General features: G+C 35.2%; 2 protein-coding genes and 1 long non-coding RNA gene across 14 annotated transcripts; 1 reads left to right on the plus strand and 2 right to left on the minus strand.

Annotated features, from left to right (window-relative positions):
• The first annotated feature begins 368 nt into the window (after positions 1 to 368).
• LOC128236304 (insulin-like growth factor-binding protein complex acid labile subunit) lies at positions 369 to 19,308 on the plus strand. 9 transcript variants are annotated; one of them, XM_052951200.1, is made up of 4 exons: positions 369 to 545; positions 4,102 to 4,208; positions 7,550 to 7,630; positions 17,122 to 19,307. In XM_052951200.1, the coding sequence occupies exon 4, from the start codon at positions 17,137 to 17,139 to the stop codon at positions 18,904 to 18,906; it is 1,770 nt and encodes a 589-aa protein (XP_052807160.1). In that variant the 5' UTR covers positions 369 to 545; positions 4,102 to 4,208; positions 7,550 to 7,630; positions 17,122 to 17,136; the 3' UTR covers positions 18,907 to 19,307. The 9 variants fall into 9 exon arrangements, with proteins under 9 accessions (XP_052807160.1, XP_052807161.1, XP_052807166.1 ...); XM_052951201.1 differs by lacking the exon at positions 369 to 545 and adding an exon at positions 2,980 to 3,106; XM_052951206.1 differs by lacking the exons at positions 369 to 545; positions 4,102 to 4,208 and adding an exon at positions 7,122 to 7,141.
• Positions 19,309 to 25,899: 6,591 nt separating this feature from the next.
• LOC128234170 (serine/threonine-protein kinase SIK2-like) lies at positions 25,900 to 70,674 on the minus strand. Its single transcript, XM_052948209.1, has 9 exons — positions 70,132 to 70,674; positions 62,809 to 62,925; positions 57,678 to 57,741; positions 50,948 to 51,063; positions 43,578 to 43,623; positions 38,666 to 38,790; positions 34,772 to 34,895; positions 32,120 to 32,340; positions 25,900 to 31,768 (listed from the first exon to the last, which is right to left on the minus strand). Exons 1-9 carry the CDS (start codon positions 70,252 to 70,254, stop codon positions 29,828 to 29,830), a joined length of 2,877 nt encoding a protein of 958 aa, XP_052804169.1. The 5' UTR covers positions 70,255 to 70,674; the 3' UTR covers positions 25,900 to 29,827.
• Positions 70,675 to 84,384: 13,710 nt separating this feature from the next.
• LOC128235321 (uncharacterized) lies at positions 84,385 to 88,953 on the minus strand. Of its 4 annotated transcripts, none has more exons than XR_008261184.1 (4): positions 88,763 to 88,953; positions 86,667 to 86,844; positions 85,278 to 85,417; positions 84,385 to 84,794 (listed from the first exon to the last, which is right to left on the minus strand). It is a non-coding gene; the product is annotated as an uncharacterized LOC128235321 (long non-coding RNA). The 4 variants fall into 4 exon arrangements; XR_008261185.1 differs by having other exon boundaries at positions 85,278 to 85,491; XR_008261187.1 differs by having other exon boundaries at positions 88,693 to 88,763.
• Between the last annotated feature and the right edge of the window lie 17,553 nt (positions 88,954 to 106,506).

Genomic DNA, 106,506 nt, shown 5'->3' on the forward strand with positions numbered 1-106,506 from the left:
TTGTAATCTAAGGTAATAACATGAAAATTGCAGTGCCTTCCGGTAATAATATACAAAGTGTAGCTCAAAATTGAAAAAAAAAATTGCTTGAAGGCTCAAATGTTCTTTTATTACCAAAAATGCATCTTTGAAATTTTTATATCAAAGTAATTCAAAGGGTTTTTATTCCATAAATGACAATTTTGATGATTTTTATACTCCTTTTATGAGTTTTTATAACTTCCCTCTATTACAGAATTTGACACCTGAGGGTCTTTTCGCCTATTTATTGCCATGTTTATGGTGTAATTGACTTCACATGCTTTGTATTTATTGATGTAGTAGATGCAATATGACTGATAAACCATAGCTATAATTGTTCATATAAAATATAGCTTCTGAATATGCATGTTATGCAACACTGCTTTTGTTGTGGGATATTTTGGGATTTACCTGCGTACATGGCGTATTTACCTTATTTTCAATTCATATAATAAAGCTTAACTAGATTAAGTCTGGGAATTGGTAGAGACAGATAGGACCAATCGGAATAAGGCTAATACAGGGTAAGTTGCAGTAGACATTTTGCTGGCAGTTTAGTTGTTTTATACTAATTTACTTAATTAATTGACACCAATTCACCCAAATATAAATATATACCCCTGGTCCGGGTGGTATACCTTGGATAGCCGGGGAAATGGGCCATGTTTTTACCTTCCAGGTGGCCCCGCAGTGCCGGGTGAATGCGGTGGTTTTGTCTTCGTTAAATTACAGCGAGGGAATGGGCGTAACCTAGGGTCCCTGGGGTGCGGGGGCATTTGGCAGGAATTTTACCGTCAGTTCGTCTCCGCAGGGCGGGGATTTTGCCCGGGGTTGGCTGGCTATTCCCCGGACCTGGGGGGGGGGGGGGGGGGGGGGGGCATGGTTGCAATTGACTGGTGCATAACAAACATATATTTGGAGTGATAAACCTTTAACTACCCACTAAATGATGCATTTATGGAAAATATTAATTACCTAAAAGATTTACAGCGCATGATCAACTATTGCCTCATAAGGTAGATTTAATACTGTGTCTGCAACTTTCTTTTAAATTAAACACAGCATCCTTCATAAGAACCACTATTTTTGGTATTCATTCATTGTTTTCGGTAAATTAAAACAATTGTGTTAATTGTGGTACATTTCATTTGGGAGCAAGAATGCATCTTTAACAACAAGAAATCAAATAATTTTCAATAGCATAACATAACGGGGTTTTTTTCAAAAAATAGTCTAAAGAGAATATTCTGTCACATTTTAGAATGATCATTAATGTCAGAGCTTTAATTTGATGATGTTTTATCTTTGAAACAAGCAATTAATAGTTTACAATTCAAACAGAAGTAATTTCCATGTCTGCATGGCCCTATAAACATGACCCAGTCCAATTAAGATTTTACCTGATAAGTTCCTTAATGTCTTAGATTGTAACCTGTTATCAGCAGGTGAGGAGACAATTGTGATGTCATGTCTGGTACTAGTATGTTGTAAAACTACAAATCTTAATAAAGATGCACGCTTACTCCCAAATAAATTGCACCAAAATGATACAATTGTTTTATTTTACCAAAATGGATGGATCAAAATCAATGGTCCTTATGAAGGATACCATGTTGAAAAAAAGGTGCAGAAAACACGTCATTTACGCTTATGAGACGATAGTTGATCACTGTTAATCTTTTAGCACTCACCAGTCATTTAATATTTGTTTTCTGCCATTATTTACACGGTTACAATCTTGTTATCAGTAATTAATATTTTCCGTAGATGCATTATTTAGTAAGTAGTTAAAGGTTTTCCACTCAACATTTATGTTTGTTATACATGTGTATGAAGTGGTTTTAAAGAGAAATGTCACTTCAACAATAAAATAAGCTTAACTGTTAAAATCAAGGGAGATATAATAGTGACATATTATACCAACTGTTAGCAAACAAATGCACGTGGACTTTGATTATATTTTTGTTTGAACAATGTAGGTAATTAATGACGGTGACCGTAATCTTGATTTAGCATCATAACAATTTTATAAGCCCTTGAAAATGGTTGAAAAGATGAATTCTGAATTAATTTGCGGCAAATTTAATTTTTTTTTTAAATTACACTCAAACTGTTCTAAAATGCAATGATGGTGAGAATAGAGTGGGCGATGCACATTGTTGAACGATTTGCTTTAAAATATTTGGATGAAATATTTGAACAGATTTTTGCTCCAGAATAAATAAAATACAAAGTGCATGCTCTCCATGAATGAATGAATTTGATTTTATATAATGCAAGCCTGTGTATCAACCCTTCATTCCATGGCCATTTTCATTCACAAAGCATTTACGATGGCATAACTGTACTTTTAAAGTAGTTTGTGTATTTGATTAGGCAACTTTACATTAATTGCTAGATTTTCATCCCGGCCCGCCCCTCTTTTTTTTTGCCCCCCCTTAAATTTTATTGACTAAAAAAAAATATAGATCTGGACTCTGTATTTGTATATAGGTCTGGTTCTGTCAAGCTGGTATTGATGTTAACATTCATCTGTAAAAAGGGAGAAAATTTGTTACGATGGTGTTCGTGGCTCGTGTAAATAACCATATGTTTATTGTGCCTTATGCAATAAGGAAGAGCATGGACACATATTTAATGGTAAACAGTTTAAGGAAAATAAAAAAAACAAAATATCATCATCCAATCCCACTTACAAAAAAAATTGGATAAAAAAACTAGCAATCGATTTTTATTGGCCTGATAATTTTCTGTTAAAAGCATGTGAATAAAACTTTTAGTACAGTTCACTAACATTGCATGATTAGCTATTCCATGCATACACTATTTTAGCATCCCCATGGGCCGGACATTTAGGTCTAAACCCATAAAGTCACCCACCATAGGTACTCCAGTATGGGTATAAATGCCGTTTACGGTCATAACAAACTCACAACCAGTGAACACGCAGAAAAACGCCAGGTGCCGACATTTATTGCTCAATTGAAGTTCTACCATATTTGTTTTCTCCATTTTCGCTTGTTTTTCACATTTACATAGGATTTTACCATAAGGATCAAGATTTACGATGTGATAACACAACCAGGTAGATTCTTAATGTATATATTACATGTCGGGCATTCAAGTTACGCTGAAATATTAAACAGGGTTCAACTTTATTCATTTTGTTTTGAACATGCGTAATGTCATTTTATACTACAGATTAGAAATTTATACTGATTTTTAAAGATAACATTTTTCCCCTAATGAATGGAAGCTATACTGTTTATGGCAGGTTTGGCTATAGCGCTATGTTCCTCATTGTTAGTGAGCCATTTATTTTTTGTGATAATTATGGAAAGTGATTTTGATAATTTGAAGGCATGTTAGGTATAAAACCATTTAACCGTAAAATTGGGTAAATAATAATATTGGCCATGTCAGTATATCCTATTAATCAGTTGAAGATATTTTATGAGTATTATCCTTGATTACCAGTGAAATGGAATAACTGAGTGAGTGGCGTGCATGGCCTGTACTGGTCCTCTATTTTTTTGGCTATTACAATATGTGCATGTTCACAAACAAATCAGCACATTTCACTGAATGTCATTCAGCTTAATTGCCATGTAATGTGCAAATGTTCAGTGATTCTAGTTTTTGTTAAATAATGTTCTCTATTTTTTTAAAACAATGGTGAAATTTACCCCTTTAGGTATAAGCTTTTATTATATATGCGCATATTTGTGGCCTGGGTAAAAACAATAATATTATTAATCTTTGGTATTTCTTTTGTTCTTTTTTGGTTGTTCTTTTTTGGTTGTTATTTTTTTCCCTTTTTTATGGGGGAGGGGGGTGGGGTGGGGTGGTCGACAATCTAGCCATTGAGGGTAAATATCATCATATAAACAGTCATATAATGTAAAACCTGTACTTTGTTGGTGACACGTAGCCAGTTCAACAGGTGGTGAAGTGATGCACCAGTATATATGGTATTTTTTTACACAACTTATGACATGACAGTCACTTTACTGGCTAAATGTGAGAATAATAGTCCTTTTTACCAATTTAAAGCCCAATGTGTTTGTATTTTATTTTCAGACACAGTGTATGGACAAGTGTTCATTGGAATAACCAGTTGTCATACTTGTATTTGGATGTTCAAGGATTTGAAGAACTGCATGCTACGGACAGTCTCCATAATTGTGGTATGCACATTAAGTTTTAGCTTGTCCATTTTGTTTTCAAGAAAAAAGTCATCATAGCTGATTGTGGTGGTCATGTGCAAACATGTTTAACCACTAACTTGAAAACTTATGAAGATAATAACATGAAACTTGGCACACATGTTAACAATGACAATTGGTATCTGATAAGCAAGTCCCATAACTCTGTCTGAAGTGTTTCTTGAGTTATGCCCCTTGATCACTTGAGAATAGCTGACAATTATGTCACTCATTTACAATGGTCAATGTTATACATTGTAGCCTGCTAAAAACATTAGTCATGTTTAATTCCTTGTTTAATTCCTTCAAAGCATTAGAATCAGTCTACTAAAAGGACGTTGAGGGAAATGATGTTCTTGCATACTGGATGTGTTTCGGGTCATGTGACCAGTGCTGGAAAACCCGTCTTAATTACACCCCCATGTAAGATTAGTCACGTGCAGCAATGCCCCACTTCTTATTTTTTGATTGTATGGTTGATGAAAAGTTTATTTTGCCATTTCAATAAAGCGCAATCAGATTAATAAGTATGCAAGACTTTTAATTAAAATTGAAAAGAAACAATCATAAAAACGTAATTTTTAAAGAAACTATTTGATGTCAATAGTGATTTTAAATTACTACGCTTTATGACTTCTTTGGTAAACAACATCGCGCGCACTTTTTTGTGAAATGTACAAAAGTGCGTTTTCCACAAATTAATAATTGTAGATATGCAAGAAAAATTTTCCCGTTCCAGATAAAAAAATCCAACGCTCGGGCACGCTGCGTGGCTGGTAACTCAGCAAGCCTTGTGACCGGCTTATGCGGGTGCCCTTGGGTCGGATTTTTCTATCAGTACTGGAAACACATGATAGATACTTATATTCTATATCTAATAAAAAACAGTGCATATTATATATATATATGTAAATAGTTATCACTGTGGGATGCCCAAGGTCCATGATCATAATAGTGGCACATTCATTCATCAAAATTAGAATTTTGGATGAACAAGCCTTATTTCATACACAAGTGCTTAGCAAAGCCCTGCTTTATACAATGCAAAATCTGAGCAATTTTTACCAAAAAGCACACTTTGCCCTTATAAGATTTATTTGTAGATTTGTTTGGAAGTCATGATCAATAAGTTGTGTCCATTGATTCATAAAAAAACACATGAATAAAACAACTTTGAAGGCTTCAAAAAATTAAATATATGCCAGATGGAATACAGTTAATCCTTAAGCTACAATAATGAGCGATCAGGGATACTTTTTATTATTTTGAAAAAAATCGTCAAATATTAAGACTCGTTGACAGCCATTTTAAGGTTGACTACAAGTATTTCCTCAAAACATGCCTAGAACTCAATGCAAGCAAGTAGAGGCTAATCGATATTACATCATTTTACATGATTAAACTAATAAACACAACAATCATGTGCTGTCTCATCTGTGTTTCCCCATTTAAAAGTAACGCATAATGATTTCCCAGTTTAAATCATATCTGTCTATGAGTACAGATGCACTTGCTGGGTTTTGCACTTGCTGGATTTTACGTGGAAGACAACCCCAGTAAATTTTGAATTGGAAAAATGCGCAAAAATTGCAAAACATGCATGCAGTGGCTGAGTGAGTGTCATAAAGCGATGTTATACATCAGCCACGTAAAGTAAGATTCAATGGGTTGTTCACAATTAACAAAGTATTTACTTTTATTTCTTGCAATTGTAAGCTCTGGTGTCCCTTTTAAAAGTTGTACTAACTATCTTTTCATTCCCTGGTACAGGTCAAGTAATTGCAGTGGCTAGGTGTTTTTTTTTCTAATATCTAATGTACTTATATTTGAATCTATCAATCAAGGCTTAGTTTCGACCTTTTGAACAAGTCATGAACAATCCTATTAGCCACAACAAAAAGCTAAGCTGATGGCAACTAATAAGATTAAAGCATTAGAAGTAAGTTAAAATAATTCTTCAGTCTAGAATTAATGCAGATTAGAGTTTTTGTTCAGTGAAGTACAAAATCGAACGTAATTAGAAAATTACAGAAAGTGAGTTGTTGCTGAAAGTTAGAGATTATTTAAGAACCTGTAATTTTGAATGTTAGTTAAAAAGGAGCATTATTCAGTGCCTAGTAGAAGGTATGCTTTTTTATATTACCAGGTAATGAAGTTAATTTGCTTTAAAGATGCACTCTCACAGATGGACTGCTTTTACAACTTTTTTATTTTTTCTCTTAGAATGGGCCAATTTTTGCATACAGGTCTGGAAATCAGTAATATGAGACAACTGAAAAAAGATCCGATTGCAGTTTTTCATATTTACATTAGATAATTGATGTTATATGCCGAAAAACTCATTTTTCTTAAAGCGTTAGTAGCGTTTTTTGCCATTAAACTTCAATTTTCCAACTTAACAGCTAAAAACTTCAATCTGATATTTTGTCACCAGTATTATATCACTGATATAAATACACAAAAATAGGTTAAATTGTCGACAAAAAAAGAAAAAAAGTTGTCAACATGGTTCATCTGTGGGAGTGCAGCTTTAAGTTGTTTATTTATTACGTAAATACGGTAGTGTTGAAATATTATTATCCTAGTAAACAGCTTTCTATCTATATATCTGAATCAAAGAGTAACCTTCATTTAGTGTCCTTCACTCCTTCATCGCATATCAAATTAATTGCTTTTAAATTTGATTGTGAACTGAAAGTCAATGAAAGATTTCATCAGCGTTTAAATGCATTACTGAAATCCCATTGCTAGATTTATCTATTTTTTTCTGTTAACATCGCTAATACCACATGCTGCGAAACTTGAAAATATTTTTTGCAAACAGACTGCAAAGCGATTTAAAATTATTTTATGATGCTCAATAAATGTACAATACTCTGACAGAAGTGTCAAAAAAGGGCATTTACGCCACGATGGTAAATTCAAATGCTTTAAAATGAAATTGATTTTCGATGGGTAAATAAGGTCTGTAATCCGGGTAGTGTTTTCAAAGCTTTAATAGAAGGTATAATTTCAATCAATCATCGAGCATAAAACACATTTGTTTGTGACACTTTGCGGTAAATTGTTTGCAAGTAATTTTCTTATATAAACAGCCATAGTGTCTCAAAATTGGAATTTAGCCTGTAATAAAGTATTCTGTGTCCAAATGGAGTTTTAATGTTCATTTATTTGGTGTATTCATATTTTGGATTTTCATTCGCGAGGCATCGTAACCCGGGTAAATTGCCATTAAACAATCTTATTATGATTATTTTTCTATTGAAATGTAACCTAATATGAAACTGTTAAACTTAATAAACATCATGGTTTCTGAATTCCAGAATTGGTGGTATGCAGTGTGTGGTGTCATATTGAGCTGCCATCCATCAGTCGCAAGTTCAAGCTGTCCTATAAAGCATAGGGTAATTAAACTTAGAAGTTAATATTTAGAAACAATCTGTTGGGATAGTTCTTGTAACCACACTGACTCAAATTTTGGAAATAAAAAGCTATAATTGACAATAAATGTGTTGTAACCATCCTCAAAGTCATTGTTCATAATTCTATCCACAAACTAATCATTAATAATGCAATATAAAAATCTGTATCTGATAGTAGAAGCTATACATTTTATTTCCAAGATTCGCTGTTAGTGCTAATAGCTTTTCCACAGAATTTAGTGTATCATTGAACTTTGTGAAGTCTTTTACTTTTAAGAAATTCTGGTTTGATGCAGGTGCCATGTTCTAGTGTACTATTTTAGATCAATGGGATCACCAGAAAAGATTATCATTCAATCATCTAGAATATTGCAACCTACATTTCAAGCCAATTTATGCAATTGCTGATAGGCAATCATTATAAGTACTTGACATATCATTAAGAATTTCAACTTTCGCTGGTGTTTAAAGGTTCGCCTACTGCCAATCATCCGATACACACTCCCTGCGTCAGATTTAGTGTTGTCAATGTATCAGCCAATGAGGTTGTATACTTAGTCAGTTTAATAGAAGACCTGAAGAAATTTCTTAATGAATAAGAATGGCCTTGTTTGCTAAGCTCACTCCGCCAATTCTTATACATTAAAAATTTACTTCATGTCATCTTCCGGTAACTATTACTTAAAAGAGCAATGGCATCCAAAAATCCATTCAGCAGATCATGCAACTGCCAAATCTCCATTAAGTAACAAAAATAACTGCCATATTTCCTTTTAGTCCTGAAATTATTTTAATAAAGTAAGTAATTTAGAAATTCAAGCATATCACATACTAGTATATAGAGGCAGTTGGCACTGAACACTAAATAAATTAGCATTTATTTCTGGTTTTCTAAATGATAAGTCGGCACAGTAGACTGTGCCCTGCTTTGAGACTTTATTGTTCAGAAAATCAAAATCAAACAATTACAATTTCTTAAAAGGGTTCTTAAACACATACACTAATATTTCAGAATATATTAAAATCTATTATCTTAGGATAAACCGGACATTTTTTTACAAAATTGACTTTAATGATGCATTCCAAAAATAGGATGTCCATGTTGACAACCTTGCATAATTTATTATTTGCATTCCATAAGTTGACAGTTTATATTGATTTCAAAACCAAACTTCCCTTGTTAAACACAAACTCTAATATTTTGGAACCTAAATCTTTTATCTAATGATAAATCTGATTTTTTTTTTACAAAATTGACTTTGATGATGCATTTCAAAAATAGGATGTCAATGTTGACAATCTTGCATAATTTATTATTTGCATTCCATAAGTTGACAGTTTATATTGATTTCAAAACCAAACTTCCCATGTTTACCAATACATTTCTAGATGTTTGTTTTTTATTTAACACCTTCCCGCCAGCAATCTGACGTTTTTGAGCTTCGATGAAAAACTGTGTCAGTCTTCTCAACAAGTCAATGTTTACATTTTGATTACAGTGGACGGGCAAAAGTGAAACAGTTGGAGAACATCGATTTTGTCTTATATGCCTGTCTTAAGCGTTCATCAATACTGCACAACATAGCCAAGTTAAAAATGTTATCTATCGTCAAGTTAATGGTTAGAACCTTATGTATATTTAACGTTATGAAATAAGCAACATAGCGAAATCGAAGAATTTGAAGTTATGTAATACAATTAATTGACCAGTCACTAAAGCAACTACTACAAAGTGTCGAGATGTCCTTTGATGACGTTGTTCAGTTAATACATATGCATTTATATGTTATTTAATTATAAAATAAAATCCTTATAATGGTCAACTGATTGTTTAATTGACAATTAATTTTAATATGCGACCTATTATTTGTTTTACTAGAAAACTTATGAAATTTATCCAAGCAGCATGAATCTTTTTGCCTGCAAACCTGCATAAAAGTGGTTTCTAAATTATTCTGCATGAACTATAAAAGCATACATTTAATTTAAACTGTTGCTAATTATTTATTCCATTTTCCATTAAGAAAAGTCCCGTTTTATGGAACTCGCATACAAGTGCTAAGTTTCTTATTTCATTGTGAACTATCGTACAAATGGTTTCTTAAGCTATTTCGTGTGAGCTAGCACCATACAATACATTTTTTCTTATTCCATGCAAACTAGCAATTGTATTGGAATCATATCCCAGGAATTTTTACAATTTTAGGCATAAAAGGAATATTTAAATTCTGAAATTGAGGGCTTGGTGTTTGCTGAAATAAGAGATAGTTCATTCATACTTCATAAAAGCCATAGAAAGTTCATTAAATACAGTTGCAGATTATCAATTATAAAGCGTTTATTATATAAATTGTATCTTTCCCATTTCTCAACTCACTTGAGGAATCAAATTGTAAACCTCTATCATAGCGGAGATACCCAATACCCAAACAACGCTTGTATAGTTTATACAACCTGGGTTTAAATTTAACTTCACTTGAATTGTCATTTGTCCTATTATATCAGTCGCATATCGGAGCCCATGGCCGCTTTATTGGGCGAATCTGGTTTAATCCGTTCTGTGCAAATGTTTGGTTATTTGCATAATATTAAGACTTTGAAGTGTAAACAGCGTTTAGATCTTGTGAACTTTTGCATTTATTGTTAATTTTACTTTTTTGGATTGTTTTCGTCTCGCATAGTTTGAACATTTAAATTCCATAATGTAGAATGGAAAAGTGTTATTGGAAATAAGATAGTTGCAAATTAGTGCAAACACATTTGATAAAGGTATGTTATGTATCTGTTTATTTTATTTTTTTTGCATATTTTGGAAACTATTTATAGTGAGTGGGACATTTGTATTTGCAAATAAACGTGTGTAGATATGTAATGATCATATTATGTAGCTGAGGTTTAATAAGAGGGAAGAAATAACATCGTTAAGATTACCACTTTTATTTTTTGTTGGTAAAATGTACTTTCTAAAAATTGACGTGTAGTTGTGTTTGTTTTCGCCTAAATGCGGCCTTTATACGGTACAATGCTTCAAAGTAGAAGGTGAATGAATGAATGAATGAAATGAATGAATGAATGAATGAATGAATGAATGAAAGTCTTTATTTACAGAGGGTAACCCAATTAGTGTAAACTAATCTTCCTTGGGGCCCTCTAAAGCAATATTTACATACATACAAATACATAATTATATAGCAATATAACAATCAGCATAACAAATTCAAAGTTAGCATTATTCATAAACATGATCAACATGATAACAATGTTACACAACAACATAATACATACATATGGCGGCAGAGGTTTAACTTACAGACTTACATATGGCCATATTTACAATTTTAGCTTTATGACTGTTGATTCGAATTTATCCACTTAGTATAATTTACTGTAAAACTTTTAATACTTTCGCTCTGTCTTATTTCATTTGGAATGTTATTCCATACTTTTACCCCAGAGTACGACATACTCCCTTTAAAAAGTTCTATATTTGGTTTGGGTATTAAAAAATCCGATTTATTTGAAGAACGTAAATGATTTGGACGCCTGACATTGTAATTGAACATATTTTGAATATATGACGGGACTGCATTTTGCGATACCCTGTACATAAATTTGGCTTTATGAAGTGAAACCCTCTGTTCAATATTAAGAGAATTAATTATATTCAAAGCCTCGCTTAAAGTGGTATATTGTTCACCTAGAATGATACGACATGCTCTTCGTTGTAATCGCACTAAAACCTGGATATTCGATTGTTTTGTACTACCCCAAATGATACTACAATAGTCAAGATGTGGTTGGACATAGGCTTTGTAAAACATTATTCTATAATTAACAGGAATAAATACTTTAATTCTTGATAATAGCCACAAATTACTAGATATTTTCTTCCTAAGAAATTTTATATGCGTATCCCATTTAAGGTTTTCATTTATATATATGCCAAGAATTTTATCACCTGTTGTGATTTCCAGATTTAAGTCTTTATATTTCAAATTTAGAGGTTGATTAACTAATTTTGTCCGCTTCTGGGGTGTCGTTATCAATATTACTTTGGTTTTTGAAGCATTTAATACCATACCATTGTTTAGACACCATGTACTGACGTTATTCAAAGCAGCTTGTAAATTCATTTCAACTTCAAATTTAGATTTATTTGTGTCATATATTGTAGTATCATCTGCATACATATCAACGTTTGAAACATTATCCTGTACATACATAGGCAAGTCATTTATGAATAAAATAAATAAAAGAGGCCCTAGAATAGACCCTTGCGGGAAGGTCAGAAAAGTACGGGAGTCTTTAGTTCCCAGAACGTTAGGTATGTGCCGATTGAAGTTATAAGGTTAAGTAGCTTGTTTATTGATATGTTGGTCTCGGTTAGTGTTTGCGAAATTGAAGGAATAGATAGTAAATGCAAGTTTGGAAAGTAAACAAAAGTTTGGAACTTCAAAGTAAGAATATTTTACACTACTGGTCAAAACATGTGAGTACCTTTGTAACTAAAACTACAAAGTTGGACAGAAAATGTGTCAGAATGGATTGTATGAAGTAATTGTTGGTCTTCTAAATAATTATTAGTTTGCACAGCCTGGCACAAACTTAAGTGATTAGAAAACCAAAAGTAAATGCCAACTTTCTAAGTGTTGAGTGTTAAAGTCTCTACATTAGCAGTGTGCATGTTAGTCTCAAATAATAGATGTGTTATACAGGGTTCTTCTTTTTGCCATATCAAAAATCGGAATAAAATCCGTCAAACTACAATTATTTGGACTATGAGCATGTCTGAGCTCCTAAATAACTCACTTTTTAAACAATTTAATGCCTAAATTGCAATTTGGTGGTTGTAATCTACGTAACGGATAGTTGGTTGTCAGAATTGTTCTAAATGAGTAAATGTGGATCCAGTGTTCTCATTGGCAGAACCAAAAGGTATTTTTTCCGTAACTGCGTTCTAATTTAAGGTTTTCAAGTTTCAGATTAGTTTTGTGTATTTGGTATGAATCCACTTCTATCTGTTTAATAAATAATCTAAGTTTTTCCATTATTTAATTATCACTATTATGTAATATAACAGAATGCATACTTGATATGATCAATTATTGATAATTGAGTCAATCAAACAATTTAAATGTAAGATTCAAACAATGGCTTTAATAGATTTAAACATAAATAAAATAGATTTAAACATAAATAAAATAGATTTAAACATAAATAATTATCCTTAAAGTGTAGGATTTAAATTCATAATGTATTATAAATTTGAAAAAAACAAACAATTTTTAAGTTAACCTCTACTAGAACGAATGTGGTGCTCAAAGAACTCTATAAGAACGTTTACAATTCTTTAAAATCAATGGTTTTACCTTCCCTATTTAGGTGTAATGATGTTCTCAAAAGATATTGCTGAAATTAATTTAGATTAACTCTCAGAAAAGATCATTTCTTTGTGGGGGGGTTTTGTGGACATTCATGATGAAATCTATTTCTGCCAACTGTTGATAGTAAACCTTAGTTGTCTTTTGTTCAATGCTTTGGGAAGAACTAGCAACAGCTTTTGGATTAAGCATGATTTTCAGTGTCAGGCTGTCATGTTTATCATTTTGCTTTGTTGTTTTTTCTCATGATGGAGATTAGAACAACAGCTTGACGTTCTATTTCTACTTCCCTATGTTGTCCATTAAGCTGAGATACAATTTTGCAGTTTCATTATAGTTTATACTGAGTAGTTCCCTTGTGTTACATTATAGATAATACTGAGTACCCCATGTATTACATTATAGATCATATTGAGTAGCTCCCTCGCGTTAAATTATAGTTCATACTGAGTACCCCTCGCATTAAATTTTAGATCATACTGAGTAGCCCTCGCGTTACATTATAGACCATACTGAGTATTCCGTGGGTTACATTATAGATCATACTGAGTACCCCTCGCATTACATTATAGATCATGAGTACCCCTCGCGTTACATTATAGATCATACTGAGTACCCCTCGCATTCCATTATAGATCAAACTGAGTACCCCTCGCATTACATTATAGATCATACTGAGTAACCCTAGCGTTACATTATAAATCATACTGAGTACCCCTTGCATTACATTATAGATAATACTGAGTACCCCTCACGTTACATTATAGATCATACTGAGAACCCCTCACAAGAAGTTTTAGAACAGATCAAGCACATTTATGGTAGTTACAAGCTCTAAAACTTGATTCAAGAACTTGTTCAAGAATGGTTTAGGAACAGATATTGCAAAAAAAGTCTGAGAACAGTAACTCAGTTCTTAAACAAGTTCCAGAATATTTAAAGGCAGTTCTAGAATTGAAAGATGGCCACAGGGGTTGACTTAGGATTTAATGTTTAATAGAGCAGGCATAACCTCCCTGAAACCAAATAATTTAGGCTTTAAATGAGTTATGGGAGGTTCGGCTAATACTGTATTGTCAATCAAGGTTTCCTTCGGCATTGGTGTCCGTGAGTTATGGGAGGTTCGGCTAATACTGTATTGTCAACAAGGTTTCCTTCGACATTGGTGTCCGTGTAGTCTTCAGGCAGATTGATTTTTTGAGGATTTTAGCTTTTAAATGAGATGCCAGTGCTTGTGTTAATAAAACAACCAATGAGAAAGTGGACCTGCTTAGCCCCACAATCCAAATTCCTTAATATCTCTAAAGATTAAAAAAGGGAAGTCTTAATTGAGAATGGAAACAATTCATACACCATTATTTATGAACACTTTTTTTATGGTTGTGTTGTCAATAAAAAAGTTCTGTTAGAACCATAAGTGTAAATTGTATGTTGCACCAATTTTCTTTGCAGGGAATCTAATTCAGTATGTATATTAGTTCTTTTTACTGTTCAATCATAATGAGTTCTGAGTTTCAAAATTAAACTTGGCGGCTGCAACCCCTGTAAGGGCATCTTGTACCCTAGGGTGAATAGGCTTTATAGCTTCAAAGTTCAGTATATCTTGGTCTATTAATTCAATTGTTATGCCACTCAGGTGACAAAGCCAGAATTTTGTGAGGTGAAAATAGAATTCTTCACCTTTTTCGCCCACCAACAAAGCCACATCTGCATTTAACCCTTAGATGTTTTTGTCACAAATTGCTAGTGTAAGGACTCTTCTTGCGGGGGATTAGAAAAAACTATTTGATCAAGTGTGGTTCTGATTAAATTTTATAGTTTATAACTGGTTTTAGTGACCACTTAATACCTTAAACCAGGGAGGGAAATGCTGTTAAAGAAATCCAAATTTATTTTATTGTGCTGTCTGTCATAAATTCGGGCCCAGTTTCCTTGGGTTGTTTAAATAAATAGCGGTAATAAATGTGTGTTAAAGCTTAGGTCTGGTTTTATTTATTTCAATTTATTTCAATTTATTATTTAAGAAAAAAATAGGATTTATGAGGTGGAAGTATTTCTGAAGGATTTATAATGTTCTGTTATTTTTTTCTTTGTAAAAGGGCAATGTTTAATAATATCTTAGAGTGCAAATTTGCAAAATATGTCTTGTCATAAAGCTGTTGATATTTGCCTTTTTTTTAATAGAATGATAATGGCCTGATTGTTCGGATCTTTTTTTTTAAGTTAACAGCATTGTTAACATCATCGTTGTTAACTTTCAAATCTTAACTGCGCTAGAAGATGAGATCTGCAGTGCCTTATAAAGACATGACAGGATTGATTTTCTACCTGGTATCTAAATATATCAGCACATCATCAAATAGTTCGTGTTTTAAAGTTAACAATATGTAACATGAATAGTGAATGTTTTTTCATACTTTTTGTAACATATCTATTTTACGTTATTTTGTTCATTCCACCATTTTTCTTGTTTTAATATTGGTAATTAATTATTTTTTCTAGCTGTTTAAAATTCTTGAAACATGATCGAATACCAGTCATGTCTGTGGGTAATTAATTTCAATGTAATTAAAAAGAATTTAAATAGTGTTCCCATTTCCCATGAAGAGGCAGTAAAAATGTTCACAAATGGCAGCTAGTTTTAAATACCCTCCTAGTTTTTTGTTTGCTATTGTGCTTGGTGAGACCATTTTGATAAACTCAAAAATTATGAAAATTTGTTGAAGTTTTTCAAAAGCTATAATTAAGGTGGAAGGGTTGTATATTCGGGTAGACGCTTAACAATGATTTACGGCTTAATCATATTTCATTAGGTCTTATGACACTTTTATGTGAATACAATCAGTTTCGAAAAACAGAAATGGTTATTTTCCTGTGTAAGGGAGACACTCGAGGTTTGAAAAAGGAAATATAGAATTATTTCAATGATTTATAAGCGTGTCTGGAATATATGTTTTGTTTTCTATGGGGGTAATGAATCTTACTTAAAGTATTGAATTAACTTAATTTGTTCGACAAGATGTCTGAATTGTTTTTTTTTGTCATGTTTTATAAATAGTTTATAAATAAATGCATTTTTAATAATAATTCTATGAAATGCTACTTCCTTCACTCCACAACTACGTCAAAATGTTATTTTTTTATATAATTTGCATATTTCTTACTCAAATGACTTCAATTAATAACAAGATAATATTATGCTAAACCGACTTCTTCCTCAATCAAACCTTGGACCAATAATAAATCCCAGATTAAACCAATGAATCAAAAAGAATCTTAACTTTAAGTAATAGACAGTGTTTATTTTTTACGTTGGCATGCCAGGCAAAGCACGGCGCGGACTTAATTGTTAAGAAGACAAAAAAATAAAAGCTAAATTTCTAATTATTCCGCAAAAAGCCTCATTAATGCATCGACACTTTTATCACTTATTTAAACCAATTAATGACTAAAGGAAAATTTGGTGGTTGTATTGGTCAGAGAATTTCTAAATGATTAAATGTGGATGCTACCAGTGATCAAAGTGGCTGAGGTATTAGCTTGTATGCTTTTATATTCTGTGTTGCTGCAATCATTTTGTACTTTCAGTGTTAGCGATAACACAAATTAAAGAAAATGAATGAAATCAGGAATAAAAATCAAAGTTTAACTATTGTTAAATAATAGTGTGCTTTAACTCTGTAGTTTTAAGTGGAAATAATGTCATGTGCATGTCTGCGCTGTGGGTCACTAACCAGTTCTCATTAATAGTGGCTCTTACAGCAATTTGACATGGAAATTACATCTTTGGGCGTATACTCCACCAACCAGGATAAACTTCTCTCTTTGGCATACAAACTCAACTTTAGTTCTTAAGGGGACATTGTGGGGTCAAGAAGAATGGCAGCCATATAAGCACAAGGCAGACAATTATTAACACCAAAATAATAAGATATACTATGAGCTAATATCATAGCACATTTAAGTTACCTTTTGTTAACGAATGATCTCAAGATGAGAAAACTCAACAACAACTAAAGGGAATTTTATGTGTTTACCATAAAATTAATAAATTGCATTTTTGAAATAAAAAAATATTTGATCTCTTTTCAGTGATGCTGAGGCAAGATGTTTAATATCAAGGGAGACTACCCATGTTGCTTTGTGCTGTTGGGATGGCTGATGGCCTTCGGAGTTGCCTGCCCTGAAGTGTGCTCCTGTGTGGGGGAATCGTACACATACTGTGATAACGCCAATCTCACCGACGATGACATTCCAGGAATATTAAAAAATGTGCCCACAAAGGTTACATATCTGGATTTTAGTGATAATCAGTTGACGAGAGTGCATGACAATATGTTTTTGGGACTTAACGAGTTAACTGTGGTGGATTTAAGTTATAATGAAATTGAGAGTTTAACCACTAGGAACTTCCGAACTTTGCTTAATATTCAGCGGATACATCTTTATCATAATAACATATCTCGGTTGGAGAACCAAACATTTTGGTTCTTACCCAAACTAGAATTTGTGGATTTAAGTTTTAATAAAATCGCTTTCATAGATTATTGTGCATTTAGCAGTACAGCGAACTTGGAGAAAATTTTGCTGAATCATAATGCATTGACGAATGTGTCAGATTCGATGTTAGCGAGTCTTTTGACATTGACACATTTGGATTTGGCAGATAATCTAATTAATGTTATAACGCCGAGCGCTTTTTCTCATTTAATCCATTTGCAGACCCTAAATTTGAATAATAACTCCCTTAATAACATAGAGATGGACACTTTTACAGGAATGTCATTATTGGAGCATTTATACCTAGAGTTTAATAATATCTCCGTGATAAATAAATACAGCTTTCAGTCTAGCAAATTGACACTGAAGAGTATTCATTTAAGCCACAATAGATTAAGAACAATAGAGACGCTAGTATTTCGAGGTGCTCAGTCATTGACGAAAGTACATCTGGATCACAATAACATTTCTACAATAGAAAGTGGATCGTTCGGTGGTCTGAGTTTGGATATTCTTGATCTACAGAACAATTATCTCACTGAAATTACAAACTCAATATTCAGCAGTTGTCGAAAAATTGGCTCATTGAATTTGAGTCACAACCTAATATCTGTGATAAATACACGTTCCTTCGACAGTTTTAAAGAATATGTGTATAACATAGACCTTAGTTACAATTCATTAACTAGTGTTTTAGATGGTGTGTTTGACCATATGCAATATCTTCAGTCTCTGAGTCTGGCAAACAACTCCATCAGCTTCATAGAAGATAGCTCTCTAAGTGATCTCCGTAACTTGAAGAGTCTTGACTTGTCGTGGAATCGTCTTTCATCATGCACTGCGGCGACGTTCAGTGGCTTAGAGACTATCATTAACCTACATCTCCAATATAACCCATTAATCATGTTCAGTCATCCCGATTATTCATCCAGACTCTCAAATATCAACGTTCATCTAAATCTGACTGTTGCGGGGCTGTCTGCAGATTCAGCCGTTATTCGGTGGCCGTACAAAGATGGGTACCAGATTTACTGGTCCCGTTATGTAATTTGCATCAACAGCGAACAATGTCCATTCAGACCTCAGCCGGAATTCTTAGCCGCGTACGAAACTGAAGTGACTTTGAAAGGCCTGCAGAGTGATTCTGTGTATTACGTATGTGTTAACCCAGCTTTTAAGTCGGAAAATATTAGAATTAACCAGTGCTTATTTTTTCGAACTTCAAAAGAGATTCTTGTCACCACTTCACCTATGCAAAACGTTTCTGCTGACGCAACATCGGGGATGTCGCTGATGTTTGATTTAAAACGAATCTTGACGTTGTTATTTATCATACTTGTATCTTCAAGAGGTCTTACAGTGCACTACATTGTATAACCCAAGTTTGAATGTTGACTGTGTTTAATATGCAATAACGGCAGAGTGCAATTATTTGTTTTGATTGAATATGTATTGATAATGGCCAAGATGTAGTTTTGTTTAATTGGTTTAAAAGACATTTATTTTCTTAATGCATTTTTCATGTTTTATATTTTTATATGCAAGACATCTCTGTCAACAGTTGAATAAAAATTATGTATAAAGTGGTTGATTCTTTGAAATATTAGTGTTACTTAATGACTGCAATGTTTAAAGAGAACTTAAACCAAGGTGCAGAAATAAGGTTGTACCAGTCCCGAACTTCTAAAAACTCACATTTATGATTGATCCCTGCCTGTCAAGTTTCACGGTTTTGCTGTGAGTCTCACGATTTCGCAATAAAATCATGCACGGTCTCACCTGTCTATATTATTTCTCATGCATTTCAATTGAAACAAAACTCACGAAAATGAATACTATGGTGTTATAAATAAATTGGTAAAGACATAGGTTTGTGTATAAGTTGTGTCTGACCTAATGTTAGCCACCAGAACGGATGTAAGAATATAATATACTAACATATAATAATTGTTACCCTATGTCAATGTAAACATCATGGTGTAGTGTGCTAGTAGCAAATTTACCGGTAATGACCATTTTGGTAAAATGATTGACTGAAACTGTTTAAGAAAGCACCCCAGAACACAATTTTTCAGGGGTGGGGGTGGGGGGAAGTGGGCATGCCCTGACAGCTATGTTGATCAATTAATTTATTTGCTATTTTTTAAGACAGGACGATAATGTAAAAATGATGTTCAGATTTATATATACATGTAAATATAATAACGTGAACTAGATAACATCCATTGAGTTATTACTAAATTCATTGGGGCCATTTCCTATCAACATGCATATGACAAAATTTTGTCAGATCAAGATATGTCAGTTAAATATTGAGTGTCACAAATTAATTTGAAAATTTTGCTTGTAAAATCTATCAAGCTTTGCCTAAACCAACATACAAAGATATTAAGGTATTTGATAGATGTTATAACTTCTTATAATTATTGTTTCAAAAAAGTCATCCTATGATGTGAAAACATTTGATAAAAGGGAGCCAATATGTATGAAAAGAGATAAGCAGCGTGCACTGAGAGAGCCTGGCTCGGTTCTGTTCGTGTCATCGGCGAGCGTCTGCATGGTGCACCACACCTTGGTTTTTCAAAAAGGATAGTAGCCCTGGGCCCGTATATAATCCTGTAACAAAAACAATTACAATCTTCATATAGATAAAAAATGTGTAATCAAATAGTGAAACCTCTTATTTGATACATATACTAAGTTTCATGAAGGTCTATTTTTAGTCTGGCAAATTCGCAAAAGATACATGGTGCTTGGACTCTATTTTATGTTCAAGGCTTAGTCTTGCATAACAAAAATGTGTATAAAATGTGTTCTTTTTCATCAAACAATTTTAAAAAGTCAAATAACAAAAATTGGTTCAAATGGTGAAAATGGGGATAATTTGCCATTTCTTCTGGGGGGTTTTATGAGTTAGTAGAAAAATTGAATGTGGAAAAATTTCCTTATTATGTTTATTGCAAGAGAAAAAAATACTGTACATGCTTTTTGGTGAAATATGGAGTTTTAACATTGACTTAAGGAGTGAAAATATTGACTGTACAGAACTACTTTTAAAATCCATTGTAGTTGCTTCCCTTTGATCAATTTTAACCATCTCTGCATCATAAAAATGTATGGTCTATATTATATAAAATTCAAGTTATGTTTCAAACACCACAATGGCATTTGTTTTTTTGAGAATTAGTGAGGCTTAAAATAGCCTTAATGAACTTACCCATAAATAGTAATTTTATTATAAAATTAATATTTGCTTTTTGAGTCTCCAGTCAAGGCAATTGTGAATACGGCCCAGGAAACGGACTTGAGCGGGGATCATATATGAGAGTATATTATTCTTAACAATAGAGCTAATATAAATAAAAAGTGTAAATTAAACTGATGTGACAGTTGGAGAATTGTTTAGAACTTGGTTAAAGTTAACAACGCTGTTAACGCCATCTTTGTTCACTTTCAAATCTTTATTTCCATGCACATTTGTTTTCTGCGGTATTTTCTGACAAGGTTCAAGACAACTGTTTCAGCTGTAACAGTACAGGTTTGATTTAAACCAAACTGGAGCCATACATATTCAATAACCAACTTAGATCTACTTAAGTTTAAGAGTTCGAGTAGAATTTGAGTCTTTTTATTGGACTTTAAAAATTAAAAATCAATATACTGAATGGAATCACTCTGGCATATTTAAGGATAAGTATAAGAATTATATTGAATACCGTCCCAGAATGTCATAAATGTTTTCACTTTTTAAAGTTAACACCGAGGCCATTTTATCAATGTTATTATCTTGAAAAAATGTTTTGAACAATCAACCCTATGTTTGTACATGTATTGTTCATTGGTGCCCAGGGAGCAAGATTATAACTACCATACTGATTAACTTCTGTAAACCGGTCCTAGAAAGGTACCATTCAGTCAGACGGTCCATTTCGTGATTTCATTCTTTACCAAATGATATGATACCTGATCCTATTCTGGTTTAATTGCATTCTTTAAAAAGTGTAATGTACCTCACAATCACTAAATTTTGTGGTCTGAAACCTCCCCAAAATCCAGATGACTTACCAATAGGGCACATAATATTACTTTCAATTTCAATCAAAACTACTTCATAATGGTGATCGGCAATTGTTTTTCCTGTCAGACTTTCTTGACAAGTAACTGAAGCTTTCTTTTATGCCATCTTGAGTAATGTTAAATTATAGGTATGTAAGGCAATTTCAAATTCTTATCTGGCAAATATGCCTTGGCACTAATTTCTACCTTTTGTAAACTGATTGATCTTGATTATTAATTGCAACTGGTTATTGATTTTGACACATATTGACATCCATTAAGTCATTGGACGATTAAATCATGCATAATCATGCACCTCGGTACTTGATATGGAATTTAAATAATATGATACTACTCATTCTATTTACAGAACATTTTTAGCATATATGGGACAATTTTTCAGAACTTTGTTAAAGTTACAGACGTTGTAAATATCACCCTTGTTAACTTTCAAATTGTTAACAAAGTTATGAACAATGGGCTCATTGTTCCAAAATATGAACAGTGCTAGTTCAGTATGTGTGTATAGCATGGTGTTGCAATTTGGACCAAAATTTACAATCAATTATCGGAGATTGAAAACTAAGCAATGATTGAAAATTAATCATGTATTTTAATACGTGATTTGCCTTTTGGATTCATTGAGCTAATTTTTCAGAAACTTGTTTACGTTAACAACTTTGTTTACGTCCTTGTTGTTAGCATTGAAATCATTACTGCTCAAGATCTTTAACGGATACACTTAGGATCTGCTGTAAATGAGACACCTGTTTCAGCTGCATTTGTTCATATCGCAGCTCATCATCATATGATTATATATATTACACATTTAACATTAACTATATTGTGGGTATAGTTTCAACAATTTATTTTTTAGCACTTTTTGCATAAAACATAACATCAACTTTGACCACTGCACTTCTTGAACCACCACTTTAACTGTTGAGTAATATATTTACTTTTTTTGTTGATTTGGTTGGAGCATTCAGAGGTGATCCAAAATATGATGTAATTTTTTAGCATAACTTACTTATGATTCAAACTCCCGTAAAACATAAATATTCATGGTTTAGATGAGGTCAGAGGTGTTTGGGGGTCATCCATCTTATAAATCTGAGATGGCGCATGTCCGATTTTTAACTATTTATTTCTCTTATATGGATATAAAAAAAGTTTCCTTAGACAAATTAAGGGGTATTTACTGGGTGTGCCCCATTCCTGCCCTAAATCTGTTAGTGACGTTCACACATTTGTCATAAAGTGTGTTATATTAAAACTGTTCCATAATTGTAGCTTGTTATATAACTATTATGAGCAGTATTTTCTAACACAGGGATGAGGCTGATTTATTCCCACAAAGGTTTCTCTCAATGTACCAAGCAAAAATCTCAATTTTTGTGATAGAAATAGAACTTTATTACTCATAAACATTATCAGTTCCAAGTATTTCATTAACAAGTCACCGACACAACCGGTTTGGACTTAAGTTTTCCTGATATAACTAGAAACTCAATATTTTAAACAATAGCAGTATATATTACAGTATTCTTCACAATGACGCAAATGAAACAAAATCAAATTTTGTTAATTCATAATTTACAAGAACACATTGAGTGCAGGACAAAAAAAATATACCCCCACCCATCGCATGCCCCGTCTTGTGAATGGTTGATATTTCTAGTAATGATATATCAATACATGAAACCGTTTATGTTAAAAAAAAATGACCAAATCTTTAAAAAGATGCACAATAATGGGTTGATGCCAAAAATATATTTTTAATTTTAAAGCATTATCTCGTCCAACTTATTTAACTTGAATGATAAAATAAAAACACCCATATGATTTAGGAACAGATAGAGAAATATTAGCCATTATAAATGCTTGATTTTTAATTTATAGCTATGTGGCCATAAATTCCCTTGTTTAAAGAGCGCCAAAACATCACTTATATTTTATTATCTGTACATAATCATATGCCGTTTTTTTATCATTAAAGTCTAATGAGTTATACACGATAATGCACTTAAATAAAAATACATATTTTTTGCATGAAGCTATATTGTGGACCTTTCTGATAAAAGATATGTACACTAGATATTTCCCATCATATAATACAACCATTAGTCTGGAGTTCCCTCCCTTACACTATCATTTTCAGTATGGAATATCAGTACGCAGGGAACCAGACAAATGCAGCCATTAGTCTGGAGTTTCTTCCCCTTACACTATCATTATCAGTATGGAATATCAGTACACAGGGAACCAGACAAATGCAGCCATTAGTCTGGAGTTTCTTCCCCTTACACTATCATTATCGGTATGGAATATCAGTATGCAGGGAACCAGACAAATGCAGCCATTAGTCTGGAGTTTCTTCCCCTTACACTATCATTATCGGTATGGAATATCAGTATGCAGGGAACCAGACAAATGCAGCCATTAGTCTGGAGTTCCTTCCCCTTACACTATCATTTTCAGTATGGAATATCAGTATGCAGGGAACCAGACAAATGCAGCCATTAGTCTGGAGTTTCTTCCCTTACACTATCATTTTCAGTATGGAATATCAGTACGCAGGGAACCAGACAAATGCAGCCATTAGTCTGGAGTTTCTTCCCCTTACACTATCATTATCGGTATGGAATATCAGTATGCAGGGAACCAGACAAATGCAGCCATTAGTCTGGAGTTCCTTCCCCTTACACTATCATTATCGGTATGGAATATCAGTATGCAGGGAACCAGACAAATGCAGCCATTAGTCTGGAGTTCCTTCCCCTTACACTATCATTATCGGTATGGAATATGAGTATGCAGGGAACCAGACAAATGCAGCCATTTGTCTGGAGTTCCTTCCCCTTTCACTATTGCTTTAGGTATGGAATATCAGTACGCAGGGAACCAGATAAATGCAGCCATTAGTCTGGAGTTCCTTCCCCTTACACTATCATTATCGGTATGGAATACCAGTATGCAGGGAACCAGACAAATACAACCATTAGTCTGGAGTTCCTTCCCCTTACACTACCATTATCGGTATGGAATATGAGTATGCAGGGAACCAGACAAATACAACCATTAGTCTGGAGTTCCTTTCCCTTACACTATCATTATCGGTATGGAATATGAGTATGCAGGGAACCAGACAAATACAACCATTAGTCTGGAGTTCCTTCCCCTTACACTATCATTATCAGTATGGAATATCAGTACGCATTTAACCAGACAAATACAACCATTAGTCTGGAGTTCCTTCCCCTTACACTATCATTATCGGTATGGAATATCAGTATGCATTTAACCAGACAAACGCAAGCATTGGCTATGATTTATTGACGAAAAGTAATTCTTGTTATTGGCCAACTGATTGACTAGCAACTATAAGTAATTTGTAACATTAATATAATTAGTCACTTTGCGAGCAGAGGACAGTGTTTTATGGACATATAACAAGTCTATGATAAACTTTCATCGAGTTGTACTTCATTCCAGACATACATGTATCTATTGATTTTGGATGGCAACATTCCATAACTTATCATATATTTTTGAAGTTTTAACAATATTATATTAAACACTCTTGTTGGCACGATTTTGTGTGAGAGTGTGGTCTTGTTATGTTTGGGAGCCGGAGTAACCAGAGGAAACCCACTTGTCCGGCTTGGTGACCACCAACCAAACTCACATGCGCCCAGACTGGGAATCAAACCCAGGTGGCCTGGATGAGAAGCGAGTGTACAAACCATTGTGCTATCTGGACAACCAACATTCTATTTGTTTCCAAACTCTACACATCTATTCTGCTCATCAGTGATCACTTGCATAGGAGATTTATTACCGTAGATACAAGAGAACCACCAACGGATACCAAAGTTTTCTGTTTTTACTTAACCAGTCAAAGACAATCTTTCATCGAGTTGTGCTTTATTAATCGCATATCCAAATATTTTGGATTGAGACATTCTAAGATGAAACAGAACCACCAACAGATGCCAACAATTATTTTTTCAAGCACGTAGCTGGGCCAATATGGGATTAAGAAGATCCAAATCAGTTCATTGACGAACAGCATATTAACCCCTACACCCTCTACCGCCTTCAGTTTTTATTTTAAATTTGGAGTATTTGTTATGAAAAAACTTCAAACTGTCCAAATTCATTGTCAGCTGCATATTTGTGTACATTCAGCTTCCCACCTGGTTTTAAAGTCCTGATGAAGGGTCATGCTGACATCAAGTTTATGACAATACAGTAACTTTTTTTTCTTCGATCTGAAAAGAACAAAACTACATCTGAAAGAACAAAACAATCATAATTTCAACAATTTATTTTTTAGCACTTTTTGCATTAAACATAACATCTAGATGTACATTACTGCATATTTTGTACATTATGATATATATATAATAACTGTCTAACATTAACAGTGAATCTACTTATGAAGTGATATACAATATAAAATTATTCAAACATGAAATGCAACAAGTTTCATCAATATAGAACAAGGTAGAAATGTTTAGAGTACTGTAGACTGCTGATTTTCACAAGGGAATAATATTCTTGATTTCAATCAGATTGGACGAGCTGCTTCCTGTGTCTATCTCAGTGATATGTTAGCAGAGCCAATTAAAATCAGTCTATCTATCTATTTTGATTCAGGTTTCTGCTAAGTAAGAAGAGCCCTTAACAATCTCCTTACGAAACTGACCCCTCACCCTCCCTTCCCCCCAACCCCATGTTTGCCAGATTTTACAAATTTTAGACCTCGAAAATGGGAAATATCGTGAAATTGAGGCAAAATCATGAAAAAAGACCTAACAAACTGAAACCAATCTACAGCACACACCCTAGTTGTATGTATGATATGAAATACAACATTTTCAACTTTGTAATAGGCTAATTTCTCTGTAATCATACACCAGAGATATAGTCATGCATATTACAAACTATTATAAACACATAAAATAATTAATGACTTACATTACAAAGACTTATATGAGAAATAAATCCGTCTATAACGTTAACAGGTTTGCACTGAAAAATCTGCCCAAAACTGTATAATTTATAAGGTGAATGTTTGAGATATATAAGCAGTGCAATAAAGTGACGCTTTCTTGTCAAGTGTAAGTGGTGGGGTGTGTCACTTCATCTCAAAACACTGCCTTGTACATTAAGATGTCCCATTTGAACATTTTCTTTGGGTAACAAGTAAGTTTAATGCAAGAAAAATAATACATTTGTTTAGATGTTTCATCTCTTTTTTAACATGAATTTATAGTATATTTCAAGTTTAATACGGGAAGGCAACTCTTGTTTAATATAAAAAAAAATAGTTATAGAATTGCCCCCCTTTCATTGTCTTTAAAACTAAAACATTGCACCATTATGACAATTATGAAGTCTGACTACAAAATAAGTTTTACATATTTGACAACAATAACGTTTCACACCTGTTCTACAAAATATATCGTATGCTCATCATCTTAATATTCTGTGCATACGTCATTTATCGTCAATGGCACGCAATTAGCATTTACAATTACATTGACATCAAATTATGAAAAACAATGTATAACAAATATGTCAATGCTGGTGAATCCGTTAAAATAAAAAAGTTCATGTTGTATTGAAAGGGATATCATTTGGTCACTGAAATTTGGTACTTTAATACTCAATATTAAAGAAAAGAAAATGCATTCAAGTTGTGGGAAACAGAAATAGCAGAGAAATGTGAATGAAAAAATAAGTGCACTGGAAATAATCATAATGAGTAAAAAAAAAAGTTGTCAACATTTTAGAAACTTCAGTCATGACTAGCTTGAGATTCAGATTAAAAAAAGGGTTCAAAGCAGACAATGACGAAAAAAACTATGTCTTGCCACCAAATTTCAAGGCAAATTTGTCATGACCACTAGTATAACTATTCAAGCCAATACCAAAGATTGTCTGCTGAATAAATCTCAATCATCTTTTCTCTTTTAACCTCTGTATATCAGCTGTGGTCAATCTTACATTCTAACAAGAAACAGCAATACAATGAATGTTCTAACATCTCTGTGACCAGTAGCTCTTACCCAACAATTGCGCTGTATAATGAATTAAATCACAGATGACGTACAAAAGACCTTTCTGACATCAAGACTAATCATCGAGACATTCGCCATGTCCAATAATCAATGGACTAGGTCTTTGTTTGGGTACGAAGTATGCAAGAAAGTGATAATGCTATATTGGGAAAGGTAAAACTGGAAAGGTTCTAAGAGACATTTAATGAAAAGCAGATACAGTTCGCTTTTACGGCTGGCATTGATCACAAAATCATGCCGCAATGATGTCATCTGCTGGGCTAATACATGAGTTACATTTTTTGGATGCTGTATGACGCACTATGGACCACAAGTTATGGGCAACCCAGTAAAGCCTGCACATGACAGACCATCAGAACCATTTCTTGCATTAACAATTGTGTAAGATCACGGGGTTATTTAACAACAGTTATAAGTCTCCATTTAAAATAAAAAAACCTCGGGTAAACACAAACACTCGCCTGTTCTTATTGTTTTAATCAGGTGAACAAGGGGCAAAACTTGATAATTGTCAAAGCTAGAGTTATGTGCCTTGCCATACATGTGTTTATTGTATCTGGCAACATGAAAATCATGTTCAGTTTGAATATATATAAGGGTTCTTGAGTTACAGCCAAGGTAAAAGTTTTTTCACTATGATGACAATGTCTCCAAGCCTATGACAATACCAATTCATTTGGTGAAGCAGACAAGCTTAAATTCAGTGATGCACTCAAAATAAACTCAAGGATTATTTATCAATGTGTCATCTCCATCATGCTGTTGGCCAGTTATGTAATTTAAGTATTCATAATTTAGTTAACAACATACTCCTACATAATAACCAGAGATCTCATTTACATATAGATTGAGACATCATGAAATGTCAGACTACTGGAGTTATCATTATTTTGTTAACAGCTGGAATGAATAGCCCTGATAACTATCAGATTTCTTTAGCAGTACAGATATTGAAATAAGAATAAAAGAAACAAGCAAGAAATAAAATTTGCCAACATCTTGTAAGATGAAGGAATGACAGATGATACATGAAAGCATTGCAAGCGATGCCAACACATGTCTGTTTATCTCAGTTAGTCTAGGTACAGAAGTCAACAAATCTTCAAACTAAGGGACATAACTCAACAAATATTTATAAAGGGGCATTACTCAACAAATATTAATAAAGGGGCATTACTCAACAAATATTCAATCTAAGGGACATAACTCAACAATCATTAAAAAGGGCATTACTCAGCAAGTATTCAAACTTAGGGACATAACTCAACATTTTTCTTAAAAAGGGACATAACTCAACAAGTTTGAGTGAAGGGGCATAACTCAACAAATATTTAAACTAAGGGGCAGAAATCAATAAATATCTAAGCAAAATGAATATTGAAGCCAAAGGTGTGGTATTTGCTACTCATATGCCTCTTGTCATTATAAACACAAGTACCAAGTCTCATGTGAACATCAATGAGTGTTTAAATTATGACCAACATTAAAGTTTTTTTTGACGACACCAGGGCTTTGGCAATTGCTTAACTTTGAAACACAGACAAGATAAAAATTATGATATCAAAATAGACATTTCTTTTGAACACACTTAAATGCATTTAATGAAAAATTCACATGAACCTAATTGAGACATTTTTGTCGTTAAAATCTTTAATCTTATTGTCATGTTTTTAACATGGTAAAAATCTTGCTGCAATAACATGTTATAATGAAGCATGCATTCATTATTTGTTGCTTTATTGTTACTGCAAATAGATTAACATCTTCTCGGTAAAATCTCTCAAATGCACAGAGAAAAAAATTTAATCCGTCAACAAAATATGAATGACAGTAGAAAAGTTTATATAAAAATCTATAATATTGAATAGTTTAACCACCACTTAATGACTAGATTTTGGAGGTGAACAACAAATTTACTGGTGTAAATTGATTACAATCTGACTACCAAATTTACTGATGTAAATTGATTACAATTTGACTACAACTACATTGATTGTATTCTACATTTACCATGAGTATTTTTGTATTTTGAATTACTCAGTTTTAATTCATAATTCTTGAGTTTCCTCAAACAATACAAAAGAAGCAAAAATATTCACAAGATATTGATAACAAATTCTTATCACTTAACAAAACAAACGAAAACTAAAATGCTATGACATATCCATGGAGACTTGATCTTCATTGATGGCCATATTGAATGTTGGCTGCTGGGATACCGGAGTATAAAAATGGCTAGAAACTCCCATCATGCCCAGCTCACTTCCTTTAAAACATGGCTGCTGCTCCAACTGCTGACCTTGACCTGTCAGATCATCAGTCTGCACATAATTATCCAGGGAAAAGCCCTGGTCACCCCCAGTGTCCATCTGAGAAGAATCATAGTCAAACTCATTTAATTGACTATAATCCACTAATTCAGATATTGTCTGATTCTGAACTGTCCGTTTCTGAAAGTCTATTGGATGGAGAATGTTAACACACCCTGACCTACGACCCCCAGCCAGTTCTCCAATGTTATGAAATTGAGGCTGATTGGCAGAAAACATCTCAGAACTCTGACCTTGCTGCTGTTCCAGTATGGCTCGTTGCCATGGCAACAATTCAGTGTCTGTGCACTCAGGCAGAACCGGCTGCATTTGTGCGAGTCTGTAAGAAATTTTACGTATGATTGGACGTGAGAGACTAGTAGAATCGGCTTGGGTGTGGACTAGAGACGAACTTGGTGACATTGACATGTTGATGGAGGTTTGAAGCGGTGGGTAGGCGTCGACGTAACTGCTATCACAGGAGGTCAGTGGATGACTAGACACGGTCTGGAACAGCGACTGTTGAACCTGCGCATCCAATTGTAGCTGCTGCATCTGCTGATGTAGCTGCGGGTTGCCTGAATGCTTCTGGTGGAAAGACTGACGCTTCTGTTGTAGCCGGTGTTGTAGTAACTGCTGCTGGAGAGGCTTTGATGACTCTCCGAACACTGGCTGTGGCGCAACACTTTCTTGGCTGGAGACTCTGTCCACCATGTGCCGTTCGACTTGATGACACTGCTTCAATGCCAGCAACCGATGTGGCTGCATATCAGCTGTTTCCGATGGCAGGCTCATACGCTTTAGTAGTGGCCGTGGTCGCTGCTTTTCTACCTCGGTTTCCCCATTTCTGCACATATTCTGGTGCCCAGCTTCTTCTGTATGATCCTGAAGTAGACTGCTGGGCGCCATCCTCATGCCATATGCATTGTGATACTGCTGGTGGTCGGGTCGCAACTCCGTCATACCCGGACATTTCATGCTCTCTTGTAATCTCTGTCTAAATGCAATAATTCCCTGTGCTACAAGCCCATCAGAGGCTCTTCGGCCTTCCCTAAAATCAACAGGTGAGGTGTTTTGGCTTCTATCGGTCAATGAGCTCTCAACTGGCGCTGTCTGAATGAAGGTATTTGTGGGAGTGAAATTGTTTCCAAAAGGAGTCATTGTGTTGATTCCACCACCGTTTAATGGGTCGCTACTAAACCCACTCAAGCTAGAGACAAGATCAGCCTCGAAAGACGAGTCAAAACTGGCAAACGGGGACCCAGTCCCTAAAGACGTCAAACTAGTATTACTTAGTTGTGAAAAGTCCCCGAATGCTGAACTTGGCACTAAAATGCAACCATCCTTCGCAAAGGCCTGTCCCCTTTGCGAAATATTGTCATTATCTCTGCTGTCCATAATATCAGCTTCAACACCCTCATCTATCGATGTGGTAATCATCTGTGCAGGCATTACCGGGCCAGTCTGCTGTGGAATGATATCCTGAAGGCACACGTTTATCCCTCCCCCACCAATACCCTCGATGTCACTATTTACACTATCGCGATGGTGTCCCATGCCGCTATCCGTTGACTGACCAAACTGTTTCAATCCCAGCATCCCATGCTGCGGGGGCTGCTGGTTCGGTCCCACACGCATCATTGCTTGCTCAGCGATCGTGCTAGGTCGTCGTTTCTGGCAGTTTAGGCGGCTCTCGATGGGGAAACTACTGCGATGGGAACGTAGTCGCTCTAGCAGCAGGTAGTATATGGCTGTATAGTGGTCGTAGGCATCATTCTTCAGTGCCTGTAAGCACAAAATGAGGTATGTTTTAATGCTACAAGAAAAAAAAGAACAGACATAAATTGTTAAACCTCTATTAGAATACGGTAGTAACCTGTTGGCTCGCTTTCATTGTTGACTCAAACTTGATGAAAAGGAACAATTTATTTTTACTCTATGTAAGCATTTCTGCATGGCTTGATATTTGCGAGGCTCAAAGTATTTTGGCCAGTCCCTCGGAAATCGAGCTAACTAGTTTCAACTTTTACATGATAATGGCAAAACAAAAACATTATCAAAAATAATGACTTAATATCTATTCGTGTGTATGATTACAATTTGGCTCTAGGGGTAAACAAGAAATTAAAAACGTACCTCTATAGTTTTGGGCTGACTAATCCCAAGCCCCTGCATGAGACGGAGGATCTGTTCATTATGTTCGCCCACCTTTGGGCTGTACCCCATCAGGGGGCTAGGAGGGGCTGCCCGGGGAGCACCGCCCTCCATCAGCATCCACTGATGCTTCTTGATCTGACTGATGGTGTAGCGCTTCGTCGGCTCCAAGACAAGCATGCGCCGGATCAAGCTTTCACATTCTGTTGAAGGGGAATTATCAGAAGATAAATATAATACGAATACATTAAAAATGTAAGACATAAAATCTGTGCTATTGTGTATCCAGCAAAAGCATCTGGCTTATCAGGTGTCAAACTTTGTGGGGAGTTTAGAAAGGTAAGACATAAAACCTGTGAAAACCTGTATCACTTTGTTGGCTCCAGCAAAACCATCTGGGTTATCATGTTTCAGACTATATGAGGAAAGTCTTATTTGCATTAACTTTCTAAATCTGCAGAATAGTGTGGAAACAAGTGACATTACATGAGCTCTGATGTGATAGAGTCGTTGATAAAGATATAGTTGGATGAAAATCAGAGATGGATGAAGATCAGAAATGAAGATTCTAGATTGATAAAGATCATAGATTAATGAAGATCGTAAATAAAAGATAAGTGACTGATGATGATCAGGGATGAAGATCAGGGATGAAAATCATAGATAGGCGATCAGGGATGGATGAAGATCCGAGATGAATGAAGATCACAAATTGATAAAGATCAGAGATGGAAGGAGATCAGGGATGAAAGGAGATAAGGGATGGATGAAGATGATAGCTGTATGAAGATCAGGGATGGAAGGAGATCAGGGATGAAAGGAGATCAGGGATGGATGAAGATGATAGATGGATGAAGATCAGGGATGGATGATGATCAGTGATGGATGCAGATAAGAAATGGAATCAAATCTCAAATATCTTCTTTGAAACTATTTGGCCATTTAAATAAAATACTAACTATCGTTATGTATGTTAGTATATAACACAAGTGTAATAAACTGTTTTATTTAACATTGACAACATTCCACCAAACTAATTTAGCATCAAAACGTTTTTACTGAAAAATGAGTAAAATCTTTCAATTTAGCAGTGATGAATGTCATGTGATAAAACTATCCTTACATGAGTTTCCCTTAAATACAAAGAATCTATAATGAAACTTGATATGGAAAAAGTATTAAATTTTCCATGCTATTCTCCATGAGGGTTGAAGGGTGCTACCAAAAAGGACAGGGTGCATCCTCCCATAGCTCTTTAGTTTTAACCCTAATATAAATATACAAGTTTTAGGGACTTTTTTTGTATGAATATACACTAAGGACTTCCCCTGTATAAATATAGTCAAGGCATTACCAGGCGCGTAGCTGCCTATACGCAAGTATGCTGCTGAACCCACATGATTATGACAAACAAATAAAACAAAACAGCCAAAGTTGAAGTATGTGTACTGGACTATATGATCTTAAATCTGTCAAATACTTAAATAAAGCACCTCAGAATGCACCAGATTGCACTATGGTTTTCAAAATTTTCCGAGGGTACATGCCCCCAGGCCCCCCAGCACAATTATGAATCCATATGAATAGAGGGCTAGCTACCCCCCTGATTTCTACCTGGTTTATTTTACTGCTGAAACTGCTGGTAAACATTTTTTTTTAAATGTTTTCGAATTATTTTACATTACAAATACGTCATCATAACCAGATAAAACCAGTACTCCGGTATCATGTTAATAAGTCAACAACTTGATCTCTGTCTATGTGCAAACGTAATCATTGCAGTCAGACATAATTTTATCACCAAAGTGCAATACACATGATCTCAATTGGTGTCATAAACACACATTTGATGATGTATGTGGTGGCAATGTTTGCGTGAAACAAGAATGCAAGTGATTATAACAATCGAGGGGAGAAAGCGGTAATATATTAAGTGACATTCAGTTAAGAAGTAGATACAACATGTTCGCCGCAACCCGCTCAAACTATTGACAAGAGTTCATTGTCCGAAACTTTGCAACACTAGAAAAGAGGAAATACTTCATCTTACAAATCATTATCCTACACCAATACTAAATGTCTAGAATTACATCAGGGGTAATTGACTTCACTGTTGTTATTATAGAAAATTAAAACCATAAAAGCAACAAATTAAATTAATTTTGTCTTTTATTGTGTCAAAGACCATTTTTTTTTTGCGTTACACAACCAGCAGTTCTATTTAACGATACATCATGCCACAATTGCACGCATTAGTAAATTCTAGTCCATTCCTGATATGCTATTACATCATCGTTCATATGAACCGAAACGGTTTCTTTTCTTAGTGTAATTTTGCACCTTCCTGCATACCTAAAAAGTATATGGTGTATTACCGCGGATAAACACTTCCTTATTTAGAATTTCACTTTCAAAAAACGAACAAACTCAAATGATTTCAGTTAACGATGCATTTTATTATCACTATGCATCAGTTCATATTTATTTCTATTTTCTGACATTATATTTTGGTGAACTTTACTATTACTTTTGCAGCCAAAATTCAACAGTTTACTGCTTATTCAAGTAAAAATAAATCACAACTTTTTTTAGGGTTTGCGCGAATGAAAGTATCACACCAATTTTAGTTCTCACCTTGAGACATAAAGAACGGGATTCGGAATCGACCCGATAGAACTCTATATCGGAGGACCTGAAGGTTCTGTCCGTCAAACGGAAGGGCGCCACAAACCAGCACATATAACACCACGCCCAGGCTCTGAAAAATGAAACACAGGGTTGAAAAAAGGGACTTTTTCTATTTCTAACAGTATGCCAATACTTAAATATTTAAGCCTGAGTGTTGGGACTTAAATAACACATTATGTGTATATGGACTGTGTGCCAAGTTTAATGAGAATATCAGTAACAGTTACCAAGTTTCATGAGAATATAACAGTTTTACAGTTACCAAGTTTCATGAGAATATAACAGTTTTACAGTTACCAAGTTTCATGAAAATATAACAGTTACACAGTTACCAAGTTTCATGAGAATATAACAGTTACACTGTTATGTCCAAAACTTGAGTTTCACAAGGACCAAGGTGCTGTTTCAATATGATATCTTAGTCTTAAACCTTATACTGCTTAAGGAGTGCTCGGGGACACATGTTAAGTTATGATAATTTTAGTGAAACACATTTTTAGCCAAAACAATGTATTTAATCCTGGACTGGAAGCTTAGCATCTTAAGCGTTACGTTCTTCATTGAAAAGGGTACCCGGTCTTATAGTAAATTTGACGTAATCAGGAAATATGTCCTAGTTTCCTGTGATGAAAAACAGAATGGTGGTGACCATGATGTGACATAATCTTAAGACCCATTGTACTAGTAGGCTAGTTTATGCTTCCATTAATGGTGAACATGTTTGATGAAATGCCAACAAGCTATCATTTAAAAATCTACAATAACACCCATTTCTGCTCATTACTGTTTTCTGCCAACGAACCAACAAAATTATCAACAAGCCTTGTTCCAGCTAATTTATCAATATGAAAATTGATTATTTCAAAGAATTGTTAAAATGTACTGAAATCTAGTGCTTTATCAATGCAATCATTATACAAGCGAATGACGTGAATGGATAGACATCAATCTCATTTCAGGTACTTGAAAATGTTAGACAATAAATCATTACTCCAGATACAAAGAATGAATGAAGGAGTATGACTTAATTCACACTTGACATGTAATCCCAGTTTAAAAATACATTTGAACAGGATTAACTAAATGTATCGAGCTGATAACTTTTCTGAGTACTTTTGTAAAATGCCCTTAAATTTCTGCTATGTTAATCTTTCCATTGTTGTATAAATTATTAAAAATAATCAAAATAAGAGGTGAAGGACAGCGCCCTCGAATATACGCTGCTTTGTTTTAGAAATGAATACAACTTTGATGTAATATGTGCCTTTCAAAAGTAACATTTTTTTTTAAAAGAAACCGTGCAATGTGACAAAACAAGATTTTTTAATGATTGACAGAAGAACTTTGATGTGAGATTCTGTTTCAATTGTTGTTGTTTTTTCTCAATCTTTAGTAACCTTGACCTTAATACTAGTGGCCCCAACGGAATCCCATTGAATTCTTCCAATAACTCTTCCTACAAACCAATTTTGACCACAATACATCAACCCTAACAAGTACTGCATAGCCTCCTTATTCTTTGAATAGTGGAGCTCAAAACACCGAAGTATATGTGTAAAAAGCAATGAAAAAAAAGTTCTTCTCACTTCTAATTCGCAAGGCAAACACAAGTAAACACCCACCTTGCAGAAATCAAAGCCATTCCATTTATTGAAAAAAATAAATGCTGACATGGTTCTTTTTTTTAAAAGCCATTGTTGAGGAAACATTAGAATAAGTTCAAAACAGTAAGGTGACACCTCGCGCGGTATGTTAAATACAATGTAATTCATTGAACTAAATATCACCATATTGATATTTTGAACAAAGCCTGTTGAAACATAACTAAATATATGATCTCCAATGATAACCTTCACATTTTTATAAGTGTATTCCCATTTTATTACAATGTAATACAATGCCACTTTTTAACAATTATGATGACGATGATGTTTTCTTTTAAGGCAAACAACACCAAATGTGTCAGAATAGTGAAACAACTACATAAAAACATCTGTGAAGGGAACACCAACGTTCTTCTGGTCATCAGTCCTTCCTAACATTTGCCTTTTTTCATCCACAACATGAATGCCAAGAATTATTAAGATATCTTGAATGTTTTTTGAGTCATGGCCGAGGTTAAAGCTCTTGCACAACACCGGCACCGTTGATAACAACAAGACTGTGACAATATCTCAACCTTTTCTTTTTACTTAGAAAAGTGAAGACAACAGTGACCTTGAAGTTTAGTCAGGTGAGTATTCACCTGTATTCAATAGTAAACATAACTTTGACCTTTGATCTCAAAATCAAAAGGGATCATCTAGTTGTTATGACTAACTGGCATTCCAAGTATGCAGTTCCTGGACCCAAAGGATCTTCAGTTATTATTAGCGGAAAGCGTTTGTTCACCTCAAGGTCACTGCAACCTTGACCTAGAGATCTAAAAAACAATAGCGGTCATCTTCTGGTCATGACCAACCTGTACACAAAATATGAAGTACCTGGGTCCAAGCATTCTATAGTTATTAAGCAGAAAGGAAGTGTAACATACGGACGGACGGACTGACTGACAGACGGACAGGGCAAAACAGTATGTCTCCCCCATTCATGGGACATAATGACCAATCTGTGTTTCACAGATAATCAACGGGCGCACCTTGGCAACTACTATAAAGTCAAATTTATGAGCCTTACTTAACATACATTATAGTCACTGGCAACCTAACACCTAAGTTTCATGTAAATTAAAATTATCTTTAACATCCTTTTATTAAGTTGCCTATGACAACACCAAGCCTGTGACAACACCAAGCCTATGACAACACCAGCCCTGTGACAACACCAAGCCTATGACAATATATGGACTTTTAAAACAACAACAGATATCACTACATCTACATTAGAAATCTACGCAATGAATCTCCAACATTGCGTGCTCATGATAATACTTTATGTCAAAAATAATGGAAAAACCTACATAAAACCAAGGGTAGCAATTGCCTGGTCCAAATCTATTACTCTGTGTACTCTATGTACCAAATGGCCCTTACAAATAGAGGGGAAATAGAAATGCCATTTGTTTTACAATTGATCAATTAGTTAATCTGTGAGCAACCCAGTTTAAGAATCCCAATGATTTAGAAAACTATTAAATAATATAATTATAGCACAGGGCTTGTTCAAAAATGCCTGTTTAAATAAACAACTATGTTGTTAACATCTTTAAAATTTTCACTTTTACGAAATACGCTACGCACATTTCAATTACAAAATTAAAGAAAAAAAGTACACATTTTGAAATTGATCAAATAAAAATTTGTAGGGATTTCGATGACCTACTTTGGACATTGGTAACATTTCGTGCTGTGAATGCACTACCAATAAGTCCTACATGAGCCAATAACTATGTTGGATGTGTCAGCCTGTAGGCAGTGTCCAATGTTGTTGAACCAAATTGAGAACCAATTTTAAATCCACAACATTAACTTTATACCTCAAACTTAGTAGGGGGTCAAGTTGAGGTCACAATGACCTTGACCTTTGACCTCAAACTAAGTAGGGGGTCAAGTTGATGTCACAATGACCTTGACCTTTGACCTCAAACTAAGTAGGGGTCAAGTTGATGTCACAATGACCTTGACCTTTGACCTCAAACTAAGTAGGGGGTCAAATTGAAGTCACAATGACCTTGACCTCAAACTAAGTAGGGGGTCAAGTTGATGTCACAATGACCTTGACCTTAAAACCAAGAGGGGTCATCTTCTGACCATGACCAATATGCATACCAAATTGAAGACAATACCAATTTGTGGGAAAGGGGGTGGGGTAAAGGTTGCATTACTTTTTAGAGTATCTTACCCAGATGTCAATTTGTGGACCAAGATATTTCTTTCCTTCAAACACCTCCGGGGCGGCGTACGGCGGGCTTCCACACCAGGTGGCCAGGGGCTCCTTACCCGTAAAGAAGTTACCAAACCCAAAATCTGAAGAAAAAAAATACAATGATAATATAACTATACTGACAGAAAATAGTTCGGAAGTTTCTAAAAAAGAAATACCTGGAAAACATAATGATTAACAGATACTTCTTTGCACATAATTACAATATCGATTGTTATACTGAGAAATGCAGGAAAAACATTTCAAGAGTGCTGGGAAAAGGACAGAATCATTCCTGGAAGTTAGAATGAATCCGTAAGGTCCTCATCTAAGATTGCCCAATTAAAAACCTTCAATTCAGGGCCACCATTAATAAAATTGAAACTGTTAAAAAATTATACATGTCACAGATATATAATTTTGTGATTTGGTGGGGAGACGTCAAACATATTAGTAATCAATTGTGGCTTTGTCTTAGGCCAGGAAGAACAATTATGACAATTGTTTATAAGCACTATAAGTTTGGTACTTAGAATTGACTTGCTGATAATGCATCTGATAGGAGAGTTGCATGAGCTTTGTATCGAGCCTTTAATACGCTGTTCAATAAGCATGTTCATAGTCTAGACACTTAGTGACGTCAATACTACGCTGATCATCTATCAGTATTGATCTCATTAAATCATTAATTAAAAATGTCAATTAACCATTTCAATGAAAGCTTCCGTCAATTTTCAATAATCCTACTTCAAACACATTTGATGATCCATTCCATTTAAAATGATATCAGTCATCAAATCTAGTAAGATATAATCTAACCAAGAATCCCATTTCATTTAATTTCTAGAAAAATATTATAAGCCTCTATAAAGTTTGCAACAAAATAACAAACCCATCAAGAAAACACTTTGCTATGTAAAATTTGACCAAGCCCCATGACCGTTTGACCAGTACATGCACAGCTTACGGGCTTGGGCTTCATTATGACTGCTGAATTCTCACCAGAATATATATTTATAACTTATACCTTACATATATGTGTCTCATCTTTGTATATATAAAGTCCATCCGTCCGATACCAATGTATTTTAGTATAAATCCAGTTTTATGAAGTCAGCGGTCCATATCATATTTTTGGCCAGTCCTGACCTCGCCAAAAATATTATATGGACCTATTACGTCATAAAACTCATGAGTGTCACTTGCAATTTTCACAATGGCAAACAATTGTCACAAGTAAACATCATTTGCTTTATTTAATAAAACACATCAAACACACTTTAAAAATAGTGAATGGTTATAAAATATTTGGTATAATATAAGAAATATAACACATCACTTCTGGCCATATGGCATTATAAGGTCTGGCCAGTCAGCCAATGAAGGTGAATGGCTAACGCCTCGGTCCATAAACACTGCCGGTGGCTGACTGGTCGGTCCTTATAATGTCATATGACCCGTAGTGGTGTCTTATATTTCTTAATTGTATGTAGGAATACTGACACAGTAAAATACATGTACATCTATCTTAACCCCTCCCTCTGTGGCTAAATCCCAGGATAAAAAATTCTTATCCAAATAACCATAATTTTTCCCCTCAATTTCCATTTAAATGAAATATTTTTGTATTTTCTGTCAAGAGGTATTAACCTTGTATGTCATAAGCGTGTCACTGTGCCATGTCAATTCATTGAATATGCAAATAACAAAATAGACAATTTACAGCAGACTTCTGCTGATAAAAAGAACGAAGGGGATAAAGAGGACCTTGGCAAAGAAATGAAAACAAATCCTAAGAACTCATTATTTTTACATACCATTACCATAAAGAAACAGCAGAGAGCTTTAAATGAACATATAAATTGAAGCACTACAGAAGATGATAATAATTTAAAAAGAATCATACAGCTCTAAAAATACATTTACAAGATTATCTTTATTTATAGTCGGGTACATGATAACAAGAAACATAAGCCCAATGAGCTATTTTCCGCATTATAACAGTTGAGGAAATGAGTTTATCTCCCAATTTATTTTAGCTCTGCATTAGATTTATTCTGCAGTTTTTAAAGTACAATGCCCGGGCTAAGCCCAGGACAGACGTAACTCCATATAAAAATAGAAGAAGATACATCTGTCATGCACTAAGCCCTCAAATGGTAGATCAATCTAATGGACATATTATACATAATTCATGATACAGACATGCACTTCACTGCACTCGTCTATAATATAACCTATTCAATATGGGATTAAATGACATTGCAGCAGATCATGTATGAAGTATTGACATCTCAATGTATAGGTCATAGTTCATGTATTACAACGGATACAACATAATTTAAAGGGAGCGCCAACGACTGATTGGCAAACTGAAATCATCATCCTTCTCATCATCATCATCATCATCATCATCATCATCATCATCATCATCATCATCATCATCCTTCTCATCATCATCATCATCATCATCATCATCATCATCATCCTTCTCATCATCATCATCATCATCATCATCATCATCATCATCATCATCATCATCATCCTTCTCATCATCATCATCATCATCATCATCATCATCATCATCATCATCATCATCATCATCATCATCCCCCTCCTCCTCCTCCTCCTCCTCCTCCTCATCATCTTCATCATCATCATCATCATCATCATCATCATCATCATCCTTCTCATCATCATCATCATCATCATCATCATCATCATCATCATCATCATCATCATCATCATCATCCTTCTCATCATCATCATCATCATCATCATCATCATCATCATCATCATCATCCCCCTCCTCATCAGCAGCTGCGGCAGCATACTCATCTGCAGCAACAGCAACAAATTTACACCTACACCACCATCAGCAGCATTAGCATCATCATATTCAGCAGCAGCAGCTGCACATGATCACCACAACTGACAACCATCATCATCATCATCATCATCATCAGCCGCAGAAGCAGTAGCAACAGAAGCAGCAGCAGTCACAACAGCAGTAGCAGAAGAAATCATCATGATTGTTATGACCAATCAATATTTTTCTTTCTTGATATAGACTTTTTCTTTCTTGATATCCCCATACAAACTAGCCTGATCAGGCATGTTCATGAAGACAATGAGATATATTCATCATTCTACATGCATTTTTACACAAACAATACATCATACCACAAACAATACATCATACAACTATTTTGCAAAGCAATTTTTCCTCAGGCCCGAAACAAGAAATAAATTGGTATGATGGCTAAAGGTTGAATGTTTACAAGAGAAAGAGACGAAGTAATCGGTCTAGCTATCAATCACAGCCTTGAATGACGTAAGAACCCCATGTTTTACTACTGATGTTAAACACCAGGACAAATCCAGCCAAAAATGTCTTACATATCAAGATGTTTAAATGCTTGGATTGTTCGTTCTGTAACCATAAAATTGGTTTAATGAGCGTTTGGTTCAGTGAGGTGGACATTAATTTTATTTGATATTAAAACCATAAACTCCAACATGCAGGATCATGAAAATGCAATTTGCTTACGAATCAGAAGTTTATTAATTAAGATATCTATGTTAAAGATGCACTCTTACTTCCAAATAAGATGTACCACAATTAATACAATTGTTTAAATTCACCGATGAATAAATATCAAAAACAATGGTTCTTGTTTAATTTGAAATAAAGGTGCAGCAAACATGGTATTTCTACCTTATGAGACGATAGTTCAGCTTACGAGACGATAGTTCAGATCGTAAATCTTTTAAAAACAAGACACAAGTCATTTAATATTTGTGCGTTTCAAGCTATTAAATACATGGTTATAATCTTGTTATCAGTTAATATTATTTTCCATAAATGCATTATTTAGTAATTAATTAAAGGTTTATCACTCAAAATTTATGTTTGTTATACATTTGTTTGTATTGATTTTAAATACAAGTATCACTTTAAGGCATTCTTTAGGATAATCTCTATTCTAGAAAAGTGTTTGCACTACATTGTCAGCCAATCAGTGGCGCTAGATTTTTAAATTGTTTTGTTCCTTATTTATGAAGAATCGTTTCTTATTTCTGAAGACGACTCTTAAGGATTAGGTAAATTGCTATTACTGCCCATGCACATATTGCCACGCCTACTGTTTGCATATGCAAAGGCGCAATTTCAGTGTCAACGCTGATTTAAATGACGTCACAATATATCAACATAATTGACAAGTCTTTTTGACAGGCGCACAGCTTGATTTTCAAGCTGATTCAACTAATGGGAGGGGCCAACACTAAGTTGGTTTGAATTTATTAAGTAATTTCTTCGTGAATAAGAAACCACGCTTGATTCGCTGTGCTCCGCTTCCTTAGGTTACTTATTCACGAGGAAATTAATTAAAAACTCTAACCTATACATATAGTGTTCAGTATGTCCAGGCTCTGCCAATTGGATTGCTGGACCAATTTACCATTATTTATTAAAAAAAACTCGATCTTCATGACAACCAAAAATTTATAAAGCAGAATACAACCACTAATATTCCATATTGTAACAATTTTTTTATTTTTTTTTCAATTTGTCATTGATTGGTTTTATTAAATGAGTTTATATTTAGTAGCTGACAAGCCCTTGGACGCAGCTCATTTATTTTTGGTCATCCAGTTTCATATTTTGTCATTTTTGCCCTACATGTAGTATTATGAAAGGAATTAATCTTTTCGAACAGAATAACCTCATTTTCATATGAAAGTTTTATCTGCGAACTATGTTATTTATAAATAACAACATAATGGCTAAAGAAGGTCATGAAACGTCTTCAGTAGTTTTTCTTTTACTATATATTGGTTATTTCTGAAGTATTTGAACAACATTTTTATATCTCTCCGTTAATCTTACCTGCTATTTTGATATTCATGTTGGCATCCAGGAGTAGATTTTCAGCCTGAAATAGAAAAAAGTACATAATATTATTTTGTAAACTTTAAAGAAAACTGGTAGTTTGACTTTGAGAGAATAGATATAATAAGTCAAACTCAAATAATACATTTTACTGAGGTGGGCCTTGTTTAAAAAAAATACCTTAGTATCGAACCTCAAGCTGCTTAAGAGTGCTCAGGGACGCCCGGAAAATAGGCAGAATCTAAACACAGTTGAAGCAAAAAACGAGGTTACGCCTAGAAATTTAAGATCTTAAGATTTATATATGTTTTTGAAACAGGGCAAAAGCAGGGGCCATAGTTACCACCATTCTCGAGTCTGAGTTCAGACTCAAGTGGCAATACTACTAATCCTCATTTCATTGCAACTTTCCTAGCTTCTAGTTGAGTATTGATGATAAAATGAATTTGCTGAATGTTATAACTATTTGAAGCTGACATTCATTTTTGTAAAAAGAACGGAATTAAGATGCTGTAATTTAATAAAGGTGCTTGTCTGAGTCTGAACTGAGACTTGAGGGACTATTTGTAATCACCGCCCCTGGTTTCTTCACAGGACAGACTTGAGTGATTCATATATAATCTAAACTATAACAAACAAAATTAATGGAAACAATCAATATAGCAGTGGTTTAGTGTAATATAGTACAATGGACCTCTTTTCAGCGACCCTGAGTGTAGTTTCAATTCCTGAAGCCTGCAACACCAAATATTTCACTGTAACTTTTCTGTAGGTAATAATAAACAACATTGTAAATAAAATCATGTATTTGTAACATTATGTTCAGCTATGTTAAACATCAAATAAATTAAAATTACGAAAGCTATTTATAGCGTATTTGTATGTTTAAAATATCATTTCAATACTTTTTGCTTGAGAAATCTATAGAATGATTTTTCTGCTTCTGACTACTTGCGTGAACAGTTCAGTGGGTTTGAAAATGTTTTGCATGCAATGAATAAACAACTTTCACAAAATAATTCTGTAATCTTAAAAACAAATCTCATATTTTTACAAGAAGTTAGGATGCCCACATCAACAAGCTTCAGTTTTATTCACCTACTCACATTCCACATCTATGCCATTAAACATTAAAGGGACTAGACACCAGATGGTCAAAAAAATCGGTAAATACAGTTTTTCCTCAAAACAAGTCTAGAAATGTCAATGTGAGATAGTAGGAGGCAGATAATACATCATTTTACATAATTCAAAGAATAAACACAACAATCATGTTGCTGTTTACCCTTGATTTTGAAACAAAGAAATTTCATTGGAGCCTAATTCTTAAATCCCACATGAACTTTGAGCACCTTACATACAGTCTATGGTTTTAGCCAGGTTTTAAAAAGGACAGGGTGCTACTGAACAGGGACAGGGTGCTACTGAAAAGGGACAGGGTGCTACAGAAAAGGGACAGGGTGCTACAGAAAAGGGACAGGGTGCTACAGAAAAGGGACAGGGTGCTACTGAAAAGGGACAGGGTGCTACTGAAAAGGGACAGGGTGCTACTGAAAAGGGACAGGGTGCTACTGAAAAGGGACAGGGTGCTACAGAAAAGGGACAGGGTGCTACAGAAAAGGGACAGGGTGCTACAGAAAAGGGACAGGGTGCTACTGAAAAGGGACAGGGTGCTACTGAAAAGGGACAGGGCGCTACAGAAAAGGAATAGGGCGCTAACTGAAAAGGGACAGGGTGCTACTGAAAAGGGACAGGGTGCTACTGAAAAGGGACAGGGTGCTACTGAAAAGGGACAGGGTACTACTGAACAGGGACTGGGCGCTACAGAAAAGGGACAGGGCGCTAACTGAAAAGGGACAGGGTGCTACAGAAAAGGGACAGGGTGCTACTGAAAAGGGACAGGGTGCTACAGAAAAGGGACAGGGTGCTATAGACAAGGGACAGGGTGTTGGTTAAAAAGGGACAGGGCTCTACAGAAAAGGGACAGGGTGCTGCAGAAAAGGGACAGGGTGCTACTGAAAAGATACAGGGTGCTACTGAAAAGGGACAGGGTGCTACTGAACAGGGACAGGGTGCTACTGAACAGGGACAGGGTGCTACTGAACAGGGACAGGGTGCTACTGAAAAGGGACAGGGTGCTAACTGAAACAGGGTGCTACTGAACAGGGACAGGGTGCTACTGAAAAGGGACAGGGTGCTAACTGAAACAGGGTGCTACTGAACAGGGACAGGGTGCTACTGAAAAGGGACAGGGTGCTAACTGAAACAGGGTGCTACTGAAAAGGGACAGGGTGCTACAGAAAAGGGACAGGGTGCTACTGAAAAGGGACAGGGTGCTACTGAAAAGGGACAGGGCGCTACTGAAAAGGGACAGGGTGCTACTGAAAAGGGACAGGGCGCTACTGAAAAGGGACAGGGTGCTACTGAAAAGGGACTGGGCGCTACAGAAAAGGGACAGGGTGCTACTGAAAAGGGACAGGTGCTACAGAAAAGGGACAGGGTGCTACTGAAAAGGGACAGGGTGCTACTGAACAGGGACAGGGTGCTACTGAACAGGGACAGGGTGCTACTGAACAGGGACAGGGTGCTACTGAAAAGGGACAGGGTGCTACTGAACAGGGACAGGGTGCTACAGAAAAGGGACAGGGTGCTACTGAAAAGGGACAGGGTGCTACTGAAAAGGGACAGGGTGCTACAGAAAAGGGACAGGGTGCTAACTGAAACAGGGTGCTACTGAAAAGGGACAGGGTGCTACAGAAAAGGGACAGGGTGCTACTGAAAAGGGACAGGGTGCTACTGAAAAGGGACAGGGTGCTACTGAAAAGGGACAGGGTGCTACAGAAAAGGGACAGGGTGCTACTGAAAAGGGACAGGGTGCTACTGAAAAGGGACAGGGTGCTACAGAAAAGGGACAGGGTGCTACTGAAAAGGGACAGGGTGCTACAGAAAAGGGACAGGGTGCTAACTGAAACAGGGTGCTACTGAAAAGGGACAGGGTGCTACAGAAAAGGGACAGGGTGCTACTGAAAAGGGACAGGGTGCTACTGAAAAGGGACAGGGTGCTACTGAAAAGGGACAGGGTGCTAACTGAAACAGGGTGCTACTGAAAAGGGACAGGGTGCTACAGAAAAGGGACAGGGTGCTACAGAAAAGGGACAGGGTGCTACAGAAAAGGGACAGGGCGCTAACTGAAAAGCGACAGGGTGCTACAGAAAAGGGACAGGGTGCTAACTGACAAAAGAGCACATTGTATTGGGTTACAAGTGAATTATTAAAGCATTATGAAATTCTTACAAAATGTTAGAAATTGGGCTAATTTGAAGTAAATTTATTAGTAGGTTTCAACTACCAAATAAAGTTTGTTTGAATTTATAACCATATTTTAATCAAAACAAAAGAATTATTTGATTATATTAATTAAGCCTTTTATTCTTTGAAGACAGGAGGGTCTCCCCATGATGGCAGAAGGTGCTTCCAAAAAAGGGCAGAATGCAGCACCGGCCTCCCATAACCAGCCTCTAGCCAAAACCAGTAAATACACTGTTCCATTAGATATAGAAAAATTACTAATCTCAGTCTGATTTAATTGTCTTTAAAACACTTGGTGCATTATAAACCTGATGAATTTTTTGATTTCCGCTATTTCTGTTTTTGTACCATAAACTGTTCTAAATTCTCTTTTTGAATATACAGATGACTGCACACTTCTCTCATAGAGACAACAAAATGTAAACAAACCATTTATTTCCAGAAAGATAAAAGCCGACTAATGAATGGACGGAAATAAAACAGTTTTCATTATTGACGTAGAAGAGGAACCGTTTGTAAACAAGCTTGTCGAAAATACCTTGATTCAGCTTCGGAGAACTTTAAATAATCTTTTCAAGCCATTTTTATTCCCTTGGTTTTAGCTGGCAAGTAACTTATAATGCTGTAATGGTTAAAACATGTGAAAAACGATCGTGGCCAATAATTGAGTACTTGTATAAAGACGAAGGAAGCTAAACATTGACGTCATTTCAACGCTCAATAGCTTGTTATTATTGCCTTCTTGCACACGATTCTCTCATCTGAGTGAGATTGATAACTTCATTTTGAGACCAACTAACGGTAGGAAAATAAAGCTTTCACACTGAGGGGGTATGGTTAATTACATGTTGTTAATTGTCTTACTTATTAATTTTGCAATTTGTACCAAGAAGTTTATGCATGCAGTGACAGGAGAAAGATCTTCCGGAAGCTTGATTGGTGAAAGCAGGAAATCCCAAAGTGACATCAAAATCAGAAGCAGTGTCAGATCCCCCCCCCCCCCCCCCAACCCCAACCAATTTTTGCAAAGATGGACAAAATTCCTGCCATGCTTTTAAAACATTTTTAATGTTGTATAGAAATGTTGGTAAATGTACACTAATAAAATGAAATACATACTTATGATAAAAAACCTTTGAAAATGACCAAAACTGTTGAATACTTTACTGGGAGATAAACCAATGCAATAACATTGCTGATTGAAGTGCACTCAATTATATCTACCAAATTGGCAAGTATAGCATTATTTATGGTAATATAAATTGATGCTGACCATTAAAGTTCAGACAAATCAGGTCACACCTTGCCTTAAGCAAGTTTTCACCTCAATAAATTGTTTAGCTGAATTTAACACACTGTGCACTGTGAATTTAACATTATAGTTAGCATTTCTATTGTAAATCAGCAGTTTTATCCATGTATATTGGGTTTATTTAAACAGTTGTTGTGCCAGTAGACAAGATATAGTTTAGAACACTAAGATGGTTAGTGTTTGTTTAAATGTGAATTCATCAAATTAAAGTGGGTCCCCATTGATAATTAATTGCCTATTTTAAGAATCACTTACCTAAATATACTTCATTTTAGTGGTCAAAATTTTATTTTGTCTAATGGGAAGTCAGTAAGAAGTCAGTATTTCTTAAGTTTTCAAAAACATTTATTTCAGTAAATGAGCAGTCAGCCATAATTGATTTAAATCAGATGAAGCAATATATATATATAAGGTAATATGCTTACATACATGTATCACCAAACCAACATCTGACTCAGCGAAAATGATTTGCAATATCACCAACTATAAACAACTGCATCATTCTGTTAAAGTAACAACCAAGGGAGTATTTAGGAAGTATCATGAATCAGGGAATTACCCGAGCTTTCTTGTTAATTTGTGTGTCATGAATGCGAGGATGGGAACTGTATTCTTCTATATCACATGATGATATAAGCTTGATTCCACAAGTCCTTTGTTGTGTGTAATTTCACATTCTGATACCTGACCTTTAATTGCAAAGTGTTCAGACCAATGCCTCTGCCAATGAGATTCCCAGACAGATTCACATTAATTTTAAACATTTAGAAGAGCTCAGACAACTGAAAATCAATTAAGCGGAATACAAAGAATAAGGATTATCACCAAATTTCCATTAAGTATTGAAAACATTCCATTCGTCATTAACTGGTTTTAATAAGTATATAAGTGAAGACTAGTAGCTTGCGCAGATAAAGGCATCCGCAGGGGATTTCACACTTAACACTAAGAAAGTAAACATCTATTTTTGATCTTCTAAAGGAGTAGTCAGCGCAGGGCTGTCAAAATGTTAAGAAATGAACACAAACTATTACTTAAACAATGCTTTAACTTCAAAAGACAGGGCTTTTTTAAGAGAGATTTATACTTTTATTTGCTTACGTACGTGACCAATTAGTTTTTTCATGCCAACAAAACATGCCAATTGTCAGGACTAACACTTTCAATTAAAGTCCGCAGCATTTATAGCCTTAATACATTTTATTGTGAGACCGATGTCATAGCCAGCCCTCGCTGTTCACAGAAATTCTTCCCTGTATAGAAACAGAGGGTATCAATATCAGGAAAACAGCTTGCAAGAGAGCACAGAGCTAGGAGCTTGACGTCAACATGACGCACATTCTTCCCTTGATCCAGGGACATTGACAGAGCCAATTATTACCGAATACCGTAAAACAATAATTATCCTGTCTCTATTTTCCCTCCTTACCCGGCATCAACTTCCAGCTGACTTAATTCCCATCATTTAAAGCTTCAGTTCCAATTAAAAGGTAACTTACATTGTTAAATGGTAGAATTCACTCGTGGTAAAAACAACAACTTAATTAACTAAATCTTGGCCATAAGTTTCAATTGATATCCATAATATTCCAACTGTAAAACCAGGACAAAAATCGACAAAAATCGATACAACACAGTGTTTTTTGTTTTTCACCTTTTTTTGAAAGTGGCCTTGGCCCTTAGGCCCCTCCCCCACCCAAAAAAATATATTTGGTAAGGTTCAATCTATTCAAAAACAGGTAGGGTAGGTAGGTTTATTTTATAAGGCTTTAGGTAAGAAAGTTATTGTAATAATTGGAGAATGGTGTAAAGGTAATCTTTTGTATAAAGCATTAAAGGTTTTAAACTACATAATTAAAACACACTTGAAAAAATAGAAATTCTTATTTTTAATATTTATCTAACTGACTATAAAAATGGTAGGTTAAGGGTGGTTTGATTGAAACTATTTGTGTTAACTCTATTGTGATATTTAATCTGTTATGTTTTATCACATAATCTATTGTATATATTTTAAATGTTTTCGCTATGGTGACATCAAGATCCATCTGTTCTTGGGCAAATATCTGTTAATATGTTATTATTGTGTTTGAAATTCACAATTTTACAACTACAATAAACAACTTACTGACTGATACCAGAACTGTTATAATACTTGACCAAATTAACTGTGAAAGTAGTTCTCTCCACTAAGTCGAATAAGCCTGAAGGGTAAAGCTCATAACCAAGGGTAAGTACTCAAGATGAGTAGTGTATGGCTTACAAAAAATACACCAGGCACTTATATACTTTATATGATGATCATAATGCGTAACAAGTATCAGAGTGAAACCTCTTCAAATGATATAGAAGAGTTTGCTCCGATAACTTTTTGCACCAAACTGTTTGCCCTAGTGACCTACCGCCTGTCCAACAACTGCCTAGCAACAATCACCTTGCCTATCAACAAACGCCCAAGCAACCAGACAGCTGCCCTAAAGGCCTGGCTTAGCAATACCTGCCTGCCCTAGTGACCAACCGCCTGCCCTAGCGACCAACTGCCTGGCCAAGGGACCAACCACCTGGCCTAGTGACCAACCGCCTGCCCTAGCGACCAACTGCCTGGCCAAGGGACCAACCACCTGGCCTAGTGACCAACGGCCTGCCCTAGCGACTAAACTTAAACTAAAAAAACCCTCCCTCTTTTAAAAGTTGAATCCTGGGGTATATGATTACACAGCCCCAATTATACAAGCCCTTCCCTTACCTTCAGGTCGCGATGCACAACATGGTTTTTATGGCAATACTCTACAGCGTTGATGATCTGCCAGAACTTTTTTTGTGCCTCGCTTTCACTCATCCGACCATGCTGTGCTATGTAATCTGAAAGAGATGAAACAAAATTATTACAAAAACATAAGCTGTAAGCACGACCTGTTGAACATGACATTTTACAAAAGACAAACCTAATGACCCATTAAAATGTTGAAATCATTGACCATGATCAAGGTAAAAGAATGTGATAGTTTGTTTCTTTAAGAATAAATAATCTTTTCCATAAAAGTTGTACGGGGGTCAAATCTTTTTTATGAAGGTATTATATTTTTATTTTTTTTAAAACATAACATTGGAGTTTTATTTTTCACTTGGAATGGGACCAAATTACAAAAAAAAAACAATGGACAAACATAATGGTGAACTGTGATTTCAAGACAGTCAGCTCAACTAATATCATCTTACAGACGTCAATTTTTTTCTATAAATATATATATGACTATATACAGTAATATATTATATAAGCAAACTATGACATTTAGTCACTGAAGAAAATCTGTCAACATCTGCATCAATGACTAATAAAGCTGGAAATGATATGTCTGGCTTTTTAAACTAATGGGTCGACCAAAAATATTTGCAGACAATGGTTGTTGTGAACAAAGAAAAAATGGCAGAAATATCAATTGATTTTATATACTAAAAATTGACATTGACAATAAAATATTTTTTTTAAAATGTGTAAAAATATGCCTATTTTAATAGCACTACTACACATTATGAGGCACAAGCCACACGAAAATGTCCGATTTGAATTTTTATCAAAAATAGTTTGCAAGTTTTTACAGTTGCTTTAGCCCGTCATTATAATTTTGCCTTGTCATTCATAATCTATATGAAGCTATGATACCATGAACGAAGGGGGTTTTCAATTTCTTTATCAATTCCAAACGTCAAAACGAACTTCCAAATAAGTCTGCCAGGTCATATATGTTGTGGGGCAATCTAAATAGTAATTTGTTTATCACTTCTACGTCAAACTTGCACTTCAAACTTATAATAAGTAGTCATATACATTGCAACATTCTGCAAATTCCTTGCCATTATATTAAGCTTTATGAAAGAAATTTACAGCAAGATTATTTCTTGTTGGTTTCTTAGAATGAACAAATCTGTTGTCGAGAAATACATCAGACCTGGACTTTTAAGATTGCCAATTTATTAACAATGAAAATACTTGTGACAAACTAGCCATGGTATTGCATTGAGAAATCTTTCACAGTCGGAGACTGTGTTGTTCGACCGAATTATGAGCCATTTGAGAATTATTATGACAACCTGTTTTTTAAATAATCATTGAAATGCGGGGAAACAAAATGTGAGTGAATTAAAATATGCACAAATAGACTTACTTATATATTGTTTTTTCTCACTTTTTATTATAGAAAAATATTGTAAATAAAGGCCAACGGTCCTCAACAAAAACTCATGGGGAACAGAACGCTGAACTAGGAACAGCCAACAAAATGTGACAAATGAATAAATTAACAATACTCATGAAATAATGATAATAATCCTGACAGGGGTCAATGCAAATCGGAACACATTCATAAAAAGTTGACAAATGAGATCATGTTAAACATCAGCACGCTGCATTGCATAATTTATCAGCAACTGTCATAAACTTTCGAAAAATACATTTTTAGTTGAAGTTCTACCAGTAAGTGCACGTCGCTGTACATTAAAAAGAGACATCTCCCCTCAGAATGGGCCGACGCATCTATTCAGGCCTTTAAAAGTTCTACCAGTAAGTGCACATCGCTGTACATTAAAAAGAGACATCTCCCCTCAGAATGGGCCGACGCATCTATTCAGGCCTTTAAAAGTTCTACCAGTAAGTGCACGTCGCTGTACATTAAAAAGAGACATCTCCCCTCAGAATGGGCCGACGCATCTATTCAGGCCTTTAAAAGTTCTACCAGTAAGTGCACGTCGCTGTACATTAAAAAGAGACATCTCCCCTCAGAATGGGCCGACGCATCTATTCAGGCCTTTAAAAGTTCTACCAGTAAGTGCACGTCACTGTACATTAAAAAGAGACATCTCCCCTCAGAATGGGCCGACGCATCTATTCAGGCCTTTAAACTGACGGTGCACCTGATAAATGAATTTTAACAAAAATATTTGTATATCCTTAAAAATGTTGCCAGACAAAAAAACATTTTTATTATCTTTTTAAACATTCATTACAAAACCTTCTTGCTGTATTTTCAAAAGAATACTTACAAAAAATAATTGGAAAAATATGAATACTTCAGTGTCAATATATCTTTATACAAAAATACACACTGGCACTGATTACTAATTTCTTGAAATGTTTATGCACCATCCTGAGAAACAGTCATTAAAACTCAACCAAAATAACTTTATCTTCAAACAATCTTTTCCCGCAGTGCGCAAAGAGCAGATAATGTTATTCAACTGCTAACTAACTAGCTATTATTACAAACGAAGATATTTTTGGAACGCTTAATGACACGACGAACCATGAAAATGTCAAGGTTCAGCATAGAATTCAAAGACTTTCTTCACATATAAACAGTCTGGCATGGCATCAATGAAGTTGTTTGCAAACAGAACTTGTTGTACACTAGAAGAAATGTTGAACCTTATGTAATAGTCCAATTATTTTTTTGGATACTTAATAACTTAATTATGTACTTCAGTTATATATATATATAACAAGAAAACAGCTAAAAAAAGTGAGAGTGTTTGTTTTGAAAGACAAAACCTTAAACCAATTCACACCTTTAGAAGATATATTAGGGCCTAAAATAAAATAAATTTGGTTCGAGTTACCCATTCCCACCTACCAAATAGGCGCCAAACCTATCATTTTTATATACATGTAGTCAGTTAAAAAAAAATAAAAAAAAAAATAAATAAAAAACTATTTTTTTCAAGAAGTGTGTTTTAATATACATGTAGTTCAAACCTTTAAAGCTTTATACAAAAGATAACTTTAACACCATTCCCCAATGATGACAAAACATTCCCACCTAAAGCCTTAAAACACAACAACAAAAACTATTTTACCCTTAGTAAACGGTTTTCAAAAAGAATGGTACCCAGTAACCTAACCATTTTTTGGCCTAGTATTTATTTGGCAACACTAGTTGACATGTACAGCAGGATAGTTTCAGACAGGAAGTTTATGCCTCAGAGCTGGATTCAACATGCCGATTCTATGACAATGGGAGACAGTGAATGTCAATGGATTTACACCATTCATAATCGGAGAAACAAGGCCAAGAACTTCATGAATGGAATATTCTTTGATCCATACTGCGTGCCAACAGTCCTGAATTGTATTTGCAGTGTCTTTGTTTATGACTCTTTGTGTTTGAAAGACACTGCACTGAAAATTCAATTTTTACGATAAAATTAATGGAGTTTTAAATCATTGAATACATCAATAGTTTTTCAAAGAATGCTTTTGGGTTAAGTGTATTTGATTATATCTTTGCATATAAATGAATAGTTTACTTAGATAGCATAAATATCTTCCACCCACTCATGTGCAATTAACGAAGTTGGGAGATTGATCTATAAATGTCAAAGCAACCACAAACATCGGTCTTCTTTTACATCGAAATGCTAGAACATCTGAGCATGCATAAAGAATCTGAAAATAACAGAATTGAACCTTTTAAAACAAGAATAATTTCGTAATAGTAATTAAACCACAAAGTAATAAACCAAGCTAGTGACGTAATTCTGCCTCGTTAAGTTAGATTTTCCTGTCAAATAATGAAAGGTGATCGTAATGGATATTGAAGAATTTCTGCAATCATCATTAGAATGCTAAAAAATAGTAACTTAATGTTCCCATCATATACGTCTTCATTAATCTAAAATAATTCAAATTATTACAGATATGTTGTTGTTTTTTATAAGTAGATGCTTATTTATGGTTTAACTTTAAAATCAATTGCAGGTGGGTCGTATGAATATAACCAAAAACTATTTGACAAATAAAGCAACAGTTACAGGTAATCAATTTTAAATAAATGTAATGTTGCATGATTTTTATTAAAAAATAATCATTATCTTCAGCAGCAGCAACATCATCATCATCACCACCACCACCAGCACTGACACCACAACCACCAACAATTAAAATATATGATAATGATCTTTACAAGTGAACAAATCTATCACGGACTGCATACAAAATTTTGCATGGTCAATTTGCACGTTTTGCTCAGGCTAATTCCATAAATGGGCACAATTGATACCCCCCTCATTGCCCCCCCCCCCCCCCAAAGGTATTATCACGGAAAGGAAAGATGAGTTGTCACAGGAATAAAAAAATACCAATACACCTACCACTAAACAAAGACCATGTGGGTGGTTGTTGATAGACTAATAGCCATATTTAGCGGCTGACTTTTATTAAATGTCAAATATGATATCTTTCACAAGATTCAGGATTCTTTCGCAGTTTGTCAAAGCATCTTTTGGAAGAATGTTTTTATTGGAACTCCAGAAAGTGATTAATAAATGACGCAACTAGTGTTTAAAAAACCATCAAGCAAAAACCAAGTTGTGATTACATAATGATTATAGCTCTTCAAAATAGAAACAAATATCTCCCACTATGGACTAGAATAGCTTGTAAATTATCAGGAAGACTTTCTGAAACTATTATGTAACTCAAAATGAAACTCACAGATTTATATAACAAGACTGCATTAACATTATTAACATACATATGATGGTCATCTATTAAAACTGTCATAAAATTAACTAACAAAATGCTTTTCAAAAATAGAAACAAATATCTCCCATAACAGACTAAAATAGCTTGTACAAATAAAGTGAATAATTTATAAAAAAAAATCCTGGAAGTCAAAATGGACTTGCTTTACATAAAGAGTGCAAACATTTTGATTCTGACCCATAGAAAAAGGTTTGCTTTAATAAGGTTCAAAAACAGGTAGGATATAAGGTAGGCTTTTTATGCTATCTGATGTATATGTATAAAGCTTTAAAGTTTTTAAACTACATATTAAATCACACACTTATTTTTTTTACCAACTGACTATGAAACAGTTATTAGGCTGCAATGGGACCTATTTCGTAAGAAGGGTGGGGTAACACGAACTACCGTAAGACTAAAACTTAACCCGAAATATTTTTTTCAGCTTAACTGACAAAATGCTATTCAAACTGAACTCAGCATGCTGCTATCGCAATAAGAGAGGCATACTTCATTACATAGTAATTAAACTTCTATAAAATTAACATAAAGATAATTAATTAACGAGTGAAATCATGAAAATGTCAACTCAGCCCTCTTCATTCATTAAACTTTTACCACAAACCAAACCAAGAATGCTGCGGAAGTCAGCTGAATGCAAACCAAGTTTAAACAAAGCCGTTAACGTTCAAACATCTGCACACTGAGCTTAAAACAAAGAGGAAAGGTTATTAAGCCTTTAGCTGCATCCCGACAGCCAGTCAGTGAACTCACATACAACTTTAACCGGAGGGTCTCTGTCAAAGTCTCGGTGAACAAAACATACAACTATAACCCTAGGCTATGACGTCAATCGCTATTGACTAGCAGTCATAAAATGATAAAGATTGTCCCACATTTTCTATGACCAAAATTATAAACACTTTACAGCCCTGTATCATGACATTATTTCTGCACAGTGCAAGCTGATTTATCCAATATAAAGTGATTTTGCGGTATTGTTAATACAGTTCATGATTTCTTACATGTAGTAAGGCCTTGTTAATTTTCAATATTGTAAATGCACTGATTATAATGCATGTTATAGTTACAGTACTAACAACCATGCATTTAACATTATAGAAAAATGCCATTTTTATAGCGTGACTGATTTATTTTTAAAATCAGCTTCCCTCATATGGAAGGCAAACTACGTCAATCGTTTTTGTTTTAAGCCACAAGCATAATTCGCACAGCATGACACAGACTTTAAGAAAATGTTAATGGCATAAAAATAAATGTTCTAAACATGGAGTTGAGACAATGAAAGATTTATCCAAAGACAAAATTCTCAAAAAATTATAAGTAACGCTGGTAACAAATTGTCAACAAACAAGGTTAAAGTTCAGTCCTGTAGTATGCAGTCATTGAAATTAGGCTTAAGGATGAACAAGCCCGAATTCATATACTATTGCTTGACATAAAATTTCTTGATTAACAAGCCCTGCTATATAAAATTCAGAATTTTTGCAAGCCCGGATTACATTTTACCAGTGCACTGGGCTTGAGGGCTTGTGTTAATTTCGACCACTGAGTATGTTGTCCTGTTATATGAAAAAATGACACAGAATTTGTGGACATAGAAATTCGCCTCTCGCCCAATCTTCACAAAGATACCTCTACTAACCAGAGGAAGGCCACATTCAATAATTAGAGGCTTAAAGCGACTTGTTCATGTTTTGTAAAATGCACTTTTTACCAAAACAATATTTTTACTACAAGATCAAGGGTTGCAAATCATTCGGAAGGTTAAAACTAAGATACTGACAGCTGGAACCCTTTAACAAAGGTTGATATATGCTCTTATATTGTCTTTTATATTGCGTTGCAAACGGCATATATCAGTTCTGCTGGGTTTCCCTGTAGAGGGCCACGCCGATGCTCTTTGGCTATGTGACTATGTCATGGCTCCGTAACTTACCAAAGATCTCTCCATTGGGAGCATACTCCGACACAAGGTACAGCATGTTCTTAGTTTCCATGACCTGAAATACCAATAAAACAAATTGAAGACAAATTCTCAGAATTTTTTGGCATTCTAAGACTTCATCAGATTTTGGTTTATAATGGCCCCCCTGTCCAAGTAACTTGTTATTATGACTGATATCTTAAAGTTTCCTTCAACCATAAGTAATAATATGTATATATACACACAGCAGGAATAAATTTACCCCGTAAAAACGTCAATTAACGTAATTATTTTTAATCAAACAAATTTCAGGTACCAGAGGACCTTTCCCTTCATTAAAGAAAGAAAAAATAACCTGCCACAAATTGTATTACACTTTGATAAGTAATGTCCACACTCCACATGTTATTTTTAGGCTAGAAAGCATATTTAAACCATTTGATTCTATATATGGTTAATAATAATTATTGGTTAAATATTTACCGAACATTTTGACCTACTCCGACCAATCCAAAGAATTAGTCAGCTTTATTCAATTGGCTGCTGCATTTAATGTGCATTTACAGAACAATTATGAAAAAACAGAGATTTTTGTAATTTTAATAGTCCAAATGATGCATTTTCCCTGTCAGAAGGTCCCAGGCAACCTTCCCAATATGCCAAGCTGTTGAGAATTTGTTCATGAACTTATGAACTGTTTATGAACATTCATGCATGTCCATCAACATGTTCATCAAAGTAGATCATGAACATAAGTTGATGCAATTTTCATGAACTGTCCATCAACAATTTATCAAAACAAGTTCATGAACTCAATATCATTAATTAATTATTCTTATTATAATTTTAATTATTATTATTATTATTATTATTATTATTATTATTATTGTTGTTATTATTATTTTTATTATGTTTTTTATTATTATTAATTTTTAAAAAATATTATTATTATTATTATTATTATTATTATTATATTATAATTATTGTATATATTATAATTATTGTTATTATTATTATTATTATTATTATTATTATTATTATTATTACTGTATTATAATTATTTTCATTATTATTATTTTCATTATTATTATTTTCATTATTATTATTATTATTACTATAATTATTATTATTATTATTATTACTGTATTACTGTATTATAATTATTTTCATTATTATTATTATTATTATTATAATTATTATTAAAATGCAATGAATAAAGAAAAAGAATAAACCCAGCTATCAAGGCTAAAACCTGCCTTCTAAACAAAATGAGCAAAAAAACTCGACAACACAAACAATGAATATGTGAAGTCATTACACTTTTTACTGTTGACATTTCTAGAGACTATATTGAATGAAATATTTGATTTCGAGAACAATGTTCACTTAAGGCAGCTTAATTACTGAAGAAGTGCCAAGTAACAGAGCCTGATTTGAATATAAACCAAATAAAGCCTCCCCTAAAATAGAAATCTGAGACTTGATGTTTTCAGGAAATCAACAAAATACCAACTTCTTACACGCTCTTTGGTTCTCAAGTCAGGGAATATTTCATGTCCACCAGTACAGTATGATGGAGCAGATTTGAAAGGATTTTAAGAGATTGACATCATTTTATATGACAATGAAAAATATATGTCAAGCATTCAACAACTAATGTACATACATGTGTGTATACATAACACAATCTTTAAGAATCACACGTTTAAGATTATGGTTTTGATTTCTCTTAATTGTTTCAGTTGCCACAGCTATCAGTTATTTTTCACCATTTTTGGAATCATTTGTTTGGTGACATTTCTTAGTGGCAAAAATGCGATATCTTGACTAAAATTGGGAAATCTAATTTTGCCATATGCTTAAAAACATAGACAATAAAGAATGTGAAAACTTTTTATTATTTCAAAAACCGGAAATTGGTAATTAAACAGAAATTGGTAATTTAATTTTACTTCAGGGAAAAAAAATGTTTTTGTTTATAATCGGACAAAACTTTTGCCCCAAATTGGTCAGACAATAAACACAGCAAGAACATAAAAAATAAAGAGTCTTAAGCTGACAAGTAGAAGAATTAACTATAATGTTTCAATAACTATAATAATCAAAACTTAATTGGTAGAAAGGCCAACAGCTTTTTGACATGTTTTTGTGAACAAAACTGGTAAACAAGACAAGAGGGATTACATTATGACTTTAAAAGGAAGATTGGAGCAGTCATTATCAGTAAAACTACTACAAAACCAAGTTTATTACGTGAAGAATGTTTAATCAGATCAATTTATGCACTTCAGAATTTTATTGTAAACTATTACAGGAAGTTAAGTACGCCACCGCGTACAGCAGTTTTTGAAACATCGAGGGGGTCACATTTTTATCGAATATTTACAATCCTTTCCTTAAAACCATAAGAAATAGCACTTCAGTATTGATTGAAATAACGTCATGACTGATTAAAGCCATGAGTTTCTATTCATGGAACTGTGGCCGGTATAAGTCTCATGTTTTAACGAGTCATCCCTACAATAGCTCGCTAATACCATGCCCTACATTTATTAATATAAGTGAATAATGAATTTAATACATTTCAAAATGACCACATCAATTCATTCAAATTCACTAGGCCTAAAAATTAAATTGTTTGTTTAGGGTAACATCCCCAAAATTATTAGGTAGGGATTTTTACTTTCAAAATATACTTTGTCAAGATCATTTTCAAGATTCCAAATAGCGCTATTTCTTGCAAATCTTACTAATATATTGCTGTTGTTATCGAGCTCTATTCTCTGCCAAAAATTCATGACAGTTTTAAGTTTGAACAAAATTAAGTTCATGGCCAAGGACTGTTTTTTTATTTTTGAAAAATAAATACTAGGGTCGGCAGCCCTTATTAGGTAGGGTCAGGTTACCTGAAACAAACAATTTTTTTGATAGGCCCTATCATATGTAAAAGTTTCTTTCATAATTACCTCACACAGTATAACCTTTGTAAAAGACGAAACTCACCCATTGTTTGTGAAGAGGGTTATTTGGGCACTAAATACTGTTTTTAGATTTTACTAATCTAAAACAAAATACAATTTGGTCATTAACAACTGTCTCTAAGCAAAGTCTTTGGCTAAGGTTGTGCTGTTGTTTTTATATAAAAAATTAAATCCACATAAACGAGTCAGAAATTGTCACACAATGATAAATAGTGCAATTATATGAACAAAAGATATCAAAAACCACACTTCAGCATTTAAATACAAAACATGAGTCATATTAAGTGAATGTCAATATGTATTACCAGTTTCAGCTACAGCTACCGGTATGTGTGGGCGGTCAGACATTATGAAATTTCATGAAATTACATAAATATCCCACTCTATTAAGTAAATATGGACTTAATTGTTACCTATATAAGGGGGAAGGCAACTGATATTATCGGTATTTCCTGTTAACCTCAGCAACCAACGGTCACTCATATTTAATTGTACTTTATTGATATTTTTTATTTACCTTTGCACAACTTAACATGTAGCATACATTATGTAGTATGTGAGTTATATGGGCCTGGTCAGGGCTTTTTCTATAGTACCCACGGGTCCGACTATCGGACCCATTCCCAAAGCAAAATATAAGATATTTTTCCCATTCTTCTGAAAAAAATCCCAACCAAAAAAAAAAAAAAAATATTTTTTTTTTTTTTTTTAGGAAGTCTTTTTACCTGCACAGGTTCATTTTCAACATCCTAATAAATTATGTGATGTAAAGTTTGATTGACAATTGAACTTGGAAATCATTGATTTTCATCACATTCAGAGATCAGTATGAACTATTTATTAACTGTCATGATTTATTGCAATAGATATTACACCCCAAGGATTGATATTTTTTGGGTCTTTTAAAGGGAAAATAAACTAATATTAAATCATTTCCTAATCGCAGGAGACTAGACGTTGTTTTTTTTAACTGTAAAATTTACAAATTTTGGTATTTTCACGACACAAAATTTCCCAAAATGTCTAGGGTCTTTTTCCCAAAATGGGCAGAAAAAGCCCTGCTGGTAGCTGAACTGGTAGAGCACCTGACTTGTAAACAGGGGGTCCCTTGTTTGATACCCATTTTTGAACCTGCCACCATTGGGCTGACAAGCTGACAATTAAAATATTGTAAATCATCCAACACAAAACTGGAAGTATGAACTTCCTAATGCCATCAATTTTGAAAGTTTTTCTCTGAAGTGAGGAAGTCTATAAACTCCAGTATGCTACAAGAATTGTTTCACTTTTATGCAACTTTTATGTTCAAAATATGTAACCATAAAAATTCAACCACACAAAATTGTGTTTTATGAACTCATTTTACCTTAAGATTTATTGAAAATGTGGCCGTTAATTAAGTAATATTGTCATCCGGTTTTGATAGCCTTCACCATTGAAAATGTTCTCCTAAATTATGGAAGTTTTTGTACTTCCAAGATCTCAATTTTGTTAGTTTTAGCCCACTTTCAGTTAGTTATACACTTCCAAACTTTGTTTACAGACACCCTAATCTAACATCAGTCCCATATTTGTGGTAAAAAAGTAAGGCTGGAATCATTCTCACAAAAGCCATTACAGGCATTCTTTTTTCATGAGTGAAATTCATCAAACCAGTGAACTGCAAATCTGTTTTTTCCCCACAGCTTTGGAAGGTACAGGTTGGGGACTTTCTGATTAGAAAAAAGTGTCATTTTGTATAAATTTGGGGATTTACCTGAAAATGAACACAGGAATGGCAACAGAAAGTGATATGGTTTGTTCTTTCGAAAATACATCAACTCTTTCATACCAAAAGATTGTTTGGGTCTATTTTTTCTCTCCAGAAAAATCCCCATTCATTAATTCTTAAAAAAATATATTTAAATGCCAACTTCATATTTCAATTTTGGAAAAAAATTAGTATATGTTCTCAGGCATTTTGAATGTGGTCAAAACTCAGCCTCAAAGTGGCCAGAAAACACCAACAACAGAGTGTGAACAACTATCCTTCACATTTCTATCTCACATTTAGCAGTCCTGCCCTTTGGTGAAAATTCTCCTTTGTTCTAGATAATAATTAGATTCCAGCGAGTACAATTTTCTGGTACTCTATTGTCATTTTATTCAGTGATAATGTATACCTGATATAGTTTTACGATATGTTGGTGACTTAGAAGCTTCATGATGGTGACTTCTCGGTACACTTTCTTCAGGTTGGATTCATCGAGGCGGGTCTTGTCAATTATCTTGATAGCAACCTGAAAAGGAATATTCAAAATTACAAAAGTGCAGTCATCAAATTTGACTGATAAATTTTTAAGTTGAACAAGTCCCAATTCTAGCACCATTAACATATTAATGAGTGGTCTTCATAAATTTGACTTTTAGAGTTTTAAGTTAAACAAGCCCCAAATTTTCACACTGTTTACAAACGTGTATAGTAGTTTTAGTTTCAGTTTCTTACGCTTTTTACATTGAGCTCAAGAAATTAAGAGGTTATGAACAAGCTTGACAAATATCTTAATTTACACATTCAGATTTTGCTGGCTGGCTTTATTTTCTACCATGCACAAATGAAAAAAGATGTATATGTAAGACACTGATTCGTTATAGATAACTATTTTACTTCAAGTGCATTGTACACCCTTATGTAATTTTGTCAAGTGTAGCGAACACCTTTGTTTCATTTATTAACAACTGTCATTGTAACTGTTCAAGTCTCCTAGTCATTTTAGTGTGAACATACATGAATTTTACATAATTATGCAGATATCGATTTAAAACACCGGACAAATCTCAATATCCTTTGCATAATATAACAAAATGCTTGTCAAGAATAAGCACTGCAAAGGAATGAGTGCACACTGGTATGCTGCCATCTTTGATTTGGTCAAAACTGTCCTTCTCGAAAAAACTGTCCTTCCCAAAATGGCTGTTAATTGATCATGGAAACAGTGCACCCTTACATCAATTTGTTGTTAGCACAGATACAAACAGATGTTTGATTTTATATTATAATTGGTGCCTTTTACAGCCTATTTACCACAATTACGACCCTCATCTGTCACTTTCAACCAGCTTTCTCACATGCAAAAACAAAAGTTGTAGACTGAACAATAACAATTAAACACATTTTTACTTACATAATATGAGTTTAGTGCTCACTCATATAATTAAGCTTATATAATACTGCTCTTTTGGCACAGCATACACAGCAGTGCTCCAGCCAGGATTTAAAAAGGGCAGGGTGGAGTTTTGAAAAGGGCAAGCTACATGAGTCGTGTAAGGGCGATTGAGGGTGGTTGTGGGAGGGGTCCCCCACTGTCACAAAGGGGGTTTTGGGGGGTCTCCCCCAAGAATTTGTTTTGTGTTCATACTCAATTTAAATCATTTTCCATGATATCCAGACTTGAACAAAATGTGTTTTTTTCTCAAAATTTAGAAGGGTGTGTTTGAATTGAAATTTGTCTTTTTGTCTGTGGTTGTATGATTGTACTTGTCTGGAGTCTTCTTTATTGCAATGTCACATATTTCTCCTACAAATCATGTAAAATGAAGTAAAAACCATGACAGTTAAACATTTAAAGCAATCAAATAAATAAATACACAAAAAAAAAAAACAAATATGTAGGGGACGAATCTTAGTTTGGTACGATCGGAATTGGGTACGAATGTAACATTCAGCCTGGCTGTTATTTAATTGTCTTTGGTAAAACAATGTTTAATATGCTGATATTTTAGAATAAATTGACAATAAAAATCACTGCCCTTGCTTTAAAAAGTCACTTTTAAAACATAGAACATTGATAAAATAACCCCGAAATTCGTTCTGACAAAATGGCTGTTTCGGCGAATTTTGGCATGATCATAGGCATGATAGGTAAACACTACATAAAGCATCAACATATTTTTGTTGGTTATCATCATGAATATTTTACAAATAAACTTTCAAAACATTTACTGAAAAAGTGATGTATTTGACTGTGTTAGCGCCACCTTTCTTATGTTTACAAATCGGCAGTGACCGTCTGCTAAAAGTCAACAATGTTTAAAATGGCTAATCACGTCTGTACAATACACTTAACAATTATTTAAAAGATTTAATTGTGCTTGACAACATTTTTCATCATCCCTACGCATTTGCTATCACATTTTACGAACTTTCATCATTGAATGAACGAGTTCTCAATGTATATGAAGAAGAATTCACTGTCCAACCTCTTTTGTTACATCACAAATTGTTTGGTGTCCAGGTATTTTCTATTTTTAAAACTTATTTTACTAAATTGTTTTGTATACCTTTGAAAAAGAATACATACAAAGGATAATTACATGAAAAATGAAGAGAATTTATGCATACAGGAAAAAGTTACAAGTGATAATGAATACTTAAATTATTGTGATGTAACAAAGACGGACAACAACAAAACAACATTTGTACAGTTAAATAAAGGTATTGCAACACATCTGTAATGTTCAGTCTTCTCAATTTTAATCCATGTTTATACCTTAACACTGACTAAATATTATCTTTAACATGAATGTTTTGATTTTGATGATTATGTTCAGATGTAACTTGACACGAAACTGAACAATAAATTGATTGCTACCACCAAAATGGAGGCAATGTTGTCCGAGAAAGTACTGAATTAAATACATTTTAACATCACAAAGACTTTTAGTTGACTGAAAATGTTACAACTTAAAGAAAATACCAAACTAAACACGTTTCATTATAAAATAAAAGTAACGATGGACACCACATAGTGTGACTTAATAGTTTCTGTATCTTTACCTACTGAATGTTCTTTGGCATTAAACATCTCCTGATTTTAGACTCTCTGCATGTAAATGTATGTGCCTTTAACCTATTAACTACCCCATGTTGTATGCTATGGTGCACTGTAACATAACAGCAAGGTAGACGGATGTTGTAGTTTTTGTGTAAGCATGTCTGGTAAAATGTCTCTTCGGTCATTTAGAGAAGGACCAACAAGAAAATTAATTTGTGCAGCACTACTGTTATTCAGTAAGTATTTCTCGGGGCTTCATTAACTGGCAAATGGATGTTAAGTAAAGACCATGATTAGACAGTCTAGATGCATAATCTGAAGAGACATTTTGTCAACTTGTGACATATATATTGCTTTCAATAGCTCGTAGTACTTGCTTGCACATAGACTAAGCATGCACATTTCTGTATTAGGTTGGGTTTTTTCAGCATTTAGCATTTACTGTAACATTCTTCTTAAGAAATCAGAAAGCTTTAAAATTGTACTAATAATTGTTTGCCATGTATACTTACAAATGTATTTTATATATATATATATTTGACAATGAACCTCTTTTACAATAAACATATCAAATGCTGAAAATACCCCCAATCAAATAATTGATTGGATAGCCAGGTAACCACAGTGCAAGTGGACCTTGGGGCTCACCATAGCAATCCATATGTGTAAGGTGTAGTAATGCAATTGTATCTTTTCGCATTCATAACATATTCATTTCATTGTGATGCTTTGATAAAATAACTGACCATGTAGTGAAATTATATATCATTTATTTTAAGTCATAACAGCACATTTTTGTTCAACAGAACTCAACAATTGCAATACAGAACCTCTCTACAGTGACCATGATAAAATTGACCTGTTTTGGACAGGTGGCTGTTTAATGCATAACTATGTATGCGGACCGATTTAAAAGGCGTTATAGAAGTTTTACTGTTTGCAATTTATTGAAACTTTGATACAATACTCTGTAATGCATACAAAAGGGAGAAAGTCTAAATATACAGTCAAACCTATCTTTTAAAAGTAATCACTAAAATAAGACATCTTGGTAGGTGGCAACTTTATGAACATCAAAAGTAGTGTATGAAGCTGAGCCTTTGGCAACACTTTTGATCTAAATTAAGGTACCACTTAATTGTCTAGACATCTGCAATCTTCTTCAATAAACAATCCCTTAAGAGAGCTTTCACTCTTTTATATCATAAATTACGTCGCCAGCGTGAAATAACAGAGTGACATAAGTTTAAGTATTTCACTAGTGACATAATTATGCTAATTAACGTCATTACTAATAGCATAAGATGAACGCACTAAAAGTGACGTTATATGCGTTAAGCCCTACTAATAGTCAACTTTGAATTTATAATATAAATAGAATATAACATTCGTGGTCATTGTATATGGAATTTATTAAACTTGTTTACTAAAATAGATAAAAACTCGCCAAGGCTCATTTTTATCAATTTTAGAAAACTCGTTTAATAAATTCCATATGCAATGGTCACTCATGTAATATCCTCTATTTATGTGCCATCAATTCAAAATTTGTAGAAAAGTCTAGAGCCACACATTGACAGTGATGGTTCTTCACGTTGCTCTACGATGTCGTCCCACAAAACGAAAAACTGTTTGTCTTCTAAAGTCCATAATGTCTTTTTGGCCATCTTAAAAAACTGAACCCATACTCCATGTTCGTCTGTTGACAACTGATGTTCTGGTGTTTGAATAATCTGAAATTAAAACCCAAAATGCAGACATTACCATTTTATTTTATGTGAGTGATGTAATTTTGACAACAAATTGTGTGTCCATGATACATCTGACAAATAGTTTCGATTTAATGTACCTTTAGACATGTAATAAAACAATGCTGGATTTTGCAAAATTCACAATCCTAAAAATAGATTTGACAGTATGTGATTCTTTCTTGATCACTCCACACAGATCATTGTAAAATATATTTTAAAAAGTAGATGTAACATGGACATTAAGATAATGTTTGTGATGCAACATTGACTGATACTTTGGTTTCTAAGTTACATCCCATTTGTTGCTAACACAGATTCGGCCTGCACTGTTGTTCAATCTTTTTTACACACATACATGGCATAGCATATTGAATCTTATAGTACTATGAACCATTGTGTTTAAAAATAATCGAAACATAAGAAATAAAATGTAATGTTTTGTTCAGATGTAAACGAGACGACAGGACAATCCTCGAAAATTTCACCAAGATCGTATCTCCGTTACATCATTTGCAAAAATAATCAAAACGTCCATTTCGTAAATTGACAACAACCCCACTCGATCTGGTTGAATTCACGGGAAATATAATAATCTTAAATATTTACTTTATAGTGTAAATAATAATCAGCATTGCCCCTGATCACTGACAATTAGTGAAGATGTAACGACATACACGATCGATACACAGGGTAAATTTTCAACAACACACAGAGATCGAACGCTGGGGTTTACACGCATTTTAAAATGCCATAAATGAGAATAATAATTTCTTTTCCGATTGGACAGGGTTGGAGCTATGTGCCAAACTGATTAGGCAAGCGATATTCAATAATCTAACCCCATTACTGCTTACAGTGATGTAACATCGACGTTCTACTTACCCCGTCTGCTTGTCCTCCGCCATTTTAATCGCTCCGTGTTGAAAAGTACATGGCAAGGCGAATCACGACCGTTGGGAATACAGTGACAACATATTACGCGCAGAAAAGTAGTGCCGATCAATAACTATGGCATGGTGTGTGTGTTTAAAAAAAATATGGTGACGTAACATTTTTGACACGATCGTAGACTCAAATAATTTAATTCGGATTTCAGTTAATTACACAAACTGGGGGAGATCATTTTTTGCATAGAATTATTTATCGAGTAAAGTACTGTGTACAGCATATTTTGTGTAGAAGAAATATCATTTAAATACTAGGCATAGTTTAGGCTATTAGAGACGTAACAAAGTTTGACACGGAATGTTACGTCACAAATTTATTTTTGAAAATGAATTTATTTGGCAGTTTTAATGGAATACCAACATATATGTAACATGTAAAGGCTGCAGAAAAGTCTGTTGAGATAACGAAATTAGGCCTTTCTCACACATTTAAAATATATGTATCATAACCTTGATTACCCTGGACCCACTGACAAAACTGTCCCATCTTATGTCCAATTTTTTGCTTATTATTTAATTGTAAAATATTTATTCCTTGTCATATCAATAAAAATTATCAAAGAACTAAAGCTCCTAATCCCTTTTTTTATGTTTTGTATCTAATCTTCAAAATACATGATACAGATAGTACTTAAAACAGTTATTATTTGAGATGTAACTTAAATTGCAGGACAGTGAATTTTCATTCATATTCTGATTGGCTGACAATCAATAGTCCCGCCTCCTGGCGATGTTTCTCTATTTGGCGGTTCCTAATTATCGGATTAGAAGATGACCGATTATGAATACACAGGTCGTCTGCTTATTACACAAATACACAATTAGCTGTCATATGACTTGGACAAGGCACATGGGAAGATGAAAGGGCAGTATGGTATATTTTAAGCAGTCAATAGAGGCTAGCGGGAGCACTGTTATCATAAGTATTACGTAATTTGTCTCAATTAAGACAGCGGATTAAGGGCTGCCGATCTTTCATAATGATTTCAATAGTAAAAAGGGCACTAACGGAATAATTGGTGCTAATAGAGCACTTGTGAAAAGGGCACTACTCAAAAAAGGGGCAGGGCGGTAAGAAAAGGGGCACGGGCGCTGCGCCATTGAAAAACGGGCTAGCTGGAGCACTGCACAGTAATGTCTAAAGGCCTTGTGTGACCACATAATTAAATGCATTATTTTCAAAGTCAACAAATAGCATGTTGCCATAACTCAGGCACTATTCTGCCTATTTTGGTACAAAGACTTGAAACATTTTGGAAAAATGTGTGTCCAATGTGAACAAATACAGATAAAAAGACAATTTTTTTACTTTTGGTTGTGTTTTTCTTCTCCAGATTGAGAAAAATATCATATATATTGCTAGATGGGAACTTAAATGCCTGTACATGCAAAAAAACATTTTTGCATCAAAATGAATATGAAGCACTTCCTGGTAAGTTGTTTTAGGGTTTTCAATAGCTCCTGCATTATGGAATGGTGATGCAACCTGTCCTTTTTTGGTAGCATACCTCCTGCCCTCATATAGAGCAGCATTTGCACCTTCCTGCCTTTATACTTACTTAATGCTCAAGATAATCAAATATGTCTTTCTTTTTTTATCAAATCTTACTGGTGCTTATTATAATTTTTTTACATATTTGGCAGATGAAACCTTATAATTTATATTACTCAAAATAAACACCATTTCTAATAAAATTTGTTTGTAAATTTCCTAATGACAAAGGTTCCTCGCAGCCACATTTAACATGTTATTTATACACTTAGCATCCCAACGTCCTGCAGCCTGCCATTTTTAAAACCTGAATCAAACTCTATGTTTACCTGTCGAAAACATGAATGAAATTGGTGTGCATCACACCAGAAATGGAAAAATATATGTGTGCAACCAAAAAACAGAAATGACCAAAACAATCCAATTTAAAACTCAAACAAAGAAACTTGAACTGACGTGCAAGGAAATGAATTGAACTCACCTCAGTTTTGGTTATTCTGTGTTTTGCCAATTTAACAACGGCAAAATTTCCCTTTCCTATTGTGCGTTCTATATCGTAAAATCCAACCCGCACTTGGCTCTTTGACCTCTCTGCCATGACCATTGTTTATATGGGGGGTCTAATCCAAAATACAAAATGTTTAAAATGGTCATCTAAAAGTTTTGTTTCACTTTCCACTCTTTCCACCATTTCTTCATGTACACAGTGCCCGTGACGTCATATCTACGCCAGTAATCAAGTAGAGCTAGCAAATGTAAATCAGTGTATAGTTTCGCAGCTGATGGTTGCTAAGCTTATGACGTATTTTGACGCATTTGCATCTGACTAGTTTCTTTCAAGAAAATCAAACCACATTACGGAGTAGTACCGAACCTGTTTTCGAGAAAAGTTGAAGGGATAAAACATCAAAAAATGTGTCAAAAATTAAATACACACATGTTGCACTAAGAAGTCAGTGAACTCTGAGATGTCCCGAGGACGACGTGCAATTCAAGAGATATGCTTTTATCTCGAGTTCGGAATATAACTGACTCAATATGTTAATCATTTTCAAGCAGTTCTTTAGGCATCACCAAACTACAATAGCTTATCTGGTACGGAATGCCGTCATTTTTCGAGTGTGCACGAGTTGCACGTGTGAGTATAGCCCTGGCCACAACGCGAGGTGTTTGTTTTTCGATTCGCTATAATGATACCGAATCATATACGAAGTGTTTTTTCCATAATTAAGGGTCCACAATCAGCTCGATTTTATCATAATTAATGAATTCATTATACATGGTATAAACGGGAATCTACCACAAACGTAATGAGCTCTAGAACCTACGTGGTCTGCTACTCGGTAATGCCTATCATTCGACCACCATGAGCTGTTATAAATAAAAGTAGCACGTCGATCTACGAACCTGTACGATCTGTAACATGCGTAATTAAGAAAACTGTCATAAAAAATCTAATTTAACTCCGCTGCATATTTGAAAAAGAATGTCCGCCTGACGTACGTAAGTTGCCTTTAGTATTTACGGCACGCACACGTTACACCATATATGAATCACCGTAACAAATTGAGTGCAAGGCCGTACCGCATTTAAATTTATAATACCACAGCGGTCATAGTATGCGCGTTATAGTTTAATTCCATATATGTATCACCACAAGTCGTTCACCATAATAATTTACATTCTCCCGAACGTAACGTAATGTTAGAAACAAATACATACATGCACGTAAAATGTGGCGTTGTTATCTGAAGTAAAATTTAAGGTGTATACTGCAATTTAAGGAGTATACTACCAAGAAAAACAAACAAACTCGACAAACGGAGGCTCATTGTTATTTGTATTCATTTCATTACAATTCGTCATCTTTAAATATATATATTACTAGTATAATAGTAATTACAAAGCTCGGTACGTTTCCACGTGTATCCGTTTTTTACTTCCGTTCGTGTCTGTCTATGATAGGAAATCCATGTTTCCACCAAAATATAAAAAAAAACACCAACAACACCAACAACAACGGCGATAACAAATTGTATTCGCCCATCAAAACATAAACCAGATCTAGTTAATTTAAAATGTAATTAGTTTAATATTTTACCTCACTAATTGCAATCTTACAAACCAATGTGTTCATTCGGCGAATGGGTTATTTAGAATAACAGGAAGTAGCTAGTGGTGCGTACACTACGATTAACAAATGGCATCCCATCAGCGACTTCCGAATGACCGCCGTTTTTAGGGAATTTTCTGAAAGTTCTCACAACAATTTACATTGTTTTTAATCAAGATGAATGGTCAAAGCGAAGACAGATTGGAAAAATAACGAGAAATTCCCCGATACTGTTTATGTAGTGTTTAAATCCTTGTTTCAAGTGATTCGATCAGAGTTCCTTCAACTTTTTTTATTTCCGTCTTATGACGCGACTTTGACTGATAACATACAAACATTTCAGTTAATATTTAAACACCGAATTGACATGAATGTTTATACTTATGTTTCGTTCCTTTCGACAAATGAACAGGCAATGCTATTTCAACAATGTGCGCGTGACGAATTTGCAACTACGAACAATACAACAACAAAGAAACGTTCTCTCTTAAAACCCAGTTTAACATGAACGCCAGTTCACATATCAACGCCGACGTAAATGTCAACCTCAGCCGTCAAGGGATGTAATTCTTACATTATTTGTTCTCATAACAGATGAAAGTTAGCTCCCTTGTTTATTATTTCACAGGTTCACAGTAACATGGATGAAACGGGAAGTCGTATATTAATTGATCTTTTGTGGGTTGGGGCGGGACGGGGCGTTGTGGGACAGGTGAGAATGGAAGGCCGGGGTCGTGTCACCAATATTGGAAGTGAAATTATTGCAAGATTGCGAAATCGTGACTAAAACTACACAATTTTCGCATTCCACATTTTAAATACAATAAATGATTCATCGAGGTCGTTTTTTTTTACTTTCATATTCCGCTGCCAACAAACATGATAGTAAACATGGTGTTTCACTCGTTTACAGCCATTTACGATTTTGCCTAAAATCATATTATAGATGTACCCCTTCTACGCCCGACCCGAAAAAACGCCCTCATTAATAAAAGTGTAATTCTGTACGACACACACGCACGCACGCACTCACGCACGCACGGCACGCACGCACAATCACACGCACACACACACATGCTGACAAGCACACACATCCAACCCACACCCACTTACACCGCCTGGTAACCAACTATCTTATATATTTATAATATGATTTATGAGCGTGAGATGATATTTTGCCAACAAGTGGACGATAACTATCCTAAGGTCACGATTTAAAATTTGATAGTAAGCCAGTGTCATGAATAAAATTCAAAACTTAACTTTTAAATGTAAATACTTATAGCCATTTCTCTAAGGCGTAAAAATAATTTGTTTCCACTAACCCGACCGACCCTTTTTTCCTCCCGACCATTATTTTTTGTTCAAGTGTGGATTATTTCGAAAAACAATTAAATATCTAAAATTTCCTGTAATAGTGATGTACCCTGATATAGGTCCGCTTGGTATAGAATCCCGGTTCTCAAAAATACATGGGACAAAAAGTTATGCCTACCTAACGTGGCTACCCTATTATATTTTAGATATAAGTGGAAATATATATTTTAATAAACACTCGTTTTAATGAAGAGTACAAGAATCAAGCGATTGTTCGAAACGATCGTCTATAAGATGGCCTCATTAAACATAAATAAAAACATCAGTTATGATAAGATAAGTAGTGCCTCAAACACAACATGTTATGATAAGTAGTGCCTCAAACACAACATGTTATGATAAGTAGTGCCTCAAACACAACATGTTATGATAAGTTTTGTCTAAAACAAAATGTTATGATAAGTAGTGCCCAAAGCAACATGTTATGATAAGTAGTGCATAGAGCAATGTGTTATGGAAAGTAGTGTCTAAAACAACATGATATGATAAGTAGTGCCTAAGCAACATAATGTGGTTAGTTGTGTCAAAAGAACCAAGATGTGATAAGTAGTGCCAAGAACATCAGGATGTGATAAGTAGTGCCTAAATCACCATGATGTGATAAGTAGTGCTTAAAGGAACATTATCTGATAAGTAGTGCCTAAAGCAGCAGTATGTGAATAGTAGTGCCTAAAGCAACATGATGTGATTAGTAGTGCATAAAGCAGCATTATGTGAATAGTAGTGCCTAAAGCAACACGATGTGATAAATAGTGCCTAAAGCAACACGATGTGATAAGTAGTGCCTGAAGCAACATGATGTGATAAATAGTGCCTAAAGCATACTGTGATAAGTAGTGCCTTAAGCAACATGATGTGATAAGTAGTGCCTAAATCAACATGATGTGATAAATAGTGCCTAAAGGAACATTATCTGATAAGTAGTGCCTAAAGCAACATGATGTGAGAAGTAGTGCATTAAGCAGCATTATGTGAATATTAGTGCCTAAAGCAACACGATGTGATAAATAGTGCCTAAAGCAACATGATGTGATAAGTAGTGCCTAAAGCAACATGATGTGATAAATAGTGCCTAAAGCATACTGTGATAAGTAGTGCCTTAAGCAACATGATGTGATAAGTAGTGCCTAAAGCAACATGATGTGATAAATAGTGCCTAAAGGAACGTGTTGTGATTAGACATGCATAAGGCAGCATACTGTGATAAGTAGTGCCTAAAGCAACATGATGTGGTAAGTAGTATTCAAGCAACATAATGAGATAAGTAGTGCTTTTAGCAACATGTTATGATAAGTAGTGCATAAAGCAATGTGTTATGAAAGGTAGTGTCTAAAACAACACGATGTGATCGTAAGTGCCTTAATCAACATGATTTGATAAGTAGTTTCTAAAACAATATGATGAGATATTTTTTATGAGTGGATCCAGGATCTGACGTTAGAAATACTTTAGGGGCTTTCTGACTTGCGCCCTTCCCTCAGAACCAAAATTAGTTGATTGAAAGGGCTTGGTAGGGGTTTTGGGGGTACTCCTCTGAGAAAATTTAAACATTTCTAGTCCGAAATGGTGCACTTTGGAATTATATTATTATCTTTCATTCTATTTTGAAATAAAGGTATCTTAGACGATTTTATGTTTGGAGGGGCGCCGAACGCACCCATCCCCGATCCGCTAGTGGTTTTGTTGCTGGTGCTGGTGCTGCTATTGATAGAGACTTGTCTTCCACAGTGTTATCAGCATGCATTGTCAAGGGTAAGCTACTCCCGTCCGCCCTTACTTTAGGCGAGGGCATATTGCCTCCCTTTGTCTTTTACACACATCACAGAGTAAGATGACTCGCATATCTGAAATTAATATTTACCAAATTTTGTTCAAAAATGATTTTTAACGAAACAATTCGACATGCTCGTATTTGGCAACAGGAGTTACGTGTAAAAGTTATAGTCGCAGTTTCCGTTATCATTCTTAAGTTTACCATAAAACTGTTGAAAATAATGTGTTAATAGATCTATATCGTGTGAAATCAGTATGCATAAGATAAAATGAAAAGAAAGATAAGGCGATAGTAAATCGTTTATATGTTTAGCGTACGCGGACGGATAGGTTTTGAACTTCTCGATTGTAAAAAAAGCAAACACAATTCATGTGATCAAGGATCTTGCCAATTATCTTTTGCTAAAACTCCAAGTACAGAACACAAGTGTAATCAACATGCTACAAACCTTGTACTAGTCTTCCTGGCATTTGATATCAGAAAATTATGCATTCCGTGTGATTCCCATGATCAACACACTTCAAGTTTTATTTGATCTCATGGCAGTGGAAATCTATACAACAATTAAGAATGGTCCGTTCTGGTGTTTATATTCTACAAACAATGTCACTTATTTAGTATTCGTTTTTTTCGGGGGTTCGTTTTTGTCAGGATAGCTAGATAGGGTTTGGCTAAACATAACAGCAATTTAGTATTGCCTAAGATAAGATACGATTTAAGTTGGCAAGGCAAGATACAGTTATCCTAAGCTCGCGAAGTGTTTTAATTATCATAATACATACAGTAGCTACAGATGGATAACAGCTAGGAAGAGACATAACAATGATTAAGATTACGTAAAACTTAGGTTCATATGTATACTATGAAAGATAAGACATACATATTAAACTCACATAAACAAATAAAAAAAATGATATATAACAAATAACAATACAATAACAAGTAAGGGTGCTGTATGAAGGCAGTAGTGCAAGCGAGCAAATGACCAAGAGGCGCTAGCGCGCTTCATAGAATTTGCTCGCGTGTCCTTCTGCGTGCATTCAGCATAAACGCAAGCACAATGCGATCAATACTTATCTTTTTACACTTTAGGTATGACGTCACCATTGCGTCATATGTACTTCCGTTGTGTGGAAAATTCTTAATAAAAAAATAATGTTTTCATGACTGATAGACATGTTTTCACATGCACAATACACTGTAAAAAAAATATCCTTATTCCTGAAACTTTTATACCTTAAGTATCTATTATTGCTTGATTTATTATTTAGAATAGAGATTTATGCATAAACTGCTGCCCTATAGTTGAAAGGTAATTTTGGAAGAACTGTCATGGCGGACTGTGCCATTTTGAGAGTTTGTTTTTCAAGTGGAGAGATTTTTCTTAGGAATAACTTGACCCCCCTTTTTTATTGGCTTAAAAGGTAATTTAAAGCTTGTACTTTAAGAATAGATATGTTTATCATAGTCTGCATTCGCTCGAAATGCCTTTAAATGTTGTCTAAAAATAATCATTTCGCATTGAATTATAGAGGAAATGACAATGGTGGTGTGTAACCTTTAAAAATATCCATTGCAATGAGCCATTTGCATTATCTTCTGTTATTGAGTATTTCTTCTTTAAGAAGTGTTACCGACAGTATACGTTTGTATAAAAGAATACCTGGATTTTTTAACGTCGTATATCATTGGTTAAATGACGTCGCACTAGTCCAATCGGAATGCAATATTGAAATTAACAATGACGCCATGATTACTTGTGGGCTATACAATGTGAATGTCAAGTTTTATCTATACAAAGGACTAGACGAATGTAAATATTCTACTATTAACTAATCACAGTAAATCAACATACGTGTATATGAAAATTTGTATATCGAGTAAAAAGAAAAAAAATCTCATCTCCCATTCGATACACGACAAAACAGAATAAGTGGTGACTGGTGAATTATTACAACTTCTTTCAAATATCTCTGCAGCTCAACAATTTTAAAAGGTTTTATAAGCATTTTGGGTGTCCTTTATTACTTTTTTTCCTATATTGAAATATATTGTAAAATAAAAATTAAAAATTATAAAGTAGGCATGAATTTGTTGCTGCTATTGATAGACATTTGTCTCCCAAAGTGTTATCTGCATGCAATGTCTAGGGTAACCTACTCCCGTCAGCAGTTATGTTAGGCTAGGGCATAGTATCTCCCTTTGTCTGTTACACAAATCACTGACTAATAAAACTCGCAAACCTGAATTTATATTTACCAAATTTAGTTGAAGAAACAAATCGAATTTCTCAAATTTGACAACAGTGCATCTAAGAGTTACGTGTAACAAAGAAACAAAGTAATCGTCGCAATTTCCCTGCATTATTATTCTAAAACTGTTGAAAATAATTTGTTAAAGTGGCACTCTTATTCGCAATCAATACATACACATGTTCACAAACATCAATTTTGACTGATAAACCTTTAACTACTTACTAAATAATGTATTTATGGAAACTTTCAATTACTGATAACAAGATTGTAACCATGTTTTTAATAGCAGAAATCGCATTTTTTTTTTAAATGATTGGTGAATGCTAAAATATAAACTGTGGTCTACTTCAGTCTCATAAGGTAGAAATATCGTGTTTTATGCTCATTCCTTTCAAATTAAACTCGGTATCCTTGATAAAAACTATTGTTTTCGACATTTATTCACCCTTTTTGGAATATTAAAACAATATCATTAATTGTGGTAAATCTTGGGAGAAAGAGTGCATCTTTAGTATATCTACTAGTATATCCTATTTAGAATTAACTGTGAAATCCGAATGCATAAGATAAAATGAAAAATGATAAGGCCTTACTAAATAGTTTCTTTGTTAAGCGTCCGCGAACGGATAGGATTTCGACTCCACGATAAAAAAAATCACACACAACACATTTCATGTGATCAACGGTCTTGCCAATTTCCTTTTACTATAACTTCAAACACAGAACACAAGCGAAGCGTAATCAACATGCTTCACACTTAGAACTTGTAGTCTTGGCATTTTATAGCAGAAAATGATGCATTCTGTGTAGCTCCCATGATCAACACGCTTAATAACAAGTGTTATTTTAACCAATTTTTCGGTAAAACAATAATTCATCACAGTAAAATCAACTTATATGCAAATGTGTGTATCAAGTCAAAAGAAAAAAATCTCGTCTCCTATTGGATGCTTGATATAACATAATAAATATTTACTGGCAGTACATTATAACTTCTTCCAAATATTTTTACAGCTTACCGATTTTATAAGGTTTATGTAAAAATTAAGCCACTGTTTAATTTCATTGTAAAATGACACAAAACGTACTTTCAGTATACATGTATTCAGCATCTTAAGACAATTAATAATCCATAGAACAGTGTTCTAAATATTCGCATTTGTGATATGAACAAGGCAAATAAGTTCTGGGTTCGATTTACGGCATGGGTGCAAGTGAGTTTGGTTTGTGGTCACCAAGCCGGACAAGTTGGTTTTCTCCGGGTACTCCGGTTCCCCCACATTACAAGACCACACTCTCGCGTAAACTCGTGCCAGCGAGGGTGATTAATGTAATGTTGTTATAAATTTCAAAATCTTTGCAAATAAATATGTTTAAAGTAAACTAATTAGTAAACAGTAAATACAGGAAACCGATAAAAAAAGAAAAAAACTCAACGTGACTCATCGTTTTATATTCAACCATGTGTTTATTAATATACATCAGGGTCGGTATTAAAGCTGCACTCTCACAGATTGACCATTGTTACAACTTATTCTAATTTTTTGTCTTGGAACGAGCAAAATCTTGCGTAAATATCTGCAAACCAATGATATAAGATTGCTGACAAAAAACAGATCATAGATTTTCATATTTCCGTTCGAAAAATAATGTTTTATGAAGAAAAATGCATAAAACGTCATTTTTGGAACTTTAATATAAACATCTGCTATCTATTTTTTGTCAGCAGTCTTATATAACTGGTTTCCATGGATTTTCTCAAAAATTGCCTCGTTCCAAGACAAAAAATAAAAAAAGTTGTCTAGACAATCAATCTGTACGAGTGCAGCTTTTAGGTTAGTTTTCACATTTAAATGTTTTTCAAGGTTCACTTATAATAATTTTGGAGTTAATGTTGACAAATCCAGGTTCGGTGGTATACCGGGGAAAGCGGTGAGGGGGGCGGGGCGTGTTTTTTTTACCTTCCAGGGGGCCCGCTGTGCCGAGTGACTGCGATGGTTTTGTTTTCGCACCGAAAATAGTGGGGAATGTGCTTTACCTAGGATGTCCCGGGTTGCGGAGGCATTTGGCGAAGATTTTACTAGCAATTTGTTCCCGCGAGACGAGGATTTTACCCGGGATTGGCTATTCGTTATTCCCTGGACCGTCGGGCGGCGTGGTTACAATTGACTTGTACATTATAAAAAAACCCAGTTTTATACGATTGCTTGCAAAGAAAGAAAGAAAGCTTCCAGAATATAAGTCGTTAATTGAAAAATGTACGGCGATAATTAAGCAGTCACAATAGTCAACCATTAGTTCGTCTGAACATAAGTAAGTGCACATCAGCCGAGAATCTAACAACTTTCTAATCCTTTTTCAAGGATAAACGTAAAAAGCCATTATTTTGTATTTGTCTTAATATAAAACTTGGGCTTCCCAGAAACCTGAAAATAATTGAGATGTCTGGCATGTTAATTATCACAGTGTTCGCTCGCTCATTTACAACGGGTCTGTGACTCGGACAAATCAGCGCTGTGTCGACATTTGTTGGTGGTGGTTGACCGATTATCGGCGCTAGTTTTGCCGATATCGATCAATTAAATAATGTTTTTTTTATTGTTTTGTTTGCAATTTGACATAAATGTGCTTGTTGTTTATTGGAAATGGGTTACAGACTACATTAATATTTCATTAATTTGTTTTATATGATATTTAAGCCATGAATGAAGTTTAACTTTTATTTACCTATTAACTATATGAGAAATATTTGTTATTTTAAGTTTTCTGATAATTATCGATTATCGATCCGATTCATTAGGCGGTATATGTGTCCGATTAATCTATAATGCAAATCTAGCCAATTGCCTATCACAAGTAGTTGGTCTATAGGTCACGTTTCAGACATGCTTCTTGCATTTTAGTCTTATTAAATTATTTTCAGCATATTTCTCATTTAATATGTTTTTTGATCATACATAATTCATTATGTGTTCAAACACCATTCCTAATGTTCAAATGAAAACATTTGCTTTTTTCGACGCGTCAATTTTCCCTGCCTCAGTTTTGACTGTTGTCACAGCTTTCATATTGAGCCAAATAAACACCAACAATGTCGAGCCCGCCGCTGAATAATGAAAGCCCTTAGAGCGTTGAAAGGCTTTTGGCCTGCTGCGTTTTATGAGTATTGTCATGTAATGCAACAGTCAGTTGTAACCACGCCCCGCCCCTCCTCTCCCAGGTCCGGGGGGTATACCGGGGATAGCCGGGGAAATGGGCCGTGTTTTTACCTTTCAGGTGGCTCCGCAGTGGCGGGTGAATGCGGTGGTTTTGTCTTCGCGCAAAATATGGCGGGGAATGGGTCTTACTTAGGGTCCCTGGGATGCGGGGGCATTTGGCGGGGTTTTACCATCAGTTCGTCCCCGCAGGCCGGGAATTTACCCGACGTTGGCTGGACCAAAAGTCAAAGTCCCCGCTTTTTTATCGCGACTGATTTCATTGGCAACACAATGGAGGCCACTGAGGTATGGTTGCCGATCATTCAGAGTAAGGGTTTGAAAATTGTTACACATTGATCGGTATCGGCAACTGCAGATACGGAAAAGACTTGAGACTGGTTGGGGCCTTTCGGTGACCAGTTAGATAATCTTCTCGAAACGTTTACCAAACGGGGACTGGTCGATCGATCAGAGATCAAACTATAACGATTATAAAAAAGGGTTTTTCAGATAATCAAAACAAAGACTATACAATGTATTATAAATGAGAATGTTGCAGTTGCTGCCCTGATAGTTTACATATTTTGTTGTCTTGTCTTTACGCAAAACACTAGTGTGAAGAAGTACTTCAATAATAGGTATAAGTTAATCGTTGATGTGGAGTCTGTAAATACTTTGTGTTAGCAGTTTTGTACGGGCCAACGTTAATCGAGGAATTTTCAAGGCTTTTGTTCATAATGTTTACGTAGTTTGGTTCTGACGAATGCACCAACAGTGTGTGTATACCACGTGATAAATTACGTCATTTATGCTACGTCGGAAGGCAATATTTTGCTTAAAATAAAGATTTAAATCAAAGATAACTTTTCGCTTACTTCACCATTTTAAATGAAACAAAGGCCAGTCTATGCAGCTTAAAGAGCCCCAACCTTCGTTTTATAACCGGAGTTTGATTAGGTGATTAGTTTCATCAAACACTTCGACAAACCTGTTTCCCAAACAATGTTTTGACAGTGCTCCGTCAGACGGCCGTATCGTGAAAAGGTTTGTCGAAGTGTTATAAGAAACTAACTCTCAATCAAAATTTGGTAAAATACCGAAGGTGGGGCTCCGTAAGCTGCATAGACTGCGCTATGTGTCATTTAAAATGGTAAAGAAAATGAAAAGTTATCATTGTTTTAAGTCTTCAATCGAAGCAAAATATTGCCTTCCGACGTAGCATTTATGACGCAATTTATCACGTGGTAGACACACACTGACCAACATTCACTAAAATTAGTTCGAGTCCAGTTTTGACGATCTATAGAAACAGCCTAGGTACGCCTGCTCTATTTTCTGTAGATCGCCTACATTAAACTCTTAACATAAATTTGTGACCAAAAATACTGTAATGAGCGGATATTTTTTTATAAGCGGTGACGTATTTCAGACTCAACAGATGATCGGCGCACACTTGAATACCACTTTGCAACCGATCGGTAACCAGTCCACGATGAAGCACTGGTCACCGTCTCATCACTGATCAATCAAACTTTGATTATTTTTTCTTATCAAACCAACCTTAACTTGACCTCGTACAGACACTGCTGTATACTAGTTTTTGTCCGCCTTATGTCAGTTGTTAATAACTGCCCAAGTTTCAAAATGTGCTTTGTAATCTTGCCAAACAGTCTGACCATCATAGCTGGCTGCCTTCACTATCGACAAGGGCTTCTATGAAGTCTTTTGGCGACGTTTATTGAAGCTGGCTTTTGAAACACTATACGCCTTTGTAGTGTTGAAGTTCGGCATTGACATATTATATATCAAAGCGCTGAAAGCGCTGCAAGACTGTCGGTGATGTAACTGACGCAAGCAAACACTACCGCAAAGTTCTTTCAAATGAAACGTGATCAAATGATTTTATACAAATGATGAACACTCTTTAAGGAAGATGAAGAAGGATAAATGTGATTATAATAAGCACAAATATATTGGCCCTACTTAATCATGTATCCAATGGCCTACAAGGTTCTTAATTCAAGTTTCCTAAGTTTTAACCGCTTTAAATTAGTTAAATGCATATTCCTTATGTTAAAATTGCTTCAATTTATGACGTCGCTTTTAACAGTTTCAGTAAGCAATTACATTCCTTCATTTCATAAGGGTCTGTTGAAGCCAATGTCTTTAAAATGCAAATACAATACAAACTAGAACTGTAAGCCATAGGCTAACGAATACCCCCCACCCCTCCATGTCTAGGTTGTTTGCCCTGGAGTTAGGCCGGACAAAGCTAATTTTGCCTACAAGGGGAGATAACTCCAGTCAGGGTCATGTGACCTGTACCAAATTCACAGAGGCGAAAGTTTACAACATGGCCATTAATTTCTGAAAGTTTGATAAAGATTTGTTGAATAATAACAAAGATGAATCCCGGACAGGGCTTATTTTGCCTACTTTAACACATCAAGGGGAGATAACTCCAGTCAGGGTCATGTGACCTGTACCAAATTCACAGAGGCGAAAGTTTACAACATGGCCATTAATTTCTGAAAGTTTGATAAAGATTTGTTGAATAATAACAAAGATGAATCCCGGACAGGGCTTATTTTGCCTACTTTAACACATCAAGGGGAGATAACTCTGGTCAGGGTCATGTGACCCGTACCAATTTCACAGAGGCGCAAGTTTACATCATGGCCATTAATATCTGAAAGTTTGAAAAAGATTTGTTCAATAACGACAAAGATGAATCCCGGACAAAAAAAAAACGGACGGACAGACGGACAGACAGACAGACGGACAACCCGATTCCAGTATACCCCCCCCCCCCCAAACTTTGTTTTGGGGGGTATAACTATACCCAAGATTCAAGGGACAAAATAAAAATATAACTTTAAAATGATGCTCTTTCAAGCCTAAAAATGCCTCCCAGAATTTCTATCAACAGAGTCCACATATCTACAAAATTAATTTTGTGCTCGAGTTACTTTCTTTGATATAAAAGTGAAAAAAAATCTGCATGGTGCTGTGGCATCATACCATGAAAAAAAACAATATCTTTAAAATATGTTTCTAGTTTGTTTTTATTATAAACGTGTTAATAAATCTGCATGGTGCTGAAGAAAAGAAATTATGGCTTAAATTTTAAACCTGCAGCATTAGCGCCATGCTGTCAAGAATGTCTGGACAATTGAATGAAATATGCATGGACCGAAATGACAGCTGGTTTTTCATTGACAAAAGATGCCTTAGAGGCAGTTTTAAGATTATTCTATTCAAAGTATGAGGGTAGTTGGTAAAGTTTTAAATCATATTCAGATGATGGCTGCTATTTGCTGATAAACATGTATCCTCTTAGCAGCAGGGAATAAGTAAATGACATAGTTTTAATGACCAATATTGGAGTTGTGACCTTGACCTCCAAATTCAAAGGGGTCATCTGCTGGTCACCCCAAACCTAAATTTCAAGTTTGAAGGCCATGGGTGCAGACTTTGTCGAGTTGTCACACAGGCAAGCTTTTTGCGTTCAATGTCTCTTTGACAAATAAATAGGGCTCACCTACTGGTCAGGCCAAACCCCAAAGTCAAGTTGTTGAAGGGCCATGGGTGCAGGCTTTGTCCAGTCATTATTAGTACAACCTTTAAGCATTCAAGGTCACTGTGACCTTGTCTTTTAACCCAATGACCCCTTAAATCAATAGGATCATCTAATAGTCAGGCTAAGCCTCCATGTTGAGTTTCAGGGCCATAGGTGCAGGCATTGTCAACTTATCAGTCAGACATTCTTTGACACCTTCCTGTTCAAGGTCACTGTGACCTTTGACCATATTACCCCTAAAATCAAAAGGCGTCACCTACTGGTTAAACCAAACTTTCATGTCAAGTTTGACAATAGGTCTAGGAATTGTAGAGTTATCAATCAGGAAAAGCTTTGGTCTACTGTCAGACAGACGGACGTAGCAGACAACAGCAAAGCAATATACTCCTCTTCTTTGAAGGGGGCATAATAAATTGAAATTTATTAAATATTTTTGTTTATTATGTTAATTAACTTACACTACATACAACATGTTCCATTTTGATATTTTCGAATGATCATTTATACATGTGTACATGGGTTTTGATCTGACTATGAACATGAAACTACATAATGATGTTCCCACCTATCAATTCTAAATTTAAATAACCATGAGGAAAAAAAAAACATGTTTTCACTGCACCATGAATAAATATGTCAAACAAAATAAATGTCAAGTTATTCAAGATTAATTTAACACTGTTCTTTTGATGATTTCTGTGCATTCCTGACTGCAGGTTTTTCCCATTTTTCCACACAGTTATTTCATATTGGCCTTACAAGGTCAGATCTTGAGTTGGGTCTTCATTGCTGGACACTATCTCTTTATTTCCACAGAAAACACACTGGTGCAAGTTTCACTGCAACAACTGCAAAAAAAAAGTTATATTATATTCTAACTGAACTCTGCATCAATATTCAATTATATTTTATTGGATTTAGGAAATGTCTTTGTTTTAAAGGGTTCATATAAAATAATGCATTTTTTTTCTTCAATTTAATCCATTATCATGCTGGACTCTTTGACATTGATGGTTAAAACAAAGAAGGCATATGATTGTGTACAGATTAAACATTATTAATTATAAATATGTTCTTTAATAAATAGACAAGTGGCAACAATTTCCCCAGTTAAAAAGTTTACATTTGCATATCTGCAGATTAATCAATTGCATTTCTTTTGCTTTAATCATTTAAGTCAAATGAGTTAGACATGATAACGCATTAAAATAAGAAATATATTTTTGGGCATCAAATTATAGTGTGTGCCTTCAATCTAGAAATAAATTTCTTCTCAACATATGCTAAATTATAAAAAAAATATATAAACCAAGATTTTGATTATGACATACCTGCATAGTTAGTGGTCTCCATAACTGCTCAGAAATGCTCCCTATGACAAACTAAGTGCTGGTGTATGGCTGGGGAATAGTGCTGCTCCAACCAAAAGCGCAATTCTTCCTACAGGTGGACCAGCTCCTCAATATGGTTTCTGTCATGGCAATGATAACAGTATGGAACATGCCCTTTTCTATTTTCCAGAGAATGAATCCTCTCTAAATAAATCTAAATTACAAATTTAAGAACAAATTTATACATATGCAAGTGTAATGTTGTTAAAAACAAACCATTTAGGTGCAACAAAACTATAAGATTTTAGGTTAGAATTGAGCCAAATCAAAACATTTAGTCATTTAAAGCTGCACTCTGACAGATTAACTGTTTTTACAACTTTTGTATTTTTTGTCTTGGAATGACCTATTTTTGCGTAAATATCTGCAAACCAGTGATATAAGACTACTGACAAAATATTACATTGCAGACTTCCATATTTCAGGTCGAAATCTAAGGTTTTATGGCTTAAAGCGTTACTAACGATTTAAGAAAAATGCATAAAACATTTTGAACTTAAATATAAACATTTTTTGACTAATTTGTTGTCAGCAATCTTATATGAATGGTTAACATGCATTTTCACATAAATTGGCCCATTCCAAGACAAAAAATAAATAAAGTAGTCAAAATGTTCAATCTGTGAGAGTGCTGCACTCTCAGTCACAGATTGAATGTTTTGACAACTTCTTTTACTTTTTGGCTTGGAATAAGCTAATGAAAAGCAGTATGAAAACTGATGATATAAGACTGCTGACAAAAGATCATGTTTTTTTTTTATATTTACATTTGTGACTAATTGTTTTATGGTTAAAAGCATTACTAACGCTTTACTAATAATGAGATTTTTGGCATGGAACACCATCTTTTGATCGTATTAAAATAAGAAATCAGCGTTCCAATATTTTCACTTGTCTTTTTTGACTGAATTAATATAAGAAAGCAGCGATCTACTTTTTCCAGTTGTCTGTTATGACCAGTGTTCAGAAATTCGCATAAAATAATTCATTACAAGATCAAGAAATAAAAAAAGAGAACATAGTAAAACAGTCAATCTGTGAGAGTGCAGCTTAAACATTTAAAGTGATATGCATTATCAGCCAAGTGAAGACCTATTCACATCCTGGCTACACAACCAGTACATTCATCAGCTTTACTGATTCGAACCAGGCACATTTATATTGGTCGACTAGCATTTTACCAATCTGTGCTGGCCAGTAAAGTTCTCATTTAAAAATTAGAATTCAAAATGTATATACCTTAGTTCATTTTTTGCCAACTCTGTTTCAACTGAACTTCCTAAATGAATGAGAAGTTTCAAAAAATAATTACAATATCTCAGCAAATACCTGCATTTATGTGTTTCTTGTGCAATCTGTCAGCTTTGGTAGGCTCATGTTTCATTTTGACCATCTCAATACTAATAATCTTCTAGTCTGATGTGCAGGCAGCCATTTCAGCTTTGTTCCAGTTGATTGTATCGGATGATGTTAACAATACTAGCCTTGTATCCAGGCACTTCTCAATCTGAAAGTTTACAAAAGAACATGGCCTGTAATATTTAATAAAAAAATTATAATCGTCAACCCCTGGATTATGGGTTCTAAAGTAAACCTGTGAGAAAAGATGCTACTGGTATGGTGCTTGAACCCACGACCATGTGAACACTTGCATATAGATCTGTCAAACTGAGCTAACCAGGTAACTGATTTTTAGGCAGTTCCCAGCTTGGCTCTACAATTGACAGGTGCATCATACATTATAAAGAAAATAAATCAAAAACTTGAAGCACTAGTCCAAATAATAGTAACTTGACTGATCTTTTTACAAATTTTGAAATGGCATATCCTTTACATACATTTTTTGTTGTACCAAAAGTGGGTAGCTATTCCGATTGGGATTCCGGTCAGATAATTATCTAAAATATGAGTTATGTACACAAAAAATAAAATGCGACGAATTATTATGAGTTTGATGAGTGTTTTCCTTCATTTCATACTGTCAAAACATAATGATATAAACTGTTATACATGAAGAGCACCTGCAAGGCTGCGGTACATAGATTTACAACAATCGGAGCCTTTTGGCCATGGTCAAGTTGTTAAAATTATACATACAAAAGGTGACTGGTCTATCTCGAAGTTAACCCGAGATGGTCCAGTTGCTATGCTAGGTAAAATGGTTGTGTTTAAATGCATTAAATGCTTGTTTTGTGAAAAAAATATTTGCACTTACATGGTTATAACTAAAATACGAATATAAACCTTTAATATCTATTTCAAACATATAATACTTATCTAACTACGATTTCAATATCTTTCAACCCCCCCCACCTGTTTTGCACAAACCCGATTAGACGTAGGGATTGTAAGAATCCCATATAACACGTCTATTTTTTAGAATATTGAAGCACATATGTTCTTTTTTGATGGTTGAGACGTTTAAGGTTAAACAACAATTAAAAATGCAAAATAATTTTAGTGAATAATCAACTCTGAATTGAAAGTAACATAAAGATGTTGTAATGAAGGATTTGCCATATTTATATAATGTAAATATATGTATATTTTATTTTTTTTGAATCGTAAAAAGAGTCCGTCAATGTAAAAATATTTAGACTAAGAGATGTGGATCAGCTAGATGTACCTTCTAGTCCAAATAATTGTACGTTGACAGATTTTTTTAACGATTTTTGACACAACAAATCCTTCACGTACAAATTGTTTTGTACGACAAGTGGGTAGTTATTCCGATCGGGATTCCGGGGTTAAAGCATATTGCGTCTATAAGTATAACATTTCATAAAAAACAAGAAATATTACCAGATAATGTTATTTTATATAAATTCCGTAACCAAAAAGTAATATCCAGCAAATAATTATGAGTTTGATGGTTTTTTCTTCATTTCATTCTGTCAAAACATAACAATATATACATAAAGGGCACCTGCAAGGCTGCAGTTAACAATTTTACAACAATCGGAACATTTTGGCCATCAATTGTAACAACTCGCCATCTTCTGTAAGCTTTGAGATAGTCAATTCCTGTTGGATACTGGCCTAGGTGTTCCCATTGTTCGGCCATGGCCGAGTTGTTACAATTGTATTATCTCGAAGCTTGTCGGAGGTGGCCGAGTTATTACGATTGGGTCAAGTTGTTCCGCTTGGCATAATTGTTGTCTGTGTCAGTCAACTTTCCTTTGAATGGAAAGGTAAAAACTGTGTTTTAATGCATTAAATGCTTTTTTGCAAAATAGCTTTGCACTTCCATGGTAAAATATGAATATAAACCTTAATTATCTATTTCAACCATAAAATACTTCATTTAATACAATTTCAATATTTTCCAAACACTGCTCCCGCTTTTTGCACAAACCCGTTTAGACGTTAGGGATTGGAAGAATCCCGTATAACACGTCTATTATTTCAGACTAATGTACATGTACCTTCGTGTCCGAAATCGATCACTTCCTGGCAGCTCATTTCTGGATTGTTTCCATCTAAATTTAACATTTTTAGACGCATAAATTGATGCCATTATTTTTTTGATTGATGTTGAAGCAATAACACTAAATACAGGTCGGTTATTTTGTAGAGGAACGTGTTCGAAGTAACATTCAATTTCATTTCCGCATAATCGCCGCCATATTGTGTATGACTTTAAAAACTACACCCTATAGTACAGAATAACAATAGGCATAACGTTGAAACACTGTGATAGTTATAATCCAAATAACTTACTCAAACAAATACAATAGTTCGATTGCTGCTGAAAATAAATCATTTGAAACATACAAGCTATTTAACAAAATATTACATGATATGAACTCTTTAACCGCGTATGATTTATTTCTTAATAGCTTTCATTCATAAAATATGTTCTTTGCCGGGGTTTGCCGGGTCAGTCTTGAATGCCGGGATATGTGTGACGTCACACGGGGTGCAAACATGTGGTGTAGCTTACTATTGGTTGTAGGGTAAAATGACTTCGTATGTAAATGCTATACTTTCATTATTTTTCATTGCTTTGTTCAATAAAACTCACCAAATTGCAAGTACAACTATACTAAGAGTAACACGCAATGTTTATCATAAAAAAGGCAATAACGCGTTAAATACACATAAGCAAGTACTTGACGCCCCGCATTCACGTAAGTAGTTCTGTTGCTACGCAGGTGGTGTGTATTAATATATTCATGTTCAATATGTCGTGTCAGGCGACTAGTCGCGTTTCTGAAATACCGCTCTCTAAAGACTGTCGGCTTGCAGCCGACAGTCTAATAATGTAGCAAAATCACTCTTCTCCTCAAACGACTATGTATTCGTCCAGCGTAGGAGTACAAACAATGCGGTGAAAATATAAGCAATAAAAAGTAGATCAAATAGATCCAGAATGTGAAACACAAAACCTTCCTTTCAGGTTCAAAACCTTCAAAGATGGAACGTGTCCATTCATCAACTGTCATGTATGAATATAAGGAGACAATAACACCAGTGAGTAGTCACTTCCGAATTGGTGTGATTTGCCCTAAGACCCAAACAAAGCGACTCAACTAACAGGGCCTTTACGAAGTCCATACATCTGTTGCGCCTCTGCGACGCCCTTCTGACTTTCATGGAGCTCATGTGAAGCCAATATAAACCGCTTCACATTTTAGGCTTCAAAATCTCACAAATCCACCGGTCTCAAAGCTCAAAGTGTCGAAGATGCACGGGCGGCACATTTGTGATTTCAAATCAAATGTCTCTTAAACTCCCGAGGCCTACGGAAATGCCCAATGCTTCAGCGTACTAACTGCTTTTTGAGTTCAAGTCGTTTCTAGCTCAAGACGAATATTCATACGTGGTTGCACCCAGCAAAAGAATTACGAAAGTGACGAAACATTTACATTTGCACGCGTTTACATCCTCATATGACGCAGTGCCCCTCATCGGACATAACGCCACCTATCGGACACAGCTCCATCTATCAAGTACCTTACTAAGGGAAGGTTTGAAACGATGGTTTTATAACAAAGGGAAGCAACCAATTTGACTAACGAACTCGGCGAGTTGATAAAAACTCACACATGCAGATTCACGGTGCGTATCCATATCGGTACCCTATTGCGAAATCTACTGAAACGGTACCCTTTTTGCACATGCACCGATCATTCTCTGCTGAAAACAAATGGGCGATGGACAACAATCCAGTTAATGTTCATTCTACTGATGAAAGGAGGTATGTCATGTGCAAAAGAAGTGTACCACGGAACACTAGAATGTTATAGCTATGTCTTTTTTTGTAATGTGCCCATTTTTCAATTACTGCAACTCCACAATAAGCCACACGATATCGATATGTCTTGCCTCGCCCACCGCCTCTGCATGTTCTGCGGGCTTAAATGAACATATCACATGTATTCATTTATATATCTTATTCATACATATGGCAATTAATAGTTTAAAATATGTGTAAAATTCAATTCAACATCCTACTTTCGGTTTTACAGCGGCACGGGCTGCCTCTTTGCTATTGATATTTTATATCACAGGTAACCTCTCTCACAGTTTTAGAGCACGGGTACCCTCTAAGCACTGTATCGAGTTAAGTAATATGTTTTTAAGCTTTTTATCGTATTTTTGCGTTGATCGTTTAATATGTGATAGAAAACGCATAAATATATTTATATATATATATAGGATCAAAATTAAAAACTCAAACATTCTCCATTGTTTATCCTCAGATTTAAAGCTGCACTCTCACAGATTGAACGTTTTGACAACTTTTTTTTATTTTTTGTCTTGGAACGAGCCATTTTTTGCAAAAATCCATGGACACCAGTTATATAAGACTGGTGACAAAAATAAGATCGCGGATTTTTATACTTACATTCAAAAATTGATGTTTTATGCATTTTTCTTAAACCGTTAGTAACGGTTTAAGAGATAAAACATTAATTTTCGAAAGGAAATATGAAAATCTACGATCTGTTTTGTCAGCAATCTTATATCATTGGTCTGCAGGTATTTACCCAAAAAATTGCTCTTTCCAAGACAAAAAATAAAAAAAGTTGTAAAAATTGGTAAATCTGTGAGTGTGCAGCAATATTCAATGTTAAGTTAATAAAAGTGGACCTGAAAAAGCATGTATATGAACTTTTAGAAATAAAAACTATTATTACTTTACAAGATATGGGCGTAAAAAACTATTGATCTTGATCCTAAAATTGATCCTAATTTTGATCCGATTATTTTTGTATTTGTATTATTATTCCTCAATTTTATCCCAAATAGGGTTGTTTCTTTGCAAATCTGCAATTTTTTACCTACCATTTTATTTAAGCCTGATACGATTAGTTCCATAAAGCAATGAAGATAAAATCAGGATCATTTGATTCTGATCCAGATTTTTTCTTAGTGAACACGGGGCCTGGATAAAACAACCGACCTTCGTTAACTAGCTGTGTAGCTTACTAACATGAAAAAGGGGTTATCGCGGATATTAGAAAGGGTTACTTTATAATTCGTAGTGCTGGTTTTAAATTTCATCAATTAATATTTGCACTCATGCTCGATATTTATTTTTTTTAAATTGTTTTTTTTTTCTTCAATAAATGCATAGCCGAACCATTGCGGTCGTATTTCGACAACTGTATAAAGTCTTATTCCCGATATTTTTCGTACTTGCTAATCTATGCGTACCGTGCTATGACGGTACCCGTGCTTAAAAAAACTGAGAGAGAGGTTACTTGTGATATAAAAAATCAATAGCAAAGAGGTTACCCGTGCCGCTGTGCAAAAAGTGGGGAATGGGCCTTAACCTAGGTTCCCGGGGGTGCGGGGGCATTTGGCGGGGATAATACCAGCAGTTCGTCCCCGTAGGACGGGGTAAAACAACCGACCTTCGTTAACTAGCTGTGTAGCTTACTAACATGAAAAAAGGGGTTTTCGCGGATATTAGAAAGGGTTACTTTATAATTCGTAGTGCTGATTTTAAATTTCATCAATTAATATTTGCACTCATGCTCGATATTATTTAAAAATAAATAAATCAATAAATGCATAGCCGAACCATTGCGGTCGTATTTCGACAACTGTATAAAGCATTATTCCATATATTTTGCGTACTTGCTAATTTATGCGTACCGTGCTAAGACGGTACCCGTGCTTTAAAAAGAAATGAGAGAGAGGTTACCTGTGATATAAAAAAATAATAGCAAAGAGGTTACCCGTGCCGCTGTGCAAAAGCGGGGAATGGGCCTTAACCTAGGGTCCCGGGGGTGCGGGGGCATTTGGCGGGGATAATTCCAGCAATTCGTCCCCACAGGACGGGGATTTTACCCGGGCTTAGCTGGACCGAATGTCAAAATCCCCGCTATTCCCCGGACCTTGGTGGGGGGGGGGGGGGGCGTGGTAACAATTGACTGGTTTATTCCAATTTTATGTTCTTTACTTTTATTTTTTATATTCAAACGCACTTTCCCAAAAATGAACTATTTAATATATGCATTGCATTTTTAATAATTTGCTCAAAGGCACACTGTGCAAATCTCTGTTTTATGATTATATACAGAGATATTTCTAGATATCAGTTATTTGTTTTCAATTTGTTGTGAATTTCACCTATAATGAACAGCTTTCTTCAATTTTTACCAACAAATGCAGTCACCACAACCATAGCTCCGAGCCTACATATGAGTGAGGGGATGAAGGCTGTGGTTACTTTCGCTAATGATGTAGTGTAACTGAGCGTATTTTCTCAAAAAAGGAATAGCCTATTTTTTCAAGTTAAGTCCATAAAAAGAGCAAATATTCACAGGGGAGCATGCGAACTCTCTTGCGAATATGCCTATCCCTTCAAATTGTCCCAGCTACGCCTCTGGCCAATATGAATAAGTAAGTGCTCATGTACTTAAACTTTAACCTCTCCATCATGACCGCGACTTGTTCAATATAATTTTCCATGCTTTAATAAAACGACCGCTGTTCTTTTCGACCTTATACAATATCAATCATACTGTAATTTCCCATATGAGGTGAATTATAATAGTAGGTAGATATCGACAATGAGCATCCATTGAAGGTACATCGACACCTCTGAGGAGCCAGTCAAACATTTTGCAATGCCCTTTTCAGCAACATAATTACATTTTATGGAAATAAGATTATTTTTTTCAATTTATTTTGAAATTAAAATTCGCGTTATATTGGCGATGTCATGTTATATAAAATCAAGGCTCATTATGACTTTTAAACGCGTGTTAAGAAACTTGTGTGTTAAAAAAGCAAAATTTTCGAATATTGTTAAGATGTTGGGAGAAATGGATTATGTTATTTTTTAGTATTGTAAAATTATACACATTTTTAGTGCTGTGAGCCTAAAACGTATGTGAGGCAATGAAATAATAGAATAAAAGTTAACCTAATAGTAACAACCATATTTTTAAAATAATTATAATGATAATGAGCATTATAAAAATATACAAAATATAAAAAATTACGAATTTAGGTTGTTGAAGATTAAAACAAATTTAAGCAAATATATTCTGATACAATTTAATATAAAGAAAAACAACAACAACAAACTGTTTTATTGTTCTGTATGCAATTGTAGGATTTCGGATTGAATTGTATGAACAAAAAACGTGAATATTACTGCTGGTGGTTATGTTCAGCAAGTACAAGTATTTTGGATTATACCACTTCAACAAAATGAAAAATCCATTTGTTTCGATGATATGGATATTGTTTTTCCTTCTTCTTCCAAGTAAGTATAAGCACACTTTACCGGTATGTGGAACAATTATACAATACTCTATTCATGATAATGAGTGTCTAGACAAAACGAAAGCAAAGCAATACCTCGAACAGAATCAACCAAAGCTCACTATAATTGTTTTGGTATAATCTGTTTTATTTTCTCATTTTGAAGTATTTTGAGACTATTGAAGGAAATTAACTTTACGATGAAACTTTTACATTAATTTTGTTTAGTGTATGTAAGCCATTAGGCTTAATGCAATATTATACTTTATTACGATTAAGATGTTATTGGGGTCATGCAGGGGGCGGGGCGGGGGCGGCCTCACCCTGTTGCCCGTGCCTTTGTTTGACTGAACCCACTTTGCTGATTATTTGCTATATATCTGATATTTATTAGACGCATTCTCATGTCATTTTTTCTCAGAAATACGTAAAAAATAATGCATATACATAAGTTGACACTTAAGTAATTATAACAGCTACGGTTTTCACAATACATTATAAGTATTGAAAGTTGTTACAACAGATACAAGCCAAGAATGGAACATTGGCTCTTGTAAGTGCCCCATTAAGGCTAATTCAAACGCATCCAACGTGCTGTTTCTGACCTAGCACCCTGTCCTTTTTGAGATCTGGCTAGAGAACTGCAATAGAAACAACAGGCATGCATAAAGGAAACAAAAACCTACCAGGATTGTGTTTACTAACAACGAACGAAACCAGACATACATACAAACATCACACAAGACTAGCCTACGTAAACACTCCGTTTGTTTTATTACGATTATACATTAAAATGCATTATGTCCATTGTATTCCTTTTCAAAATATTTCTAACCAATGTTAAATTGTGAAAAATAACTATGAAAGCAATGTCATTTTGCTTCGAAATAAAAAAATAATATAAAAGAAAACCTCATATTTTTTTTTTAAATAATAGGCAGTGCTTTTTTGCTATGGGCAAAGAAGCCGCCTATTTATGCCGTCTGCGAAACATGAGAGACTAATTCCGTCCGGAACATGGCAGACGTTCGACGTCTTTAGAACATGTCAGACGTATGTCGCCTGTAGAACATGTCAGACGTATGTCTTCTGTAGAACATGCAAGATGTATGTCGTCTGTACAACATGACATACGTATGTCGTCTGTAGAACATGTCAGACGTATGTCGTCTGTAGAACATGACAAACGTTTCCGCCTGCGGGACATAACAGACGTATGTCGTCTGTGGAAACAGACGTATGTCGTCTGTGGAACATGTCAGGCGTATGCCGTCTGTGGAACATGTCAGACGTATGTCGTCTGTGGAACATGTCAGACGTATGCCGTCAGTGGAACATGTCAGACGTATGCCGTGTGTGAAAGATGACATACTTTACCGTCTGCGGGACATAACAGACGTATGTTGTCTGAGGAACATGTCAGACGGTACCGTCTGCGGAACATAACAGAGGTATGTCGTCTGTGAAACATAACAGACGTATGTTGTCTGTGAATCATGTCAGACGTATGTTTGTGGAACATGTCAGACGTATGCCGTCTTTGAAAGATGACATACTTTACCGTCTGCGGGACATAACAAACGTATGTTGTCTGTGGAACATGTCAGACGTTACCGTCTGCGGAACATAACAGACGTATGTCGTCTGAGGAACATGTCAGACGTATGTCGTCTGTGGAACATGGCAGACGTTTCCGTCCGTTGGACATAACAGACGTATGTCGTCTATAGAACGTGTCAGACGTATGTCGTCTGTGGAACATGACAGACGTTTCCGCCTGCGGGACATGTCAGAAGTATGTCGCCTGTGGAACATGTCAGGCGTATGTCGTCTGTGGAACATGTCCGACGTATGTCGTCTGTGGAACATGTCCGACGTATGTTGTCTGTGGAACATGACAGACGTATGTCGTCTGTGGAACATGTCAGACGTATGCCGTCAGTGGAACATGTCAGACGTATGCCGTGTGTGAAAGATGACATACTTTACCGTCTGCGGGACATAACAGACGTATGTCGTCTGAGGAACATGTCAGACGTTTGTTGTCTGTGGAACATAACAGACATATGTCGTCTGTGAAACATGCCAGGCATATGTCGTCAGTAGAACCTGACAGACGTTATCATCAGCGGAACATAACAGTCGCATGTCGTCTGTGGAACATATCAGATGTATGTCGTCTGTGGAACATGTCGGATGTATGTCGCCTGTGGAACAGAACAGACGTATGTCGTCTGTGAAACCTTACATATGTTATCATCTGCGGGACATAACAGACATATGTCGTCTGTGGAACATACCAGATGTATGCCATCTGTGAAACATGACAGACGTTACCGTCTGCGGGACATAACAGACGTATGTCGTCTGTGGAACATGGTAGGCGTTACCGTCTGCGACACATAACAGTCGTATTTCGTCTTAGGAACATGGTAGACTTTACCGTCTTCGGGACATAGCAGACGTATTTCGTCTGTGGAACATGGTAGACGTTACCGTCTGCAAGACATAACAGACGCTTTTCGTCTGTGGAACATGTCAGACGTATGCCGTCTGTGTATTATGACAGACGTTACCGTCTGCGGGACATAACAGACGAATGTCGTCTGTGGAACATGACAGACGTTACCGTCTGCGGGACATAACGGACGTATGTCGTCAGTGAAACATGTCAGACGTATGCCTTCTGTGGAACATGTCAGACATTTGCCGTGTGTGGAACATGACAGACGTTACTGTCTGCGGGACCTAACGGACGTATGTCGTCAGTGAAACATGTCAGACGTATTCCGTCTGTTGAGCATGTCAGGCGTATGCCGTGTGTGAAACATGGCAGACGTTACCGTCTGTGGAACACGTCAGACGTATATTGTCTGTGAAACATGACAGACGTATGTCGTCTGCGGAACATGGCAGACGTATATTGTCTATTGAACTTTGCTGACGTATGTCGTCTGTGAAACGTGGCAGATATAATTGTTTCACAAGTTGGTCTAACACACAAGACACTAGAAAGTATGTTATACTGCTTTTGGTGAAAATACAGGGTATCTAGAATAACATGGCTTGTTTTGCATAAATAAACGGTAGGAATGTTCCATTTATTTCTTGCGTTATGCTGTATGAACGCAGAAGGGCACGCGAGCAAATTCCATTAAGCGCACTAACCTATTTAATATATAATAGAATAGATTTTTAAACATATTAAATCAGGTTTTCAGCGGTTCTGCGTAGGTAATTATAACAGTTCTCATTTAAAACACTATAATTTTCATTATCACAATGGGTATAATTGAGTTCCTTTAGGACATCAGGCGATTTTCTATATGTGACGTCATCAGCGGAAAGAACCATGAGGAGGAAAAAGTGACATTTTCATATTTGCGTGGTTTCATGCCTCAAGCAATCAATGTTTACATGTTTACGGAAAGGTTCTTTAATTTTACATATTGTTATCAGTCTGTTTAGTAAGTCTATCTCTAGGTTAAAATATGATTTAGTTGTTAACGCGAATACCTCAACACAGATGACGTCACATATATACATTTGCATATTATTATTCGACAAAAAGGTACTCTACAAATCATACTCCTTAATAACTCTTGATGACTGAAAACAATCGGCATTACTTTAAGAAGTTAATTTCACTATGATGTTTAATATGAATTTGTGATTTAGTATTTAAAACAGTATTCCAGCCATGCACCAAGGAAAGTTATTTTTTATCTAACACATTTTTTATTTGAGGCACGGTGGGGGTTTGGGAGGGGTCAATGCGATTAACCCAACGAATCCGACCACAGCCAAGTATATCACTACTTAAGTGCATCGGTCAAATAACTAGATACATGTTAAATCAGGTTTAATGTTCAGTTTGTCATTTAAGCTAAATTGAATACATGCTTTATCATCTAATTGCATAACAGATGCATGTTGTTGATATTTCTTTAGCATTCGGGATATTAAATGACAGTAGTGTTGGTTGTTGCTCTCCATTTCATAAACATGATATACCTATGATATAAATATAAACAGTACTTTAATCGTGTCCTTTTATAAATATATGAAACATACAACAGTTGGCTGATGTTGCTAAAAGGATTCCTGATCCAAACCAACAGCCGTCGCATAATGTATACATTTTTGGCAAGAGCATGAACAAATACTAACTAAAACTTAACGTTAATATGATTGAGTATTGATAAATGATCATTTAAGAAAAGAGAGACTCTTATTGGGGTTTGCTTTAAACTGAAGATAAATAAATGCTATGCTTTATTTTCAGGAAATGCAGTGCCAAACACTTCGCCATGTACAGCGGAAATAGATACAATAACAACAAAAACTAATCTTCTATCTCAATCGTCAGTGGATACAACACTAGCAAATATTCCTAGCATAACATTCATCAGTTCTTTCACCCTGCAACCAATCAGTGCATCAACCGTTTTTTCATCATCAACAACACCTATTTCAGAACTTACTTTGACTAGTTCCAGTTTGTTGCCTTTGATCCTATCGGTTGATACCTCTTCAATAATCACAAACACTTCACTTTCCTCCACCACAACACTACTTTTATCTACGTCTAGCACAACTTTGATTCCATTATTTTCAACAACACGTTTGCTCAAAACTGAAACGACTTCATTACTTTTACCGTTGACTTCAACATCATTAATTTTGAGCCTGGCGTTACCAACCACCACAACCCCCACAACGCTGTTATTACTGAGCTCAACAACTGAGGTTCCATCTCCGACCATAATTATACCAAGTACTAAAGTATCAAAATCCATTTTCTTACCTACCACTTCGATTGTTTCAATTAAAAGCTCATCAGTAATCACAAATTCTCTATTATCCTCAATAACAAGGCAAGTAATCCCTTCCACGACAAGCATTACATCAATCCTACCATCTTTGATTTCATTACCATTATCGTCGACTTCTAAGATATTGACTGAAACAACGCCAGCATTTTCAGGCCTGTCGATACCATCTACACAATTTACCACAACATTGATCGTACCATATTCAACAACACGTTTACTAACCACTGTGACAACTTCATTACCTTTGCCATCGACTTCTATAATATTAACTGAAAAAACTTTATTGAGTAAAAGTCTGTCATCACTAACTACCAAAGGGCCAACAGCAGTATCATTACGGAGCTCAACCACTGTTGATTCATTTTCGACAACATTTTTACCAATAACTACATTATCAACTTCCATTTTATTACTTTCCACTTCTTTTGTTCAAAGCTCATCCATAATCACAAGTTCTCTGTTTCCCTCAACAGCAACGCAAGTTATCCCTTCTACTCCAAGCACTACATTGATCCTACCATCTACAATTTCATTACCTTTATCGTCGACCTCTAAGATTTTGACCGAAACAACATCATTACTCTCAAGCTTGTCGTTACCATCTACAACAACGCCCACAACACTATCATTACTGAGCTCAACAGTTGTTGTTCCATCTTCGACAGCAGTAAACACAAGCAGTACAGTATCAAGTTCAAATGTGTTACTTTCCACTTCGATCGTTTCAGTTGAAAGCTCATCCATAATCATAACCTCTCTGTTTCCCTTAACAACAACGCAAGTTATCCCTTCTACGCAAAGCACTACATTGATCCTGCCATCTTCAATTTTATTGCCTGTATCGTCTACTTCTAAGATATTGACTGAAACAACGTCCTTATTTTCAAGCCTGTCGTTACTATCTGTAACAACTCCCACAACGCCATCATTACTGAGCTCAACATTTGTACGTCCATCTTCGACAACAGGTAGACCAATTAGTACAGTTTCAAGCTCTAATGTGTTACCCTCCACTTCGATCGTTGAAGTTGAAAGCTCATCCATAATCACAAGTTCTTTGTTTTCCTCCACAGCAACGCAAGTTATCCCTTCTACTCCAAGCACTACATTGATCCAACCATCTTCAATATCATTACCTGTATCGTCTACTTCTAAGATATTGACTGAAACAACGTCATTATTTTCAAGCCTGTCGTTACCATCTACAACAACTCCCACAACGCCATCATTACTGAGCTCAACATTTGTACGTCCATCTTCGACAACAGCTAGACCAATTGGTACAGTTTCAAGCTCTAATGTGTTACTTTCCACTTCGATCGTTTCAGTTGAAAGCTCATCCATAATCACAAGTTTTCTGTTTCCCTCAACTGCAACGCAAGTTATCTTTTCTACGCCAAGCACTACATTGATCCTACCACCTTCAATTTCATTACCTGTATCGTCTACTTCAAAGATATTGACTGAAACAACGTCAGTATTTTCAAGCCTGTCGTTACCATCTACAACAACTCCCACAACGCCATCATTACTGAGCTCAACATTTGTACGTCCATCTTCGACAACAGCAAGACCAATTAGTACAGTTTCAAGCAGCTCTAATGTGTTACCATCCACTTCGATCATTTCAGTTGAAAGCTCATTCATAATCACAAGTTTTTTGTTTCCTTCAACAGCAACGCAAGTTATCCCTTCTACGCAAAGCACTACATTGATCCTTCCATCTACAATTTCATTACCTGTATCGTCGACCTCTAAGATTTTGACCGAAACAACGTCATTACTCTCAAGCTTGTCGTTACCATCTACAACAACTCCCACAACGCCATCATTACTGAGCTCAACAGTTGTTGTTCCATCTTCGACAGCAGTTAAAACAAGTAGTCAAGTTTCAAACTCTAATGTTTTAACCTCCACTTCAATCGCTTCAGTTGAAAGCTCACCCATACTCGCAAGTTCTTTATTTTCCTCAATAACAACTACTCAAGTTATCCCTTCTACGCAAAGCACTACATTGATCCTTCCATCTACAATTTCATTACCTGTATCGTCGACCTCTAATATTTTGACCGAAACATCGTCATTACTCTCAAGCTTGTCGTTACCATCTACAACAACTCCCACAACGCCATCATTGCTGAGCTCAACAGTCGTTGTTTCATCTACGACAGCAGTTAAAACAAGTAGTACAGTATCAAGTTCTAATGTGTTGCTTTCCACTTCGATCGTTTCAGTTGAAAGCTCATCCATAATCATAACCTCTCTGTTTCCCTCAACAACAACGCAAGTTATCCCTTCTACGCCAAACACTACATTGATCCTGCCAACTTCAATTTCATTGCCTGTATCGTCTACTTCTAAGATATTGACTGAAACAACGTCATTATTTTCAAGCCTGTCGTTACCATCTGCAACAACTTCCACAACGCCATCATTACTGAGCTCAACATTTGTACGTCCATCTTCGACAACAGCTAGACCAATTAGTACAGTTTCAAGATCTAATGTGTTACCCTCCACTTCGATCGTTTCAGTTGTAAGCTCATCCATAATCACAAGTTCTCTGTTTCCCTCAACAGCAACGCAAGTTATCCCTTCTACGCAAAGCACTACATTGATCCTTCCATCTTCAATTTCATTACCTGTATCGTCGACCTCTAAGATTTTGACCGAAACAACGTCATTACTCTCAAGCTTGTCGTTACCATCTACAACAACTCCCACAACGCCATCATTACTGAGCTCAACATTTGTACGTCCATCTTCGACAACAGCTAGACCAATTAGTACAGTTTCAAGCTCTAATGTGTTACCCTCCACTTCGATCGTTTCAGTTGAAAGTTTATCCATAATCACAAGTTCTCTGTTTCCCTCAACAGCAACGCAAGTTATCCCTTCTACGCAAAGCACTACATTGATTCTACCATCTACAATTTCATTACCTGTATCGTCGACCTCTAAGATTTTGACCGAAACAACGTCATTACTCTCAAGCTTGTCGTTACCATCTACAACAACTCCCACAACGCCATCATTACTGAGCTCAACAGTCGTTGTTTCATATACGACAGCAGTTAAAACAAGTAGTCAAGTTTCAAGCTCTAATGTATTACCCTCCACTTCGATTGCTTTAGTTGAAAGCTCACCCATACTCACAAGTTCTTTATTTTCCTCAATAACAGCTACTCAAATTATCCCTTCTACGCAAAGCACTACACTGATCCTGCCAACTTCAATTTCATTACCTGTATCGTCGACCTCTAAGATATTGACCGAAACAACGTCATTATTTTCAAGCCTGTCGTTACCATCTGCAACAACTCCCACAACGCCATCATTACTGAGCTCAACATTTGTACGTCCATCTTCGACAACAGCTAGACCAATTAGTACATTTTCAAGCTCTAATGTGTTACCATCCACTTCGATCGTTTCAGTTGAAAGCTCATCCATAATCACAAGTTCTTTGTTTTCCTCAACAGCAACGCAAGTTATCCCTTCTACGCCAAGCACTACATTGATCCTTCCATCTACAATTTCATTACCTGTATCGTCGACCTCTAAGATTTTGACCGAAACAACGTCATTACTCTCAAGCTTGTCGTTACCATCTACAACAACTCCCACAACGCCATTATTACTGAGCTCAACAGTCGTTGTTTCATATACGACAGCAGCTAAAACAAGTAGTCAAGTTTCAAGCTCTAATGTATTACCATCCACTTCGATCGCTTCAGTTGAAAGCTCATCCATACTCACAAGTTCTTTATTTTCCTCAATAACAACTACTCAAATTATCCCTTCTACGCAAAGCACTACACTGATCCTGCCAACTTCAATTTCATTACCTGTATCGTCGACTTCTAAGATATTGACTGAAACAACGTCATTATTTTCAATCCTGTCGTTACCATCTATAACAACTCCCACAACGCCATCATTATTGAGCTCAACAGTCGTTGTTCCATCTTCGACAACAGCTAGACCAATTAGTACAGTTTCGAGCTCTTATGTGTTACCATCCACTTCGATCGTTTCAGTTGAAAGCTCATCCATAATCACAAGTTCTTTGTTTTCCTCAACAGCAACGCAAGTTATCCCTTCTACGCAAAGCACTACACTGATCCTGCCAACTTCAATTTCATTACCTGTATCGTCAACTTCTAAGATATTGACTGAAACAACGTCATTATTTTCAATCCTGTCGTTACCATCTATAACAACTCCCACAACGCCATCATTATTGAGCTCAACAGTCGTTGTTCCATCTTCGACAACAGCTAGACCAATTAGTACAGTTTCAAGCTCTTATGTGTTACCATCCACTTCGATCGTTTCAGTTGAAAGCTCATCCATAATCACAAGTTCTTTGTTTTCCTCAACAGCAACGCAAGTTATCCCTTCTACGCAAAGCACTACACTGATCCTGCCAACTTCAATTTCATTACCTGTATCGTCGACTTCTAAGATATTGACTGAAACAACGTCATTATTTTCAAGCCTGTCGTTACCATCTATAACAACTCCCACAACGCCATCATTACTGAGCTCAACAGTCGTTGTTCCATCTTCGACAACAGCTAACCAAAGTAGTAAATTATCAAGTTCTAATGTGTTCCTTTCCACTTCTATTGTTTCAGTTGAAAGCTCATCCATAATCACAAGTTCTCTGTTTTCCTCAACAGCAACGCAAGTTATCCCTTCTACGCCAAGCACTACATTGATTCTACCATCTACAATTTCATTACCTGTATCGTCGACCTCTAAGATTTTGACCGAAACAACGTCATTACTCTCAAGCTTGTCGTTACCATCTACAACAACGCCCACAACACTATCATTACTGAGTTCAACAGTTGTTGTTCCATCTTCGACAGCAGTAAAAACAAGTAGTACAGTATCAAGTTCTAATGTGTTACTTTCCACTTCGATCGTTTCAGTTGAAAGCTCATCCATAATCATAACCTCTCTGTTTCCCTCAACAACAACGCAAGTTATCCCTTCTACGCTAAGCACTACATTGATCCTGCCAACTTCAATTTCATTGCCTGTATCGTCTACTTCTAGGATATTCACTGAAACAACGTCATTATTTTCAAGCCTGTCGTTACCATCTGCAACAACTCCCACAACGCCATCATTACTGAGCTCAACATTTGTACGTCCATCTTCGACAACAGCTAGACCAATTAGTACAGTTTCAAGCTCTAATGTGTTACCCTCCACTTCGATCGTTTCAGTTGAAAGCTCATCCATAATCACAAGTTCTCTGTTTCCCTCAACAGCAACGCAAGTTATCCCTTCTACGCCAAGCACTACATTGATCCTACCATCTTCAATTTTATTACCTGTACCGTCGACCTCTAAGATTTTGACCGAAACAACGTCATTACTCTCAAGCTTGTCGTTACCATCTACAACAACTCCCACAACGCCATCATTACTGAGCTCAACAGTCGTTGTTTCATATACGACAGCAGTTAAAACAAGTAGTCAAGTTTCAAGCTCTAATGTATTACCCTCCACTTCGATCGCTTCAGTTAAAAGCTCACCCATAATCACAAGTTCTTTATTTTCCTCAATAACAGCTACTCAAATTATCCCTTCTACGCAAAGTACTACATTGATCCTGCCAACTTCAATTTCATTACCTGTATCGTCGACTTCTAAGATATTGACTGAAACAACGTCATTATTTTCAAGCCTGTCGTTAACATCTATAACAACTCCCACAACCCCATCATTACTGAGCTCAACAGTCGTTGTTCCATCTTCGACAACAGCTAACCAAAGTAGTAAATTATCAAGTTCTAATGTGTTCCTTTCCACTTCTATTGTTTCAGTTGAAAGCTCATCCATAATCACAAGTTCTCTGTTTCCCTCAACAGCAACGCAAGTTATCCCTTCTACGCCAAGCACTACATTGATTCTACCATCTACAATTTCATTACCTGTATCGTCGACCTCTAAGATTTTGACCGAAACAACGTCATTACTCTCAAGCTTGTCGTTACCATCTACAACAACGCCCACAACACTATCATTACTGAGTTCAACACTTGTTGTTCCATCTTCGACAGCAGTAAAAACAAGTAGTACAGTATCAAGTTCTAATGTGTTACTTTCCACTTCGATCGTTTCAGTTGAAAGCTCTTCCATAATCATAACCTCTCTGTTTCCCTCAACAACAACGCAAGTTATCCCTTCTACGCTTAGCACTACATTGATCCTGCCAACTTCAATTTCATTGCCTGTATCGTCTACTTCTAAGATATTCACTGAAACAACGTCATTATTTTCAAGCCTGTCGTTACCATCTGCAACAACTCCCACAACGCCATCATTACTGAGCTCAACATTTGTACGTCCATCTTCGACAACAGCTAGACCAATTAGTACAGTTTCAAGCTCTAATGTGTTACCCTCCACTTCGATCGTTTCAGATGAAAGTTCATCCATAATCACAAGTTCTCTGTTTCCCTCAACAGCAACGCAAGTTATCCCTTCTACGCCAAGCACTACATTGATCCTTCCATCTACAATTTCATTACCTGTATCGTCGACCTCTAAGATTTTGACCGAAACAACGTCATTACTCTCAAGCTTGTCGTTACCATCTACAACAACTCCCACAACGCCATCATTACTGAGCTCAACAGTTGTTGTTTCATCTACGACAGCAGTTAAAACAAGTAGTCAAGTTTTAAACACTAATGTTTTAACCTCCACTTCGATCGCTTCAGTTGAAAGCTCACCAATACTCACAAGTTCTTTATTTTCCTCAATAACAACTACTCAAATTATCCCTTCTACGCAAAGCACTACATTGATTCTACCATCTACAATTTCATTACCTGTATCGTCGACCTCTAAGATTTTGACCGAAACAACGTCATTTCTCTCAAGCTTGTCGTTACCATCTACAACAACGCCCACAACACTATCATTACTGAGCTCAACAGTTGTTGTTCCATCTTCGAAAGCAGTAAAAACAAGTAGTACAGTATCAAGTTCTAATGTGTTACTTTCCACTTCGATCGTTTCAGTTGAAAGATCATCCATAATCACAAGTTCTCTGTTTCCCTCAACAACAACGCAAGTTATCCCTTCTACGCAAAGCACTACATTGATCATTCCATGTACAATTTCATTACCTGTATCGTCTACATCTAAGATTTTGACCGAAACAACGTCATTACTCTCAAGCTTGTCGTTACCATCTACAAACAACTCCCACAACGCCATCATTACTGAGCTCAACAGTCGTTGTTCATCTACGACAGCAGTTAAAACAAGTAGTCAAGTTTCAAACACTAATGTTTTAACCTCCACTTCGATCGCTTCAGTGAAAGCTCACCAATACTCACAAGTTCTTTATTTTCCTCAATAACAACTACTCAAATTATCCCTTCTACGCAAAGCACTACATTGATCCTACCAATCTTCAATTTCATTACCTGTATCGTCGACTTCTAAGATATTGACTGAAACAACGTCCATTATTTTCAAGCCTGTCGTTACCATCTATAACAACTCCACAACCCCATCATTACTGAGCTCAACAGTTTTGTTCCACTTCGACAACAGTAACCAAAGTAGTAAATTAT

This window comes from Mya arenaria, chromosome 5, assembly GCF_026914265.1.
Source record: "Mya arenaria isolate MELC-2E11 chromosome 5, ASM2691426v1".
NCBI lineage: Eukaryota > Metazoa > Mollusca > Bivalvia > Myida > Myidae > Mya > Mya arenaria.

Bases quoted from the DNA above. Each gene is read 5' to 3' on its own strand.
- LOC128236304 (XM_052951200.1), top strand. From the start codon at position 17,137: ATGTTTAATATCAAGGGAGACTACCCATGTTGCTTTGTGCTGTTGGGA.
- LOC128234170 (XM_052948209.1), bottom strand. From the start codon at position 70,254: ATGGTCATGGCAGAGAGGTCAAAGAGCCAAGTGCGGGTTGGATTTTAC. The intron at 62,926-70,131 runs GTGAGTTCAATT...ATTCCTTTTCAG, and splicing joins ACAGAATAACCAAAACTGAG to GTTGCTATCAAGATAATTGA. The intron at 51,064-57,677 runs GTAAGTTACGGA...CATCTCTTTCAG, and splicing joins TCCCAATGGAGAGATCTTTG to ATTACATAGCACAGCATGGT.